Below are 137897 nucleotides of genomic sequence, written 5' to 3'. Positions count from 1 at the left end.
TCTGAATAAATTAACATTACAATAAAGGTAGAAATAACACGAGCTTTTGCAAGTTGTGCACGAAAAGAAAAAGCCTATGACATTATGTCGCTATATCACTTAATTTCCACTTTAAATATTTTAATGCTCAAAATGTTATGAATGAAGGTTGACCGATGGTGCGTGCTCTGTTAGTCTTTTCCAACCTGTCACGGACTTCTCGCCGTGGTACTTCGGGATGCCAAAGCCGACTGTTACTCGCGCGTGCGTTCGTCACCAACGAGACTCACGGAATCCCGCGTTGTGCTCTGTGTCTTCCTGTTGGAGCCCACCGAGACAAACAAAACCTCTTCCTAGGGAGAGCGACACCTTGACACCTGATGTGTTGCATGGCAACGTGGACCATCGCGCTTGTGAACAAGAGCGAGGATCTACCAACGGCGATGCTCGTCAGACGACACGCGGCGCCTGCGGGACGCCGCGTGGCTCCCAAGGCCCTCCTCCTCCTCCTCACGTGCTGGTGGCGTCCGCCGCTTGCCGCATTTGTTGCTGCGTTATCTGCTGCTCCCTGCGGAGCTCCTGCTCCCTCAGCCGGCTCCCTCGCAGCTCCTCTCTGGCAACACAGCAGCAGCAGCAGCGGTAAGCTGGGACATCCTCACTCACACGCCACGGTTTCACTACGACCACAGCAGCTACAGCGCCTAAATCCTCCAGGTCATCGTTAAAGCACGACTCTACCTACACGTAGTCGCTTGGCAATATTGACTAAGTGATCTTACTATGTGACTCCACGGAGTGGAACTAATACAGCTACAACTGCCGCGTCTCGCTGAAGCAGCAGCAGCTGCTGCTGTTGTGTAAGGCTGCAACTCCTGATTTGGAGCTTTCGTGACTGCATGCATTACTTTTTGGTTCTTTCGGTAGAGTAACGTAGAAAGAAAATAAATTAAATGATAGAATACGACGTTTCGATTGCAACACAAGCAATCATCATCAGGAAAGCTCCAAATCAAGTTTAAACCACCTCTACAGGGAGGATTTAAGCGATTTCTTTCTCTCTGTGTCTCTGTGTTGTCTCTCTCTGCTTGTGTGTCTCTCTGTGTGTCTCTGTGTTGTCTCTCTCTGCTTGTGTGTCTGTCTGTGTCTCCGTGTCTGTGTTTTGTCTCTCTCTCAAATTTCACACTTAACTTCTAATTTAGCAATCTTTGGAAGAACGTAATCAACCAGGTAAGGTGCTGACTGTTATGTTAGCCGACTCTCTGTGTTGTATTGAATTACATTTCTAAGTTTACTAGGTTTTTTTCCTCATTCATTCGTACCTGATGATGATTGCTTGTGTTGTAAAATGGAAACGTCGTATTCTATTATTTAATTTATTTTCTTTCTACGTTACTTTACCGAAAGAACCAAAGAGTTATTGCTGCAGCTCCTCTCCAGCACAATGGAGTCCCGCTAGTGCCGGCAGCTCCTCGCAAACGCTCCACCAGTCAAACTCCGACGGCGCCTTAACAGCAATACGATCCTGCAGGTGCCAGTAAAACCAAGTTCAGTGTGTGGTGGTTCTGCATGGCACCGTGACCTGCATCATGGTGGAAGAGTCTTGCAAAGTATCGAGACACATTTAGAGTTAGAGGTGACTACACAGACTATGGTGTGTGTGTGATCTACTGGTAGAACAGCATGACATGCTCGCTTGTATACAATGGTAGAACAACACGTAGGTAATGGATAATAAATAATCAGACAGCGGTCTGCTTCTCCATATAAAAATATAAATGGCATGTCGATCAGTCACCCAATGGGTCTTCTGGATAAATTTGCTGTAATGAAACAGCCAGTGTTGGTCGAAGATCTTGCCTGTGTAATGTGAGGTTATATCCGGGTCGTTGACGGATTACAACTCGTCACGATGATTGGCTCTGCCGGTCCTGGTCCATAGCCAATGGGGGGAAGCCTAGGGGCGTGGCCCTGACGTAATGGAAAGGTGACAGCTGTAAGTAGAGGATTGGTTCTGCTGGCTTTGGCCACAGCCAATGGGGAGATGAGTCAGGGGCGTGGTCCCGGGAGCCTACGAGGGAGCCTGGAAGATTCCATAGAGGCTAACCAGGATTGGTGGAAACGTACCACGTGACCCGGGTATTAAATAGGGGTGGAGACGAACGACACGTGGTCAGAACGGGAACGAATGGAGGAAGGGGCCACGTGTGAGCGGGGCTCGGGGTTGCCACGTGGCAGTGCTTCTCTCTATCTATCCCTCTCACGCTGCCTGTCAGCAGCGTGAAGGAAAGCTGTAATGCAAGTTGAATAAAAGACCGGATTCCAGAAGTCGCCTCAACGACCTTTATTACACCTGTAACATTAGGTAGCAGAGCAGCATTTGTTTAGCAGGCCACTCTCTGCTGATGCAACTCGCAGTTAAAACTGGAAATGTGAAAATCAAGAAGATGGAAACCTAATGCTTGTGCATAGCCAGTTCGTACGAAGCGTATGTGTAGTAGGATACGTTATCAGCACACACATCTTAACGCGCGAGCAAAAAATGCAAACGGTCTTCCCACACAGCATTGCGTAACTCTGAATTATTCGAGTGGAGGTTTCATTTGTAGAGTTCAGTGACGAATTGACTTGCCTGGAGTCTAATTCCTGGCTGAGAGCCCAAGTATCTCCTTCCATCTCAGCAGCGCTGTGCTTGGCTTCCCAGGCTGAGAGCCACACACACAACAGCGCCCATTCATTGCCTGAGCAACACCAGCAATGGGAGCTTCATCATCGGCACCTCTTGGCAGATATATTTTAGACTTTTACCTGTGTAGTGTGCGAATTCACAGACACTAGGAGGTACTCTCTCTTTTATTCTGGCATTCACAGCCTTGGGGGATAACCACACACCGGGTCGGGACAGCCAACACGCTGCCAGACCCACAGCTTGCAGAGGGCGAAGATCACGATGACGACGGCACGAGGAGTTCCACTCCAGCTCGCTGTGCCCCGACCGTGAGTCGGAGGTCGCCTTACATCCTGCCCAGCGCGGCCAAGCTCCCCTCTGGATCCCCCAGACGGCTCCGTGCCTTGCCCACAGGTGCAGCTGGTAGAACGGGCTGCCACCCCTACTTCTATTGCCTACCAGTCTCCCAGTGGCACGCGATACAGTGACTCATCAATGTCACGACACCTGTATCCTGGAGATTGAAAACTATATATTTGGTGAAGAGAAAAATAGTGCAGAACTAAACACCATACATTTCATACACATGCTATATAGGATTATAAACGTCATTTCATGCAGAAGATTAGGTATCTGTTTGCATAGGTTCACTGTATAGTATAGGTGTTATACTTTAAACACAGTGGAGTGTTCACTATGCTCAGTCCACTATACAAGATTGAGCTTAAAGTCGAGACATGTCCAATTGGAATCACTGAATGGTGTCCAGGTCGACTGTTGATCATCAGCCAAGGGTGGACACCACATTCGTATGCCAGTTCAGTTGATGACGTGTTTGCTGTTATATCAGAACATCAGGAAGGTTACAAACGAGAAAGGGGCATTTTCAGAGTAAATAAGGCACTCCGGTCACTCGCTCAGCAAGGGTCTATCCCCTCCTCCTCATCTCTCTTCTATTGCTGACTTCACTCTCTCTCTGTCTGTCTTTGTGTCTATATCCGTGTTCCCGCTGCCTTGTGGGTAAGTCTGGTATCTCGGCCTCACCGTGCGCTGCGTTGCACCGCTAGTCGAGTAGATAACCATGTGTTCAATAAACCCTCGGAGCCAGGATGACCGTCCAACTCCGATCGTCATTTATTGATTGTAACAGGTAAAACTGGTGAGAAAACATAGATACAGCATCTGTTATAATTCGGAAACACCCACACAATGAACACCACAGCATCAGAACATTGTCTCAGATAACAATAGATCCTGGAAGGACCAGGCCCCCACATTACCCCTGAACAACTAGACAAAGGCACAAGCTGGTGCGTTGCATACAGGCACATAGTGTATTCATCCCATTGCACCCCAAATGTACAGCATTACACTTAACACTAAACTGTGGATGAGATACTTCGTCATCACTCTCAGGATCGCAACATAGGCACAAGTCTGACTCGACCTACTAAATCACAAGTAACATCCACAATAAGGAAAGTCGCAGGCTTCGTTACTAACTAGGCCTCGTATTTACTACAACAACTAAACTGCACCATAAAGGCATTTACATTGCTATAACGGTCATTCCAACATTACAACAGCATTTCCAATATTATAGGAATATAAACAACTTACAGATAATGCTTCTTAAGCTCCCACAATGGACAAGTGCGGCTGTGGTCTCACTGAGATGCGATGCGTGCCGCCATCTTGACTTATCTGTGTAATGGCCGACGCCCGCGTGGTACAGTGGAAATCTAACATCGTCACTTCCTGGTCACGTGACCAACATTAGCATCAAAAAACAGGAACTTCCTGTGAACACACGCTCCACATCTGCCGTGAGGCAAGACATCTGGGAAGACAAAGGCTAGGGGAGCACACCCTGAGATTAAAGCAACGTGCTGGTGGCGCGCGAAACATCGGTCCTCCGATAGACTGGAGCTCCGGCAGCCTCCTACAACTGTGGAAGGCTGCCAGTCGTCCTGGGATTTCCTTTTGCAACTGGATTCTACCATCTCGCAATGAAGAAGTGCTGTTGGGACTTGCGCACCCCCAAAGGCACTCTAAGTTTACTCTTTGCACAGGTTTCCACGTCTGCCTCTGTAAATCCAGCATCTGGATAAAATGGACAAAAGTCTGGCGGCGTTGGGTGGTGTGGCGACGGGAGCAGGTACGAACATACCGGGAGCTCCTCGTCAGACCCTTGCATGCCAGCGGCACAGGGAATTTGGTTGCTAGCAGCTGGGACTGAGTGGCAGCTGCTCTCGGCAGACCCCTGTGAGATCCGCACTGCCCACCCCAAATGGGGTGGGGCCTAGGAAAGGTGGCCTAAACATTGCCAACTCAAACTTACCTGGATAGGTAACCGCACCTATCGGGTTGTTCCAGTCTGCCGTCCAAGAAACCATGAGAAAATAATCTCCCTCTAACTGGCAACGTGGAATGTAAGAACCCTATAGGACTCTGACTGGGACCCCATCGAAGAACTGCCCAAGTTGCAGCAGAACTTAAGCAATACAACATTGACATTGCTGTACTTAGTGAAACCAGACTCTTGGATGAAGGCTCTCTGAAGGAGGAAGGCCAGGGTTATACCTTCTTCTGGAAGGAATACCCCCAAGGAGGACAACATCTACATGGTGTGTGATTTGCAATTAAAAACAGACTCCAACCCAATCCCACAGAGACACTGATTGGTATAAGTGAGAGACTCATTACGATACGCATCTCGCTGGCAAAGACGCGCTATGCCACACTTATCAGTGCCTATGCACCGACTTTACCATCTGAGAGCGAGGTTGAGGATTGCTTCTATCAAGCACTAGATGAGGCCCTCCGTCGCATCCCCAGCAATGATAAGATAGTTTTACTGGGTGACTTCAATGCTAGAGTGGGAAAGGACAACCAATTGTGGAGTGGAGTTATTGGTAGGCATGGCGTTGGGCAAGCTAACGCAAATGGCGTGAAGTTATTGACCCTTTGCGCTGAACATGACCTGACCATCACGAACACCCTCTTTCAACTACAAGACAAATGTAAGACATCCTGGATGCACCCACGTTCCAAACATGGGCACTTAATAGATTACATCATTGTGTGACGTTCCAATATCTGAGACATCTTCCTCACCCGTGCAATGAGAGGTGCTGAGTGCTAGACAGAACAGAGACTTATCACGACCAAATTACAGGTGAGAGTACGCCCTCCTATCCGCCTCCAGAAGTCAGGAAAAAACTTCTTGACTGTGCCCGGCTCGGAAATGCGGTGGTACGGAACGACCTTTGATGCTCTCTGGCTGAGAAATTGGAAGACGTTGAGCCTCTCCTAAGCGCAGAGGATCTTATTGATGGAAAATTATCCTCTATCAGCTCAATGCTCTATGAGGCAGCAGCCGACTCCATCGGCCACAAGGACAGAAGACACCAGGATTGGTTCGATGAAAACTCTGCACCAATAAGTACCTTACTCAAAGATATGCACAAAGCTCACAGTGCTACAATCAACAATCCCACATCAGACACATTTTGGCAGCGATGGCGAGCATTTAGGAGGGAGGTTTAGCCTACATTGCGAGGCCAGGAGTCCAAGCCCTTCAGGGTGCGCACCGGCGTATGCCAGGGATGCATCCTGGCTCCGGTAAACTTAAACATCTTCCTCCTTTGTGTCACCATGCTACTGCACACAATGATATTGAGGACAGTGGTGTTACAGTGGAATTCAGGCTGGATGGCAACTTTGAGCAGCCACGAATAACATCCAAGCCTGTCTTCTCGAGCTGCACTATGCTGATGACTGCACGCTCCTGGCGCACACACCAGAGGCAGAGTGCAGAGGGTATTTGGTTTATTCGTCCACGCTGGCAATATGTCTTTAAAGAGGTGGAAATACAGTACAAGTTCCCCGATATCAGTTGCTTGTGAGTGATGCCATTGCTCAGGTAGGGAGTGATGCGGTCAATGATTTGGTGAGTGTGGAAGAGGAGGGCAAATACTCCTTGGTGGGGCTCTTATAGAGCTCCATCTCGTGGATGCCCCGACTGCCATTGGTGACGTGAGCAAAACAGTGCAGGGTTTCACCATTATCCCTGAGCATTTTCAACGAATATTTATTTGTAACCTTGAAGTGTTTTGATTGTCTTATTAAGGAAGCGTTAAGCTCACATCCCTTTGGGACAGTGTCGGTACATTTCTACACATCTTTTTGTCATGTCTTCTTTAGCTGTTTATGCAATGGCACCTCAGTGTATTATTTACACTCCAGCACCATAATCGATGTTCCCTGTCCCACTGGCTTGTACTCACACATGCCCATCGTGGCACATGCTCAGTATTTTCCTTCCGACACAACCTTTGATTTTTAAATAAATGCCTCCAACTATTGTGCCACTTGTGGGGTTCTTATATTATTGGTTGACTGGAATTCTTGCACATTATATATTTTATGACATTTTAAGTACATGTTGTTGTTTTTAAAAGTGTTCTGAATGGGGTCGTATAAATGCTTTTGTAGCAATTAGGCCTGTGTGTGTTTCCCCCAGGCGTGCTATTAAGAGGCCCCGCTTGTGGAGCTGCATTGTACACAAAAAAACACATGAACGTGGCCGCACCGACTCTCTACAGAGGCCGGTCGTGCGCCGTGCGAGGAGTTTTCGTTTCGCGCGCGCGCTGCGTTTCCAGACACAGCGTGCGATTGTTGCTGCTGCAGCGCGCCGGTCTGCGCCGCCGGAGCGGAGCTTGTAGTCGTGCTTGCCGTCCACTATTCGATTAAGAGGGGTTCTTTTTCCACTTAACTTCTTGCCAATTTCCTTCCCCTTGGAACAATCGGAGCAGAGTGATTTCTGAAAAGCCCATTATGCAAGGCGCATGTGTGAAGCAAAGCAATGAGCAGTGCACTCCCTGGAATGGGCCCTATGTGGCGCGGCCATGCCATCCGTGCGCACGGCCAGCTGACCGACCGATCTCCAGTGTCATGCTGCAAGTGCCGCCACGCGTCTCCTAGCTGAAAAGGCTCGGCAAAGCGAAAAACGAAGCCCATCACTCCCGATGTCACCACAACCTACAATCCGGCTCACAGTTCTCCTTCGCTTCTCTTGCCACTGCCACTTCCCTCCCTACAAAGAAAGGAATGCATGCTGGGTTGTGGCAGTTCGAGCAGCACATGATGGGATAATCGCCAGGGGTAATAAAAATTAATTGAGAGTCTGTCAGGGAAAACATAAACTGGGTCTGCGATGCAGCATGGGACTGTGCCATGGTGGTATGGACATCCCATGAGGATATGCAGCTTTGAAATGTGATTTTTGACATGAATGCTAGCATATTTTATTTGGGTCTTTTCACCCAATTGCCAACCGCATCACGTCATGAGATGAATCATCTATTCGGAACCCTCACAGAGCAGTGAGCTCTTTTGTGTTCAAGAATGGTCCATGGAAGCAGATATCTCAGACCTACCTCTGAATCTCTTCAAAGTGATCTCTGTTCCAAACAGTCGGGGGCAGCATTTTCCCACTCATCCTTTTTAATTTGGTAACAGGTGTACCTGTCATATAAACACTGGAATCTCGATTATCTTCGCTGGTTCAGGAGCACGAGTGTAACTGAGTACTGGCCAATGTAATGAATGTATCGGGGGCACTATGCATATACACAGGGGTACTCTTAAAAGGTGAAATCTGTTCCCAAGATCTGGTGCACCATCTAGCTCTCAGTATGGAGCAGTTTGGTAAAAACCTGATGTCCACACCACCTGGGAAGGACACCTGCCAAAAGTTTTTGGTAAAATGCTTTGGTCTAACGATTCAAGAGATAATATTTATGTCATGGTTTGTAGTGACTCAAAATATATATTTCTATAACCGTCAACCGAAGAAAGCCAAGCGTGTATGTGTGCACGCATACGTTTGCGCTTCAATTATTTAAGTGCAGGGACTCCGTCTTGTTTTGATAATATAATTGGTGGTGTGCGGGAAGCTTTCCAGGGCCTGGCCGACCATGCTGGATGCCAGGCGCCACCACGCCATCGTCTCTCCCCAAGAGCCAGCGTCCCAGCGTGTGGCCTCATTATTTCACGTCTTATTTTAGTGGCAGGCTCAAAGGGGACATGGCAAAGGCACGTTTTTTTCTCCTCCGAATCTTTTATAAAAATTGTGCGTGTACTTTATTTATTTTAAACTCCTGTGTATTATTTACATTCCCTACACTTGCATATTGTTTCAGCCTCAGGTCTACGTCGAGAGGAAATGGAGCTCAACTAGTCGAAATTAGATGGTTTATCACATGTTTGCCACTATCAGACCCCCGCAGTGTGGTGGTGAGTGGGTGAGCGAGTAGGTGAGTGATTGTCTTGTGACTCCAGTATAGTGGTTGAGTGGAAAGGTGTCATTGTCACCCGCAGTGTGGTGGTGAGTGGGTGGGTGAGCGAGTAGGTGAGTGATTGTCTTGTGACTCCAGTATCGTGGTTGAGTGGAAAGGTGTCATTGTCACCTGCAGTATGGTGGTGAGTGCGTCGTTTGCAGTGTTGTGGTTGAGTGCTGTATTCAGTTCTTACCTCGTTAAATAAGTTTCACTTAACTTTTCCGAAGTGGTTTTCATAGCCAATCAATATCTGGCCTGCTAAAAATGCCCCTTGACCTCCTCGCAGTCCTGCAGAGCCGCTATCTGGCAAGCCACCACCTCCAGGAAACCAAATCCTGTTGGGTTGAAGCAGCAGCCTTCCACTCAGGCTGTCCGAAAATAGCATTACCTCTGACACAGTTTTTATTTTAAAATTGCATAAACATTTAAATGTATTTGAATTCGTTTTTCGATCATTTGAGTCATGGGCGGTTGTACCTGATTGCAACAGCAGAACAAGCCGCTAATATTAGCGCGGGTAAAGTGATCCATCCACTCGCTCCCAGATCAAGGCGGAAGAAGCGCTGCTGCTGTTGCGCCGGACCTCGTCGCCACGGCAGGCCACGGCGGCGGCGGGCCCATGACACTGATACGCGCGGCGGTCGCGGTCTGAGATTCCACGGCTGAGACACCGCGGTGGTGGCGGGCAGCAGCAGCAGCGCCACTGGAACTTGGCAGGGGGAGTCGTCTTTTCCGTTCGCGAGTCTCCACGCTGTCAATAACGCAGCGCACCCGAGCCAAGCACCATCACTCAAGGTCTCTTTATTGCGGGGACTCCTGGTAAGGGAACAGCTTGCCTGTCACCTGTCACATGAGCAGCAGTCGCTGCTTTGTTAAGACCAGCCCAAAGTGGTTCTTTGGGCTGCCCAAAGTGGTTCTTTGGGCTGCTCTGGATATTTTCTGGATCGCCACTCGGCCAGCTTGAAGGAGTGATTATTGGTGTAAGGCGCTTCCACAAGTGTACAAGGTATGTCTACCCATGACTATAATGATTTAAGTGCTGTGCTTGAGGACAGTTGGCCACTCTAAGCACCATTCGCGCAGTATCAGGACAACATAAGGTGAGATGGATATGGCTAAGTGCTGAAATATTTCCCGGAATGGCGTTCCGCTGTCCGGTTCTGGGACGCATTTCAACGAGGAATACGTTGACTGAAAGCTGTATAAGTGTGTGACTTACAGTCAGAAATAACTGGGAGCCAATTAGATTGGAATCGGATTGCACCGAGCCCTCAAAATACATAATGGTGGGTGAGCGATGTCGTGCCATATAATGTTGAGGTTCACGGGAATGAGAACGCCACTCGTCCACCAGACGAGGTCGCACGGTGCTGTGTGGCTTGGAGTGCATTCATTAATCTGTGCGCAGGTCGAGGGGCTATTGTCGGCGGTTTTACCAAAGCTTTACGTAGAATAACCTTAGTTTATACACAGCTTAGTACTGTACATTTAACATACAGCAGAAATGCAGTGAGGTGTTGACAGTGTGTCCCTGGAGACGGCGGGCCGCGTGCCCATCACACAGATACTTTACAGCGGTTACATAAAGCTATGACGTAATGCTGCAGAACATTTGCATTGCTAATCGACCGACGTAACAGCTCATACACGACGGGAACTTCGGTCGCCGAAGCGGCAATGGGCACATCGGTTCGGTCAAGGTCAATAGGTCATGACGGCCACTACCATTGATGTATCTACGCCTCTCAACTTCAAGATCCTGAAGCTGTTACAAAGTTGACAGGCCCACTCTTACCTATAGCCTGACCCACCCTTGTCATCGTTAAATCTCCGACATTTTAGTGGTATGTTCTAAATGAAGAGGCGGGGTGATGTCCTTGTGATTTACAATGGAATACTGTGACATATACCGACGAGTCTAAATGCGATCGCATCTCAAGAAGCTCGATAGAAACAGTGGGGATGTTTATTTATAGGTAAATACACCTATAAATAACCTTTCTTTTCCATCGGCAGACGGAAAAGAAAGGTATTGAGCCAGGACTAGAACTGAGGCGAGGAGGACATAAAAGTTCAGTGAGGTGAGAGGGGGGAGGTAAGAGAGTGTGTGGAGGGGACGTGGCTTTGCACGTAGCCTGTCATCCAGCACTGTGAAGTCAGCGAGGATTGGTGTATCGGACACATTACTCAATATTGCGAGACTCCATTCCCGTGGGCATCGAGATGCAATACTCTGGATCGCCAGCAGAATGCAGTACAGCAAAGTGTGGATGTACGTCGCTTCTGTATGAGATAAAGTGTTGCCCACTCGCATGCGTGGGTTTCCTTCGCGTGCTGCGGTTCATTTATGTATAGACACTCACTACCTGGCTGAAAACATCGTAATGTATGGAGAACTGCAGAAAAAATGAGTTGTACCAGATCACCGGTTGGCTACATAAGGTACAGAAATGCAATTTGCATGAGCGATGCAATAAAAATACTCATTACATTTTTTAAATATGAGAAGTAGGAGAGTGCACAGAGGGGAGTAGAGTGAGATGAGAGGGGAGATGTAGGGAGGGACGAGTCCATCAGGGATCTTGAAGGTGGTGAGCGTGATTTTTAAATTGGATTGGGTTGGGAGCCAGTGGAGGGATCAAGTTGTTGGGTGATGTGATCTGTAATACAGATCTGTTTATACTTCTTATCCACGACCTGTCGTCAGAGAAACGTGTCTCACCGGTACTCTTTGTTAGTGCTTGGGCAGTGACTGGGTGGGCACTATCGCACCACGGCACCCTGTAAGGGTAATTGGTTAAAAGTCTTGACTCGCCATCTCCATGGATTGTTGTCTGAGTAAATGGTACACAGTTTATGTTAGACATTTAATAATTGATGAATGTACATTTGTTCTAGCAATATTGTTTTGGTTTTTGCAAACTACGTACACACAAATAATACAATTAGGCTAACGGAGCAAAGGAGGCAGCGTAAATGAGTCGGAATGAATGAGATACCATGCACAGGTGATGATCGAACCCAGGCAAAAACAATTGTCAAATATAACCACAACCGGCACTCGTGCGAGTTCATTGCCTCCGTCTACACGGTGTTTAGCTACGGCAGCGTTCATAGGAGGCTGTAGACTAGCTTTGTCTGGGTCGATGACCCAGAAATTAATTCCTCACCCGGCACACCGCATCAGGTATACTTCTATGACTGTGGATACTACGGCTAGTTACACGTCACCTCCTCCAGTCTACGAGCGTCCTGGGATATATCAGGTAAGAAATGAATCCCTGGCTGTAGAGCTCTGAATCTCAACTGATAGTGCTACGACTGGTGATGCAGCGGCTGCTAGTGCGGCAATTGCTGCGCGCAAGCTGTGCGCCCGCCTGTTGACAGCGTCGAGTACCGTGCTGTGGAGAAGGCACTGACTCTTAGTTCTTTCGGTAAAGTCACGTAGGTAAAAAAATGAAATTAAAATTAATAAAAAATAAAATAATGATGTTTATTATTTTATTATTTTTAATAAATTTTATTAATTTTAATTTCATTTTTTTTACCTACGTGACTTTACCGAAAGAACTAAGAGTATGAATCCTTGCAGTCACGAAAGCTTCAAATCGAGAAGGCACTTGTTTGTTCGTGTCCGCTTGCTGTGGCGAAGGAATTCCGAGCGGCGAAACGTTCAAGAGCTCAGATTGTCCTCGTGCAATGCCACCACTGCCTCCCAGCAACAACTCTTGAGCCCACTTTGAAGACCCACGTCTTTGATGTACGCCACGATGACGGTTCCCTTATAATCGCACACAGATGCCGTCGGATTGGACCTCTGATGATGCTGAATGTGTTTACTGGTCTGGTTTATACTCGGAAGGGATGGCTCGTTTTGCCACAGCACTCATGAAAGGAACAGACCGATCGTCCTGATGCTTTCCTGGAGAAATAATAGACATCACTATTCTTAATAATACTTTTTTTAACACTTGTATCCGGCCAGCTGGCAATCGGAAGGCTGCGAGTTCAAATCCTCGTCGGGGGGTTGACCCAACTCAGTATATCTCCAGTCGTTAACATGAGTCCTACTCCAATTTACAGCTGATGGCTGTAATTTGGAGATGGCCACCAATGCCTCTTTGAGGAGCAGCAAATCGCCGACTATTTGTAGTGTCATCAGTCATGAAAAGCAGCGACTGTGCACCAAGAGCTAAGATACAGCGAGATAAATCAGAGGCCCCGAACTCGCCGACTCTCGTGCTGCCCTCAATAGGCTGACTGCAGCGTTTGCCGTCAGCAATTGAGTGAACTCCGTTTAAACCACTAGAGGTTGTTTTTATTAGATCACGTACATATAAATGTTTCCCGCATGAGGTCTGCCATCTTCAATGTCTACACAAGTAACATGGCACCAACTGGGTCCCACAAATTCGTGTAGGCGGATGACCTTGCAAGCAGCCACTTTCAACGACGTCGAATCTACTCTGAACCAAGACCTAAATACCATGGGGGAAGATTTCTGGAAATGAAGCGCTCAAGGCAAATCCCCATAAAACAACAATTCACTGCATTTCATATTGATAATAAGAGCGCCAAGTACGCTCCGAAAGTGGATTTCTGCGGCAACACCGTGCGACACGACCCCACTCCAACCTATCTCAGAGTGAAGCTGGACCATATGCTAACCTTACATGATCACCGAAATATGATAGCCACCAAGAACAAAACAAGGGTCAATCTGGTCCAGAAACTGGCAAGCACAAGCTGGGGAGTATAGGCACCAGTGCTATGGACATCAACGATTGCTCTGTACACGAGTATGGACCAGAAGTAGTCACACTCAACTTGTTGCTATCCAACTAAACACTGCAATGTGGTGTATCATTGGAACCATCAATTCGACCCGTGCTGTCATAAATCTCTTCCCCACCCATCCGCCACAACCCTGCAATCCTCTGGGAGATCCTGCAAATAGAAGAAAACAGTCGCCTTCTCATTCATCAGGACCACAATGACGTCCCTCGTCATGGCTTGAAGTAACATGAGCCCTTTTGGACCCAAGTGTTTAACTTTAAAGGATGCAAATTCAACTCCGATGACGGTTTGAGAGCTGAATGTGAATGACCCACCACAGTCTGGTCTTACACGAAGATCATGGTCCACCCTAAACCGCATTCCGCACAAACCATGGTAGTAGATGCAGATACCTGATGCACAAATGGAAAATAAAAAACTCTCCATTAGTAGTGTGCGACTGTGGTCATCCAGAAACAGACCATACAACGTGTCACGACGCAAAGCCCGATCCATAAATATGAAGGAGACATCACAGCGACACACTCCGCTACTCCTAACGCGGTTATCTGGCTTGACCACCTGAATGTGAAATTGGAGTTCTTGCTCTGCATCTACATCAGCAACATTGCTGCTATGAAATATCAGCAACCCTATCCCTACCTTCACTCCATCAGTCTCAATTCTCCCGAACACCGTTTGGCATTCCCACTGCTACTTCCCCTCCTGAACCCGAACTCCGACGTTGATTGACAACGCAAGTGTTTTTCAAAGCAAAGCGGCGTGTCTTGCTGTGGCGCCTCGCTGCCTCGTACCCCCATGCGCACAGCTACCGCACACCACCTCTTCCCACCTGCGTGTGCCTCGATCCGCCGCGCCTTCCCCCGCCAGATAGCTGTCGGCACAAGCCTGCCTGCCTACCTGCGATGCAGTTGCGCTGCTCTGAGGATCCTCCAGAATATGCTGGGTCAGGAGCCAGGGGGAAGTGGGGTGGAGGACCGGGATTGCCTTTCTCCATCAGTGTTCAGTTGAAGCTCGGTAATGTTCACAACCGCCTCCCCACTTGCGCCACCCCCGGTTTAAATATAAACGTGTCCTGAAGACGCGTGACTTTGAGTGTCAGTGGACCCCAGGAGCTGCCAGCCGACGATGACGGCGGCAGGACTGTCGATGCGCGATGTCCCAGCAACTTTGGCTGTGACTCGTGATCCCCCGACCTGCCGGTCTTTAAGGACCTCGCCATCTTTGTGACACCTGGTAAACGAAAGCAAATATTTTGCCATTTAAACAAGACTATTGGTTGTGCATTACTATGTTTGTTTTAATGTTCAGATGGTCTGGGGTCCACGCCTCTTACGCTGTTTCCCTTAACGGGGTCATCGGTCTCGTTCAGGATGCGCAGGGTCAGAGCGGCGCAGGCTGAGAGATGCTCAGAGGGGGCTCAGAGGGGCACAGAGAGACTCGGAGGGGCGCGTGGTTGAGCGCGGAGCCCCACGCGCTTCCTTGCAGCGCGCGGGCGCAGAGTGGGGCACGCGGGCGCTCCCGCATTGTGCCAGGGCACCGAGCCAGCGTGTCATAACTTGCAAACGGCTCAGCGAATTGCAAATTTAAAACACATCATAACCGTAATAAGGAATAGAGCCGTTTATATTTCGGGAACGATTGAAAGTAAAAAAAGGCGGTTGTATTTTCTTGTGTGTGGGTGCTTTGTGAGCGCGGGGCGTGACGGCCGCGCAGGTGCAGGGCCCCGCTCCCCGAAGCCGTCTCGCTTCCAGAACTCAAATTTTACACCGACAAGTATCACCTTTTGGAATTTTATTTTTATTTTTCCACAATTGTTTCCGTTTCTCCTCTCGGTGTCGTGCCATCAGATGAATAATTCATTCGGAAGTCTTAGAACAGTTCTGCCGGCCTCGTATGAGAGAATGGCACACGTGGAATGGGTGACACTGTAACAGGAACGATTTTGTGATTTCTTCAAGTCACCTCTGACCCACATAGTAGGAGTCAACCCTTTTCAACCACCCTGTTGCGGTGTAACGTGCGTCGCATGGCAGTCAATCCGAGTAAAGTGCAGGATGACATTTGATGTCATGGTTTTATTATACAGCCACTAGTGAGATCATCAACTCGCTACACTTAACCGGTTCACTCAGGCAACTGAATCCTGGATTCGAACCCAGCGCCTCCATGGTGCCAGCTCCAATCTTCAAACGATTTGGCCTGCTACGTTTAAACACACGCCAACTTGTTAGCGTTTCCACAAGCAACCGCAAAGTCACAGTTGTGCAACAAACTATGGCCTAATAATAAGTGTGATGAGCACAACACCAGTGGCTATACTATTGTGATGAGCGACTTCCGCGACACGACGTGTAGAGGATACTTCTTCTTTTATACTTACACGGGCACAACACAGGCCAACCTTATCCTTTCACTCTGAGCACAACACTTAGATATTAACGTCTCTACTGGCTACACACACGGCCGATCACTCGGCGCGGTTCCACCGTCCCCTGGCTGGCGGCGTGACGTGGCCGGACGACGGAGAGAGATGACGGCGAGCAGCGACGCAGTCCGGACCCAAGACTCCACACACGAACCCCGAGCCCCGGTCCGCCTGCGCTTATATCTCCCCAGACGCGGCTAGGCTCCGCCTCTGGCCACGCCCTCTCGTGGAACCTTCGAGCAGGTTCCCGGGGCATCTCGGCCAACCCCGCCTATTACCTTTGCCCCAGATACCTCTCCCTTTCAGACTGGATGTTGTCTTAGCGGTGCCTGTACCCGTGCTTCCATTTTCCAGCCAGCAGGTGTCATCATGTCATTACACTATCATGGTTGTTTATTAATGGAATAAACATAGTGGGTTTGTTGTACACCTGGTCATGAGCGAATCAGAACACTTAATTTGCATTGATATAAGCAAAGCCTGAGTCTGCTGATGAAACATTTAATGGTAAAAGTGGTCCAGAGTATGGTTGTCTTGAATTAATCCTGCTGAAATTAGGCATTCCTAGAAGGGCATGTTACTAATGGGATGTGCAAAAACTAATTTTATATTTTGTATGTGGAGGGACGGACATGAGAAGTGAGGTGTGTTTGCGTGTTTATTTTGTTACTATTCACAGCGAGGCAAATTATTGATAAATATTTAGGTCAAAGCAGGTTGAACGAAACGTCGTCGTACATTGATGTTGAATGCGGTCATAAAAAGTCTCAAGCCACTGGTGAGAAGGAGCGGTAGTGTAGCGGTCAGCGCGCTGCACTACGAAACCGGCCACCCGGTTTTGATCTCCGCTCACGGCCAACACCAGTGACGATCATCTGAAAGAGTCCTCAAATGAGTATCTGGTGCGATGTGTAAACATCGGGGCATGGTGCTGGTCACCCACCCCCCTCTTGTGCCGTTCCCACCTTCATAGGTGCTCGCTTACAGCACTTGCCCCTACACTGTTAAGCCTATACAGAGGATCTTTGTCTTGTCTATAATACGGTGAGTGGGTGTGTGTGTTGTTGTGATCTAGTGTTGTGAGTGGGTGAGTTTGTTGTGACCTATAGGATGGTGAGTGGGTGAGTGTGTTGTTGTAACCTGCGGTGTTGTGGTCTAACACAGGGTGGGTGATGAATGTGGTGAGACATTTGTTAATGCTCGAGCCCGATTGCCAGTGTAGTCCATTAATATATGTTTTTTTTATCTTACGATTGATACACTCAGTGTAATGCACTGCAGGTGATGCATTTAGAAGTGAATTGAGACTGTTGAATGTGAAAATCAAATCTTGAACTGTATAACATTAAAACATTTAATATATCTATTTATTTTGCATCTCAGAATAGTACTCATTGATTATGCACATTAATAACTGCTGAAACGAGGAAAGTCTTGTGGGAAATGTTTGGCTGATTTGTTTTTGAATATTTGTTGCCATGGGAGGAAACCGGAGGCCTAGGGGGAAAAAAACCCCATGTACGAGACGATAAACCCTTACTCTGGGTAGGTGTCAGCAGCCTACATGCCGTACTGCTTTGGACATGTCATTGCCATGCAGACAAGTCATTCCTATGTTACCGACCACTACGACACGTGGTGCAAACCTCCAACATGTGTTCAAGTGCAGGGCACCGTATGCACAGCTGATGTTCATCAGTTCAAAAAGTCACGTTCATAAAACACTCAGGGCCCATGCTTCCTGTGCACACAAACTATTTTTAGTCGTTTTTTTAGGATCTTGATAACATTGTCCCAGATACAATCAGAACTTGCAGAACTTTGGCAGGATCTCCTGGTTTTATAAGAGAACATCAGAAGTGACCATTTGTACTGCGAAGACGTGGCACGGGAAAGGGCAAGGAGCTTGGTGGCCTTGTTTCACCAGACTCTGCACTCGCCTCTTTCTACAAATAAAAACAATGACGAAAATGTTGCCAATAACCTAGAAAAGCCTTGGATATTTTGTATGTTTGAACCATTTCAATTAATGAGTGGCGCATGGAAGGACACCAGAGAACCAGCTAGAAAACCCAACACGTGTAAGAGGGGATAACACTCAACACTGCCATCTTTTTGCGACCTCACAGCAGCAATTCTACAGCACCTGGCAAGCCCTGGTGGTCACCTCTCCAACTTTTATCCAGGCTCAAACCTGCTTGGCTTCCAACGTCCGATGGAATTGGGCGCATGTTGTGTGATGTGGTAATAGGCTTCGGGCATAGCCTTAAACAGGCCCAATCTCGCCACTGTTCTGCAGTGAGAACATTCACAGGCTTCAGGATGACAAATCAGATGTGTCTGGCACAGCAATCATCCAAGGCGCTCATGGCTGGGCCAGGTCTACTCAGAGAGAGCAGAGCAGTTGATCCCTTTAGCTACCACCATGGATCCAACTTTCCCTTAAAAAAATACTTTTCATCTCAATGCGCTCTCAGCTGGTTTTAAATATAAAGCACTTTTTATGGCAAACACTTAATAATGGACTCTTCTGAAAAATGGTCCTGAGGCTCAATGATGTTTTCGTATGTAAATATAGGACACTTACTCACATTAAATAAACGTATTGATCGATTGAATTCTGTTAAGGCCTTGACTTACTCATCATCATCTGCCATGATCAATCCTCTGCTGGATGAGGACGTCCACAAACCATTGCCACCTCTCGAGGTCCCATAATCTAACAATCCACCAAGCATCTGCACACGAGCTAAATCCATTGCTCCTTCTCTCCACTTCATGTTCTCTCAGACACGTTCCCTCCCTTGTCCGCTGATACTGCATTAGTCTCAATCACCGGTCATCATTCGTACGAGTGACAAGTTCTGTCCTAGGCCAGTCTCCTTAACAGTCTGCTTGCAGCCAGCTATTGTTATCTCTTGTGTAGTGCGCAATGTATTCTTGTTAAGCGTGTGGGCTCTGGGTGTCTATCTGGAATGGTTGCTGGTGCTAACGGAGTGATGAGCAGATGCTGTTGGGGGTGTCGTGCCGCGCTGAAGGCCTCGCGTGTGCCCATGTGCCGCCGTCCTCTTTGTGGCCAGGACGCCGAGGAACGTCGTTCCTGTGTGCTGCTCCCGCCGCGGCCATCGCCACGACTGCTGAGCCGTGTGACGAATGGTGGCAGGAGTGATGGCTGGGCTTGCACGGAGGCAACGTGAGCTCCACGTGTTGCACCTGTAACATGGCCGTCTAAGCAGCAGTCCAGGTGAGACCCTCACCAGTGTCATATTAGTAATAATTTGTATCGCCATCATCAGGGCTTAATATTTTTACTGCATAGTTTCTGGGTCGCTGGTAGACTGGAGGAGGCACGGGACATGTCGTAGCCAGAGCCATAGTGAGAGGTATCCTGGATGCAGACATTTTACCTGGGTCGCTAAGCCATCATGTAATTTGTAAGAGGCTGATACTAGTGACATTGTTTCACCAAACGCAGGTGCTACTGGTATATGTGTGTTTCACCGTGTGTCCTGCATTATATACTGAGCTTTAATCGCGATTTACAATCAAAGCCAAGAGGCCATCGATGTCACCGCTACTCGCCATTTCTTTCTGCCGTCTGCCACATTCCGCAGATCTAAAGCCGAGAGCGGTGCTCCAAGGTTCTTTGTTACATCTCCCACCGTCTGGTTTTTGGCCTCCCCCTTGGCTGCCGACCTCTGGGTGTCACTCTGATGCCCATCTTGGTCACCTGCCCTCCTGAACCCTGCACACATGTCCCACCCATGGCCACCTCATCTGATCACATCGACAACGCCTTGTTGAACTTTCAAGTTGCTTATCTAGCCCTTCCGTGACATTCCTAGCCCTTCCGTGACATTCCTAGCATTGTCCTCAAGCACCTGCATTGTACAGGCAGAAGTTCATTAAGTAGTTTTATTGTTGAAGTTTGGCTCTGTAACTCACGGAGTAACACAGACGTTACCCCTGCCTCAACTACTCTTATAACACTAAAGCTGACATCTCTGTCCTTTGCAGAACCATTTTATTCACAAATCACCTCAACCACAAAGGCCACAGAATTCACAATCCTTATTATCGGCAAATATGGATCCCTGAGTCTGGCATTAATTCCGCGCTTTGTATTCGAGAAATGCTGCTGTCTTGTAATGGTCAGCACACCAGCCTTGCAACACAAAGGTCGTCGGTCCACCCTCCACTCCCCCCCGCGCCCTGCCACTGTCTACGCGGCAGTGCAATTGTGTACACCACAGTCGGTCAGCAGGTGATGTGTGGTGGGGTAAAATGTCGATATTCTCACCTTCTCTAAGACATCTGGCCAGCGGGGAAGAGTAGACGAAACATACCTTCTCAGGAGGGCTCTCCTCGAGTGTTCTCCTGCAAGCAGTGGCACGAGCCAGCCACTGCAGGGCTCTATACCTTCATTGAAGCGTCATTTTCCTTTCACGTCGCCCTGGTCACACCGCCCTCGAGTCGCTCCTCCCGAGCCGTCATCGTGTCTCGGCTGAGTGGTGGAGTGGTTGCTCAGCTCCCCCGGTGGCCGTGTTTGTCTGTGGGCAGTAGTGGCAGGATAGGCTGAAGCAGGACACGGCCACCGTCCCATTGCGTGATTGATGCACGGGGTCATATTAATAGACGATTAATTTTTGCCGCATCTTAAGTTTCCGGGCGTTTCCGATGGCGTCCTTGTCGGTGGGGCCTCCGTGGCTACCATCATCCTGGTGAATCGCCGTGCCGCGTGGCTCGTGGGCCTCGTCTGAGACGTTGGAACGGGTGAGCCGGGGCCTGACGGGGGCAGCCGGGACGTGGTCGGGACGGTTCGTGCGTCCGTGGTTTTGTAAACGCGACGCAGTCGCTCCGGCCCAGCGCCGCACGGCGCACATCAGTCACGCCTTGTCACGGATCGGCAGGGACATGTTTTTGTTAAGACAACATTCGTTACAGCTGGATCCGCGGCTGGGAAGGTAACTTTGAGAAGAGAGCTACTGATTACTCCTTATATTTGTATATCGTGTTTTGTAGGAATATAATATTGCGTTATGTCGTATTGATTGTCGCTCATATGACGAATGACATTTTGTACGTTAATTATTCGGTAAAAAATTACATTCGACTGTTATCCATTTCTTCGACCCCTTTTACAAATGGCAGCTGTCCAAACACTCTGAAGTCGCGAGATTCCCTGCCAGCCACGCCATGCGTGACACGGCTGGTGCTGGCAGGAACCTCCTGGTTACACCAGCCCACAGGGGATTATTGTGTCCGTCCGTCGTGCAGGGAAGGGCTGGGAGGGTGGGGAGGGGCTGGGTGGGGAGGGGCAGGGTGGGGGGTGGGAGGGGAGGGTGGGGCTGGGTAGGGAGGGTGGGGAGGGGAGGGTGGGGAGGGGCTGGGCGGGGAGGGGCTGTGTGGAGGGTGGGAGGGGTGGGGCTGGGTGGGGAGGGGCTGGTCAACCCGTGGTGCCCTTATAAAACTCAACGTTTAACCTACTCACGCCGGCTGGTGCCCGCCCTCACAGTCGGCCATATTTGCGGAATACAGCACGCCGCCGTTGACCCTGGCCATTGACCGAGCAACCCAACGTGTTCCGACCAGCTCCCTCCGCAGGAGGAATGTGTTAATGACTTGACCAAGACCTGTCCATCACCTCCCGTCAAGTGGCATCCATGGCAACGAAGCTGTGGCTTTTCTGCAACAATATTCGTGTAATACGATTAGCCAAGCAATGGAATGGACAGTGGGTAGAGTAATCTCTTGCATGATGGGATATCCCAACTCTCTGATGAACTCAAAACATTTGTCAACAACACTATGTCTTTGAAAATATCTATATAATGGGGAACGTTTCAAGCAATGGCCCATCTTTATCGCACATACATAAGCCAGCGAGATAATGAGTAATAAGAGGTCGGGACTGTACTTTATACCATGGTGCCTGATTAAATATCTTTTTATTAAATGTATCTTAACTTGGCATACGAATAATGACCTATTAGTAGCTATTGGGTAACATACACACCCGTCAATAAGCAAGAAGTATGACTACTAAATAAACTAATTTATATTAAAAGCACAATAATTTTTTTTGTAATTGCATATCATATTGCATTGTGGGAAGATTGTTTTGTGTGGGCACAAGGCACAATCCACTTGGCAACGCGTTCCTGGGCCCGGTGACGTTATCGTCACCACAGACGTGGGAGGGGGCGTGGTCTATCGTGGTCGCGTGCACAGCCGCCCAGGTTGACGTTACAAACACACACACACAAACATATACACAACACACACACAGACACGCACACAAAGATAAAGACAAAGATCCCCCGTATAGCCTTAACAGACTGTAGGGGCAAGTGCTGTTAGCGAGCACCTATGAAGGCCAGAACGGTACACGAGGGGGTGGGTGGCCAGCACCACGCCCGACCGCCTTTGTCTCCCCAGTGACGATGTTTACACACCTCACCAGGTACTCATTTGAGGCTGAGTCGACCTAGGGGAGGCCGGGACCGGTTCAGATAATCGTCACTGGTGTTGGCCGTGAGCGGGAATCGAACTCGTGTCGCCAGGTTCATAGCGCACCGCTACACTACCGCTCCCCACACACACGCACACATACACACATACACAAACACACACAGACACACGAACACACGCGCACGTGTGTGCGTATGTGTGTATCCCTTCTCAATCCACTGCTAGATGAGGGCCTCGCCACTCCATGCTGGGCATTTTGGTTATTGGACGAGACTTCACCATGCTGGCCATTGTGGTTTGGCGAAGCTAAGGAACCATAGATGTGGCAGCATAGTACAGTTCAACAATGTAATTTGATGGCCTGCCCTGCAAACTGCCTGTGACAACCTGACTTGTATGATGGTCGCCCATCTGAACATTATCCTGGCGCAACGTTGCTTAGCTCCACAGATCGTATGGGTTTGGGAGTATTCCGGGTGAATTCGTACGTGCTGTAAGTTACACGAATTAAAATTGATTCTTTCACTCACGATTCAGGCGTCGATTCATTAATTTTATAATCCAGATATTCTAATGGTTCAAATAAGACTGAACATTCTAGAGAGACATTACAACAATGGCTTACAATACAATGCAATGTGGATTTACATTGTGTCTAAATGCGAATGCATCTCAAGATGCTGTACAGAAACAATGGGCATATTCATCTCATCGAGGCAGTAAGTCACAGGCACAGGGGAAGAGGAAGATATTTTGCCTGAACTTGAATAGGGGCAGAGAGTCAGCATGGACTGCTGTGGGTAGGGAGTTGCAGACTGGGAGCAGCAGATGAAAAGTACAAAATAAGACAAAGGAATAGGCTATTCTTGAATCAAAAGTGTTGTATTGCTTTCTGCCCTGTCTCCTGTCTGCTCATAGACCCGTGAAGGGTCTGCCGGTGAGCAGAGTGGGTCCGCCGCGTTTGATGCGGAAAATTCACGATGGGGTTCGTGGCCGTTTTCTCGCTCGTTCGCTCGCACCACAACTTTTGGCAATTGCCCGCCGTTTGAGAGAACCTCTTGACCTTTTGCTTCAGCGGTATTGTGTGTTTAAACTTGGATTTAATTCCCCGGGGAAATCTCTTTAGATTGTTAGAGGACAAATAACGGGAAATCTGCGAGCAATGCGGCCTTTTGTTGATTGCTGGAGAAGACTCCACCCGCTTCCTCCTCTCGGCGCTGCGAGGAGACATCATCGCCACGCGCCCCTCGCTCGCTTGGCAGCGGGCCCCCTCCGCTGCCGCTGCCGCCGCCTCCGCTGCCGCTGCCGCCGCCTCCGCTGCCGCTGCCGCCGCCTCCGCTGCCGCCGCCGCCGCCTCCGCCGCCGCCGCCTCCGCTGCCGCCGCCGCCGCCTCCGCTGCCGCTGCTGCGGTGTAGTGGAGACATTTTGTGCTGGGTAGCGGCGGCGCGTGCTCGTGCGTAGGTGGCTTCTGGAGCAGCGTTTCTCGGGTGTGTGTGTCCGTGCATCTGTGTGTCCGTGCATCTGTGTGTCAATGCAGGCATGTGTTGACAGCAGCATGGAAACTGCCTTTACGGGTGATTTAAGACTCCACAGTGCTTTGTTGATCCCCAGATGGATGAAAGCTTCCCCATGCTGTCAGCCATCAGGGTAGTTTGATGATACTTCATTAGAGCAGTCAGTGCGAGTTGGTGATGAGAGGCACCGTGATCCAGTTCAGACATCACTCGCTGCTGATGGTCGCCATGGCCGGGAATCGAACCCAGGTTGCTGGGTTCATAGCATTGTGAGCTAATAGCTGTGCCATCGCTCTGACCTTTGGTGACCTTTCCCTTTGTTGTAAGTCAACGTCTCAGGGTCACGGCTAACATAACGTACCCTCAGCAGTGCTGCCCACAGTCATGCCGTACTCCCCTCCAGCATCACGAGAGTTATGTTCAAAAGTCACAGATAGTTATTTATTTATAGCCAAGCGAAACCCAACGAGATAACAGATCTCCTTTGAAAGGGGGGGCTGGGGTGGTAGAAGGTATATTGCACAAGAGGGAGCATCAGCTGATGATATTGCTATTCTCAGGAGGGTGCTCTTGTTTTTGGATGTTTGGCCAATTCTGTCAGTGAGTGTTCAATTTCGTGGAGGAGCAAATCAGTGCATACAAGGAGGTAATCCTCAAAGCTTCACACAGATGGATTCAACAGTCCATTGTTATACTGCTATCTACCGGGAAACTTGGGGCGATTACGTTGACTGGGTTTCTTATCATTGCCTCCTTGCGTGGGATTTTATTTTAAAGTTTTTTGGGGTATTCTACCCCAGTTCTATCCCAATTGTGCTACCGACATTACATTGTCACAAGATGCGGTACTCTTGTAAGGAAATGGCCCAATGAAGCAGATATCACAGAGCTACCTCTCAGATCCCTTCCAGCGACCTCTGGTCTGCAAAGTAGAGGGCAGCACCTTCCAACTGCATATGAGACTGAGGTTCACTGCAACAATCAAATTGACACTATAATTCTAAGAGCTTGGATTTAGCAATTGAAGAGCAGAACTAAATAAATGTGAATTTGTGTCAATACTTGAGGACCCCGTTTAATCACAGGCAACTGAATCCTGGATTCGAATCCAGGATCTCAGCAGTGCCAGCTCAACGCTCTGACCACTGGTCCACTTGGTCGCCTCTCCTTGTGTAGGATTCTAATTGTGAGCCAAGGGGCCGTCCTTCACTGGTTGTCTCCTGGCTGCAGACTCGATTGCCCTTCGGTCTAAAGTCTCACTTGTCTCGACCTAATCTCAATCTGCTCACGACCTGCCCGATTAGATACGGTGGTAGTATTGTCAAATGTGTGTTTTCATTGTTAAATATTAAACACCTGGCATGCTTATATTTTAACGTGCTTATGAAATGTATTCCCATTCGACCACTGATAGTGGGGAAACGTGCACCCATTGGGGGGTGGTGTAAGCCAGGGTCCACCACCAGACTTCCCCGGCAGAACCGACGTAACTTGGTTACGTGACGCAGCGGTGTTTCCCTTTGCCGTTTTGAAGCAGCTCGAGCGAAAGAAACAGTAATCACTGGAGTTGTCAGTCGGAGAAAGAGTCATAAGCTGGTGTCATCGTTCCAAACAAGAACATGTTGGCCTCGGCCTGTGTACTGAAGGCACTCCCTTTAGTCCATGAGCCCAGCCCAGATGCCTCCTCACTCGTCGGTGCCACCTGTGATGGCAGTTCTTTGGGGCAGTGGCTCTCCGAGTTTGGTTCACGGATCACTGGCGGTCCGCGACGATTCTCCAGGTGGTCCGCGAGCTGATGTAGATGCAGGTTGATCTGTAAATAATGGCAATGTTTTTACCTTTTGTTTCGGACATTAATTCGTGTTTTACTTATGGTATTTAATTTTTAAAATAAGTTAGGTAAACTCCCCTCTTCAATCAAAATCAGAGTATTTATTTATACTGGAGGAATCCGATGAGCTATAAAGTCTTGACTTAAAAGTTTCGTGACTGCAGGAATTCATATTGCATGGTTCTTTCATCTCAAAACCTTTATAAACAGCTTGCCCTCAGAGGCTAACCTCCCTGTTCCTGATGACGACCGCTTGTGTTGCGATCGAAACGTCGTGATATTTAAATTATTTTTTATTCACTTATTTTCATTTTTATTATTTTATTGTTATTATTTTTTATTTTATCTACGTGACTTTACCGAAAGAACCATAGAATAGCTATAAAGTCCTTTTTCAGAGATGTCCAGTAGGGGCGGGTCAGAACGTTACAACAACAAACAATACAAAACATGTTCGGAGCGCAAAGTATCCGAAAGTAAAAAAAATCACTAAACATTTTTTTTCAAATAAAACTAAACAATGTTTTTTTTAATCTTACTTGGTAAGGCCCACTGAGCTATAAACTTCCTTTACAGAAGCAGCCTGGCCATGAATTATAGCTCAACGAAGTGGCTTCGCACGTGGAAATTTATAGCCACAAAATAATCTAAATTCTCTAAACACACGTTTCTAAATGTGGAGAGAAAAACCAGAGGGCCAGGAGAAAAAATACACGCAACCATGTGTAAAAAACGTGTTTTTGTTCCTGTAATATAACTCATATAATCTTTGGTTCTTTCGGTAAAGGCACGTAGGTATCAAATAAAATAAATCACGACGTTTCGGGCGCAACACAAGCGTCCATAATCAGGTGGGAAAGCATGGTCTGCTGTTGAGGCAGAGTGTTTTAAAAAGAAAGAACCAAAGAGTATGGATTCCTGCAGTCACAAAAGCTTCAAATAACTCATATAGTACGAGTGGTATTTAGAGAGACAAGTGAAGGGTAGGAGGCTGGGTGGTTTGCTGAAACGTTTGCACAGATGTGGCCACAGCGGTGTTGGGCAATGAGCTGTGCGTTGATTTCATTATTAGCGATGTGGTTGCAGAACCAATTGCACAGGTGCGGTCTCGGCTTAAGACCCTTGCAGACATAGTCACCGTGAAACTCTCCTGTCATACACTACTCCTGTAATTCGTGTCCCCAATTGCTCTGTAAATTCCCCTGATATCCGAGGATGGTATGTCCTATTATGTAGAGCCTGATGATCTGATTATTTCAGTCATCGATTCCTCTACCGATTTTCGATTTGATTACTCGACTAATCGGATAACACGAAAATAGTTATGGGGAAAAACTCTGACATCTGTTCTACCCACGTGTGCCGCTGAACGGGAGTTGATGGGCGGGGCTCGGCAACGCAATCGGCATCATTAGCCGTGTCCCGCTGTGCATGGCTTGGAGTGGGTTTCATGCAGCAGTATGTCTGGGTGACCATCGTTTTAAAAGAGGCCTGAGTAGTCGATCACAAACACGGTCGATTGTAATTCGTAGCTGATTATTTGATATAATCAACCGATTGTGCTGGCTGGTCTCTTATATGTGTAGTGACATCGCAGACGTCACTGTGTGGTGCCGGCCCTAGAGGGGCTCTGTGAGCGCTGATCGAGAGCGCCGAGTGGCACCACGCTCGGCGTGCAGTGCTGTCCCCTATAGGAGGGGGTGTGAGGGTGCCGGCCATGAACGGGGTTAATGTAGGCCATGGCACTCTGGTTGACCCCAGAAGGCACGTGACGGGTAAGATCTACACAGGGGCCCCAAGCGGGGGCAAGGGGTGGTCACGTGTCGGGGCGAGATCCTGCTAGAGGATTCGAGAAGGTGGTCGTGGCCAAGGGCAGGGCCAGCCACGACCAGTGAGGATATAAGCCGGGTCCCCAGAGGGACCGGTGTGCAGCGTTGCTGTTGTTATCCTGAAGATGTATGTTCTACGTCCGAGAAGAGTCACCAACACGTGGACCTGGACCCAAGCCGGGGTCCTGTCCGTTGCAGCTACTCCCAGTGTGATTAGTGTAGTGAGCCTGGTGGTCCACCACCATAGGTTGTTATCTGGTAAAGGGGCAGTTGCCCCTTTGTGTTGGTATCAAAAAATGTGTTGCCTCCAAGGAGTATCTCTGCGACTCAGTTGAACTCACTGCAACTGGTGCCGGAAGTGGCGAAACGCTATTTTACTTAGCTAGCCATTTAGACAATGTCTACGCGGTGCAGACTACGTCCCAGGACGTCAGACGACGAAGATGAAGATCTTATCCCCAAATCAGCCCCGGGGATGGCGACCCCGGAGGATGGAGGTGAAGCGCTGCCGGCGCAGCAGAGCGCCGGCCGGGCACGCAACAGCTCGATGCCGGCAGGGAGGGAGCACACGCCTGCCTCGCAGAGCTGCTCCTGGCTACGGCGTCCATCCTCGCGGAGCTCCACCCCGCGGAGCCAGCGGTGGAGAAGGGAGCAGCGGAGCGGCGCAGCCCCCCCCCCCTTATCTATGCCCCACCCCTCTCTATCCTCCTGCCGCCGATCTCCCCCTTGTCTCATGCGCAGCAGTCGTTTATGACTCTTGGGCTACGCCCATTTCTTCCCTTTGGAAGCAGCCTGCATCAGCAGCTTGCCTCCTCCTACCTTATATAACCTCTTGTTGCAGCAGCTCTTTCTCCTTCGTCAGCAGTTCTCCTGCTGTGTTGGTCTCACCGGATGACGGTTGCTTGTGTTGCGATCGAAACGTCGTGATCTATTATTTTTATACCTCCGTGACTTCACCGAAAGAACCAAAGAGTATCTTAAAACCTGTTTTATTGCCAGAAAGGGTAAAACTGTTATCATTGTTTTTCATACTTTGATACTGGCAAATAATGTTCCATGATATGTGGGAGAGCTGCTCAGATGTGAGAGTGTGTCGGCCTGTGGAGGAGGGTTGACTGCAGCTGCCATATTTAGGTTAATTATAAAGGTTAATTATAATTTTATTACGATGCTTGTTTACTCAGGAGAGCCTCACCGTGTATCAAGACTAGTTTGTCATGAAGGTCCTCTCAGGTTTTCACAGTAGGGGATGATGTTGCTATGTGCAATCCCAATTACGCAATTTTAAGGAAAATTGGAAGCATTGGAATGTTTTGCCAAGACTAGATACGTTATGTTTTAGCTATGGGAGGAAACTGGATAACCCAGAGTGGCACCCATGCAGACCGGGGAGAACATACAAACTCAACACAGAAAGGCACCCGAGTCGGGAATCGAACCCAAAAACTTTTTGCTGAGGCACAAGTGTTAACACTGCGCCACCCTGCCACCCATTTGGAAAATCAAAACACTGAAGCCACGTGCGATGAAACAATGTGCCGACTGTACTCGGGGTTCCGTCCCGGGAGCTCCGTCTTGGCGCCAGGTTCTCACAAAACGAGGTAAACTCTTACACACAGTCAGCTGTTTGTGATGGCCACAGACTTTTACATAAACACTTGGACGTTCACCAATTACGTGTTTTGTTACAACAACAAAAATAATAACTTTCACTTGCTAAAATATTTCTTCAAAACCTGTGCTGTAGAGCCCTGCTCTAAACAGAGGTAGTGTGCGTTCTGGACAATGCGGTGTGTGTGGCGCAGTGCAGCTGTGGACGACTGTTGTGGCGATGTGCGACGGTGGTGCTGCCTGTGCTCTATTTGTGCCGTGTGTACGCATTGCGCGCAATTGTTCAGCTGTCCGTGCCAACACCGCGCATGGCTGCTGTTTCTCTCGTGTGTCCACAAAGGGCCGGTGCTCCATCGTTCGCGAGAGGAGCGATCTATGTACGTACTTACGTTGCTGTATCTATGTACGTACTTACGTTGCTGTGTCTATGTACGTACTTACGTTGCTGTATCACACTGTCGGCGATGCGCACAGTCGTCACAATCTGGGGTCACGATTCAATTCCAGAATGTATTCTTCGTGGTTGTCTTGATATTAACGTTTAGTTTTTTTTTCTTGAATGAAAATTCCCATTGGTACGTTTTTGCTGTCGCTCCGGTAGCCTAAAGGGCAACAGGGTGGCGGCGCAAGTGGTAACGCTCGCGCCGAACAGCAAGAAGGGTTCGATTCCTGGCTTATGCGCCTTACTCTGTGGAGTTTGTAGCTTCTCCCCCTGTTTTGCGTGGGGTTCCTCCGGGTTCTACCCATAGCTAAAACACACACACACAATGTAACCGGTATTAGCCAAGCATTCCAATGCTGAAAATGTACCTCTAAATTTCTCAATGCCCCCAGAAAACTTGGCAGGACACTCCTGACAAAGAATCTTGACATTCAGTAAAGCTATTCAGGATGAATATATAATTCTTATTTACGGTAACATTTGCTTTTATATAATTTCTTTATCCCAAATTATAAATTCTCTTGCACGATGCAAGTCGCATATTGTTACACTAGAATCATGATAATCAAATAAAATGCAGTCGCATTTAGACGGGAAGTAAATCTAAATGCTTTTATACTAAACACATGAAACATTTATTGGTCAGCTGTTTGTGCCGAAAAACGGGAATTCTGGAGCCACAACATGCGTTGGCTTAAGGCTGGTGTTCATCATTCACCGGAGGAAGGTTTTATTATGCGATGATTCCCTTTGTCTGCACCGCGATGTGGCGAGATTAAGCCCCGCACGGGAGAAGATGAGAAGGACAGATGCAAGTGCTGCCTGACACGCGCTACTCCCGTGAAACATGCAGGGCCGAGCTGCTGGCAGGATGCCCTCTCCCGTCTCCTCGCCACTCAACACCACCAGAGCGAGTGGGTGGGATGGCGAGCGAACGCTTTCTAATCAACTCCCGAGGAGCAACGCTCACTGCCGTGATTAGCAGTGATGAGAATCCGAGGCGGCGGTGGCGGCGATCGAAACCAGAGAAGGCCTTGGGACAGGGGTCGCCACTCGCGGCACGTAAATGGGAGTGCCTCGCTTGACAAGCGGACTGACGCACTCCCTTAACGAGGGATTCCACGGGCCCCGCAGCTCCGGTCGGGGGGCGGGGGGCACGTCCCGTGTTTGCATGGCTGGCGATCAGGGCAGCTATTTCTATGGGCACGCGGACGCGCATGTGACCCGCGTGACCCGTCTCTCCGATGGGCGCGTGGCCCAGTGCGCATCTCGAGAAATGGGAAACGTGTGGACAAAGGAGCATCGCTGTGTTTGTGCGCCGTGCCTGTCTTGGCTAGAGTGGCGGGGGTGTTGCGTGGAGGCACGCGTCTCTGATCGCTTGTTTGGTTAATGGCACGTCCTGGAGCTCGGGTTTGCTCCTGGTGATCTGCGCGAAAGCACTCTTACTTTTTTTCGCGTTTTACTTACATTGGGTTTGGTGGAGGACTCCAGCAATAACATCCTCCTGGCAGCAGAGGGGAAAACAAAAAACCTCTGCCTTATTAATACACTGTTACTTAAACACTCCACCACGGATTGTTCGTTTCAGGAAAAAACAGAGAGTGAGTGGACTGCACGGGATTGGGGTGCGTGGAGAGAAGGGATTGGCAGCGAGAGGGGCGCACGGCCACCAAGTGCTGGCGCTGGGGGAATGAATGGGATTCACCAGACCTGAATTACTAGAAACAATGACTTCGCTTCATTTCGATTTTCAATTTCTAATTTCATGCAGTTATTCCTCCGATTACCGTTTGTTGCATTTTATTTTATTTGCTTGGCTTTTCTTATTTTGGTGACCACCCAGGTCGCTCTTGCAAATTAGACTCCTATCCTAGTCTCTCGAGTTCTTATCTGGTCACACAAACTTGACTTTACTTATTCGAATCAAAACATGGTCATATAAACTGATTCACTTATTACTTATAAAACAAATGTAACTGTCTGTGATTGCATGGAATATGTCACTTGTAGCTTGCTTAGAATTCATATCTAGCTATGTGAATGAATGAGTGGGTGGGTTAGTGAGTTAGTTAGGGAGTGATTATGTAATTGAATGAGCAAATGTGTGCATTCACAATTGAGCGGGTGAGTGGATTTGCGAGCAGGTAAGTGAGTGGGTGGGTGGATTAGTGAGTCAGTTGGTGACTGAGTGATTGGGTGGGTGGGCGTGCATATTAATGTGTGGATGGGTAGCTTAGTAGGTAAGTTGGTGACTGAATATGTGGGTTTATTCATAAGCGAGTTGGTGACTGAGTAAATTAATGGGTGGGTGGGCAGGTGAGCGAGTGGGTGAGTGCACACAGCGACTGGGGTTCCCTGTGTGAGATGCGTGCGTGTCTTGAGTGAACGCTGCTCTTGTGCTGTGCAAAGGCAGCGGTGTTTGTTTAAGAGCTGCCTGTAAGGGTGGAAATGCCTTAGTAAAACAACTTCCTTATAGCTGTAAAAATTTTATATTCACATTTCCCTTCATTTAATCCCAGCTGCGAGTGTGCTGGGATGCTGGCGTTTCGCCCGCTGGACATCGGGATTCGTTAGGCTGCCCCAGCTGACCCCCCGGTGGGTAGGGGGCACACGGGAGCTGGGAACGGGGTCAAAGGTCAAGCTGGTTGGCCCCGATGACAGCCCACCACTGCATGAGAGCCTCCCCATGCTGTGTGGGTTGTGGGGGTTATATGGCCATACTTCATCACGGGTTGGTGAAGGCAAAGAGTGTAGATGATGGAACATAATACAGTACAGCAATGGAATTTTCGGAAATGGCCTCTGTTGACAACATAGCCCCGCAGCAGTCCATAACACCCGTGGTGCATGGCGGTCACTCATCCAAGCGCTATCTCGGCTCAGCCTGCTTCGGATGCCTTCTGGGTCATTTGGTCACATGAATCGAGTGTGAATTGAATAGCTCGAGTGTATGGATGGGAATAGAGTGAGATGAGAGGGGAGAAGTTGGAGAGTGTGTGGAGTGGAGTTGAGTGAGATGAGAGTGGAGAGTTAGGCAGGGGTGAGGCTATGGAGGACCTTGAAGGTGGCGAGTGGGATCTTGAAAATTACCCTAATTGTGGAGGGATGGGAGTGTTGGGGGGACCTGGTCTCCTGCCATCGTCCCACCCACGCTGCCGTGCAGGGGAGGGGCGTCGAGCGTGTGATCACGACGACCTGCATTCAATTCCCCTCGTTCCAATAGCGGTCGTTAAATGATCGTACCAAGCGATAACAATCTCCAAGTGTGCACTGTGTCCTGCACACTCGATCCCTTTGGAATCTAATTTCAGATTACCGTAGCAACATACAGCGCGTTACTGCATGCTAAGCACACGCAATCACGGTGGGTGTAATCTGTATGACCTGCTAGGAACACTGCGCAGGCTGCTGCTGCATGGGATACGCTGTGGGGCCCAGAGGGCAGTTCACCAAAATCTAGTGTTGTACTCTACTTCTATGCTTCCCCATCTATGCTCTCCGCCTGTACCGGAGAGAGGGGAGAGTGGTTTGAGTACGTTTTGAGAGGGGAAAGAGGGGTGTGAATAGAGAGAGAGAGAGAGCGGCCAGCGGGGATGGTAGGGAGAGAGTGGTGAGCGGGGAGTGAGCTTGGAGAGAGGGTGAGCAGAGGGGTGAGCGAGGGCACGAAGAAACCCTCATTAGCAGGGGCGCTGGGACCTGGCAGACGACACTGGGGGCCCTGCCAACGTCACTCCTCATTCACTGCCCTCGGGCCTCTAGAGGTCATTATAATTCTTGCTGCGCAACGCTATTAATGAATCATTGTTTAACGTTTGTGGTAAAAAACGAGAGTTCTCTGTCCCTGAATACAAGTCAAGACGTCAGCCAAGAAACCATCCACCGAGCGGTGGTGTTGTGTCCCCTGTGTGTATGCAGTGTTGGGTAAAAGGGAGTCTGTTTTGCTGATGGGGAAAAAATAGATTGTATTTATTAATTGTCCAAGAAAAGTGATGCCTACGTTTTGTGAATCATTCTTGGGTCAAACGGCTGCAGGCTGGGATTCTACTGCTTGAAGAGAAGTTTCCCACTTGCTTAAGTGAGACGGCAACATTGACCGTTGCAAAAGGTTATGGTTGTTTTATATTTAGGGAAATAGCTTTCCTACTGATTTACAATAAAAACTGGATTTTACACATGACTTAAGGGAACATTTTGAATGTGAGGCAATGTTCCGAGTTGGTTTAGAATCCCAGGCGGTTGGAGCGCTTTCAGTCTGGGGTTTAGCCGCCCATGATTCGACTAGATGCTCAAGTGTGGCGAGTTGATGACCTCAGCCCAGAGACCAATAATTTCACAAAAACACGAAGTTAAATTTGATTTTCACTTCAATTTGCGAGCATTTCTGCTCTGAAAATGTTAATAGTTTAGATTGAATGCCGTATCCTCTGTGCAGGGCGTGTGTGGACAAAAGAGGCCACTTGAATGCTTATCAGAAGTTGTTCTGTGATATCTCCTTCCTCGGACTGTTCTCTAGCACAGCATGATACATTGCGCTGCGAGTGTTCCAAAGTGATACTGCAGCTTGTGGCATGACGCCATTAACACAGTGGGGATTGACTTGGGAAATAGATGTTTTTACTGTAATTGTGGACTTCAGATTTGCTTTCTTGCTGAAGGTGGTTTCTTGAGGTCATCTCTGGGCAAGGAGGTGCTCCACGATCGTCTTTCCGCCTGTCAGACACAAAATCTCGCATAGGCAATGGGCACGTGGGCCGATCGCCCTGACTTGGAGTCTCCAGGCTCTGGTAAAGCCACTTGTTCAAATCTGGCAAACGTGCGGCTGGAGTTTCTCGATTTTGGGAATGTGCCCTCGGTGGCTACACACCGCGCTCTGAGCTGCCACTTTGCCAGCGCAGAGTGTTTGAAGTCGAGCACGGAGAGCTACACTTTCGCTCCAGTTCTTGGATGCCGTGTGTCATGATGTCATGCGGAACGTAAAGGTTCCTTTTTTCTTAAACTGCAGCAAAGCCAACAGCTGGTGCTGATGTAAGTGATGTTTTCCACGGAGCGGGCTGCGGAGCAAAACACGAGTATTTTCCCCACGCGCGGGAAGGAACTCGCGCCGCGCCACACTAAGATGCCGCGGAACCCTGCGCCGCCGCAGAGATTGCCCAGGAAATCTTAATCACATGACAGCACTTACAGCCTGAGACGCTGGTGGAGGAGGGGCCACCGTGCCTGCGAGCGAGGGCAAAGTCTGAGGCACACTCAACTGAGCGGAATTGCTGATGAGACTTCACACAAAATCCCCACGCTGGAGCACGGCGTGGCTATCAGAGCCGTGCCAGGTGCTGTGTAATACGCGCACACACACAGGTTCCGCACAATGAGACATTGTGCGCTTAAGAAATTTACCCTATTTAGCAGTCTTGGCACACGTGTGCCTGCGGGGTTTATATTTACTGCGCGTGTATATATATTTTTTCCGCCGTCTCGTCTGGCAGGTCGGCGTGGTGAAGGCGGCGGCGGTGCTGGGACACGGCGTTGCGCCCTCACAACTGAGCCGGGGTGGCCTTCATCATCGACGTCGCTGAGAGAGAGAGGATCTCCCGACCTGGACACAGCAGCCATGGAGGCCAGCAACCGCTCTCCACAGCCGGCGCTCAAGTACGAGCAGACTCTGGTACGTGCCGAGCCCACCGCGAACGTACTCGCCGCTGGTGCGGGGGGCCAGCGGTCGTCCTCCCCGCCGCTACGTTGGCTTGCGAGCGTGCTCGGTGACCGCACGGGCTGATGCTGACACTCATGTAAGGATCCTGGCAGCTTTAGCCTGGGAGCAGTTTTAATTTTGCTTTGTGAGGTCCCGCTGCTGCTGTGTCTGGTGAAGATGTTGTTAATGCTGCTACTGCCGCCACCTCTTGAGCAGCTGTAGGGAAATCCTACGTGCTGGAGACGGTTGGTCCAGTATTGGAGCGACGCGACACGTCGAGTGCGCATGCCGAGGCAGGTGGGAGATGTTGCCTGTTCCTGTGCCACGATCTGCCTTCAACATGGTGCCCATTGGACTACAGTTATTTCTGAACACATGACCGCGCTGGTGGCTGCATGTGTTGATGTGTTGCATAATCACTGCTTTTTTTTATTATTATGCTGCAACCTTCTTCTTCGTCATTATGGCGTTTCTGTCATTCCTGTGGGGCCAGCCTTACTGTTCTTCTTTCTCCACACACTTCTGTCCCGTGCCATCATCTCCACATCCACTCCACACTCCGTCACATGCTGGACTCAGCACCTCAAACCACCTATCCCAAGGCCTGCCTCTCGGTCTCACCCTGGTACTGCTAATGGACAAATCGTTCTTGCTGTACCATCATTCATATCTTCATCATTATTGTCACAATTGTATGTTTTGATTTTGTTTTTATTCATTGTTTTGTTTTATAAATACAAGCACCCGGCATTCTTAGAATGTTTTTGGCTTCTGGATTCAGTGAAAATTCCAAAGTCCCCGGAGACCTCAACTAGGGCACCCTAATGATCACGATTCCCCCCGCACCGTCCACAGTAGAAGCATTCAGATTATAACAAGAAGCGGCACGGCAGCGTGAACCTGTGTAAACCCTGCGCAGCGCTCGCATTGTGGGATTGCGAGGGATCAAAGGGGCTTGTGACTGCGCACCCGGGGTCGTGGGGGAGACAACGGGAGACACGACGCTGTCCAGAGACGCCCCGTGCACCGCTTGGGAACGCGAGCCTAGGGGGCAATACCTTGGGTCGGCTTGTAAACGCGACGGCTTAAACTGCTGCGTGTGTTCGGGCTGCACGGCATCGTGGGAAGGGACCACAGTTCCATGTGGTCTGCGCAGACCTCACAAGCACGCACGCATCTGTGCAAAGCAGCATAACATGACCATGTGGTATGGATGCCCACGACGGGGAGAAGGCAACGAGGGACCATAAAAGTGCACGGATGGAGCAAACCGAACAGAAGTAACTCTGTAGACATTACCCAACCACAGATGCGACACAAGACTGTTTATATAGAGTTATTCATTTTTGTAGTGAGTCCAACTGAGTCGCAAACGTTGTCTTTGGAGCAACACTATTTATTTCACCAACTCAACACACAACATAACTGGGGCTGGCTCCGCCCCTCGCCCCGCCCACCTTCCAGATCTCTCGAGCTCTTTCCCGAAGGCTCCCGAGAGCTCCTTTATACCACGTGACCGTCCAGCGGCTCCCGTCCACCGGTGGCCCCCCTGCAATATCATCCGGTCACGTGTCGGCAGGTCAACCGGCGTATCATGCCCCAAGGTAACCCTGGCTGGCTGACGCTCCCTCTCGCTCCCTCACCGGGAGCCCGCACCGCACGCTGCTCGCGGTGCCTCCGTGCTGACCAGCGCTCACCCAAGCCCCGCTAGGGCTGGTACTACGCCCAGTAACCGGGCTGCGCATAATGACAGCACATTATCCGCCGTGGCTTCGTAAGCCCGGCACCACACAGTGACGTTCACAGTCGCTACATATATATAGACCCACTCATAGAGTCAGTGTCTGTGAAGTATGCAAATTGCTGTGCAGCCAGCATTGGTCACATTAGTCACATGCAAACACATTCACTTTTCCTGCTATGGTTTTTGAACTCGGTCAGCTGTCATCAGTGTTTGTAGCAATGGCCATCATGGGTGTTTTGCATGGGTGGGCTTTCTCTTGCCCTGAAGCATTCTCTTTCCCTGGAGATAATCTTTGCCTAGTTTTCTTAATGCCATAAAAAAATGTTGAACAATCCTCGCTTAGTGACATCATTGGGTGGATTCAACTTCTGACAAAATCGCCAAAGCAAAGTCGTTTTGGCGATTTTGTCCCATGGCTGGTGATGCATGCACTCCAAGCATCGGGGATATTTACGCACGACAAGATGAGACTGTGGCCCCACACAGTTTCAAGTGGAATTGAGGTTGTGCCACATAGATAAATGTGACCCGCTATTCACAACGACTTGTCATAGTGACGATCTGTCACACAATAATACTCCCAGTTTCCTAAGCAAGCTCAATTCAGCGTGGTTGGCATTGACTCCTGGTGCAAGGAATGAAACGGGGGCCATGCCTGACTGATTTTCTACGCTCTTCATTTCCTGGTGAATGGGTCATTCCGACTTGTGGCCTCCAGTGCAGTTGCACCACGTGCCGCCTGCACACTGGCTGTGCCACTTGTCGCATGGAAACCGAGCGAGCTGGCTTCCCGTTTTGCCAAGGGAGCGACTCCTGCATCTCGCTCAAACGTCCACATGTGACAATGTCGCCCGCCACTGCGTAGGCAGAGTGGGAGGGCAGAGGCTTGAGCGTTCATAACTCATGCCCACGCAAAATAATGTTTTCACGCATAAAGAGAGAGAGAGAGATTGGTGGAATATGCCGGCCAAGTAGACAACAGCATGCTTATGAGCGAAGACATCTCCCACATCTGGTTTGTGTTTCCCGTTGTTGGAAGCATTTCCCGTAGGAAATTAGTGCATGGCGAAGCGGCGGCAGTGGCGGTGCGCGGATTTGTCTCGCGCGCAGACATCGCTCATGGCGCCACGCGGGTCTCAGCAAGAAGGTTAACGCTGCACCGGGCAGTCTAGAGCTCCTCCATGTGGAGGACCTTCCACCATTGGTGCCACAAGCCAGCGATTATAACACTGCACCTTTAGTTGCTTTACTTCTTCACCGATTCCACGCGGCTGGAGCTCGAGATCGCTTGGCTGAGCGACGTGGGAAATTTTACTCTCATGAGTGATCGATGGGTGGAGTGGTGGTGCCACGGTTAGCGCAATGCGCTATGCAGCCGTCAGTCCGAGTTTGATTCCCGGCCAGGGAAAACATCCGTGGCTACTGATGAATGAACTACTCCTGTGTCCCCCCCACTTCTCCGACCCATACTGAGCAGTGCGGCGAAGTATGGTCAACCATCATGAAGGGGAGGCCTTCATCCAGCAGTGGATTGAAAAAGCGCCATCTTCTTCTATTAGCTTGACCTTTGCTAATAACACGCAACAACTTAATTTTATATCTTAGAACAAAGTAGAATCTTGACATTGACCCCATTGAAGGGGTCAATGTGGTAATTATGAGTAAATGATGACTAAATGTGTTTTTTTGTCCACTATAAAGAGCAATTCATGGCAAACAGAGATGAACAGCACTTGTTCTGGGAGGCCTTGACTTTTGCAGTTTGACCCCAATCTGTGCTTAGATAACCTTATTGTGCACATGACTGTCGCACAGCGTCTTGATAAGCGATTGCGTTTGGCTGCTTGTAAATCCTGATTGCCCTCACATTTCATTGTATGCTCACCAAAGACACGATACCCGGTCAAACGTGCACTCAACTGCCTTGATGTGTGTGTGCGTGCATGTGAGTGCATGTGTGCGTGCGTGCGTGCGTGTGACTACGTGCGCGAATATGGCCACCAACCCCCTTGTGTGCTATGCCATGCTTCATGGGTGCTTATTAACAGCATTTGCCCCAACGGACTGTTCAACGTTGCATGGGGTATTTTTGTATGTGGGTGTGTGAATGTGTGGGTGAGTATGTGGGTGTGTGAATGTGTGGGTGAGTATGTGGGTGTGCGACTGTAACAACTACAGGGGCATCTCACTCCTCAGTGTGCCGGGTAAGGTCCTGGCAAGGATTATTCAACATCGCCTTGCTAGGCACGCTGAGGAGAGGCTTGCGGAGCCCCAATGCGGTTTCAGGAAAGGGCGGTCCTGCACAGATGCCATATTTTCTGTCCGTCTGCTACAGCAGAGGTGTAGGGAATTCCAAAAAGACCTACATATCTGCTTTATTGACCTGGTCAAGGCCTATGATACCATCAGTAGGACTGGGCTCTGGGTTGTTCTTCGTGCTTTCGGAGTCCCTGACCCTCTGCTCACGATCATTAAGGACCTTCATGATGGTGAGCGGGCCCGGGTAAAACTACGTGGCCGGGAGTCGGAGCCTTTCCCTGTACACCTTGGGGTGCGACAGGGATGTCCTCTGGCTCCCACATTATTTAACATCTATTTCGATTGCGTAGTTCGTGAAGCCTTCAATAGCTGTACCGGGGGAATTTCCATTTGGTACAGATATAATGGGAGGCTGATCGACGCCCGGGTGCGATCAAGGGATGGCTCCCTATTGGTCAACCACGTTATGTATGCCGATGATTTGGTAATAGCTGCTCATTCAGAAGAGGAGTTGGAGACGCTGCTGCTGAGACTGGAGCGTGCCACTAAGAGGTGGGGCCTTACCATCAGCCCCACCAAAACTAAGCACCTGCCTGGGTATTTTGTACCATCGGACACTCCACCCCCACAACTCCCAATTGGTGATGGGGCAGTTGTGGAGAGAGTGGAGAGTTTCCCATACCTGGGCAGTGTGCTTATGACCGGCTCCAGTTTATCAGCAGAGGTCTCACTCCGAATCAGTCGAGCGGCAATATCTTTTCATCGGTTGCGTAACGCTGTGTGGAAGCTACCTGGTCTGTCGCTCCGCACGAAGCTTCAGGTCTTCTCGGCCACGGTCATTCCCTCTCTTCTCTACGCTTGCGAAACGTGGACCCCCCTAGTGGAGCATCTTCGCCGGTTGGAAACATTTAGGCTGGCCTGCCTACGATCCATCCGTGTGTGAATGTGTGGGTGAGTGTGTGAGTGCGCCAGTGGTTTATGAACTGCTCGACGATTTTAGCCACCTGGGTTCATTTCCCTGTCATAACCATCATTGGAAACTGGTATCTTAACTGTGGTGGGTTTTCTCTAGGACAAGTCGGCTCAGGTAAAGGTGGTTGGGTGTGGTGCTGGCCACTCTGCCCACTTGTTTGCCATGCCGGAATCTTGTTTGCCATGCCAATCTCAACAGGAGCTTGCCAGTCGCACTTACTCTATAGCCTCTATCGCTGTATGGGGCCTGTGAGTATTTGTACGTGTGCCAGTTATTCGATTGGCAGTGTCGCGTGTGTTGGGATAAAGTGTGGGTACTCCCACTTCTCTAAAGAAGTCCAGTCAGTGAAGGAGTGTAGGCCAAATACCCTATAAAGGCCTCTCTAGAGATTCTCTCCAGTGGAGTCTCTTCCCCCAGCAGTGGCGTGAACAAACTATGTCAGGGCTGCCCATTTACCTTTAACTCCTGTTCAGGCAGCACAGACCTTTGGCCAGCATTCTACAAGGGTCGTGTGAGAGGGGTGGCTGGGCTCGGACCTTCAGCGTGAGAGGGGCACTCTGTCACGTGCGCAAGTAGGTGTTACCTACTCGTGCACAGGCGTCAGGATTGGGATTGAATCCACCAGGCGAGGGAGATGGATAACATCTCTTACCACTACATCTCCTACAGTCCTGCTCAATAATAATCCACCCAGCACCTGCACACGAGCTGATTTCATCGCTCATCTCCAGAGTGGATATCCTCTCAGCGTGTTTTTTCTCTTAGCTGCCAATCGATTGATCGTTTTGGAAATGTGATCATGGGGAGCAATATCACATCAGTTTTACCATTATTACTTCCATATAATTCCTGCATGGGGGAAGGGCTACCCCTCCCCACCGACAGCCGTGCGTGCAGACACGGCGGGAGGGGGGCGTCCCGAGCCGTGGCTGCGGAGCAGCGCCACGCCGGGAGCTGCACCGCACGCTGTCCCGCCAACCTGACTCCTGCGGCGGGGCGGACTCCCGGCGGTTGCTCTGCCCGTGGCGGCAGCGGGGGGGGGGGGGGGCTGGAGCGGGGGGGAAGTGGGGGGGGGAGCCCACCCCGCGCTGTCCTCAAAAACAATGGGCCGTTCGCCGCCCTCGCGGGGGCCACACAATAATAAAACCCCGGCGAGGAGCGACGCCGCCACGGCCCCACACCGGCGGTGACCTGGCAGCCCACCGGGACGTGACACAATAAACTCGGTGCACGGCAAGCGCAGCGCCAGCACCGGGGAGCCGCGGGTCTTCGAGCCACGAGCGTTGCCCAGCGGCGGCAGCGGCGGCCGCGAGCGGTGCCGGCGGCGGTCGCGCGGCGGTCATCGATAACCGCGGCGTTCGCGGCGGTGGCGCTTCCCACCATTTCCCAGCACCGCCGAGCGGCGGTGGCTGCGAGCGGGCTCTCCTTGATGGACGGCGTGGCATCGCCTGCGCGCCGCAGGGATGCGTGAGCGTCTCGGCTGGTGGTGGTCGGTGGCCGAGCCGCGTGGCGGCAAAATGTCCAAGGTGTACGCGCTCGAGCTGCTGGGGCAGCAGGACTCGGGCTCCGAGTCTCAGGTGCGACTCGAGTACTGGCTCTGCCTGGACGGGCGCGACGCGAGGTCTCCCTTCCCGGCCGCCGCGGTGGTGGCACGCCAGCCCCTCGTGAGTAGTGTCAATAGTGCCTGCCGCCCGCCGGCACTCGGCCCTGTGTGACCTGCCGGGGCGAGCGCCGGGAATTGGCATCTGTGTTTGGGTGGCAATAATTGATTTACACCGAGGTCTGGTGGCATTGCGTTGAACTTTTATCACAGTTTGCGGCAGTGTCGATAGGCAATTGCGCGGGTGACTCGGATTGTGCTGTGTAGCGAGTGCTGTAGAGCTGCCATGGAAAGGAGCTGTGATCGTGACGGTGTAGCCTGGCTGCTCTGTTCATGCTACGCTCATACCAGACCGGTGACAGATGGCCAGAGAGATATAGACAGACAGGGGGCCGAAGATAGATAGACAAATAACCTCATTATAACAAGGTGAGAGACCGGCGGGATAAGACTTTTTAAAAGAGGCCTAGAGCACAATGAAGACAGGAAACAAATGCCGATATTAAACAGTTGATGCAGGATTCATGAAATTAACTCGCACATGAAACGGACAGATTCTACATGTTCACTAAACAAAGGAGGTCAGAGACAAATAAAATGCAAGATCGAATAAATACATAATATTTGTAAGAAATATATAAAAATGTAAAATACTAATTAAACATAAATACAAGATATTAAATTTTGTAACATTCAGATTCAAACGGGGTAACATTGTAAGATTTGGTTAGATATTCAGAGTAGTAATTATTATGAATTGTTATGCTTTTTTACCCAGGAAAGATTGAGTCTCAAGACATTTTTTTCTGGAGGGTCCTGCCAAAGTTTGACAGTAAGGAGCGATGTTGCGGTCTTGTGTAATCCCAGTTGATTAACTTTCAGTCGATGTTTCAGCATTGGGAGGCCAACGTGAGTTCCACTTTGTGCTTGTTTAGCTTAAGAGTTGTGTATTAAGAATGTGAATTCATTGGGACCCGAGTTCCAACCCTGCGATAAAAGCAGGTTAATTAACGCGTAGGCTTTTGCGACCAATATTATCCATAATGGAGATTTCTGGGTTAGATCGCGGAAATATAAATGTGTCATTAAACCCGCCACCAGCAGACACAGCCAATTAGTAAGGGTTTGTCACGTAAGCAAAACATGCCAATTCGTCACTAGTTCAGCACTAACCGGTGTGTTGGAGAGTAAACCCACAACATTTACAATTCGAGTACGACGTTTCGCCGGTAATTACAACCGGCCTCATCAGGCGAGAACCAAAATTGTGGAGAAATCCTCCTGTTTCGGTTAAAATAGAGGGATAGATGTGATAAATAAATGGGGTTTACGTGATAAACTTTACTAATTGGCTGTGTCTGGTGGTGGCGGGTTTAGCAACACATTTATATTTACAACATTTAATCCAAAAATATATATTATGTATAAACTAGGTTATATTTCATAGTATAAGCTGTGCAGCAAGAATAAGTGCCCTCTTGTGGTTAGGGCAGGAGAGGCAAGTGAAGGGACATCTCTTGAGCTGGTTCTGTGCGGCCGTTCCACATCGAACGCCATTACCACTACCGCCATCATCGTCATCATCAACGCGTATGACCAAAGCACCTGGAATGCATCCGATCTCATCAGATCTCGTAAGGCAAACGGTGTTGAGCCTGGATTGTTCTTGGATGGGTGATCACCGTAGATATCACAGTTGTGATAGGCTGCTGCAGGCTACATTGTCTGCAGAGGATAGTGCAACAAAAACCATTGTTGTACTGCACTATGCTCAAATATCTATGCTGCTCACTTTCAGCTGCCCACACTGAACAGCACGGTGAAGTATGATCAAATAACTTCCATAACTCATGCGGTATTGGCAGACCTCATTCAACTGCAGACTGACATTAGGTCTGTACATGTAGACCATCATCATCACCGTCAGTTGCAGTAGCTATCATCTACCCACTGCTAGATGAAGGCCTCCCCCATGCCATCACCATTTATGCTTGTTACATACTCGCATGCATGCATTTCAGATGTGGCTTTTACTGCGTGTGTAGTTTATGCAGGATGTGTCATTCTTGATGTGAATTTATCCACGGACACGGCCAGGTCAAACAACCGCCGTTGGCGGCCGTGCCAGGTACAACACCGCCAATGGACCTGGAGGAAACGCACCAAGGTAGCTATTGAATCAGCCACCCAGCATAATGCAGCCATTGAAACGTGACGGCCAAGTATAATGAAGCTGTTGTCGTGAAACTTAGGTACAATGGCCGCTCCTGGCAAAGGTTGCGGCCTTAACATTGTGCACAGCTGCTTGGTGGCGGCTGAGGGTCTCAGATGGCACCCCTAGTTGTGGCATATGGCTGAGGCTAATACATTTGTGCTAGACTCAAAACAGGGACACATGGTGAGCTTGGAGCACCTCCGTCAGTCCCTCCCACTTTTACAGAGCCACGCCAACTCGACCATGGCTCCACCAAGGAGGTGAGTGGCCTCTTCTCTCTTTCTGACGTCTTCGTGCCCACTGCTCATTAGCCCCACTCAACTCCTCTGCCAGCCCCTCCCACTACCCATATAGACCCGCCCATTACTCAAGTAGCCCTGTCCACTACCTGAGTAGCAAAAGCTTCACAGGGGTACATAAATCTGTAATTGAATGCTTGTCAGCATTCAGGGCCTGTAGCGGTCTCCCAATGCAGCACTGCAGGGGGAGTTTTCTGCCTTTGCTGGAGAGGTTTGGGATGTCCTGGGGAGACCTGGGGTGTGTAGGGAGGTCTGGGATGTGCCTCGGAGACCTGGGTTGTCCTGGGGGGACCTGTGATGTATAGGGAGACCTGGGATGTGTTGGGAGGTCTGGGATGTCTTGGGGAGACCTTGGATGTGTAGGGAGACCTGAAATGTCCTGGAGAGATCTGGGTTGAGCAGGGAGGTCTGACGTGCTGGGGGTTTTAAATTGTGCTCGGGAGTCCTGGGATGTGCAATGGGAACTGGGAGAGCTGTGCTGCCTGTCTGGGTTCTCCGTCCGTCGCACGCGCGAGGGGCGCTGCTCAGTCTGCCTCGCTTCCTGAGCACGGGGAAGCTAACAATGGCTCCTCATGTTATTCCCAAACAGAGTTTTCCCCACCGTGTTGTGACTGCTCCACCAAGCGGGGATGTGCCGCCGGCGTGCGCGGGATTATTGTTCGGGGGAAGCTGCTGAAGAATTCTCGTGGTGTTTGTGCTGCGGCGGTCGCTGTAGCTGGTTTTGCGGTTCTTATTGCGAGATAATCACGCTGTGTTTTCCCCTGAAAACGAAACCACGCTTTGTTAGTGTTGCCTGTCATTGATTTGCATTTGCGGCTTGTGTGTAAAGTATCAACAAAGCTGGTTAAACAAAACAAATGCGATGTTTTTATCAGCGCATTGCACATTCCTCTCTGCCCCGGGGACCACGATTTATGTAGAAACTCATGACATGGGGGATTGTAGTGCCGATGCGCCTGTACACAGGGGCTCCATGACATCCCAGTCGTGTCGGTGCCCTCGTGCTGGCAGCAGCGCTATCCTCAAGAATAGTAACGGAGTAGTAGCCAAGAGATTGAGCTCATCCAAGAGGACGTCCAACTCAGAAGATGGAGTGTTGAAATCAGAAGCAGAATCAGAATCTTTATCTATCCTGGAGAAATCGGATGAGCTTCGAAGATCTTTTTCACAGATGTCCAGTAGGGGTGGGTGAGAATGTTACAACAGCAAACAACACAAACAACAGCAAACAATACAAACAACGTAAACAACGATTGGAGTGCAAAGTATAGGAAAGTTAAACAAATCACTAAAAATAGTTACGTTAAATAGATAAAGTATATAAGTACAAATTGCAAAAGTATATACATTCTTGTGGATGTTTCAACAATAAATGCAAGCTTGGGCAAAGCAGCAAGACAACAACAACAGTCCCAGACCACAGCAAGACTACCACACTCCCTCAATAAAATTGCACATTAAAAATGTAATATCGATAGATGGGTAATTATCAAAGTTACAAATCACATTGGCAAACGTGGTTGCATGCAGCACTAACCTTCTGCTTCATGATATTTTCCCAAGGAAGATTTACGATGTTAAGGGAGGAAACAAGTTTGTCGTTCCAAAACATTGGCGCTGCAATGGCAAAGGCTTTGTCACCTATTCCAATTCTCGTTCTTGGAATAGTTAACAGGCAATTAGATGGACGTCTTGGATTTCTTGGGTTGGACAGTGGGGTTCATGAAAAAGCGAAGTATAGTGCAAATTTGCCAATAAGGAATGTATAGATAAACAGGGCCCATTGTGAAATCAGCTCGTGTGCAGGTGGGGGGGCTCGTTTGCAGGTGCTTTGGGGGGGGGGTTATAACGTTGCAGGACCATGAGAGGTGCTAGCCCCTTGGAGAGGCCTTGAGCCAACAGTTGATTGGCCGTTGGCTGATGATAATAAAGCTCAGCCAATGTTAAACAAGCAGCTGTTAAACGCTAAACAGAACAAGTGGGGTTTGTTGCCTCACATGCATTCTGCCCTGGCTCTCACACCCTACCTATATATTATACAAACGTTTGTGTAATGACTGAGATTCGTATTGGGGGGTGCAGGGGGTGAGCCCTCAGCCCCCTGCACCCCCCCTACCCACACGGCTCGAATCGGCATCGTCTCCCTGCAGCGCCGGGCACACGCATCCTCCACGCATTTTATCGTGCGGAGGAATTTGCAGTTCACTTTTGTTGTAAAGCATGCGACTAGAGGTGCTCCGCTGGGGGCGGGCGGTGGGACAGGAATAGCGCTTTATGAAGAGGAATACTTTGTAAACATGTGTAAACAGAGCCTTGGAGGATCAGCGGGACCCCGGGGAGGAGAGGGTTATAAGCGGAGGCTGTAAGTGGAGCCCCTCCTTGCAGGAAGTGCGCTCTGCATGGGTCGCTATCTCTCTGTGCTCTCTTCCAACCTGCGCTGGCGAAATTGAAATAAACCGTCGCGACGAGGAAGGAAGAATCCCCTCGACCCCCACGACGCGGTGCCGCCCATGTGACTGTTTACCCTGGACACCCGAGCAATCGAGACGTTTTGTAACAAGTGAATATTCACCTGCATTGCTGCTCTGGAGTCAGGAGCTGACTCACGTAAACGCGCTCTAGTTTAGTTATTTGGCACCTGCACCTCCAGGTGGCCTACAGATGTAGCTTTTTGTCCCACGAAGGAGAGGACTTGCTGGTCACATAACCTCGTCGTCGCCCCTTCTGTGCCGGCGATGACGATGCGTCGAGAGAACATCGACGTACGCCATCCTTCAAATGGAGCCGCCGAGCCCGTTTCCCTCAGCGGCATCTCTCGCAATGAGTAGACCATTGTGTTCTGGTGACTCGGCCAAAAGTCTGTGAAAAAAATCACGCAGGGCTGAATGATGGCACAGAGCCTCCTGGCAAAACCCAAATGAAGGAGCAAAGATAAAGAGAGAGAAAGAGAGGAAGGAGCCTTGGGGTTTCACTACGTTTCATCTGCGGCTCTGCGGTAGAGGGAATGTGCGCAGAACGCCCGCTCTGCGGAGATGAATGCTGCTGTGGACAATGGGCTCCTGTAACACTGGCACTCGGCCGAGCTGTGGCTGGCACGCAGAGAGGAAATCAAGCGACGTTAACTTGAGCCGAATGCTTTGACGTGGGGTAACTCCCGACTTGAGAGCAGCGACGCAGGTGAACGGGTTTCTGCGTCTCCGCTTGATTAGGTCGATACAGTATTATGGCAATACAATGCGGATTTATATCGTCAGCAGTATCAGCCATTGCCAATCCACTGCTGGATGAAGGCCTCCCCAAGTCAGTGTCATAGCTCAAGTTTCTGCTGTATAACAATCCACTCAGCACTTGCATAGGAGCTGATTCCATCGCTCAAACCCCTCCATGGACGTCCTTTCTGATGCGTTCTATATTTGGCTGCCACTATGTCACTATTCTTGACCATTGGCCATCATCCTTTTTGGCAGCTTGTCCTGCCCAAGCCCGCTTCTTTAAAATGCAATCGCATCTCAAGGTGCTGTACAGAAACAGTGGGTGTGTTTATTTTCCAGAGAGAGGGAGCAGTGGTCGCTTACAGGTGGAGGAGAAGAGGAACGTCTTGAGTCTGGACTTGAACAGAGCCAGGAAGTAGACAGCACGGATGGCAATGTGGGAAGTCTGCTCCAGTCGATGGGGGCAACAGCCCGACACAGAGGACTTCACTTGGGAGTTTCTTTGTGTTGGCTTTGAACATCCCTGATGCTGTTGTCTGTGGGTGTCATGCACGTGTGGCCGATGGAGGCCGTGGCGTTGGGTGTATTGAGGGGGGATGCACGACGCCACTCTTGCTCTGGCGGTGCTGTCTGTGTGAGCCATCCATTTGCTCCGGCAGCCTCACAGTCTCAGTTCGACCGCAGCTCAGATTTCACTCGAGTCTCCTCCGCCTTACGGCGCCACAGACAGAGGCTCGCACAATTGCTGCGTGCGCGATTCCGCCGTTGGCCCGTCGCCACGGATAGGAATTGTTTGAGTAAAGGAAGGCTTTAACAAAGCGGTATTTAATTCTCACTATGGGAAATCCACAACAAAAGGCTCCGCACACTCACTCTCACCTGTTGAAGGCCCGGCCCTCGGAGTCCTGCCAGCCGTCAGAGGCCGCCACTCGTAACAGAACCACGCCGTCTTTGCCCACCCCTTTGTTTGCAGCGTTTTGTCTGCGGAGGACATTTCTAATTAAAAATGGAGAGGCATGGCCCTGCTGGCTTGCGCCACTTCCCGTCGTATGGCCACCGCTATAGTCAGCTCCAGAGGCCCTCTAGAGGGTCTTTGGGTTATTCCTCAACACTGGAAAGATGTCTTGGAACAGGTGGGAGTACCCACACTTTGCCCCACCACATGCGACTGCCGATAGACGGATCTACTGTGTATCCTTCAAATGTATTCTTCAGTATACGTATGTATGTTGAACTTCTTTCACACCGTACGTAGCCAACCATGCCAATCGGAGGTGCGGGGGAAGGACAACAAACTAAAGGCAAAAAACTGTCCTATAGAAACGAGTGGCTTCCTAACATCGGAAGAGCATTCCAGACGGCCGCAGAAGCGCATCTGAACATTCCAAAGCTGCTGCGAGGATGACCAGAGTTCGCATGATGGTTTATGCTCCTTGACGAGATCAGCAAGTGGTGTTGTTGCGTTGCAGCGCAGAACGCGGTCACATTGCATTGGGCGTTGATATGACGTGAAGAGGGGAAAATGCTGTCCAATGGAGGTCGTGGGTTCCATCTCAACCCTGACGCCTGTATATTTGGAGTTTGCATGTTCTCCCCGTGGTCGTGCGGATTTTTCTCCGGGTCCTCCGGTTTTTTCCTCCACATGTAGAATCAAACATACATTTATCTTAATCGGCTGCTATACATTTCCACGTGATAAGCGACTTCGTTCAGTTATCATTTGTGTCCAGGTCGCTTCTGAAAAAGAGCTATATAGCTCGGTGGACCCTACCTGGTAAAATGCAAAATATTGTTTTAACATAGAGCAGAAGGCGTGAGGTGTGGTGGTGTGGTGCATGGTGCCCTGTGCTACAAACGCAGTATACGCCCGAGTTCGATCCCTAACGATATCGCGCGATAACCACGCACGGACCTGTGGCCCTGCAGGGAGCTTACAACAACCACGGCTATTCATCGCGTCCCTCACAGGGGCAGGAGGACAAGCGAGGGAGATGCGCATAGTTCAGCTGGAGGGGTTGAACAGGGTTATTGTCAGCAACACCGCTCCGATGTTTTGTGTCACTGGGTTTGACCGGGAGTTGTTCGGCATGGTGATCGATGTTTCACTTGAAGTGCTTCGGTTCTTCAGTTCCTCAAGAAGATCCCAGCATGTGGAGTGAAGCGTCAGATATCATGCGAAACCGCATGCGGTATGAGCCAATGACACATGGGAGAGCTGCCCAGTTATGTCAGGGTCTCGTAGTCAACATAGAATTATCATGCTTGTTTATCCAGGTGAGCCTCACGGAGTCTCAAGACTTTTTGTCAGGAGGGTCCTGCCAAGTTTTAGTGGTCATGGCCAATGTTGTTGTTTGTAATCCAAATTGAGTACCTGTAATTTGCAGGTAATTTTTCAGTCGTGGGTGGTTTTTCCAAAACCAGTAACATTGTGTGGGTTTTTGTCACTATGGGAGGAAACAGGAGAGCCCGGAGGAGACCCATACAAAACATGCGTAGAACCTAGAAACTCCACACAGAAAGGCGCCCGAGTTGGACATCAAACCCAGCATGAGTGTTACCACTAAGATACCCTGCCCAAATACACATCAGGAAATTGTAATGCCCTCATATAGTGGGGTTAATTCAGGGCTCCATATACGGTTAAATTGAGATATTGATTAATCTCTGGAACCAGACGAGAGACTTAGAAAGCTTTCCCCGCATGCTGCGCTGTTAGTGAGGCTGGTGCTGGGCCACACTCTGAGAGACTTCACAACTTTGACTGTGGGAGAAATTGAACCTGATAGCGGGACCCCGGGGTCCCGAATAAACGGAAGTAGAAATCGTAATTAATTTATTTACTTTTGTTGACTCCGTCCCACCGCGCACATAAACGCCGCGACCCGCCTGGCGCGGATCGTTCTGTTGTCATGTCGTGTCCAAGAGCAGCAACAGCGAGGACGAATGCGCATAAGAGCTGAACAAGTGAATGCTCTCCATGCTCGGTATGGGAAGGATCATAAGTCTTATCCAAAGCTTCTCAAACTGCCTACACGACTTAAGTCTTTTATCTGTCACCACGGTATGCATGATACAGCGAAACTGATCTGTTATGTTCATTATTATTTGTGACCTACCAATTTCTGCAGCCAGGATCAATCGATGACAAATCCTATTACCTGCAGATATTTAACAGATGAGCTGTGTTGCACCATTAATTCCTCCTGTTTGATAATGTTTCTCTTGTCCGTATGCATCTGTGCAGATAGGGTTTTTTTGCGGCGTGTGTTCACAAATCCACACTGAGAAACACGATGATTGACAGAAGGGTGTAAATAATTTTTTCAATAGTGTATTTAAATAGAGGTACTCCAGGTAAGTAGTGTTCAGTTTTAAAGGCCTAGTTTAATAAGACAACTCTTGCCACCATCCTTCAAACCCATTTGCGAAAAAGAGCAAAGTTTTTATTTACATTATAATATACTGTTTATGCGAGAGCCGGGGGCTCATGGGACCCATGTGTCCCGCCATAAGGTTCAATTGCTGTTCGTGAGCAGCATCTCTGATGACCGGCACGGTGCACCAGGGGATGGTGCGGTGAACAATGTGCTGACTCCACACACGCCGCACGAGGGCGACTGTCGGGAGTCCACCGGGAACAGTCGTGACCGTGGCGTGGGAGGGTGGCAGTGTGTGTGTGTACTTGGGATGTGCGTATATGGGTGTGTATGTGGGTTGAGCAGTGGCGCAGAGGTTAGCTGCAAACCCGACGACCCGTGTTCTATTCCCGCTCGTGCCCAATAACAGCAGAGAATATTTTAACCGGTCCTGGGCCTCCCCTAGGTTGGTTTAGCCTTAAATGAGTACTCAATGCGATGTTTAAACATCAACACTGGGGAGACAAAGGCAACCGGGCATGGTGTTGCCAACTCCCCTACTTATTTGCCGTGACCACCTTCATAGGTAGCATATGTTATAAAGAGTATGGATTCCTGCAGTCACGAAAGCTTCAAATCAAGATTATAAAGGTCCCCTTTATAACATATGCTACAGGCCCCGCAATAGCTTAATCCGGCACTGGACGGAGTGGCGGTGGCGTCTTCGAAGAAGCAGTAGACCCAAGTAATAATGATTTAAACAAAAAATCCTTGTTTTTAAAATATCTTTTCATGTTTTCTCAATGTTCTCCCAGTGGCGCTAATCGGCATCACATTACAATTAGACGAAGGATCCTTGAGAATCGCTCAGGGAGCAGTGCAACCCTTCGTGTTACAGGCCACAGAAGTAGATGTGACAGAGCTACCTCTGAGATACCATCAAGTGAAGACAAATTGTCGAAAAAAACAAACTGGCGGCCTGTGCGCCAGTGCGCCAGTGCGCCAGTGCGTCGGTGCTCGCTTGCTGTTCATCGAGGGGTTTCCGGGTGAAAGGATTGAAATGTGCTGAATTCAAACAGAGAGATCGGATCACAACCGACATGGCTTGAGACAAGTAAATTATTTCTGCATCTAGGTAATAACTCAAATGGAATGTTAGTTGAAACACAGATAACAAAGCCTTAAATATAACGCTTTGGCATTGAAAGAGAAATTGTTATACATTTTAGATATTATTTTGAGATGCCACTCGGTCTGCATTAAGAGTTGAGAGATCCCTCAAGCTCGGTAACCACTGGCTGTGGCTTAGAGATTCGGCTTTGTAGAATATAAAAATTGGCAGTGAAATGCATTCTCACTCCCGTGCTGGTCTCCTCTGGCCCTGCTCTCCGGAGTAGGCAGCGTGTTCTGTGCAGTGGTGATGCTGGGACAGATGCAGCGGAGGAAAGTCTCAGGATGAGACACCATATGCGTTACTGTGCACGGCCGCAAGTTTTGGTTTCATATTTTACCGTATCGTATTTTACTGTCTCCTAGTTTAGCCCTATCCTAGTTTACCGTATCATAGTTTACAATATTATATTTTACCGTATCGTATTTTACTGTCTCCTAGTTTAGCCCTATCGTAGTTTACCATATCATAGTTTACAATATTATATTTTACCGTATCCTATTTTACTGTCTCCTAGTTTAGCCCTATCCTAGTTTACCGTATCATTGTTTACAAGATTATTTTTTACCATATCCTATTTTACTTTCTCCTAGTTTAGCCCTATCCTTGTTTACCGTATCATAGTTTGCAATATTATATTTTACCGTATCCTGTATTACCGTATCCTATTTTACCGTCCCAAATGATGAAGTCCACGCGGGTCGCAGAAAGCAGGCGCATGACATTTCTGCTTGTGGTGTGCATGGTTTTCTCGGAGCACTCTCCGCGCGTTCGCGATCTCCCTGCCACGGGCGGGTGTGGCACACGCGGGGTGACCGATCGGAAGCAGATTCACGCCGCGTGACTTGGTGCTGTCCATGCCAAGATACGCCCCGCGCCATCCGACACCTTCCCCGCATGCAGCTCGCCGGCGCATGGCGCCCCACCGAAGCAGAATCTCTGGGCTCTGGCTCTTGGTTGAGCGACCCTTGGCTACAGATCCAGGAGATCATCTCACTGAGGAAGGAGAGGGATAGGCGAGGGAGGTGGTGGCACAAAGTAATAGGATGATGCCTGTATGTCTGTAGTGTCTCTAAATTTCCACGTGATAAGCAACTTCATTGAGCTATCATTTGTGGCCAGGTCGCTTCTGAAAAAGAGCTACATAGCTCAGTGGGCCTTACCTGGTAAAATAAAACGTTTTGTTTCATTACCGCAATGGTAATTATGAAAGTGGGTCTGCCGGATGTAACAGGATCAGTGAGATATTCCCAAGGAGATCTGCCACCAGGGTTGACTGAGATGATCAATGTGAAGGATTTTGCCTGAGTAGAGAGAGACCAAGAGAGGAAATTCAAGGTGCCTACTTTGAGAGAAAGAGTAGCCATCATCTGCTCACTTATAATGGTGTTGGCTGTTCGAAATTTCACACCATTTTCTCAAAGCCAGACTCACTCCTGCGATAATCAGACACCAACGTAACTCCCGTGAACACGGCTACCCGGCGCTGGAGAAGGTAGCCGAGGCGTGCGATGCCTGCCCGGGGGGGGGGGCCTGTGTGTCTCCTGGAGAGGTGCGCATGGCCGTAGGTAAGTGTCGCATTAACCAGGCCACGTCCGTAAAGCTGGCGGGCCACAGCCACGTGCCTGGGGGAAGTGATGGTGGCGCACGGAGGCTGTGACGCTGTCCGATTGCAGGCTCGGTGTATCCTGACAGGGCGACGCAGTGCCAGGAAATATAATTAGCTCATCATTAGACCTGAGAGCCGATGGCCACTGCTCCTGTTACGGGACGCCTTGAAGCGGCTGGGCTTCATGCGGGCGCTTTCCCGGCATACTCATCGTCTCTCGCCGGCCACAACAGCGGCAGCAGCAGCAGCGTGAGGGCGCATGGGGCCGAGCGCTGGAGCTGGCCATGGTGACGCAGGGCAGGTAGCAGCGAGGGCTGCCCCCGCCTGCCCGGCAGCACAGATGTGATAGCCAGACGGCCGCATCTTGTCGCTCAGAATAGCTCTGAAATCCATACCTTGCCATCTGAGTGAGTCTCTGGCACTCGCTGTACCTGGATTAGCCGCATTGGCGGAGCAGTGCATGCACCACGGAGAGTGAGGAGGAGGCGAGACGTGCGGAGACATGCGAAGAGGCAACTCCACCGCGCCGCGCTCACTACGGTGGTGAGCGGCCGGGAGCCACCTGGGGGCCATCATGGTGCAGCCCGACGGCCTTCCATGATGGCTACGGGGGCCGGCGTTGAAGAGATAGAGCGGTGGGCACGCGGCGAGGAGAGCGGAGAGGAGGAGGAGGATGGAGCAGCGGTGCGCTCGGTGAGTGAGTGTCCCCGGTGCTAACGGCTCTCACGTGCATGCGTGTCTGCGTGCGTGTTTGCTCGTGGAGTTGTGCATGTGCGTTCATATGAGCATGTCTATGTGCATGTGTGTGTGTGTGAGAGTACGTGTGCATGCGTGTGTGCGTGCATGTGTTCATGGGGGCCGTAGTGTCGCGGTTAGCGCGCTGCGCTCCGAACCTCGCGACCTGAGTTCGATTCCCGCTCACGGCCAACACCAGTGACGATTATCTAATCTGGTCCTGGGCCTCCCCCAGGTCGACTCAGCCTCAAATAAGTACCTGGTGCAATGTGTAAACATTGGCACGTGATGTACATACATTATATATGTTGATTAACTGTGAATAACCCAACCAATAATCGATATCCATTGTAATTTATATTAACCCCTCCCCTTTGGTCTTAGAGGGATAAATGGGATAAATACATTGAGTTTCCACGACAAACCTTCCTAATTGGCTGTGTCGGGTGGTGGCTGGTTTAACGACACATTTATATTTATGTGATCTAACCCAAAAAAGCCTCTATTATGAATAATATTGGTCGCGAAAGCCTACGTGTTAAACTGGGTGTGATGTTGTGATTGGTGGTTAAACACAGCATGGATGGGACAAAACAGTGGCTGGTATAGACCAAGTCCTCAATATGGGAGGAGAAATCAACGAGTGAAGTTCACAAGAACATGAAAAGTCCACAGGAACATGAATGTATAGATGCAAGTGTGTAAGTTGAACTTCTTTTCCATTTTACGTCGCCAACCATCCTAATGGTATTAGTGATAGAAGAGCAATGAGGCGACTGAGCGCCGCCTGTGCGTGACAGAGCGAAGTGAATCACTGAGCCTGAGTAATACATGTGGCTGCATATTTTTCAAATTTTTTTAAATTTTTAAGTTTTCAGAAAATGTGGAATTTTCCTTCTTTAGGCAGAAGTGGAGAGAGCCCAAAGCGCCGCTCGGGTTTGGAACTTCACCGTCTCATGCACCTCCTCTCATCGTGCTCCCATTGTCTCGTGCTTAGTGTCTGACGGGTGCCTCATTGTCAGAGGAAACAATATCGCCTATTCATTACAACACAAATGAAAGCATCATTGTTTGATAGATTTCTGCAAGCCTTCTGTGTTGTGTTCTTAAATAATTTCCTGTAATTAATTCTCTCAGTCATGTTATTGTGTCATCAGCAAGTCTCACATGGTATGTTTGTGCTTTTATTTAGCCACTCCAATTTTTGGAGAGAAAAAAAAATCGAGTGTCGTTTGTGATTAACGTCGACAAAAGTGTGGCTCCTTGACTGACCCCTTCTAACCCCTTCTAACCAGGGTCAAATCAACTGATTCATTGGTGATGCCGCTGCTGCATTGGCACAAGTACAAATAATACTAACTCAACACCTTCATCAGTCATACTTTGGCCTTAAAAATAAAAGTATATTTATCTTACCTTCTATCTAATATGTGCGTTGAGTTAATGTATGATTAATAATTAGTTTGTTTTGAGTTAGATCATCGTGTAGTCGGTGTGATGTCAGCGTTAACCCCCACCACCACCCAGTGCAGAGCCAATCGTGGCGTCTCGCGAGGGCAGACGCCCCAATTGCGTTGGGTTTGCAGCAAACCACCGGATTGTTGAAGAGTGAGCAACATGTTTTAGTTTTTATTTATTACAGCCAGCATCATCAGGTTTATACAAAGCTCAGCTCTTGCGTGCGTTTGTGTTTTGCTCTCGATAAATATGAGATAAACAGAGTTGTGTACAATAAGTTCGTTTAACGTTTGAAGATGTCTGTCAGAGAGGCACAACTGGGAAACACATTGTATGGAGTGCGAACACTGAGGGCTATATTGAAGTCGGGCCGGGATTTGCGTGATGACGTGTAGATGTGGACATGAGCAGCTTGGAGTACTTTTGTAAAGCTGAACTGAATGAAGATGAACAAATCGATGTGCCCAACGGTGAAAGTGTTTAATGAGTGTGCATTACCTTCTTTGACATATGGATTAGAAATAATTTAATTGACAAAATACATGGTACAAAAGCTGAAAAGTTTGCAACGAAGTGTGGAGAGGTACATCCTCAGAATGACAGTAAGAGGTAGAGAGAGGGGCATGTGGATCCGAGAACGTGTGCACCGTCATCACTTCATATTGCCAGTTCGGAGGCATCATATTGGGCAGGAGACGTCATGTCTAGAAGGGATTAGTTCGTTTTTATTATGCTTGTTTACCCAGGAAAACCTTTTTTTCAGGAGGGTCCTGCCAAGTTTTTGCAGTAGCAGGCAATGGTTGTTATGTAAATCCCGATTGAGTAATTTGCGGAATAGTTTCTAAAGCTTGGTAAATTTGGACCGTGACACTGGCACACAATGGCCTACCCTTGCGAATGACGTCATGGGGATCATTAGCATTCACTGTGAAGCAGACGGCGCTCAGTATCAGATGGTTCATCAGGGTGGCAGCTAGATTCAAAACGCGAACCTCTGCAACAAACAGAGCGCGTTACCTCTGGGCCATGACATTTGCTCGTGTGCCGGAGCTGGATGGATCGTTACATCGCTGCAACACGGGCGGCAGTGAGAGGCCTTCATCCAGCAGTGGCTCCATCACGGCCGATAATGATTGAAAGTAGAAGTGATTTTTACAATGCATCAACAAACGATTAACTTCTCACAGCCCCTTTGAGAAACCATTAAGCGTAAAACGTTAGGAATTTGAGTTTAAAACTCAGAATGGCTGCGCCAGTCAGAGCCCGCGTGAATACCCAGGCCGGCCTTTCTCCTCGTGTGAGCAGCGCTCTCAAGGGAGTGCGTGCGTGTGACACATCCCATGCGCGAGCTTCAGCCATCCCATTCAGCGCGCCTTCTAATGTAACGACGTCAGAATCCAACGAGAGGAGAAAATGCGCTTGCCGGGCTTCCCATGATAATGGAGCGATGCGAGCATTTCTTGTTGCAGACACGCGTCCCTCTGTGGCTGCGCTTTGTGAGCGTGAGCTCGAGTCTCCTCGTTTAAGGAGCCAGCAGCCCCTGCGGTAGCGTGCGAAGCAGAGAGTGCGTGCCCCAGGCAAGGCAGAGGGTGTCAATTTACTAACACAACTTAATTCCTTATCAAATTATTATTTCAACGCTGCTCACACACTGAGACATGGTAAAACACAATGTGTCTGATCGCAAAAACTTCACATGCACTGTCTCTCACCGTGTTTGTGAACATAAGGCAGATCTGAAACACGGTAGGACCAACACTTGGGCCGTGACTGATCATTGTTTTAATGCGGTGGGCTCACACGAAATTTATTTCTCTAAGACGAAGGTACTTTGAAGCCATCCATATGTATAGACAGACACATTTTCAACTGAGAAGATGGGTACAAACTGAGCAATCATTGGAAGGACGTTATTAACCAGTTTAAGTCATAAGTGGCTGTGATGTTTCCATCCTACCTTTCGATGTTAGTAGTTATTTTCGTTACATTAACAGATTAAATTTCTAAATGTCTCACTCACACAGCCACCGTTGCTCGTTTTCCTCGATGGTGGCTCTCCGATCTTACATTTACATGCCAATTGTTCACTTTAACATGACTAGCCCTGCCCACTTCGCTTTTGACACGGGCTACACCCATTGCAAACCTTTAAAACAGCCTGCCTCAGCAGCTTTCCCGCTGATGACGATTGCTTGTGTTGCGATCGACACGTCGTAGTTTTTTGTTATTCTTTGTTATTTTCTTTGAACCTATCTACGTGACTTTACCAAAAGTACCAAGAATAATAACAAGAAAATACATACTATTCTCCATAAGTTAAGATCTGTATGTTGCACTTTTTTTTCCATCATCATCAGCAGCAGCCATAGCCAATTCAACGAAGGCCTTCCCAAGTCACTGCCACTTCTCGTGATTCTGCAATGTGATAATCCACTGCACACAAACTTCTCACTTCATCTCCTCGGTGGAATGTTTCTATTACCTTGTCCGAACAGTCATATGTAGACCCGAAAACAGAGTGCATGGTTAAGACACATGGACGCTACAGAACACCAACATCTATTGTGGACTCAGAACTCTTGCCCCATTTCCGTGGCCACTCGGAATGTCAGCCCAGGTACAGCCGAGTTCTGGCTCAGGATCAGCACCAGTGCCCAGGTCTGGGTCACCACACCCCATGAGCTGCAGAGGCACCCATGGGCCCAGCTTCTCCCCGACGTCCCTCTTCTTTCTTCCTGCCCTCCGTGGCTGGATTGCAGTGGGATCTGGACAGCGATCTTCAACAAAATGTAGTTTAAGGTCGGCATAGGTTGGGTTAGTCTAATATTAGATACAATCTTCAGTTGAAGCTTCGTGACTGCAGGAATCCATACTCTCTGGTTCTTTCGGTAAAGTCACGTAGACTGAAAAAATAATGAAATAAAAGTATGTTTTATTTTATTATTTCCATTCTACGTGACTTTACCGAAATAACCAAGAAGATTAATCCCTGCAGTCACGAAAGCTTTAAATCGAAAAGTAAACACGACGTTTCAGTCGCAACACAAGCGTCCGTCTTCAGGTGTGCGACCAAAACGTCGTATTTTCTTTTATTTCATTATTTTTTCTGTCTACGTGACTTTACCGAAAAAAAAAAAATTTTGGACTTTTCTACTGTGTAACCTTAACACAGACTGGGAGTTGAACAAAATGAGTGGCAGAATCTTGCTTCGGCATTCACCCCGTGATGTCACATCTGCTTGTGAGATCGTGGAACGGTTTGGAAACCCAGGGGCCCGTTTCTGGAACTGCAATGGGACCACTGTGGGCATGCTGGGCCACCATGGAGATTTCGGTCCTCAGACCCAGCCTGGTGCTGGCATTTTACCAACTTGCTTCTCCAAACCATAGCAATGAGGCCTGAGATACAGACAAGGATAGTAGTCTTAGTTTGTGAGTTCAGGGCCAAATTATTGGCGTTTGTTGAGATTAAGCCTTGATCCGTTGCATTACTCAGCTACTTTACACTGGACCTTACACAGGCAACACACAGGACATCACCTCTTCACATATTCAGCTACTCACGTTGAATTTTTAACGTGCAGTGAATTATAATATAAATAAAAATGTATAGCCCTTTGACAATCCACTGCTATATGAAGGCCTCCCTCTGCCATTTTGGTTTTAGGTGTTGTTTGACCATACTTCCCCATGCTGGTTAGTGTGGGTTGGTGAAGCGGCCACCCAGAACCGCTTTTTATACCACTGATCACTGGTGTTATCCGTGGCCAAATATGTAACTCAGAACACGGAGTTCACAGTGCAGTAGTTATGGCGAATGCCAATGGTAGTGCATTATCTAGAGACGCGAATACATCAAAGTCGTACATCTCGTCACATTTGAAAATGACATAACACTCATCGTTAATGTTGCGTTAAGCTCATGTCAGTTGCAGGCTACACTTGTCTTTGTGTTTGCGAACGTGCAAATGCGTTATTAAATCTTAAACAATAAACCTTCAACTATCTTCATGAGTGGGTTCATCTTCGTAAAGGGTCTCCCCATCTTCATTCTGAGTTCATGACGCTTGCAGTCCATAAAATCTGGATGCTTCCGTGGCTTGTAACGAAACAGAACATAATACTTAATTGGAAAAACAGTCAATGTTTATTTTTGGTGTTTAGGAAACTTGGCCGTGGGCGGTTTGCGATGCGCGCTGGTCACGCGGGAGTGGGGGTAATGTATTGATAGCGAATCGGTTTTAAATAGTTGGGTCGTGCCATCCGCCGTGCTGGTGCTGAGCATGAACCAAAGTGGTCCTCCACTTTTGATTGATCGCGGTGCATTGCTGTTTTTTCCCCGTAAATAGAGCCATTTGTATTTTAAAACAACATGTCCATGTGTGTAATACACGTTGGGAACGGTGGTATCGTGGTCAACGCACTGTGCTACGAATTCAGCGATCTGTGTGATTCCCGCTTACAACCAATAAGACTGATGAATAGCACCTCCGATTAGCATGGTTGGCTACATATGGTGCGAAAGAAGTTCAACATACATATTCATATTTTACAAGTCCCGAGCCTCCCCTAGGTCGACTCATCCTTAATTGGGTGCCTGGTATGGTGTGTAAACATCAGTACTGGGGAGACAAATGTGCTGGCCACCCACCCCTTTGTCAACCATGCTGGACTGCATACGTGCTCACGAACAGCCCTTGCCCCACAGTATGTTAAAGGCAACATGAGGGATCATTGTCTTTGTGTAATATATACCTGCATGTGTACACACAAATATACCCATGTATATATACACACAGACATAGACATATTGCTCAGGATGGCTATCCAGCCCAAAGGTGGAGTTTTGCTTTTCCTGTCTGAAAAAGAATTGTTTTAAATTTCACGTTCAAGTCAGTGCCAGTTTTGATATTGTAACATATACACGGTCATTGTCTAGGTAACATAATTAAAGCCCAGCACGCAGAAGCTTGTAAGTTAATGACTACATTACATAAGAGTGTTTTTTCAGCTTTCATGGTTTCTTAGTGTTCATACTCAGCAGGCTGGTTTAATAGATGTAACCGCCGCGTCTGACGTACCTGCCTGTTCCTTGACCACGCGTGCCGTATGTATATATGTTGTGCTGATGTTAGCTGGATGCGTGTGATCGACTAAGAAGCAACAATTGCACTCAATACTATGAGCATATAGGAAATAATTAGCACTGCCATACGACAAAACGATATCGAGTAGTCCGACGTTTCAGGTAATTGTCAACCATGCTGGACTTCAGATTCCAAAGAACACAGGATGAGATGTTACCAGGCCTTTAACTTTCCAGGTAGCTGGGTGTTGTCGATGGACTGTAGGCTACTACTTAAGACCAGGAGCAAGTGAGGGCTTCACTATTCTGGCAAATTGCCCGATGATGCTGGATGTAAATACCAGCGAAACGTCGTGCTACTAAAACATTGTAAATGTTGTGGATTCACTCTTCAACACACCGGTGGGCTAAAGCAGTGAACTATTTGTCTTTTGTCAACGTGACATTTTTTTACTGATTGGACGTGTCGGGTGGTGGAGGGTTACGACACATTTATAAATAACGCGATCTAACCCAAAAACTTTATTATGATTACAGTAGTCTTTTTGGTTAAACGGCGTCTGTATTCCATATTTCTTCTCATGATCGTTAATGTACAAATAGTTTACCCATTCGTAAACTTCAAACGTGAAGTAAACCATGAGAATGCACTAATAAACCAATTCGAAATAAAAGTAACATATTTTGTTGTGTGTTCAAGTAGCCGGGCAGTACTTTTTATGAAAAGTCAACATTAGCGTTTCCTGGAGGTCACCGTTGCGAACGTGCGCTGGGCATTAATCGGTGAGCGCGTTCACGCAAGGTGGCCGCGGGCTCGAGCAGGGGGGAGACATTGTTCGTTTTGTTCGTTTTGTTGGTCGCGCCCGCGGTGCCCGTCCTGGGCCCCCTGCACGCCCTCGCACCGCGGCAGCTCTAATTGTTTATTGCGCTATTCTTAATTCTTTAGCCCTCGCTCGCCCCAAACAATGATCTGTTTGGGGAAAGCAAAGGAACAAAGACGCGCGTAATCGCGGTCGTCCTGGAAATGCCCGCATAAACCCGCGTCGGGCCGCTGTGAGCGCCGTCGCCGTGTAATTGTCGTCTAACAGCAGGGGCATTGTTCTGCCGAAAATTGCGAGGAAGCGCACCTCCCTGTCCTTCAAGAGCGCAGGCGCGCACTGCTTGAAAACGACTCTGCAGGGCCAAGGGGCTGGCACCTAATGAGGCCTCACCTCCACGGGTGGGGGGCACACGGAAGCTCACTGAGAACCCTCGCTTTCCGTCCTAGTCGGGGGAGACATTTCGGCAGGTGAATAACGGGAGCATGTGAGAGCCAAATTTAGCGCGAGTGAGCGGCGCGCTCACCGACGCGCTCACCGACGCCTGGCAGCGCAGATGCGGGGAGAGCTGCTCACACCGTGGTGGCTGTTCGTCTGAGGAGCCGCTGCCCGTGCTGTGTCTTCTGATCGCCAACGCTTTTTAGCTGCGAAGTTTCGGCGGTAGAGGCTGCGCTGTGTTTCATTTTCGACGCTCGCCATCTGAGATTGATTGATCGCGGGCAGCCGTGTCGTACGGCAACTCGCGATCGATGATAACCCTGCGATGGGCAGTGCTGGGCGCGCACCAGACTCATCACCACAGCTCAAGCAAAGTACTCCTGGAAATGAGTTTTAAAACTCCATGAGGTTGTATTTCATAAAGAGGATTGCTCTTTACCAACTGATGATTTTACACTTTGTATGTATGTTGAACTTTTTTTGCAAGGTACGTAGCCAACCGTGCTATTCGTGAGTCCCTAATCCAGAGAAAGACAATATATTTTGCGAGTGTAGGCCATAGTAATGTTTCTGTTGGATGTAGCTCAGGACGCAGCTATTTAACCAAACACCATCTTCATTTAAATCACAAGTAAAAATAACTGAGAGCTCTGGACTGATTTTGCTCTAGACTGAGCTCTGCTTTGGACTGATTTCTTAATTTAACCGTGTGATTGCCCGCTGAGATTAATTTCTTGCTCCAGGGAGGCACGAGTAAGGCACAGTTATTTTTATTTGTGATTGAAATGAAGATGGTGTTTGGTTAAATAGCTGCATCATGAGCTACGTCCACCTCCAAGAGAAACATTACTATGGCCTACACTCGCAAAATATATTGTCTTTCTCTGGATTAGGGACTCACGAATAGCACGGTTGGCAACGTACATTGCAGAGTAGAGCTCTGGACTGATTTTGGTTCATGTTTATTATAAACAGCAAAAATCCTTCGCTGTGATGGCGATTAGTGCCATTGCTGGTGGTGAAGGCAATTGCTCCTTTTCTCTGATTACTGCACTAACTGCACTAACAGATACCGTGTTCAGCAGCATGCAGATGGTACCCTGGCTGGCTTGGCACTGTGCCATATTTTGTGACAACGGTGACAGCACCGACTTCGTTCACGTAAACTCGGCTCATTTACACAGCCGCCCTGGTGGCTTCGAGGCCAGTGCAATGGTCCAACAGTGCTGAAGTGAGGGTTCGCATCCGGGTTTCAGCTGTACATGAGAAAAACCAGGTCCTCAAGTGTAACGACTCGATTGTCTGAGCCTTAACACCGATGACCGTACTAAAACCATCTCATTTAAGTTGGTTTTAAACACAATTTTGCCAAATTCCACGTCTGAGAATTAAAATAATCGGGTTGACTGCAACTTACGGCTGAGTGGCATGCCACAGCGCAGTGACCAGAGCCACACACCACGTCACGGCAGTTTAAGCCAAACTCTCGTTCGTGGGATTATTTCATCATGTTTCAAGTTTATTTAGTTTAGCTAGCTGTGAACTTAAGTTACCAGGATCGTCTCATTTGCAAGGGTGACCTCGGTCACCAAAATTATAAAAGCTGAACAAATAAACTAAAGTACATCAACAAAGAAAATTGTTATCAGAACAATGAGAGCTGTGTCGTGTGATAAATCGAAATATTGCAGAAACATAAATCAATGTTAAATAATAACATTCCTATGCAGGAGAGAAAGTTTGTGTAGGGATCTTCTGCCCATGGGGGTTAGGTAAGAGGCCGCTCGGATGGATTACATTTCTCTAACACATGATGCAACACCGATAGCACAACAGGACTAAAATTGGAAGATTTGCTTAATTTTTAAATAAGTAAATTTAATTAAGTTAGCAAAAAAAGGAATGAAAACAACATCGACATTCCCGGTCAGTGCCGCCTTGAGAGGAATAAGACTGACCACGTGCTGCTGTCCCGCTCATTAAAACATCCTTCCGACGACTCCGAATAGGGGAAAGGGAGACAGGGGGGGGTTAGAGACCACAGCAAGGGGATTCGCCAGGAGAGAGCTGGAGTGTGGAGGATGTGAAACAGCGATGGGGATCTGCGAGACGATGGCGGTGTGGTTATTCCATCGCAGGATCGTGAGAGGTGCGGTGGCTTGGGAAGGCCTTCATCCAGCAGTGGGTTGACCATAGCTGATGATGATAACCCTGATGATGAGTATTTAAGGTTTCGCACAATACAGTGATTGACCTTGATTACGTGTTTTATTGTATTGTGAGTGTAACTTCTGTCTCCTTTCATAGAGAGCTGGTTAGCCTCCATGGGCTTTCATCTGGCTTTAACTAAGCATACTAATTAAATAATGAGACGGTGTTTTACTTCGATTTCCCGTGCCACGAAACTACTTCTGCACGTGAGAACACTGGGCCCATCTCACACCGCGGCTCACCACCCACACCACGAGTGCTACGCCGCTCGTGGCGATGAGTTGGGGGCGTCCGGGTCAGAGGGTGGCACTCCCCGCAGCGAGCGTGACTCTCCGCTGGCCGAGACCGAGGGAGCAGGGGCTGAAGTGGCAGCCCCGTTGCCTCGGGGCAACGGGGCTGCCGCCGCCGCCGCTATTAATAGCTCAGCAAAGGCCACTGTGCCCGTGGGAGTTTCTTCCGGCGGGTGCCGGGAACTTGACCTTTCCTCCGCCGCTGTGTTTCCATTCCCGGCGAATACCTTTAGTGGAAGTGCGCGCTTTAAACAAAACACAACAAGGCTGACGCGCTGGCTTGAAGAGTCACGTGCGGAGGGTGAACAGAGGCAGCCCCGAGAGTCACGGACTTCGAGCACAGGGCTGCTGACGCTACCGCCATCATCACCATTGCCATTGTTACTGTCATTATTGTGATCATCTTCAATTATTGCCATCATAATTAATTCGTAATATCATCATCAAACTATTAATCATCAAAACTGTCATCATCTATCAGTCAATCATCACCATCATGATATCATCAAATGGAATTTGAAACCAGTGTCCGGTTGCATAAAACACCACCAGTACTTCGTTTTGTCCTTTAAAATAGTCCAAATTAATGGGGATTATCCCTTTCTGTGTTTTATACAAGAGGGCATAGACAGTTGTGGTTACAAACAGGCACCCACACTCGGCTACCTTGAGCAGCCTCAGAGTCTCGAGGGGTGTGCACCCGTTGCCTTCGCAAACCCATAGATGGGGTTGGATGTCAAAAGTCGAGGTTTCCCACACACGATCTCATAGCGTCAATGGGTATCACCATCAAATCAGTGCCTGCGGAATCCCATTAATCTCTCGCAGCCATTATTAGACTACAAATAAAACTCGGTGTTCTTGCCTCTCAGCCAAGATGCTTCTGTAAAGTTCTCACCAAACTCACCCCCACCACGCCAGCCACATCATCACTTGTGGCAGCAGTAACAGCAGCAGATAGAGCAGCAGACACAGCAGCTGTAGCAGCAGATGTAGAAACAGCAGACAGCATCAGTAGACACAGCAGTAGCGGTAGCAGCAGCAGACAGTAGCAGAAAAAGCAGCAGCAATAGTAACAGCCTCCACAGCCACAGCAGCAGCATCGGTGGTTACCACGCCAGCGGCATTTTAGACAGAGAGATTGCCTCTCATTCCTGAGAAGTGTATTTCTCAAGTAAGAGCTCTGAGTGACTGCACTGGCTTGCCACTCTGCAAGGCTCACATCGCCACAGAGACCCCCTCTGTGGCGATGATGGGGCCCTGCTGGCTGCATGCGCGGACACCGCACTCAGACGACCGGGTTGAGGGACACGTGACCATGGCGGGATATTTGCGAAAATGAGCGGTGAGCGCTGCGCAACCACAACGCACCGAGAAGTGGCCATACCATACTAATGTGCTTGCTCGCTCATTCGTTGGCTCGCTCGCTTGGAATTCCCACAGCGGAATCCACTCCAGACGTGAGCGGGCACGGTGCCGCGAGCGCACGGGGTGACTTTCACGTGGCCCCGTGCATCCCGGGGTAATCGGCCAGCGCTGGGACTCGTCGAGAAAATTCCGGCACACGGCCGGCGCGCCCACAGAGGTGGCTCCCATCGTGCCGGGAGGAGCGCGCCAGCCGCGGTGCAGCGAGCGAGCGAGGCCCTTGGCATGGGTGCCCGTTTCTGCGCGGTGCGCCGCGTGACGGATGGTGCCAAGGGCTCACTTGAGAGATACGATGACTCTCAAGAGCTTGCACGCCGTTAGCAAAGCAGGACGCTGACAGCATGTGCCGGTTTTACAAGCATTGTGCGGTTAGACGGGCTGTGTACGCACACGCAAAGCAAGGGTACTTGCATCTCTACAAGGAGAACGTGTGAGGTCGGCCAGGAGTGCACGAGGGATGTTTGGCGCGTTTAACTCTGTACGAAGTGCGTTCCGCCGTCGAGGTTATATCACGCGTGCACACCGCCGACGCCACTTAATTGAGCACTTTTTAATCTGAGTTGGTCTGCTGACCTTATTGTGCACTGCGGTTGAGATTTCGGAGATGCATCAAATGTAGGAGGCAGTGCCAGGTCTCACCTGGTCTGCGATCCCCAGAGAAATTGGCCACTTTGCTACTTCGTCTGAATGTCTTGGATCAAACAAATGAACGAGGAGTGTAATTTGGTGTAAAACGATGGGACGATGGAAGCCCTTTGTTTCTGGGAGTGAGGGGGTGTGAGCACCGGCACGATGGCCTCTCCGCACAGCCGCGCTCCCCGCTCTCGGACACCACTGACGCACTCGCATTCCTACCGCCCCTGCCTTGGATGGGCTCCAGTTCTTTTTATAGGTAAAATTGGTAATTTTTCTTGCAAATTCTGTTATTGGTCACGTCCAGAGCACAGGGCTGCACTTCCCAACAAGCAGACTGCTTCCTCCCAGATACTTCTCCTTGCTGAGCCCTCATTGGGCCTCGACGTGGTCCCGGAGACCTTCCCATATTTAATTTTTCCCAGTTGGACAGAAAACATTCTTTATTGTTTTATTCGGTGGTTTTCGAGCTTCCTGTACTTGTTTGAAAAAAAAAATCCACTGTTTTGATTATGGGTCGAGGCTGAGCATTTTTCATAAATGGGCTCTGCTGGGCTGCACTGTGGGAATGGCGAACCGTCACGGGGAGCGTCGAGGATGGGCCTCCACACTGCCACCGCCGCAGTGGTGGTGTTGGCGGCGCTGGCGGCGATTGGACGGGGGTCGCGTGCCCCCTCTTGGGTCATGCCCCCTGCCGCAGCCCTCGCGGCCGGGACACCGTCGCTCGGAGCCGTGAGTACGACACGCGGCGTCGCCCCCGCTCCTGCCGAGCGACGCGGGCCGCCGTCAGGTGAACGAAAGCACGTCCCTGGGAGGGCGGTGTCCTGGGCACCTGCTCTCAAGGGCCGCGTAAACTTGTGCAATACGCTTCCGAATAATGTGCAGATGCAGAATTAGATTAGCGGCATTAGCCTTAAGCTGTCTAACCCATTTAAGTGTTCCTTGTGTGTGTTTGATAAGTATGTTAATGCTGGAATTTTATGAATGTGTTATTGTTACCTTGGTATTGTGCGTTCCCTTTTAGATTTGGTAAAGCACGTGCATCTGCGTTGCGTAATAAGTGCGTTATGTTGAGAAGAGGGCAAGCTCAACAGGTTTTTAAGTTCATGAGATCGCCCCGTTCATAACCCTATGATGACATGAGTTCACTCTGTCGCTAGGCAGGAAGGAGAGAAATTCTCCATTCACATGCTTCTATTTCTTCTGCATATAAATAATCATTGCTGTGAAATTGATATAATAATGTCAAAAATATGTGCATGTATATACAATATTGAGTATTATTTCTAAATATAGCAATCAATCGTTAGGGTGCCACTCAAAATTCATGTTTTTTTTTTCAAGGTCACGCCTGGTTTAATTTGTTTACTCGTGAAACTGAAGCCCTTGCAAGTTTAAAGACAATCCCTCAATATTTTATGGTTGCTGAAAGGAGCAAAAAATGCATTTCAGTCAAGACACACTCATAATAGAGGCACATATGTAGAGGAGAGGTGGAGGAGGAGAGTCCTTGGCAACTTGTAGTGGCTATGAACAGAGGAGAGGTGGAGAGTCCTAAACATTACCACCTGTCACCAGTCATCACTCGTTACCATTTGTTACCAGTCGTCACCAGTCGTTACCCATCACCAGTCGTTACCAGTTGTTACCAGTCGTTACCCATCACCAGTCGTTACCAGTTACCAGTCGTTACCAGTTGTTACCAGTCGTTACCCATTACCAGTTGTTACCAGTCTTCACCAAATTTAGACTTAAAACTTTCGTGACTGCAAGAATTCATATTCTTGGTTTTTTCGATTAAGTCACGTAAATAGAAAATAAAAATAATAAAATAAAAGTAAAATGTTCTATTAAAATAATGAAATAAAAATAATAAATTGAAAATAATAAAAGCAAAAAACCTACAATAAAAATAAATTTCTTAAAGGTTTTAAAAAATATAGTAAAATAAAAAAAAGTCACCAGTCGTCACCCGCGATCACTCGTCCGTCTAGAGGCCGACCGAAACTGAGTTTCTGGTTTCGGCCAAAACCGGCCAAAACCGAAACCAGACCGAAAGTAAAAAAATTTACTTTCGGCCGAAACTGAAGCCGAAACCGAAAGTTTAACTTCACTTTCGACCGAAACAGAAAGGTACATAACCGAAGTTACCGAACACAAGATTTATGAATTATGTCATGATGCAATGCTACTTTAATTAAAAAGAAATCTAGAACTATTCATTCAGAGCTTGCAGTAAGAGTTGCTAAATATCAAATCTTTAGGTGTTACTTGCTTAGTAATTATATCCAAACAAACGAATATTGTAGTTAAGAAACAACAGTTTTTACGCATTCAGCCAGACAGGCTGCCGTCTGTTGACCGGTCGTATATACATTAGCAGACTGTGGTTGCGGCTGTAACCTCGCTCCCAAGCTGTTGCTGCTGACGTGTGTGTGTGTTTGCAGCCTATCGCATTGGATTGTCTAGCGCCGACTGACCGGCCGATAGGCAGAGTGAAAGTTTCAGTTTCATTTATTAGGTATAGCCCTGTGAGCCATTCGGCTCTTGAATCGGGTGCAACTGCAACAAACAAAAAAACTTGAACAAGAAAACATCTTAAAGTGATTATGTGACTATGTGCAAACATAAAATCTAAGAAAAGACAGCAAAATATTGCAGAAAAAGCACCGTACACCAACGCTGTGTGCAAAAATCCCAGTGGGATGCAAGTCAAACAACAACAACAACCACAAGACAACTTAGATTAAGACCACCAGTCTAACTCCGCACAACATATAAAGCCATAAAAGCAATGTAACAGTGTTCATAGGAACTGTGACCGAATTTTCACAATAAACGACATAAACAACATGTACCACCAAACCCTGCAGCCATAGCTGGCTGCATGAGTCACTCCACAACAGCAGAAGCATCAGTCGGAGTATCAAACATTTTCAATGCACCTTTAAGATCAGCACACTAAATCAAAACACAGATCATACTTTGCAGCGGTCATCCGGAGCGAAACATTTTATTTTATTTTAGGCCACTGAATAGCAGTGGCAGCTAGGGGTGTACAACTCCTCTAGAGCAATTTTGAGTGAAGATCTCATAGGTAGTGATTCAAGTTGCAGTTTATTGGCAATATCATTCCAGACCCTGGGGGCATCAATAGCAAAGGCTCTTCCTGATAGATGTAGCACTAGCATTATATTCTAAAAATAGATCTTCAGTTGATGAATGACCGAAAGTCAATATCAATCCGAAACCAGACCGAAAGTAAAACATTTACTTTCGGCCGAAACCGAAAGTATACCAAAAGAGGCTATTTGCCAACTTTCGGCGCCGAAACCGAATTTCGGTCGGCCTCTACATCCGTCACCTATTACCACTCGTCACCAGCCATCACTCGTTACCAGTCGTCACCCGTTAACCCTATCGATGGGATGATGAATGGCATACAATCCCTCGCTTTCTCTTAGCCTTGTCTCTCTCCATGTCTATGTTGTCTCTCTCTCTGTATATGTGTCTCTCTCCGAGCTAGAATTCATTCACACCTGATGACGGTTGCTTGTGTTGCAATTGAAACGTCATATTCTATTACTTATTTTATTTTATTTCCACGTGACTTTAACGATGACTATGTTTTAGGCCCAGACTGAGCTGCGCTCAAAATGGACAGCAGCAGCATCGGCCAATCGGGGGAGCCTCAACAAAACTAACATGGCTGCTTTAGCATTGTGAAGAATTTGACCACGTGGCCATAAGTGGCCAATCAGGAATCTGTGACAAAATTCTTGACTTAAAGCTTTTGTGACTGCAGGAATTCATGTTCTTTGGGTCTTTCGGTGGCTTTACAAAAAGACCCAAAGAATATGTGACAAAATGTTTTGCGTATACATCCATTGCTGGATGAAGGTCTTCCCATGCCATGCGAGTTGTGAGTTTATTGACAAACCATACTCCGCTGATCAGCCCAGGTTGTTGTGAAGCTGGCAGGATAGGCGTGGGAGCATAGTACTGTACAATGGCAGGTTTTGCTGCACTGCCTTATATTGCCCATGTCATCTGCTACCTGCCTGCAATACACGATGATTATGATGATGACCGACGATGATGATGGTTACAACAATGATGACGATGGCATTGGTGATGAAGATGCTGACGATGAGGCCCTCGTGTGCATGTGCAGATGTATGGGAGGTACACGCAGGAGCTGGGAGAATTCGCAAAGACGGAGGCGGCACGGATCCGCGTGAACGACGCCCGGCGTGACAAGCGGCAGCTGCGGACGCGACATAGCAAGGAGCACGACACGCCACGATGGAGACGTGAGTCACACACGCACGCACACGTACATACGTCCATGGACGTACAAAACAAAGACCCCCCCCCATATAGCCTTTAACAAACCGTTGAGGCAAGTGCTGTTGGTGGCTGGCACCTGTGTAGACTGGCACGGCACAGGCCCCTGGCCGGCTTTATCTCTCCATTGTTTATATTTACACACTGCACCAGAAACTCATTTAAGGCCTAGTCCACCTAGGGGAGGCTCAGGACCAGTTAAAATATTCACCGCTGTTATCTGTCATCAGCAGAAATCGAACTCGGATTGCTGGGTTTGTAGTGCAGTACGCTAACTTTTACACGGATGCACATAGATGTACATATACAAACACATGCGACAAGGAAATCTGGAAGCTCCAGTACAGATGTGAGCCACTGACATGAGGTTGAATTGAGACAATTATATAAACCCATGTGCTTTTGTATTTTATTGCTCCATCTTTAAAAAGCTCCACATGGATCTTGCCTTTAGGTCAGGTGATTGTAGGCTACAGAATTTACAGAGCAGGGCCGGACTTATTTTTTCAAGGTGTGAGACCGTCACTCTTCGTGTACACGATGACAATACCGCTGCGCACCGAGGCTGCCGTTGGGCCAGCCTCTCCGGCAGTCAACGTGAACCGTGACGCGCATGGCGATCGCCGGGCGGGTCACGATTCGCGCCATTCAACGGGAATCTCAGCTTGCGGAGCTGTTTTTTTGCAATGCAGGAAGCGCCCCGGCAAAAACACAGGGAGCCATGTGCTCAAAATAAATGTACGGGCAGGATTAATGGACGTATCCTGTTGCTGTGGAGCCATGGTGTTTCTGGACGTGTTTGTGACACCAGCTCGGAGTGCCGGCAGTGCACCTCGCCGCTGTGCGATGCTATTTCTAACGCTACGCACACAGCCACTCACGCCGATCCAGAACTTTATTGAAGCAGCAAGTCGTTATGTGACACTGGCAGAGTTCAGATAGAAATATTAACGCCACTTACCGACAGACAAAGGGTAAAGGTGGGAGTGACGGCTCGGTGGTTAGCGTACCACACTTTGAACACGCCGAGTTAGATTCCCTACCATGCCTACCACTGGAAGTGAGTGACATCTAAACTTTGTTCTAGGTCTTCCACATTCACCAGCCCGCACTGGTGAAGAATGGTCAAACAAACCCCACGACTGAGACTGTGTGGGAAGACCTACATCCAGCTCTGAGTTGTCAATGGAGCGCAAGTTATCTCTCTGTGTAAATGTAACTTCCCTATTCTCCTGTGCAATGATGGCACCGACTCTGAGCAGGCAAGTGCCTCGTCAGAGGATGGCACACATCATGGCACTCGAGCCAGATCACTATCCTCTTACTCATTGTAATGCAACGTCGATGCAGTAGCTGGCTGGTGGTGGCGGTGCACGCCAGTAATCCAGCTCAAAGTTGAATTTCGATTTAAAGCTTTCGTGACTGCAGGGATTCATCCTCTTGGTTCTTTCGGTAAAGTCACGTAGAGAATTGTTTTATTATGTTTTATTTTTATTATTTTATTACTTCCCTTCTACGTGACTTTACCGAAAGAACCAAGAGGACAGCTCAAAGTTGTGAAACTCCCTTCCTGTGCGTGTCGAGGAGGTACCATACCCAGGCTCGACAGCGGAAGGCAATACGGCAAGTGGACTATCGGCATCAGGTAGGTTAAAATAAAACAAATACATTAAATCACGACGTTTCGGAGGCAACACAAGCTTCCGTCTTCAGGTGAAACCGTCACAGCAAAATTGCTGTATCAAGTGAAGATAAGTCCCAAGAGACCCGACCTTATATGTACTGGTTGAGGGGGGAGGAGCCAGGATGGGCCGCGGGAGAGGAGGGGTTGTGAGATGGTCAGTACGGCTGCTGGAACTGAGCCTTTGTCATGTAGATGGCAGAAGTAGATAAGCAAGCTAGGGTTAAGCCGCCTTTTGTTATGCTGCTGGGTGGGTAAAATTCAAAGCAGGCCACCAGCATGTGAAAAAAGAAGCTAAACATGATAAACAACGTGTGGTGATGTTGATGGTGGTGCGTGGAGCTGGGGGTAACAGACTGGTAATATGGATATGTTTAAGAAGATACATCTAAACTGGCTGTCTATCAGTAAACTGCACGGTAACTAAAGTTTAACTTGGTTAATTACATCTTTACAATGATTGCTCAATCTGAATCCATCATCTCGGTTGAAGTTATGCAGTTTACTGATAGCCAGTTTTGTTTTATCATGTTTAGCTTCTTTTTTCACACGCTGGTGGCCTGCTTTGGATTTATTTGTTTTCTTTTAACCTACGTGACATTACCAAAAAAACCAAAGAGTATGAATTCTTGCAGTCACGAAAGCTTCAAATCTAGAATGATCGGCATCAGTTTCTATCTTTCTGGGGCTAGAGTGTTGTGTGGATGTTCTCCAGGTGCTCCGGTTTTCTGCAGTTGTATAAAAACACATCAATTGGCTAAAACATCTTAAAATAAAAACCTAATGAAGCAGGACCATCCTGAAAAAGAGTACTGCGACTCAGTATGGCTCTCCGTGATATAAAAAGTAAATTATATTTATTTCAGGTATCCAAACTGCAATTTGAAAGTCTTATTTTCTCATTTTATGAAGTTTAATCCTTGTGATGGACAACCTGGTTACACACAGTCTAGGTATGTGCCTACCTGTGACACCATCAGCCAAATCACAGACGAGGCCATGAGCAGCGATTTAATATAACCGAGCGCAGCATGGTTACAGTGTGGAGCTTGCTGTGGTTAATGTGGCGGTGCTGACATTGAGCCGGATTAGCGTGCAAGGGCATTGTTCCTGAGGAATTCTACCGCTCGACGCGGCTGGTGTGGCGGCCCGTGTCCACCTCCTGGGTCGAGACACGCGCAGTGGTGACTCGAGGTTCCAGGTTGAGGGGGCTACATTCTCCACTCGATGTGAGTCTATGGGTCTCGATGTGAGTTCATGGGTCTCTGTGTGAGTCACTGGGTCCCTTTGAGGGAGCGCTGATGATGAAGCCACTGCCAGCATATTGCAGTTACTCAATTACTCCACCTGCATGACACGTTTTCACCTGAGACTGGAAATTCCAGGGTACAGTTCATAACCTCCTCAGCCTGGAGTCCCGAGATGCGAGTGTGCCACCTAACCAGGCCCTGCGGGCGAGATACACCTCAGAGTTCAATCAGAAAACCCGAGGCATTTTCATACAGCTTGTTATTATTCTCAGAAAGCCTCATAGAGTCTCATGACTCATTTTCAGGAGGATCCTGCTAAGTTTTCGCAGAGGGAGATAATGATTGCTGCTATGTATATTCAAATTGAGTAATTTACAGGTTACTGTGACATCACACAATGGCCTACTCTTGGAAATGACGTCATGGGATCTTTAACGTCCACTGCGCTGCTGACGATGCATGTCTTCATGTTTAATTCAATGCCTGCAGTGTTAAGAAGGTAGCCACTGGGTTCTACAACAAGCGGCGACCGCGCTTCCCCTGGGAAATGTGGGAGCGCATAAACGTGGGCTGTACAAGTGCATGAGGAATTCCCAGCCTGGCTTGCTCCATGTGTTCCTTGAGATGCAACTTCAATTGTATTTAGAGGTTGTATGTGTGCTGAGTGTCATGTGAATCCTGTGTACTTGCTGTGAGGTTTCAGGTAGGGGGTTTATGTGATGTGTGTGTAGTGGTGTAACTTTGTCCACTCGGTTTGGGAACTGGAGTCTGCGCGGTGGCATTGCACAGGGGTGAACGGCCGTGGCCCTCCAGTGGGTTTTCTTGACGTGGTGCATCTGAAAGATTAATCGTAACTTGTTGGCAGTCAGTTTGAGAGTAGTTGAGTAAAATTACAAGCATTAACAATGTTTCACTGTTCTCATAGGAAACAATTGAGGAATGAATACAGTCCACATCTTGATATAGCAATTAATTTATTTGGAAAAATATAATTAATTTACACATGAAACAACGCTATTCACGAGGCCATCATATCTGGCACACTCATAGTCTGAGTGTTTCTAGGCTGCACAAATCAGAACCTGAAGTTATTTAACTGATTGCTGACACAGGGCTGCAGTAAATAAGCATTTGTCACAACTGGATTAAGTAAAGCTTCCAAAGCTTTCCATAAACAAACTCTCTCCTCTCATTGTCTCGTGTACCCAATCCTCATCTGCACCCACGCCTCGAACTACCACCTGTAACTGCACAATCAAGGTGTCCACCTCTGGGGGTCGATCCCTCCGATCTGGAAAGGCTGCTGGGATAAAAAGTTCAGTCAATCACCATGGGTGTGTAAGCGAGCCATTGGAAGCGGTTCAACTCCCCATGGAGTTGAACCGCGTGTGTCTCTGTTTGTCTCTGTGTGAGTCTCTCTCTCTGCTTGTGTGTCTGTCTGTCTGTATGTCTCCGTGTCTATGTTTTGTCTTTCTCTCAAATTTAGCAATCTTTGGAAGAACGTAATCAACCAGCCAGCATTGGTATAAACATGGGCATTTTCGTTCCTTTGTTCTATCATGTGTATCAGACCTCCCCTCCCCCTCTCTGTCCATTGTGTTGGCGTGTGCAGCAACCGCGTCCAAGCCGTCGTCCATTTTTTTGCCCCCCCCCCTCCGGCCCCTCTCCCTCCAGATACGTTCCATTCATTGGCTACCACATTCTGATGAGCCCCCCCCTCTCCTCCCCCCTTCAACTTGCTTATAAGGGATTACATCTTGAATCATTGCCTCACTTGATGCAGCTAATCTGGCTGTGACGGTCCCACCTGATGACGGAGACTTGTGTTGCCTCCGAAACGTCGTGATTTTTGTTTTATTTTATTTTATTTTCATTAATTTTGATGTTTTACCTACGTGACTTTACCGAAAAAACCTAAGAATATGGGGTGTTGACTGTTGTGTTGGCCGACTCTCTGTGTTGTATTGCATTATATTCCTAAGTTTACTATGTTTGTTTTCTCATTCATTTGTACCTTATTATGGTTGCTTGTGTTGCAATCGAAACGTCGTATTCTATTATTATTTTATTTAATTTATTTCTACATTACTTTACCGAAAGAACCAAAGAGTTATCCCCATGGAATCTCCGGTACGGCACAAGGGCTGCGTCACAGAGGCCACGGCACTTCCGCAGTCGCACGCGTCGCGCAGAGTCGGTTTTAAGAACCTGTCGTCCCACCTGAAGTGAGCGGCTTGCTCGCGAGGTCGAGTCCGGGATCTCTGGTGGGGGGGGGGGGCGGCGGGAACGCAGATCGGAGACGGATCGGAGCTCCGAGGCTCCGGCTCGGACTGCGCATACCCTGGCTTGCTGGAGACCTGTAAACAGCCAGAGCATTCCTCCCCCACTTATTTTAGAACAATTACACGCACAGCCCGTACCGGGCGTCCTGCGCCGCGTCGGCGCGGGGGTCGCGAACCCGGCCGCTCGGCGTGCCTCCCCGCCGCCGCTGCCACGGTGGGGTAGGGCGGCCGCGCTGGCGGTGCCAGCCAATGCGACCGAGTTTCGACAGGTCCCGGCCGCATCGCGCCGCTCGCTCTCGCGCGTTCGCCCTGTGTTCCCGCCAGAGCCCAGGCGCTCGTCCGCACCGCCGTCGTCCTCGCCGCAAATATCGACGCCGCGTAGCCACCAGAGACGGGCACGGCGGCGTGTCTGGGGGATGCGGTGTGCGCGGGCCGGAGGTGAGCGGCCGTGCGTGCGCGGGGGAGGGAGGGATTGAGGGAACGGCGGCGGAGGTTGGGTCGGCGGGCCATGCTCCTCCGGCTGCCGGCACTCGTCCTGCTCAGAGTGCTCATGTGTCACGATGCCCAGCGCACGCCCAGCAGAGGTGAGCGACACGTGCGGGTCACGTGCGTGTGCGGTGCGCAGGTGGCTCCGAGTGGGAGACTGCACAGGCGGTTCAACAGGCGGTGCGTGTATGTCTGTTCAGGTGCCTGTGGTTAAGAGGGGTGTGTGTCTTAAGAATATATGTGCATGTGTGTTCAGGTGTACACTTGCCCCAACAGTCTGTTCGAGGATATACGTGGGACCTTTGTCAGGTGTTTGTGTGTTAAACAGGTGTCTATAGTTAGGAGGGGTGCTTGTGTAAGGTCTATATTTAGTAGGTGTCTGTGTGTGTTCACGACGTGTCCACAATGTGTGTGGATTGATAGGAGGTGTGTGTGTGTGTGTGAGCTGTGCTTGGGAGTTACATGTGCTGGAGGTGCATCTGTTCAGCAGACACATGTGTTCAAAAGTTTATGAGTTGTATTTGTCAGTAATGTGAATATTTTCAGGTTTCTGCGTTTGTGAGGTGTGTGTGTTCAGGTGCTATCTGGGTTCATGAGGAGTGGGTCTGTGTGTGTATGTATAGTAAGTGCCGGCATTCATAGGTGCTCACTGACTATACTTGCCCCACCAGCCTGTGTAGGTTACACAGGGAACATTTGTCTTTGTGTAGGAGGTTCCACTTCTCGCTTTTAATCCATCACGCTGCTGAAGTCGTTACTTCCTTTATTATTAGCACCCACAGAAAACAGAGAGGTCCCTTCCCTACAGCGACTAGCAGTTCACCAGCATTGATTTATGAAATTCTAACTGCTGATGAGACACTGCATATCAAATACCGGTCCAGAATTTTGCTTGTATTGAATCAATGCTGCTGAAATTATGCACTTACAGAATGCCATTGGGTTGTGGAAGAGATGTTTGTATCATTTTGCATGGACTCGGATATGTGCAGGAGACAGGTTGTCTTCTTATCTATGCTGCCACTTGGTTCTCAGCACCCACGCTCGTGCTTGTCTTGTTTCGTGTTAGCCTTCATGATTCAGTTGCCTAGCATACCCAGGGCTCACTGTTGTTACCAGTCAACACAAACTCAACACGAATGTCAATAACACCATGTCTTTAAAATAAAAAAATATATAAAATCAGTGACGTTTCTGGCATTGGCCCTTCATCATAGAACATAAATGTGCTACGAATAATGGTGGTTGCTTGTGCACCACTGCCAACACAGACAGCATCATAAAATAAGTTGTTAGCAGTCTGTTTGGTTTCAGGTGATTTACTTAAACAGTACATTTTCGCAGAAACAACAATAATCGTGAAAACAGAAGCAGCTGAAAGAGAAGGTGAGCGGGCAGCTCAGGGGACTCACACTTTCCCAGCTGATCTTCCGAAGCAACAGCGCCGAGCTGCCATCTCGCACTCCATCCCGAGATTAAAGCGCATTCTCGAGTGCAGATCGAAATCCGAGACTGCAGCAAAGTCTCAGTCGCACGATTCATATTAACACTTAATTCCTACAAGCGCAGCTCACTACAACCTCAATGGCCGATACACAAGTGGTTGACCTGCTCGCAGGGCAAGCCAGCGGCTGGCTGACATGCGAAGGTTGCCGATGCGAGGCATGCTTGTATAATAACGCCGCCGCCGCCGGGCCAGGCCACGGCGACGCGTGTGTGTCCACTGTTGTGCGTGGCTCGCCAGTGGAAACAATGCGAGCTATGACATGTCGCGAGTCACGCGTGTCGCGTTGCGTGCGCCACGATGTGGCCACGATCCTTGTCTCGTGCTGTGAGGAGCAGAGCGTGCACAATTCCACGCAGACAAATTTGTGTAAGCGCCGCCGAAAAGTTCATCAGGCAAAAAGGTGCGTGTGAGCTCCAAACAAATAAGATCTGTCATCTTACTATAATGGAGATGAGGACCATTAGGGTCCTACATTTTCTAGTCATGATAATTATGCTTTGTAAGAGATGATGTCTACAGAGCAAATGGCAATAAGTTGTCCCAATGTGCTGTCGTGCCATCTACCGTAATATAGCAGCCACGGGTTGACTCTATTGAGTTGGTGCTTTAACATGGGGCTGTGTGTATTATTACACACGATTATTTCACGTGACATACAAAGCATGATGGCAGAACCGATCCTTTTGCCGACTAGAAATCACCAGTGGCATGCACATAACGTAGCCATTCTCCGGTGCATGGTTTTGTTTACCAGTGGGAGATGTTCGCGCCCATCTCTGTGACGCAGATTCGCCGCATTGTCAACTTTTATGCGGGGGGAAGGCTCGGTAACCGACCTGCATCTCACAGCGCACACCCACTTATGGCTCACTTCCCATAGGAATGGGGCCCACTTATGGCTCACTTCCCATAGGAATGGGGCCCACTTATGGCTCACTTCCCATAGGATTGGGGCCCACTTATGGCTCGCTTCCCATAGGAATGGGGCCCACTTATGGCTCACTTCCCATAGGATTGGGGCCCACTTATGGCTCGCTTCCCATAGGAATGGGGCCCACTTATGGATATTTTTCTGCATTTTCACGGCCATTGGAAAGCAGACCCAGTCTGTGCCGGCTGTTCTGTATTAGACCTGTGTCTGTGTGTGTCTGTATTGAACCTGTGTCTGTGTGTGTGTCTCTGTGTGTGTGTGTGTCTGTGTGTCTGTGTATCTGTATGAGACCTGTGTGTGTGTCTGTGTGTGTGTCTGTATTAGACCTGTGTCTGTGTGTGTGTCTGTGTGTGTGTGTCTGTGTGTGTGTGTCTGTGTGTGTGTGTGTTTCTGTGTGTATGTCTGTGTGTGTGTGTGTGTCTGTATGAGACCTGTGTCTGTGTGTGTGTGTGTGTGTGTCTGTATTAGACCTGTGTCTGTGTGTGTGTCTGTGTGTGTGTGTCTGTGTGTGTTTGCATTAGACCTGTGTCTGTGTGTGTGTCTGTGTGTGTGTCTGTATTAGACCTGTGTCTGTGTGTGTGTCTGTGTGTGTGTCTGTGTGTGTGTGTGTCTCTATGTGTGTGTCTGTGTGTGTGTGTGTGTCTGTATGAGACCTGTGTCTGTGTCTGTGTGTGTGTCTGTATTAGACCTGTGTCTGTGTGTGTGTCTGTGTGTGTGTGTGTCTGTGTATGTGTCTGTGTGTGTGTGTTTGTGTGTGTGTCTGTGTGTGTGTGTCTGGTGGGGCCTTACCATCAGCCCCTCCAAAACTAAGCACCTGCCTGGGTATTTTGTACCATCGGACACTCCACCCCCACAACTCCCAATTGGTGATGGGGCAGTTGTGGAGAGAGTGGAGAGTTTCCCATACCTGGGCAGTGTGCTTATGACCGGCTCCAGTTTATCAGCAGAGGTCTCACTCCGTATCAGTCGAGCGGCAATATCTTTTCATCGGTTGCGTAACGCTATGTGGAAGCTACCTGGTCTATCGCTCCGCACGAAGCTTCAGGTCTTCTCGGCCACGGTCATTCCCTCCCTTCTCTACGCTTGCGAAACGTGGACCCCCTAGTGGAGCATCTTCGCCGGTTGGAAACATTTAGGCTGGCCTGCCTACGATCCATCCTGGGTTTAACCAGGCTGGATTGTGTGAGGAGCTCACAAGTCCTTGAAAGATCTGGGCAAAGTCCCATCGGTGAGCTCCTCCGGCAGGCAAGGCTGCGTTGGCTGGGTCATGTAGCCCGCATGCCCAGCCACCGCATGCCTAAACAGCTTTTGTTCGGCCGGATCGAGGGGGCTAAACGGGCGCGCACGGGCTAGAGAAGAGATGGAGTGATGTGGTACAGGAGGACGTGGAGCTGAGTGGACTTGCCGATGACTGGTACCAGCGGTGTCAAGATCGGCCTCAGTGGAGGAGGCTCGTGAAGGACGCTACTGGGCAGTTGGAGGCAGTCGCCCTCCAACAACAACGGAGGGCGGAGGAGCGACGCTCACAACAACGAGCGGAGCGCCGGGTGGCTAAAGCACAGCAAGTTGGTACAGTAGGGGGCACAGGTGGTGCATCAGCCAGTCATCTCGGTCATCTCGGTCAGTCGACCCGTGGCACCTGGGTCTGCCCCGTGACCTCCTGCCAGCGGGCGTTCGACACTTCACGTGGCCTCAAGGTGCACATGGCCTGGCACAAGGGTCGTGGTGACGTCACCGCCACTTAGTGGCGAATGGCGGTTGTTGTTGTTGTTGTGTGTCTCTGTGTGTCTGCATTAGACCTGTGTCTGTGTGTGTGTCTGTGTGTGTGTCTGTATTAGACCTGTGTCTGTGTGTGTATCTGTGTGTGTGTGTCTGTGTGTGTCTGCATTAGACCTGTGTCTGTGTGTGTGTCTGTGTGTGTGTCTGTATCTTCGCCGGTTGGAAACATTTAGGCTGGCCTGCCTACGATCCATCCTGGGTTTTACCAGGCTGGATTGTGTGAGGAGCTCACAAATCCTTGAAAATCTGGGCAAAGTCCCATCGGTGAGCTCCTCCGGCAGGCAAGGCTGCATTGGCTGGGTCATGTAGCTCGCATGCCCAGCCACCGCATGCCTAAACAGCTTTTGTTCGGCCGGATCGAGGGGGCTGAACGGGCGCGCACGGGCTAGAGAAGAGATGGAGTGATGTGGTACAGGAGGACGTGGAGCTGAGTGGACTTGCCGATGACTGGTACCAGCGGTGTCAAGATCGGCCTCTGTGGAGGAGGCTCGTGAAGGACGCTACTGGGCAGTTGGAGGCAGTCGCCCTCCCACAACAACAGAGGGCGGAGGAGCGATGCTCACAACAACGAGTGGAGCGCCGGGTAGCTAAAGCACAGCAAGTTGGTACAGTAGGGGGCACAGGTGGTGCAGCAGCCAGTCATCTCGGTCATCTCGGTCAGTCGACCCGTGGCACCTGGGTCTGCCCCGTGACCTCCTGCCAGCGGGCGTTCGACACTTCACGTGGCCTCAAGGTGCACTTGGCCTGGCACAAGCGTCGTGGTGATGTCACCACCACTTAGTGGCGAATGGCGGTTGTTGTTGTTGTGTCTGTATGAGACGTGTGTCTGTGTGTGTGTCTGTATTGGACCTGTGTCTCTGTATAGGTTTTGTATCAAATCTCAGGGGATCTGACGTTATTTGTGCCTGTGCTACTCCACTGGGCCTGCGTGTGGAGGCCGGGCCTTGCGGGATGGTGCAGGTGACAGTGCACGCGGTGGCTGAGCTTGCCTATCTCTCGAGGTTTTCATAGCGCATGTTCCAGTCGATCCAGCAGGTTTTGACAACCGGCTCACATTTTCGTGAGAGGCAGTAACACAAGCCACCGGTGCGGGGGGATCTGGGCGACGTGGGTTGGTGAGCAAGAGGTGTGAGCCATGACGGGATGCATCTGCTCGTCCAAAACTACTTTTCCTGGTGCTGTCGTTCCACAGCCGAAGCCTGCCTTTGAATGCAATGTCGAGATGGTGAGGGATCCCCTGGGGATTCACCCTCGGCCACAACTGGTGTCAGAGGATTTCAGTTCACTAGGAACAAATATTTCTTCTCATTTCTGGTATTTTTCCCACTCGTGTGTGATCTGCCTCCCTGCTCATGTCTCTGCACTCACTCCCGTCCTGTGCCATCATCTCCACATCCACTGCGAAATCTTTCACACCCTGGTCTCGCCACCTCGAATCACCTCTCTCTAGGCCTGCTTCTCGGTCTCTGCCCTAGTGCGTCCACGTTCATTGCCTTTAATCTTCAAAGATGGTTATTCTATCTTCTTACGACATCTCTCCCTAGCCACCTGAGTCGACCTTCATATCATCTGCGATGGGCACTGCAGATTTTTAAGGGATTTTTGGGGCCGTCATCCTGCTAGGCCCCATATACATACAGTGTTGTTACAGGTGTCGTTGTCGTTGCAGAATTTTGAGATGTATTGGAAACATTTGTTGAAATCCCACTTGATTTAAGTGTTCCTTCTTTGACCACAGAGTTATGTCTTTACCAAGCCGGCTGCAGCAGCTCCAGCAGTGAAGTTTGCCCCAGCACAGGCCCCAATTAACCCCGACACCACAGACAGTGACACACACGAACCGTGTGAAGTGGTGACACTGCACCGTTTGAATTTGAGCAAGGGGGATTGTGTCGAACATAAGATTGTATTTGACAGGAGATTGTGTTTGGCACTGGAGCCAGCAGCTCGTGGCGGAGTCCTGATCTCCATCCCAAAATAGAAGAGTGGGATCGTGAATGTGCCACGCTGGGCCATGTGTCATCGTTTCACTGCCACCGACGAAGTCTCTCTCTACAATAACTCGACCATGCTAGGAGTGTTTTCGTCTTTACCTGTAACACCTGGGTTTCAGCGCAAAGTCCTCAGCATTGGGTGAAGGAGAATGAAGTGCGTGTGTTTGTGATGAGTTTTATTTTTCATGCGCATTAGCGGGGAGCGGACTGAAACCTTGGGCTCACTGTGTTGGAGAAGTCGATTTTACGTTGGGTGATTGTCATCCAGCGTCTCAGCAGGTGGATGAATCCTCTCATGGATAAAGCATCAGCCCCCTGAGCCAAGAGCAAAGAGCCGAAGGGTTTTTTTACTTGGTAAATCAGAAGGTCAACTGACTGACGAATGAAAATGTAAGTATTTTTTTTTAGATATTTATTATGTTATCAACCACAGTTCTCCACCGTAGCCCATGAATAAGTCTGCTTCATAAAGAAAAGCGTCACGGTGCCACAGCTCAAGTTCACTCGCTCGCCTTCTCGAGTCGGGATGTTCTCTCCACGGCGCTCCGCACACGTTCAGCTCGTGCCACCGGCCAGACGCGGCCAATGCTCCTTTCACCACCGTAGGGGATTAGGGGATTAGCTGTTTGATTTGATTGGAGCAACGCGATTCATGAAGCTATCAATTATGTTGCAATGGGAGATTAAAATATAAAAAGGAGGTAAATGTTTTTGCGAGCTTATTAAAAAATAAATCCAGAACGCTGAGAGGGAAGTGCACGTGGCGTGAGGCGGAGTGAGCAGGCCCCCAGGCTCCAGCGAGCGAGGAGCCAAGGAGCACTTCGAGTGGCTCTCGAGAGATGCGTGACGTACAGGCGACGATGGGCAGCCCAGCAAAGCAGTGCAACTTGCAAGTTGATGTATAACCACGTGAGAACTCTAAGACACCAGGGTAGAGTCTCAATTGCAAGAGTGACCCGAGTCACCACAATGACAAAAGAAAAACAAAAATTACAGCAAAGATGCAAATATAAATCAGAGCCATCGGTGGAAAAAAAAAATGTATCATTAGCGCAAGTCGGCTCGGGCAGATTATTTTTAAACTGCTAATAGCAGAATTACAAATAAAGTTCGTGAAACATTAAACAGATATACGGTGACGGGGACATATGTCAAATGCAATTGCAAATTAAGTTATCATAAAGAATCAGTAGTTCATTTAGATGGGAAAAGTGTGAACAGTGAAAGTGTAAAGGAACTGATAATTGGTTTTTACCCTTCTATCTGGCAACAAAACTGACACCTTTTTACAAGGAGTCATGTCTGCATAGACCGCAATACCTGCAGTCATAATACAAACAAACGACATAACTCTGATAATGTGCACTGTCCTTGAAGTTGATTGGTCCACACCCGAGACAGCTTTCCTTAGAGCCTAGTCTCACATGGGTTGGACCAGATGACGCCAAAGGCGCCTTTTGGCGTCATCTGGTCCAACCCATGTGAGCCAATCAACTTCAAGGACAGTGCACATTTTCAGAGTTATGTTCTTTTGTTTGTATTATGACTGCAGGTATTGCGGTCTATGCAAACATGACTCCTTGTAAAAAGGTGTCAGTTTTGTTGCCAGATAGAAGGGTAAAAAACCAAATATCATATTTTTACTAGCAAATGAGGTTCCCATAGTGTAAAGAACTGTCAAAACTCCCAAGAGCAATGGGAAGATGAGACGAAAATTAATCGTATTACTACGTAACATCCATCTTCCATAATATATGTTTTTGGGTCAGATCGCCTAAATATAAATGTGTCTTTAAACCCGCCACCACGCGACATAGCCAATTACTAAGGTTTGTCACGTAAACAGAACATGCCAATTACTGAACCCACGACATGTGGGCTTACTTTCCAACACACCGGTGTGCTGAACTTGTAACTAGTTGGCATGTTTTGTCTACGTGACAAACCTTACTAATTGGCTGTATCGAATGGTGGTGGGTTTAACGACACATTTTTTATGCGATCAAACCCAAAAAGCCTCTTATGGATAATATTGCTCGCGAAAGCCTATGTGTTAAACTGAGCATCCATTTTAAATAACTGCACTTATTAATTAATTGTGGACTCGGTCACTAGACCGACGATGTCCTCATGTCAACTGTGTCCAATCACCACTCTGCAGGCCACAGTAACGCTTTCACTCACCCACCCACCACACTGCAGGTCACCACACCTCTCTCTGCTTCTTCCCTTGCTCTGCTCTGCTTTGGAATTCCCTCCACACACCATATCTTTTACGCGAGCTCTTATAACAGTAACCTTGCTTATTTCAAGAAACGTGTTACAATCTTAACTATCACAAATCTGAAGGTGCTGTTTGTTGCTGGTCACTTAATGTTTTGGCCCTTTAGGCCTGTGATCCGTAACCCTGTTTAAAAAATAATAAAAATTATACTTCCATTGAGCTACATTTTAGATATGGAGTCAGGGTAAAGTTCAAACGTAATTGTATTTATAACCGAGCGGGGAACCCATGTTTCTATGAGTGAGCTACTTCCTGGCTGTGTCATAGCCCCAACCACAACCTAGAATCATCCCTGAAACCAGTATCATTTATATTTATTGCTGTGTAAATACAATCACGCAAGTTTGACATTCAACAAAGAATGGCAGGCTCAGTAAGCTGTCACGATGTGGTCAAATAAAGAATGCAGATTGTGTCAATTAAGCACATCCATTGCACGGAGCCGAGCGTTTTAGGTTCAAAAGGCCCTGGGGATGCTAACGAATCAATTCAAGTGAAACATCAAGGATACTTAAGCATTGATTCTCAAACACAAACCAAAAACTTTGATCGCATCTATCGATGGCGCTGTTTTATGACAGAAAACATTCATGAGGCAAAAAATTGCATGCAAAGAATTACGGTGCACGTTTGTAAGTGGTTGTGCAGTCAATACTTACAATGCAGCCAACACATACAGCTTGAACACTGCCATATAACAGATGTCATCAATGGGCTGATGTTTCAGGCAATGGCCCTTCTTCAGGGCAGAGAAAGTGACTGATTTGTAACTGGGGGGGGCGGGGGGGTGGCACACTTAACAATGTTAATGATCGGGCGGTGAGGCAGCCCAGCGCAAGCACGTTCGCTGCTTGTTGCAAAGGTGCACAGCTTGAATATAGCAGCCGCCCTGGTTCTTCATGTGTGTGTACTAACAGTAGAAACACTCCGCGCCGTCTGCTTCATATTGGACGTGAAACATTCCTGTGACGTTATTCGCAAGAGTAGGCCAAATTCGAAAAATTAACCACACATGATTCAATTTCAATATAAAGGCAGCCCCCGAGTTACGTAAGACCGAATTACGGAAATTCTCCCATAAATGATGTTCTTAAAAATCAATATGCGGAAATGCTTGCGTTAGATACGTAAGCGCAAATAGTACAGCGTGGTGAGGTTGCAGATGAATACCACTCAACCAGACGCCGCCTTCACCGAGCCTGAGCTTCACGAGGATTAAGGTAAATGGATTTTTTTGTAGTGTTACGTAAATCTTTCCTTTTGTAGCATTGCGTAGTTTGTTTTCTAAGCTTAGAACTCTCTTTTTCCGCCATGTTTATATTGCTAGCTTTCTTAATTTAAAGTTTATTTAATGAGTCATTTACTGTATGTACTGTGTATGTGTGTGTGTATGTGTGGGTAGGCATGGGTAAAGCTACGTGGCCAGGAGTCAGAGCCATTTTCTGTTCACCTTGGGGTGCGACAGGGATGTCCTCTGGCTCACACATTATTTAACATCATCTCTAACCACGTAGTTCGAGAAGCTTTCCATGGCTATACTGGAGTAAATTCCATCTGGTACAGATACAATGGGAGGCTGATCTATGCCCGGGTGCGGTCGAAGGATGGTTCCCTATTGGTCAACCACGTTATGTATGCCGATGATCTGATGATTGCTGCTCAGAGGAGCAGTTGGAGGCGCTGCTGCTGAGCCTGGAGTGTGCCACTGAGAGGTGGAGTCTTAACATCGGCCCCACCAAAACTAAGCACCTGCCTGGGTATTTTAAGCCCCTCAGCTCCCGATTGGTGAAGCAGTTGCGGAGAGAGTGGAGATTTTCCCATACCTGGGCAGTGTGCTGATGACCAGCTCATGTTTGACAGCAGAGGTTTTATCTTTTCATCGGCTGCGTCATGCTGTGCGGAAGCTACCTGGTCTGTCACTCCGCACGAAGCTGCAGAGGAGGAGGATCGTGACGAACGCTACTGGGCAGTTGGAGGCAGTCGCCCTCCAACAACAACTGAGTACAAAGGAGTGACGCTCACAACAACGAACGGAGCACCGGGCGGCTAAAATACAGCAAGTTGGCACAGTCGGGGGGCACAGGTGGTGCATCGGCCAGTTATCTCATTCAGCGAACCCATGGCAGCTGGGTGTGTCCCGTGACCTCCTGCCAGCGGGCATTAGAGACTCTTCACGTGGCCCCAAAGTGCACATGGCCTGGCACAGGTGCCGTGGTGGTGTCACTATCACTTAGTGGTGTTGTTGTTGTGAATCTAGGCCGAGCCTAATGCACGGTAAACGAACATTCGGAAGTGACTGCTTTCTGTTAATGTATGTTAAAATGTTTCGTGGTATTCATAAACAATTGGATACAGTACATGTTCCACGAGTTAAATTATGGGTAGTGTTAGGGTAGATATTCTACGAAATGAAAGAATCATAGAAAGTGCAGAGCGCATGTACACCGATACGATGCAGGTAGCGATAGGAAACGGACGACAGCGTGATATGGTACTGAGAGAAAACGGTAGGGGAGGCAGAACTATTTCTGGATATGGGTTTTCATCTTGATTTCGGGGGGAAATTGGTCAGTTTCTGACATACAGAAAATTCGGGTTACGGATCGTACTCGGGAGCCTAACCCTTCCATAACCCAGGGACTGCCTGTACATCGCAGAAATCATCACCTCCCAAATGCGGAAACTTTGCAAGAAAAAAAAGGCATGAGACTCGGTGAGGCTTTTTGAGGTAAACATGCTAAATAACAATTCACATGCATGTATTCCCATTTGCAGCTTAGTTAATAAGCCAATTCGGTGTTGATTAATTATACAACCTCTGATTTATGTGCATTACTCCCACATCTGTCGTTACTTTCGTATGTTCTCAGGTAGTGGAATCGTTAGTTGTCCCAGGGCAGTTACAGTGAGGGAAAAAAGTATTTGATCCCCTGCTGATTTTGTATGTTTTCCCACTGACAAAGAAATGATCAGTCTATCATTTTAATGTTAGGTTTATTTGAACAGGGAGAGACAGAATAACAACAACAAAATCCAGAAAAACGCATGTCAAAAATTTTATAAATTGATTTGCATTTTAATGAGGGAAATAAGTATTTGACCCCTCTGCAAAACATGACTTAGTACTTGGTGGCGAAACCCTTGTTGGCAATCACAGAGGTCAGACGTTTATTGTAGTTGGTCACCAGGTTTGCACACATCTCAGGAGGGATTTTGTCCCACTCCTCTTTGCAAATCTTCTCCAAGTCATTAAGGTTTCGAGGTTCACGTTTGGCAACTCGAACCTTGAGCTCCCTCCACAGATTTTCTATGGGATTAAGGTCTGGAGACTGGCTAGGCCACTCTAGGACCTGAATGTGCTTCTTCTTGAGCCACTCCTTTGTTGCCTTGGCCGTGTATTTTGGGTCATTGTCATGCTTGAATACCTATCCACGACCCATTTTCAATGCCCTGGCTGAGAGAAGGAGGTTCTCACCCAAGATTTGACGGTACATGGCCCCGTCCATCGTCCCTTTGATGCGGTGAAGTTGTCCTGTTCCCTTAGCAGAAAAACACCCCAAAAGCATAATGTTTCCACCTCCATGTTTGACGGTGGGGATGGTGTTTTTGGGGTTATAGGCAGCATTCCTTCTCCTCCAAACACGGCGAGTTGAGTTGATGCCAAAGAACTCCATTTTGGTCTCATCTGACCACAACACTTTCACCCAGTTGTCCTGTGAATCATTCAGATGTTCATTAGCAAACTTCAGACGGGCATGTATATGTGCTTTCTTGAGCAGGGGGACCTTGCGGGCGCTGCAGGATTTCAGTCCTTCATGGCGTAGTGTGTTACCAACTGTTTTATTGGTGACTATGGTCCCAGCTGCCTTGAGATCATTGACAAGATCCTCCCGTGTAGTTTTGGGCTGATTCCTCACCGTTATCATGATCATTGCAACTCCACGAGGTGAGATCTTGCATGGAGCCCCAGGCCCAGGGAGATTGACAGTTCATTTGTGTTTCTTCCATTTGCGAATAATCACACCAACTGTTGTCACCTTCTCACCAAGCTGCTTGGCGATGGTCTTGTAGCCCATTCCAGCCTTGTGCAAGTCAGCAATCTTGTCCCTGATATCCTTGGAGAGCTCTTTGTTCTTGGCCATGGTGGAGAGTTTGGAATCTGATTGATTGCTTCTGTGAACAGGTGTCTTTTATACAGGTAACACGCTGAGATTAGGAGCACTTCCTTTAAGAGTGTGTTCCTAATCTCAACTCGTTACCTGTGTAAAAGACACCTGGGAGACAGACATATTTTTGATTGAGAGGGGGTCAAATACTTATTTTCCTCATTAAAATGCAAATCAATTTATAACATTTTTGACATGCGTTTTTCTGGATTTTTGTGTTGTTATTCTGTCTCTCACTGTTCAAATAAACCTACCATTAAAATGATAGACTGATCATTTCTTTGTCAGTGGGCAAACGTACAACATCAGCAGGGGATCAAATACTGTTTTCCCTTACTGTACGTCGTCGGTTTCAGTGATCCTAAACGCCGCGGTGCATGCGAGCGATGCGCGCTGCGCCCGTGCCCTCCGCATCCCCAATGCCCTCGCACTTCCAGCTATGCGCCCCATCTTGCAGTTGCCACAGAGAGCATCGCATCGCACGGCGCGTCGCTGTTTACGCCACCTGGCCCTGTGCGTCTCCATCGCGCACGCTCCCCGAGGGGGGGCCCGGGCATCGAGCGTCATCGCGCGATGTATCACGAGTCTGCTCGATCGACGGAGAGGCCTCATGCCGGGCCCATTCCACTCGCTACTCTGCATTACTCCCCCAAGGTCGTGCCGACACATGTTTGCGCGGATTCCCTATTGTGCTACGCTTGGCAGTGCGCTGGCTTTGTCACTTTGCATGGCTCAGTTATCTGACACCGTGCTGCCTCCTCGACTTTGTGCTACCACATTTTTAAACTTGAGCGTGGACGACAGGGCACGTAGTGTCGAGGCAAGGCAACATCCTTCCTCGGCAAGGATAGGCGAGTGTTCTGGAACGGAAGAACACCCTCGGGGTGTTGCTTACTCGTCAATGTGTAGCGTACAGGCTGTCACATCTCATGAGGCCGTTGTAAGTTATCAAGCGACCTGGTGATGTTTGTGTGAGCGAGCATCCCTCCCGTGTATTTCTGGGGTTGAGTAAAGAGGAGGGCTCGTGTTGCAAAGTTTTTATGACCTTTGGGGAAGGGGACTCAGTGCTGATTGTGGAGACCAGAGACTGTGACTCTTCATGCGGCAGGGAAGAGGAAACGTTGGAGCAGGGAGAGAGGGTGGAGAGGGGGTGGAGAGATACATTGTGAGGGTAGAGGTGCAGATGCAGACGCCGTTTCGCAGGGAGAGACAGTCACAGGCACCGCCCTTTCTGGATCTGGCAAGCGGAAGGTGCCAATAGCAAGGTGCTGAGTGGGATCAACGGAATTAGATGCGATGACCTCGTAACCCTGACCGTGCGTGCCCGTGTCACTCGTGTGCAGAGTGTGATTGGCCGGTCCTGGGCAGAGGTGACAACTCATCGCTTCTCATGGCGCTGCTGGGTTGGTTAAATTTCCCACCGAGTTGGCATTTCCACGTGCTGCTGAACTTGGTGAAAGGAAAGGAAATCTTTCGGGGCTTTGATTACCGCTGCTAATGAGTGTTTGCAGAGAGCGGATTCCGCTCACCTCAAGCGACCTGGTGAGGATTTGGATTAATCGACCGCGTGTTTATGAGGTTGCTTAGAAATGCGAAAAAAACCCAATAATGACATGGAAGCGGGCAGATTAGGTCGACGTCCCTGTGCCAGGTTAGGTGCAGCAGCATCATTGTCAGAGTTCCCTCCATAGTGCCACAGAAGCCTGCGAGGGAAAACGTGGGCGAGGTTGCAGATTATGAAAGTTTGCCAGTGGCAAATATAACTCGCTCCTGATGTTAGCTGTGGCTGGGAATCTAACCGACATTGCCAGGTTTATAGCAGTGCACCGGTGCCACCACTCCACACGCCTGTATGTGTGTCTGCGGTTTCTGTATAGAAATTACATAAAGACTTTGTGACATCACGTGCAAGAGCATACCTTTGTGTGCCAGTGTTCAAGCACAAGTCACAGATTTGAAGATCACAAACACTTGTTTGTTTTTGTAATGACCTCGTCTCACTGCGTGCCCGCCCAATCGAGTAGAGGACATTCGCCGCTAAGCGAAGCGCGACCTCTTCGCTGTGCACGGCACCCCCGCTGGCCACCTGTGACGCGGCTTCTGCCACCACTGGCGGAAAATGTCACGTCGGTCTCACGTCGGTGAAGGGGAGGACAGGAAATGATAGTGAGACGATTGTCTTCTGTTCATGAAACAAAGCGGTGATGCAACGGGGCGGGAGACGTCTGGTGGCTCTGTGCGCCGTGCCGCCTGGCTCTCCGAGTCCTACGTGTGCGCGTGTGCGTGCGCGCACGTGCTTGTTATGCAGGAGCATTGTTTTTGATGGGGGGAGACAGGGTGGAGTTTGGGTTGTAAATGTCGTCGCGCGCTCACACTTGGCGTAACATATCTGCCGCGCCTCGAATTCTGGAAATTAAACAAAACGGGTAAAATGAGCACGTATGTTCTGATAAATGACGGCCATCCAGGGAATCGCGTTTTGTCCAGAACACAATGCCGCATCCTGCTTTTGTGCCACGTGCTCGCGTCGAACACGGTGCAGCACATCATGGTTTTCATTATTTTCGTTCTGACAAAACCCGTCCGGGTTTCCAGTGGTGGTCTTTGAACGCTGTGTCGTATTCCTGCTCGCGATGGGCTCGAGTCAGGCTATGGCTCACGTAGTCTCGCACTTGGGAGATTGTTGTATTATTTTATATTTTTTGTGACTTTTTACCGCAAGTTCAATCACAATTGCGCCATTGGGACCAGTACACCGAGCGAAGAGTTTCTCTCCGGATGTTGCGGAATCGCCTATTTCTTTGTGGCCAAAGCCAAAAGTGACATCACTAGTCTTCACCTGGAATCCTACAATGCCATGGCTTACATAACTTCTCTTTGAGCGAGTCGTTTGGGAATCGTCAAGTTAAAATTGAAATGTCTACAAGCACGATTACAACACAGTTCTGTGGAGCCATGAGTGAGTGTTCTGTGACTATCACATTCAAGCACGGCCTCCCATGTAGGTCACCTTCACCAACCTGCACTGCACTGGGGAGTGTGGGTTGGTGAAGGCGGGGAGCATGGAAGTATAGTACACTAATAGATTTTGTTGCACTGCCCTCTGATGCTCACAACCCCAAAGCCTATAATACCTGTTTTGCATGGTGATCCAAGCACTATAGAGTCTCAATGCAGTTTCAATTCCGAAATCTGACAAAGTCAGATGCATATCAGGCGATTTTCTCTAGGTCGTACGTACACACACATGGATACACGCACGCATGTGTATACATACGTACCTATCAATCTTAACACAGTGTTATAAAAAGCAATTCTTCATCGCCACCTCTATAGGAGTATTCTTAGTGAGGGCCTTGTTTGCCAACGTAGCCTGGGCGCCTCCTTGCTTGCAAGCTCCAAGAGGCCAGTTATCTGACTTTGCTGTATAAATCCGGTCCTGCAGTGTCCCTTTCATGACAATACCACAGAGATACCACTTCATGCCTTAAGTATCTCACCCAACAGAGGCCCTCAACGGGGTCTTCGCCAGGCCCTGTGGCCACCTCAAGGCCCGCGATGCAGCCCCACGCCCTAACGTGAGAGTGGGGTACCTCGCAGGAGGTACACGCAGCTGATGCCAGCAGCTGATGCCAGTATGAGCCCCTGGGTAATAGACACGATGACAATGCTGTGCAACGCGACCCGCGACCCAAAGCCACTCACTTCGCTATGCCGAGGGCACCGAGTGGTGGTCCACGGTGACCGAGTGAGAACCCGGTTTCACAGCCAGGTCCTCCACGGTGCCAGGGCAGGGCTCTGATGTGGGGGAGGCGTCACTCTTCTTGGGGATGCAGCTTCGTCCGATGCTCACGAATTCGGGTTAGGGCCTTGGGGAGGTGGATCGCAGTATGAGTAAGGAGTAGAAGTTTTGTTCGGGTTAGGATCGGAGTTCCGAGTGGATTTTTTTTCCACGTGGGTGTTCATCGGGTTAGGGTTAAGAGTACGGTTAAGTTTGTCGTGAAGGGTTGTGTGACATTACGATTAAGAATGATGGCTAGACTGTTGCTGGGTTACGGTGAGGGCTATAGTCACGAGGTTTGTGTGAGTGTAGGGGTGTTACGGAGGGGCTGTATACAATGGGATCAGATGGGAAAGAAACACAGTGGGCGTGGCTATGTCGGTGCACGGGCAGGTGCTCCCAGCGACGTCCGCATCGGGCAGCCTGGGGGGCTGACTCGGAGCTGGGATCCCCCGGGGCCCCACCCCTCAGCGGGGGGTTTGGTATAAAAGGGGATGAGCTGGAGGGCTCGGGGAGATATGTTAAGCTAAACCAGTGAAGACCGAAGATCGTCCAGATAGAGCCCTGGACTCCCCTGGATCGCCGCCCTTATCAGGGCCGCACAGGACCGAGCCAGCGGCGTGGTCCCGAGAGCCAGAGCCGGTGCTCTTATCAGAGCTGGTCTGGAACTCCGGGTACCGTAAGCCCGACTTACCAGTGTCGGGCCAGATAGCCTCCCCTAGCCCGTTAGTGGAGGACTAAGAGGTAGGTTAGGCATAGCTAGCAAGTGTATCCCCAGCTAGCCGGGTGAGGGGGCCGATACAACTGACGCGGAATAAATACGTGTGCCTCCAACCCCGGCGTCCAAGAGTCCTCAACGATATTACATCTGGTGACAGAAGTGAACAACCACGAACATGGACACACGCCGGACAGCTCGAGCCAGGGTACCGGAGGCGGAGGACACCGATGCAGTTGTGGAGCACGAGACGGCTGAAAAAGGCATCGAGCAGCCGGGGCCGGATGCATCCACACCGCAGCATTGGGATGGGGGAGATCCGTCGACAGATGGACTGAGGCAGGCTCACGCAAAACTGGCGGAGCTGCTGTACGCTGCTGCCGCCACGCTGGAACAGATCACACGGCTGGGGGCTGGTGGACCGCCACGGGGCGACGACAGCCGACGACCAGTGCGCCTTCCCGCCATTTCGACGGAGCCCGACTTCGAATCTCCCGCCATCGCCGCAGCAGCTGCTGAGGGCGTGGCCGGCCTGAGCCTCGCGTCCGACGTCGGACTTACAGTGGCTGCCGCGTCATCACCAGCGGACAGAGCGTCACCACTGGTGCGACCGGCGATGCCATCCGTCGTTCGCGCCGAAGCCGAGCAGAGTGACGGTGACAACGGAGAGCGACCTTCCACGGCGGCCGCTGCGTTGCACCAACGGCTACTTCCACTCAAGGAGTTTGTTGGCGAGGATGGCGACTGGGGCAGCTTCCAGCGGCGCTTCCTCGTGCACCAGGAAATGGCGCAGTGGACAGATGCCGAGGCTCTCCGCGCGCTGCCGGCGCTCCTCGACAGCGACGCCCTCGCCACTCTTACATCGGCGTCGAAGGACAAACGCTCCACGCTGCAGATGGCACTGCAGCTGCTGGCTGCAGTCTACGGACCACCGTCGGACTGCAGGCAGCTCTTTTATGATCGCCAGCGAGGTGCAAAGGAGTCGCCCCTGGCGTATCGTACGAGTCTCCTGGCACTAGCAAAGACGGCCTTCCCACGAATGGACAACGAAGGCGTGGACGCTATGGTAACCGAGAAGATCCTCCTGCTGGCGGACGACTTAGACATCGTCGTCGTGGCACAGGACGACGCAGAAATGTGTTCCCTCCAGGCTGCACGACTCCTCCACGCCAACCTACTCTCGCAGCGACGGAAGGCCAGCAAGGCAGCGACCGGGCGTGCTGTGGCTGCAGCCACACTCCCGGCGGAGGAAATTTGCGCCGTCGATCGTCAACTGCAGCAGAGAGCGGGAGTACGGGCGGGCCGGGACGGGTCGTGCCGCCTCGACCATCCATCGTCGTTGCCAGCGCTTCTGCGCTGTTACAATTGCGGCATCCGGGGCCATGTCGCCTCGGGGTGCCGCTCTCCTCGGCAGCGCGGGACGACGCCTCGACAGGACGCCGGCCCTCCTCCCAAGCTCCATCAACATAACCCGGCGAGTCGCGGCACCCCTCATGTTTGGCCCACGCACACACCCGTCACACACTCGCACACCGCAGCGAACGGGGGGCCGACATTGCACACCGTCGCGCCAACACGCACCACTGTGGGGACTCATATCGAACCCAGCCAGTGGTCCGTGTTGGCCCATCGCGTTGTGGCCGCATCGTCGGGGTCGTCAGCCGTTGTGGAGCACATCGACGGGGTTGAGGTGCGCATGCTGGTCGATACGGGAGCATCAGCGACCATCATTTCAGAACTAATTTACAATATTCTTCCTGTCCAGAGCCGTCCTTTGCTGCCCGTTAACGTTCCATTCTATGCTGCTAACGGGGGCTCACTTGGCATCATTGGACAAATTCGAGCGCAAATTTGTATCGGTGATATCAAATTATCTGGCCCGATTTTTGTTTCTTCCTCACTGGCGGTTCCGTGCCTGCTGGGGACGGACTTCCTGGGCAAAATGCCGATTCGTATTTTGATCGACCAGGGCTGCATTGAGCTCCCGTCGGGCCGACGCATGGCGTTTCTGCCGTCCCCCGCTGCGGGTCGGACGGCGTTCGCGACGGTACCGGCGTTCGTCGATAGAACGGTACGCGTACCGCCGGGGGCACAAATGTTGGTGCCTCTTAAACTTCGTCGGCCCTTCGCTAAAGGCATTGGGGACCAGGGGGTTCTGCTGGGGCCGTCTAGGGCCGAGGTTAGCGGACCTCATTTAATTCCGGCCCAGACCATCGTTAAAGGGGACGGGATCCTTTCATCGCGGTCCTCAATGTGGGGTCGCAGACGGTGGTGGTTCCACAGGGGACCGTGCTTGCTCACGCAACGCCGGTGCCCTGTGAGGAACCCGTCGCGAATCACGTAAGCACTGTCCCTCTGCCGCGACCACATTCGGACAGCGATGAAGGGTGGCTCGAGGCGCTTTGTGCGGGATCGACGGACCTGTCGGATTTAGAGCGTCAAAAGCTTAAAACACTGCTGCGTGAATTTTCCGACGTTTTCAGTCGTAACAAATTTGATTTGGGCTGTACTCATCTGCTGCGTCACCATATTGATACAGGTGACAGCGCGCCAATACGCCAGAATCCTTTTCGGTTAAGTCCCGCCGAAAAGGACCATGTCAAATCGGCCGTTGATGACATGTTAGCCGCCGACATCATTTCTCCCTCTACCAGCCCTTGGGGAGCGCCGATCGTCCTGGTTAAGAAACAGGACAGCTCGTTGCGGTTTTGCGTCGATTTTCGTCGCCTCAACTAAATTTCTGTTGCCGACGCATACCCGCTCCCACGGATGGACGAATCACTTGACGCCTTGGCGGGAGCGCGATTCTTCTCCACATTGGATTTGCTTTCGGGATTCTGGCAGCTTCCTCTGGACGATGATTCAAAGCCTAAAACTGCATTCCGTACACCGCACGGCCTGTTCCAATTCAACCGGTTGCCGATGGGACTCCACTCAGCGCCGGCAACTTTCCAGCGATTGATGGAATTGGTTTTGGCTGGATTGCAATGGGACTCGTGCTTGATTTATTTGGATGACGTTATCGTCTTTAGCAAAACATTTGACGAACATCTCCAGAGGTTGCGGGCGGTTTTCCTCAAAATGCGGGCTGCTAATTTGAAATTTAAACCCCAAAAATGTCATCTGTTACGCGAGTCTGTGCGTTATTTGGGACATATCGTCGGACGCTCAGGTATTGCTACCGATCCCGCCAAAACGCAGTGCGTCAGCTCCTGGCCGACTCCCACCTCTGTGGGAGAGGTCAGGAGTTTCGTTGGATTCGCCGTCGTATTACCGACGGTTTTTCGCGGATTTTGCGACAATTGCGAAGCCCCTACACGCTTTGACGTCAAAGGGGGTCCGGTTTCATTGGGGACAGGAGGAGGAGGCTGCTTTTCGCTCCCTTCGGGACGCTCTGGTAAAAGCTCCTCCCTTGGTTTACCCCGATTTTTCTAAACCCTTTTTGCTCGACACCGATGCGAGCAACACGGGTATTGGGGGCGTGCTTTCCCAGGTGGTTGACGGCGTAGAACGGGTAGTCGCGTACGGTAGTCGGGTGTTGTCTCCAGCGGAGCAAAGATATTGTGTCACCCGTCGGGAACTGTTGGCAATTGTCAATTTCATCCAACAGTACCGCCTGTATCTGTACGGCCGGCGTTTCACCGTCCGCACAGATCATGCGGCACTACAGTACGCCCTGCGAGTTCAACAACCATCGGGACAATTGTCTCGATGGTTGGAGATTCTCCAGGACTTTGATTTTGAAACTACGTACCGTAAGGGCGTTCGCCACACCAATGCGGACGCTCTGTCGCGCATGCCAACCACCTCCGAATGCGCATGCCTCCTGGGGTCGGGACGTTGCAGGCCTCCGGGTCAGATATCCGTTCCGGTCTTGGCGGCCGCCGACGACGCAGCGTCAATGACGAATTCGATCGCGCAACAGGGAAAAGATTCCCTGTTGGGGTTGCCTGTCACTGAATGGGGGCGCCTCCAGATGGAGGATACCTCCCTCCTCGCGTTGCGTCGTCGCGTCGGGGGTGCTGGGCGGGGGAGGGGTGATGCCGACTCATGGGAAATGGTCCAGGGTATGCTAATGCATTGGGACGGGAGATCCCATCGACACCGGCTGGTGGTCACTTCTGTGTTGCGGGGTAAGGTGGTGTGGGCCGCTCATGAGCGCCTCCTCCACCTGGGGACCCAAAAGACCCTCGCCTTGCTCCAGCTTGATTTTTTTTGGCCGGGCATGACAAGGGATGTCGCGGATCTGTTGGGGTCATGCCCTCGGTGTGCGCAACGGAAACCACCAGCACGGGAGTCTAACCCGCCTTTGCAATCTATCAAAGTCTCCAGAGTCAACGAGCTTGTCGCGCTGGATATTCTGGGCCCATTACCCGCCACCCCCAGGGGCAATAGATATTTGTTGACCGGTGTGGAATACTTTACGCGCTGGCCTCTGGCCTGGCCCCTTGCCAACCAGTCGGCAGCAGCCATCGTGGAGGCCTTTGTCCAGGGATACGTCCTGGACAAAGGTGCTCCGGAGCGGCTGCTGACCGACCAGGGCAAAAATTTTTCCGGCAAACTACTCCAACAAGTCTGTGAGCTCCTGGGCACGAAAAAAATTCATACCTCCCCGTATCACCCGCAAACTGACGGGATGGTCGAGCGTCTGCATCGAACCATCACGTCGATGTTGTCACAGCAGGTTTCGGACTCACAGACCGATTGGGACCTGCAAATTCAAGGGGTCTTGGCAGCATATAGAATGGCCCCCCATGCGGCAACGGGATTTTCCCCATTCTTCCTGATGTATGGCCGCGAACCTGACCCGCCTGTTCGGGCCCAGCTGCAGATCCCCGCGCCGCAGGGTAAAACTAAATTTGCCGACCATGTTAAATTTAATCTTGCTAAATTAACAGAGGCACGGGATGCTGCCATGCAAAATTCCGACCTCCGTCAGAAAGCTAATGAGAGGCTCAGACTGGGTCGGGCGCACGTGCTGCAGTGGAAGCCGGGGGACAAGGCATGGCTGCACTGTCCACAGGTACCACTCGCGACCTCCTCTAAACTGGTGCGGCCGTGGCGGGGCCCTGTGGAGGTGGTTGAGGTTTTGCGGCCTCAGTGCGTACGCATTAAAACCCTTCATTGCGGTACGAATTCCCACTTCACACACGCGTGGCCAAACATGTGGGGGGTCGACCGACTCACAGGGTCCGTCTCCGCTGCTCTCACCTAACGTGTTGCCGGCTGTCCCGCCCCCAGGTGCACCAGGAGGGACGGACTCACGCCCGACAACCCCTCCTGGGGATGCCGAGGGTCTCGCGGCATCAAAAAGACACTCACTCGGAGACGGACAGTTGCCACCCGACAGTCCGCCATCCGGGGTTGCCCCGTGTGAAGGGCCCGCTGCAAGAACGCGCGCAAAAATGCGCAGACTTTTGTGAGGGCCGGAGAAATGTACATATGTTGTGTTCATTGTGTGTTGTGTGGGTGATGTGGTTCCTGCACACTGGATTGTACATATGTTGTGTTCATTGTGTGTTGTGTGTGTGGTGTGTTCTCCTACATATTGGATATAGGGTGCTCTTACGGTATTCGTATTTATTCAGGGGGGGTGCGCCGGGTTAATTCTCTTCTTGCTGTTGCGGTTCTTGTTGGTGTTCTTGTTATTGTTATTGTTGAAATAAAATTGTGAGGCACACGCGGGTTCAAGGGGTAAATACACTTTTATTGTTGTTTTTTTGCAGCCGGGACGGCTGCGAGCTGTACAGGGGGGGGTGATGTAGGGGTGTTACGGAGGGGCTGTATACAATGGGATCAGATGGGAAAGAAACACAGTGGGCGTGGCTATGTCGGTGCACGGGCAGGTGCTCCCAGCGACGTCCGCATCGGGCAGCCTGGGGGGCTGACTCGGAGCTGGGATCCCCCGGGGCACCACCCCTCAGCGGGGGGTTTGGTATAAAAGGGGATGAGCCGGAGGGCTCGGGGAGATATGTTAAGCTAAACCAGTGAAGACCGAAGATCGTCCAGATAGAGCCCTGGACTCCCCTGGATCGCCGCCCTTATCAGGGCCGCACAGGACCGAGCCAGCGGCGTGGTCTCGAGAGCCAGAGCCGGTGCTCTTATCAGAGCTGGTCTGGGACTCCGGGTACCGTAAGCCCGACTTACCAGTGTCGGACCAGATAGCCTCCCCTAGCCCGTTAGTGGAGGACTAGGAGGTAGGTTAGGCATAGCTAGCAAGTGTATCCCCAGCTAGCCGGGTGAGGGGGCCGATACCCCCTCCAGTGTTGTATGTCCGTGATTGTGCCAACTGACGCGGAATAAATACGTGTGCCTCCAACTCCGGCGTCCAAGAGTCCTCAACGATATTACATGAGTATAGGGTGTGGCTGGGTCGCTATTATGGTCGTGTGTGTGGCGGCAAGATGACCAAGTGGTGCACGTTCCCCAGGTTCCGTGTGCAGATCCCAGCTACGGAAGTGCCTCGTATCGCGCATCGGCGAGGACTGGATCTTCCTGCTGCTTCTCGGCCTTGTCATGGCGCTAGTCAGCTGGGTCATGGACTTTGCCATCTCTAAGAGTCTACAGGGTGAGTACGAAAGTGGGCGCGGGCTTACTCTGCTACTCACTCGCTCACCAGCTCACCCACATATGCATCTGCCCACCAACTCCCCTAACTTCTTGCCGCTTGCTCGCCTGCTCACCAAACACCCAAATGCGTGTCCGCCAGCTTATCTGTTCTCCTACCTGTCCATATTCTTGCCCATTAACCCCCTGCTTGCCCAATCGCTTGTCAGCAAGCTCAGCTGCTTGATCACCTGCACACCTACTTGCTCATCTACCTGTCTCCTCCTACCAGCCCATCTCTTGCTGGGCCGGAGAGATGAGAAATGATTTGCCGCGGCATCACCGGTTGTGCCACGCGTGTCTCCGTGTGCAGCTCACATCTGGATGTTCCGGCAGCTTGACAACAACGTGATGCTGCAGTATCTGGCGTGGGTCACCTACCCCGTGGTGCTCATCACCTTCTCCGCCGGATTCTGCCAGATCGTCTCGCCGCAGGCTGTTGGTCAGTGCGCTGGGACATGGGTGGGGGTTTGAATCCCAGGCTTCTGGTAGCGGCACGAGTATTGGTAGCACGTGGGCGATTGCCACACATAGCAGGTGCTCTACGCTGTGGGGCTACGTGGTGGGCAGCATTGTTGTACTCTACTTCTATGCTCCTGTGTCTACACTCCCCACCTTCACCAACCCCCACTGACCAACGTGGTGAAGTATGGGGTAGGTTTATTAAAGTGGGCGTGACGAAGCTCAGGTTTGTTTTTATATAATTTGTCGTTGCTGTAGTTGAGCCGTGTGCGGTGGTGGCGGTGCACAGCTCTGATCCAGCTTTTTAAAGGCGAGGGGTTGGTGGATGAAGGAGAGATTCATGAAACGTCCAAGGCCACGAAGCTTCCAGCTCGCCATGAGATGGCAGTACAGCAAGTGGGTTCGTGGGGCCAGCTGTGCAGACCTACGAGTGCTGCCCTCTCGTATGTGTGGGGTTTCTCCAGGGCACCAGTTTTCTCCCTTGAGGTGAGGTCTTTCCCATATAAAAACACTCCTTGGAATGGAATTTGACAAACATTCCAATGGAAGACTCTCTTTCCTGGATAAATAAATCATATTACTAATATCAATCAAATATTGGAGATGATATTCTTTGGGTCTTTCGGAGATGATGTGAGCTGGGAGTTGGTGAGTACTGGAGGTGATGTGTGATTGACGACGTGGGGAGTATTGGAGGTGGTGTGTAATGGAGAAGACGTGTGATGAAGGATTTCCCGCACCTCCAATTAGCACGGGTGGTTCGTAGAGTGCAAAAGAAGCTCAACATAGGTACATTGAGTGCGGGGTGGATGTGCAGTGGGTGCACTGTGAGTTCCAACAGTGCCCCACACAGCATGGGAATCATTGACAAGATTTTATGTTTTCATATTTTTAATTGCAATTCTTCTTCAGAATATATTTGCTTTTTAACTTGTACGTATGTCATTGTTTGTTGTAGGTGGCGATGATTGCCGCTATGTGTATTATCCCAATTTTGTAATTTTGCAGGTGATTTTTTTCTTTTGTTAAATGTGGACCCTACGCAGGCCTACTCTTGCGAATAAACGTCAGGGGATTTTTAACGTCTACTGTGAAGCGTAGTGTTGTTGTTGTTATTGCTCCCATAGTATTGACCAGGGCGGCCGTTGGAATTAGAACCATGAACCTCTACAACAAGCGGCGAATGTGTTAGGGCTAGGCTGCGTCACCGCCCCCATGTAACGTGGAGTGGCATGCGGATCGCTCCCAGGCTCCGGGATTCCTGAGATGAAGACGATCCTGCGGGGTGTGGTGCTCAAGGAGTACCTCACTCTCAAGACGTTTGTGGCCAAGGTGGTCGGCCTCTCCTGCTCCCTGGGCAGCAACATGCCGCTCGGCAAGGAGGTGAGGCCAATGGGTCGCGTGCCCGGCCAGCGGGCGACCGCACGGAACTGTGGGACTCGGGGGTGGCTCATGGCAGCACTGGTACAGAGGGCAGCAGATGACACCGTCGGTACAGGAGGGGCACATGGCACCATTGATATAGGGCAAGGATCTTCAATTCCATTTTCCCATGAGCCACGTAAGATCATGGTGTAACCAACGTGCATAATGTACATTAAATACACTACAATATATTATGTTGTACAAAATGTATATTCAATGACTAAAAGGCTGTTATACAGTGTAATGGGACAAGCGTTGACAGGGTGACGTGGTGAGGGGAAGCACGGGACCCATGAAGTGTAATAAGGGCGGAGGCAGGGCCAGGTGCGGTGAGCGAGAGTTCCGGAATAGGGGCGTGGCCGGGGCGTGCGAGGGACCGGACCTGGGGGCTGTCGTCGCCTTGGAATGGGTCGTCCTCATCATCCTGGGGTGGGCGCCGTGTAGTCTGATGGTGTCTCTGAGAGCTACATCACATACATTATAAAAACACACTTGAAACACTGAGCGTGCAGAGTGCTGCACCAGGCACATCGCCGAACGTCGTTGCGAGCGCCTTTAAATTGACCGATCACGCCGCTGTTAAGCCACACGACAGATAGCGAGGGAGGAGGCGGTAGAGGATGAGTGAGGATTGACGCGTGACCGCGGAGCGATGCGCGGCAGCTGCAGCCACAGCTGTGTTGGGATCGGATGATGTTGAGACGACGCGGGGCACAGCGCTTAGCTGTCGGGACCTCGATAATCAACTTTCCAGCACCAGCTGCCAGATGCTGGAGCTCTTTCCACTGCATAGCTCTGCCTCACTACTTCCAGCACACATCTGTACAGAACTCGTTAATACAGCACCAATACAAAGCTCATTAATAAAAGGCTCACGAATACAGCACGTATCAACACAGCACTAATACCATGCAAACTAATACAGCACTGGCAAATACAGCACTCCCCGAGGCAGTGATAATACAGAAATAACTCATACAAAGCTCACGAATACAACAGTCACTAATAAAAAGCTCGCTGGTACAGCACTTGAATGTCCCTGATCCCGTCAGATATTGGAAGTTAAGCAGGATTGAGCCTGGATATCTCTTGGTCCCATGACCACCATCACACATGGACACATTGTCATAGGCTGCTACTGCTGGGACACGTGGTAAGCCGCATTATTGTACTGTCCTGTGCCCCCCATCGATGCACATCACATAACGGTGGACTGACACCCGGGCCTGTGCTCGTCTCGCCAGGTGCTGTGCCGATGTCGTTGTCGTGTCTCGCTGACGAACCTTTTTCTCTCCATTGTGTCCGCAGGGCCCCTTTGTTCATGTCGCCAGCGTGTGCGCCACGCTGCTCAGTAAATTCATGTCGTTTTTCGGCGGCATCTACCAGGTGAGCTCGCCCACCGTGTGTCAGGTTAACCCGACGTGAGCGCCGACCCCCCCCCCCCCCAGCATCAGCTTGCATAACTCTGGACGGTCCACGTAAATGAGCCCACTCCAGACAGCGAGAAGCCCCATCAGGTCGTAAAACTGTGTGCGCAGCACAAGAGCAAATGTATTCTACTACTCAAGGTATCGTAGGTGATACCCACAAAGCCATGCAAGCCGTGTCAGGGAGTTTACCGATTGACAGCGGTAGCCACGTGGTGACGACTGCCTGCCTGCTGTGCGCACGCGTGCTCATGTGCAAACAGCTCAGTGTCCCAAGGACTGAAGCGTGCCACGAGATGTCTGTCTGGACGCTGTAACAAGTCATTATTGCGTTAACGTGTGTGTTGCTGCTGCCTGTGAGCGCACGCTTGTGAATGTTGTGGGGGCGTCGTTACTGAGCACACGGATGGGAAGCTCATTCATCACAGCTGTACTGATGATTTGAAACAATAAAATGGCCACACCTGCAGTTGGAGCTGGTGATCTGCTTAGGGCAGAGAGCTTAACGAAGCAGGCGGAACAAATATAACATTCAATGTAAACGAGACGGTGCAAACTTCATCTCGTGCAAACAACGGCACAGCCAATACAAATTGGACATACAAAATGAAACAAAAAATGTATTCATATTCTTTGGGTCTTTCGGTAAAGTCACGTAGATAGATTTTTAAAAAATGAAATAAACCAAAAACTACGACGTTTCGATCACAACACAAGGGATCGTCATCAGGAAGAACCTATCTACGTGACTTTACCGAAAGACCCAAATAATATGAATTCCTGCAGTCACGAAAGCTTTAAGTCAAGAAAAAAGTTATTATTTTTGTAATTGAATTACTACCCCAAATGTGACCACTCATGGACTCGCTGGCTGGGAGATCCTGTTCACGCGCTAGTTGGGCACATTCCACGTGTGGACCACGGCGGCTCTCCTCCAGTCCAGGAGACGGAAGAGGATGAAACTGTGACTCTTGCGCAGTTCGAACCCCATCCTCGCAGATGTCTAACCCACACTTGCCGGTGCGTTGTTCGCGATGGCGACCTGTCGTCGTCCTTTTCAACGAGGGCATGCATCTTCCATCACCCGCTATCTGGCCGAACCTCTCCGGCGAACGCACGGCGTCCGCGCGCCATGAAACACGGTGATAACTTCACGGCCGATGACTCCTCCGATTCCTCGAGCACACACGGAGCGGGGCCCGTGCCAGCGGACGCCGCTGTGCGGCGCGAACGCTTGCCCCATGTCGGGCTGTGGCCGCTTGGTGGCGCGGCTTTGTGCAAGCATGCACCCGAGCCAACGCGTTCGCCAGCTGCTGCCGCGCCGCTGTTAAATTAGGAGTGTCAACGATACGAGAGTGCGTGTGGCGCACACCCAGCTCGGGGGTTAAAATAAACTTTTCGCTTGAGTTTTGTAAACAGTTTCGCTGCGAATAGAAAATAAATAGCGCTGAGTGCCCTGTTTAATTAAATAGAGCAATTGTTTCACCTAGTGCCTGGATTTTATAAGGTGCAGCAGCTGCAGCTCACGTGATTTAAATGGCTCCGTTTCACAGCCAGAGAAGTTTCTTGAAAATGCGAATGAACCGCAGGGTACATCCCGCGGCTGTCGGCAACGCATTGATGCGGCGCCGCTGCTGGCACGAGGGTGCGGGCAGTGGAGGCCGAGCTCCTTCACCCTTGTTAGGGGCTTAATGACAGCGCAGTCCTTTTCACATGACAGCCCTGGGCATCTCTCTGAGGACACGATAATGCAATACCCGGGCTATTGGCAGCCTCGCCGCCACAGCCCGTGGCAGGTGCGCTTGTCGTGGTGATACAATAGCGATGCAACTCCGCGGTCGTTGCACGGTTAAGCGATTGTAGCAGTGCACCTAAGCCGGGGAGAGAGCGTGCGAGAGCGAAACAGAGAAAGTGGCGCTGCTGGTGAACGTGAGGTGCAGCCTCTCGGTTTCCTGGGGTGAAATTTCATTAGCGCGCATCCTGCTGTCGCCGTGTTTGGAGCTGTGCACGGAAATAGCTGGCACCGTGCTGGCCAGTGGGGCCTTAAATATACCGCTAAAACGACCGCCGTGTAAATATCGGTCAGCCTCAGCATTTCTCAAAAGAAATATTCGTGGATGGCGGTGCTGGCATCCGTCTTGATAGTGCTCTTCGGCAGCGATCACTTCCCAGTCTCTGCTTTCATTACGATATTTTAAAATTATTTCCATAATTGTTTCCCCCAAAGGTGAGAGTATGTAAATTAAATTACGCATCTTATTCCTGTTGAGTGAAATGATTCATTTAAGCATTTTAAAATGAGCAGTCCTTGAGGCAGTTTGAGGAGGCCTTGACATGGTCATAGCATCACCCCACACCTGGGGCCAGCCTCATCTATCCCCCCTTGCCACAGGAGCCCCTGTAGTCTGCGAGGGCCCTCGGTGATCTACGAGTGTTGATGTAGAGGTGGGCAGTTCATTTATGAGCACTTATTTCTGACTCGCTAGAGCAGCAAAAGTAAGCGATACCAGCAGTTGAACCCAAGATTAATCGTGAGTCTCGGGTTCTGTCAGAGTGTCTTCGCACCTAATATTATCTTTTCACTCTGTCGTGTGATATTTCATATATTTGAACTTTTCACATATTTGGGACATCAAATTAAGCGTAATCGTTGTTGGCGTGGGCTATTTAGGTCTGCATTCTCAAGCAGTCCTACTGTGCCTTGTATTCGTAGATCAAGACAATCTCGATTAAGCTTCATAGAATATCAGAACACGTGTTAGCAAGTACCTATTAACGATTGAATTGGGCACAGAGCCAAGCGCTATCCAGACTCATTGATAATGTTCATTATAACGCCGCCCTCATTTTTGGCAGAGTCAACCTCGGAGAGGCTCAGATGCCTTTTGTATACAATATCACCTTTGGCAATGTGTGTGTCCAGAGATCGAACCCTGGTTTGCCGGCATTGCAGCGTAGTGCAACTTACTTTGTGGCTCAGCAGTAGAGCACGCGGCTCGCAATACCACTTTGTGGGGAAGTCAATAGTGATTGTCCTATGGATAGATTCGTCCCTGTCATAAGGATACTGAATTTCCCACTCCTAGCTCAGGGTTGTAAACAGGAGATGGGCACTGCCTCATTGCTCATCAGCAAATCACGACCACCACTACCAAGTGCTCTTAAATCTGCTCTGTTGATCACGTGTCTCAGAGCGACCGCTTCTCCAGGCAGCTGGAGTCATCACCTCGACGCGACTCTGTGCGTCCACAGTGGGAACTGCCCCTTCCCCGTGCTCTCCCAATGCCTTTAAAAGCAATTACCCGCGGATTCTGTAGCCACGGCAACTTAAGCACGGCTAAACCAACCTCGGCAAAATGTTTTGACACATTTTCAGCGAATTAAGGACATGGCTGATGAAGCTTTGAGCGCGGAGGAAATGAAATGAAGACCGTGTTACATAATGTGTACCGTCAGACATCTGGGCACCTGCTCCGTAGCACGGTGCTGTGACTGGAGAGACCGTCGCGCCCTCACTGGCCGGGCTGTGACGTTGCCGTGATGTCACCTCTTGGCCGACTTGCAATGCGACTTGGATCTGAGTGTCAATGTGCACCCCTTATTGCCGATGCACCACTGGATGAGGTCCTCCCCACGCTGTGTGTGCCCTGGAGGCTATCTGATGATACTTCACCACAATGGTCGGTGCGGTTTGGTGAATTCTGGGAGTGTAGAGGTGGGAGTATAGAAGTACAGTTCAACAATTTATTTTGCTGCAATGCCGTCTGCAGACCACAACGTAGCACTGCAGCCCACAAAACTGTCATGCATGGCAGTCGCCCAGCCAAACGCTATCCAGACTCAATCTTCTTAACTTCCTAGACCGGACGAGATAGGATACATTCTGGATGATTTGGTTAAAGTCTTTCGTCTGTACGGCAGTGTTTAATTTACAACACAGCTTGGGGTTCGTGTGACAGCATCGACGGCTGCAGGAGTCCAATGCGGTGCATCTTGTACATCGCGCGGTCGCGCCGGTTCCGGCTGTGAGCGTTCACCCGAGCAGCGTGTGCCCGAGCGTCTAGCCAGTGCCGCGGGCCAAGGCATGTGCTCGCGTACTCGAGTGCACACAGAAAGATTTGCCGGAGGAACAGGGCATTCTGTCTCCTTCCCCTCTGATCCTGACGCTCTGCGGATTAAGATCCACGCGGGGGTCACGCCAGGAACACTAATAACGTTAGCAGCAGCAGGATTAGCGCCTGTGCCAACGTCAATGCTTTGCTTGCAGAAAGAAAGGGACTTAGGTCAATTTTATTTGTTTAACTAGAGACCAGGATCAGTCTCATTTGCACGAGTGGCTTGGGTCATCAACATGACTAAATCAAAAGAAATAAACGACAGCAATAAAGAAAATAGAAATCAGTGCAAAAATAACTGCGTCACATGAGAAATTGGCGCATGATTTATGCGTTTTCACCAGAAGCACCCTACTCAGTGACGTCCCGAAAAAACACAGCGGCAGAATTTGTGACAGGAAAGATGACAATAATGGTCATGTTCAAATAGGGAGTGAGTCTGTTGAGAGGGGGTCTCTGTTGAGAGGGCATCTATTGAGAGTGTGTCTCTGTTGAGTGTATGTCTTGAGTTTACTCGTCATTTGAGTTGTTTTGTCAAATGGATTAGCTTTCATAATTATAAAAAAAAACTAACTGCATTCATTCATAGCCAAAATGAATGTCTTTTTTCCAGCGCTTAATCAAACAAGATCTCCCAGGCACAGTCTCGAAATGGTCAGACAAGTAATGTAATAGAGTGTTGAAAGCAGCCCTGTGTGTGTTTGTTAAACGCCGGCACACACGAGCGCGTGACCAGCCGAGAGAGACGAAGACTGCCGATTGGCCGAGACGCAACAGGCGCCCGTGCCTGTGGGGCCATTTTACTTGTTCTGCCTCTCCCACTGAATTCTAAAGTAATTAAAATTAAGTGACATTCATATTTTGTAATTTTCGTTTTCATTGTTCATAAATATCCTTTAAAAGTATATATTTGTTTAATCTAGGGGTCATAGCACTGAGCTGGCACTGCTGAGTTTCTGGGCTCGAATCCAGGTTTGAGCCACCAGGGATCAAACTGAGTCGGAGGTTGATGGTCTCAGCCTGGTCACAATTCACTGTGCACGAATTCACATTATAATGTATTAACTTCGACTTTTTACTGAATTTTGCAAACATTCCAGCTTTGAGAATTTTAACTGTCAATGAAAGTCAACATGTGAGTTTGTTTGTGATTGTGCACCACTACCAACACAGCCTTACCAAATACACTATTTATCTTTAAATGTCAAGTTTGACTGACATACAATGAAAAATTCTGTGGCAGGGCACGTGGGAAAATGTGGATAAGAGATCTTTCTAAGGGATCTCAGAAGGGTAATGCAGTGCTCTGTGAGAGTTCTCAGTGGACACCTCGCCATATGCCGAGAGCACACCTGGAATAAAATAGGGAAACAGACACAACGCTAACAGTTGTGTGAGTGGGGCTCACATTAAACCATCGCGTGCTGCAAGAGGCCACGCGCCACGTGGGCAGGCACACGTATCGGGCACGGCCACTCTCCCGTTAAAGTGTTAGTGATGCACAGTGTAGACTGCTATTCACACACACACTGTAGACTATTGCATCGATTGTTCCTTGGCTATTTTTCTACGGTTCTGACAGCTGCTGCCCAGCGCCGGTAATCTGACATGGTGCCATTGCGTGAGTGAGTGTGCTTGTGTGTGTGCAGTAATGGCTTGCTGTGTGGCTTTGCTGCCTCTAACCCCGCATGCGTGTGTGCTGTTGCCCCGGTGCGGCCATGTCGGCGCTGGTGCCCGTTGCCGGGGTGTGGGCCACAGAACGAGTCGCGGCACATTGAGATGCTGGCGGCCGCCTGCGCCGTGGGCGTTGGCTGCAGCTTTGCCGCCCCTGTCGGAGGCAAGTCCTGGGTGGCTCGGCCGCCATCTTCCTGAGTGATCATCGGGGTCAGGGGTCACGGCTCACGATACTAACCCACTCGCTTTCCACTGAGCCGTGTTACACTGGAAATAGTGCGATGTCGGTTCATTATAGCAATGTTAAAACACGGAGCCGACGATGTCTCAATTTACATCTTTGGTGGCCTCGCCTAGATTTAACCAATTCAAGTGTAGTTTGGTTTATGGTCTCATCCTGGTCACCTTTGACTGCACACACAAAAAATATATATTAAAGTGGATTTTGTTATCCCAATCTGAAGCAAGGCGAACGAGCTCTTCACATGGCAATAAGCAGCATCGAGTTATGCTTGTGGGGGGGGGCGTGAATGGAGAGACCCTAATTGAAATGGTCTCTGTTACTCAACATAACAGGAGGCTCTGTCGCCTGTGGGAGTCATTAGAATGGAATGCGATTTTTTACAAAATCCCACGACCCTCAATTTTAAAAACGACTAACCTCGATTGCTGATGGAATCCAAAAACACGACATAAAAAAAAATGTCACTCTGCAGCAACCCCACGGCTCCGTCTCAAGCGAGTGTACCTCCACCCTTTGCGTCAGGAGCGTCGCCTCCTCCTTCTACTCTGCGCCGTTTGTCCTCTGTGTCCTCTATCGCCTTAACCTCGACGTGTGTTTCCAGAGGTCTCCCGTTCACCCTGTCGCTAACCCCTCCTTGCTGGTGGCGCGGCGGCCCCCTGGGCCCCTCGTGGCCTCACGCTCCTCCACTGTCCCTGCGCTGTGCTCTCTGTCCTCCCCACGGCTGCCGGGGTAGAGGCCCACGTGCCTGCCCGATGCCCTCACTGTGAGCTGTGCCGTCGGAGTGGGCTGTTGCTTCGGCACGCCCCTCGGAGGCAAGTTTACTCGCACGGCGCACACTCTCACCGCTGTACGTGGACGAGGGGAGGAATGGGGGGGAAGGCGTAGTACGTACGACGAGTGTGCGGGCAGATCATTAACCCATGCGCCCTGTGGCCTCGTCTTCACACGTCAGATTAATTTATATCCAGGGCATCATTTCAACCTGAACAGAGCCTGGAATGCTGACCCGGGAAAGAGTTTAGCGATGCGTCCATCTCGCCTCATTTTATATTTTACATGTGCAAACCTGTTAATATGGATAGGTGTACCCTGTTACTACTGTGCTCGTGCCTTATGCCGACAATCCAAGCCCAGCCCAGTAGCGTTCTAAAAAATACCGAGTGAGAATGGAGCCCTGCTTTTGCCCATGTTCTACACCTGCATGCTTTCCTCGTATTACGTTTAGTCAGCATCAAAGCGCAGAGTTAAGCATTGTTTACATTCACATCGACTATGTTTACTTTGTTCATCATGATCTCGCACTTCCAATTCACACGGTTGGCGACGTACAATGCGAAAAAAGTTCAATATACATACATCTCCACTTCTTTTGATGGTGTATTATGTAATATTCTGTTAATACCAGTAATTTTAACACGTAGGTTTTCGCGACCAATAATATCCATCATAAGTTTTTTGGGTTAGATCGTGTAAATATAAATGTCTTTAAACCCGCCACCGCCCGATACAGCCAATTAGTAAGGTTTGTTACGTCAACAAAACATGCCACTTCGTTACTACTTCAGCACACGAGCGTTTGGGAGAGTAAACCCACGACATTTGTTATTCGAGTACAACGTTTTGCTGGTGATTACAACCAGCTTTAATATGTAAGTAGCCAGCATTCTGGAGATGTTTTCCTGTTTCGGTCTTAAATAGACTAAAGGTGATGTCATCACTGTGAGTCTATGGATCATGTTAATTTGAGAATATGCAGTATCTATTATTGGATTGGTTATTCATAGTTAATAAACATATAGTGGAATGCTTTTATGTTTAGTTTGTTGTCCTACCCCGCACCTCCGATGAGCACGCTCAGGCCACGCACGCCACGAAGGAAGCTCAACTCACCTCCATACATATTATGTTGATCTGAGAATATTGTGACCAACCTTACTAATTGGCTTTGTCAGGTGGTGGGGGGTTAACTACACATTTATATTCTTGGTTCTTTCGGTAAAGTCACGTAGAAGGGAAATAATAAATATTAAAATATTTTTCGTTTAATATTTTTATTATTTTATTATTTCCCTTCTACGTGACTTTATCGAAAGAACCAAGAATATGCATCCTTGCAGTCACGAAAGCTTTAAATCAAAATAACCCGGAAAAACCTTTATTATGGATAATACCAGTCCTTAAAATTATTCATCCAGATCAGGCTCTCAGAGTTTCAAGACTCTCTTTCTTGGGCCCAGCAATTGCGACGTTTGGCCAATCATCTTTGAAGGAGTTGCTTTGCGTTTGGGAGGGAAATTGAGTACTCTGAAAATACTGACCATGCGTACGAGGGGTTAATGCGCGAATTCCTGGCTATTAAGCTAAGCAATCACTCCAGACATAATCATTGTTATTACCTTTAAACCTCTTGCTCCAATGCATTGTTCAGCAGAGAAAGCCACCTCACCATTTATTTTCAGCAGCAGCAGCAGCCATGGTCACCGACTGCTCCCACACACGAGCTCATTCCATCGCTCCATCTCCGTGGTGGACATCCTCTCGGATGCATTTCATTCGTCGGGCATTACCAGGGCCACCTTGCAGCTGTAATCGTCTCACGAGAGTCTCCCGGTCCCTGATGCCCGCGAGGAGTGGGCTCCGTTCCACTGCCAGAAAACCTCCAGGAGACACGATTAGGGGCTCTCAGTGGGCAGAGCTCAGGCTAGGGTGAACACACAACACCAACACACAGTTGTATAGCAACCTGGATGTAGGGCAGTCTATGTCACACGGGCAAGTGTGGCCAAGTGTGTGAAGATGTATGCAGGGGTGAATGTGTGAGTATATATGTGTGGATGTATGTAGAGGTGTGGCTGTATGTAGTGGTGTGGGTTTATGTAAAAGTGTGGCGTAGCAGCCGGCGCGCTAGAAAAAGGCAGCCAGGCGTGGTGTTGGCCACCCACCACCTCGTATACCGTGCTGGCCTTCAAAGGTGCTCGCAAACAGCACTTGCCCCAAAAGTCTGTTAAGGCTATACAGGGGATCTTTGTCCTTGTATATAAAGGTGTGGGTGCATGTAGAGGTGTGGATGTGCGTGTGGCTGGATGAGTGCACCTGACGCCTCGTCTCCCCGGCAGGTGTGCTCTTCAGCATCGAAGTGACATCCACCTACTTTGCCGTGAGGAATTACTGGCGCGGCTTCTTCGCCGCCACCATCAGCGCGTTCATCTTCCGCGTGCTGGCCGTGTGGAACAACGACGCCGGTCAGTGGCGCTGTTGCGACGCTCGCGGACGAGCACGAGAACGCGAGCCGGGCGCGGCCGCCGGCACGAGTGTCCCCCCACCGAGGGCAGCGCGCGGCCACCCCCGTTGATCGCCGTGTTGTCTCCGCAGAGACCATCACTGCGCTCTTCAAGACCAACTTCAGGATCGACTTTCCATTCGACCTGCAGGAGCTGCCGGCCTTCGTGGTGATCGGGTGCGCGCCTCACCCTGTCTGCTCGCACTCAGCGACACAAACACTCGCGTGCCGCCGCTAATGCTCATCGTGCAGCACCTTGCCTGAAGGATCCTGTTGCCCTGCACGAGCGCGGTCCACGCAAACTTGGGGCCGAGGGTGAAGAGCCTGTGGTGGTGATAGGGTTATAATGAGAGTGTTGCTGCTGGGTGGGTTGTTGTGTTGGTGACAGTATTGTGGTGCAAGTGTAGTAAGACCGAATTAGGTGCACACACACGCAGCTTGGAGGCAACACTATTTATTAAACGGTAAGTAATATAACACTGTACATAAGGTGGTGACCACCTTCCTCAACTCACTAACACTCTGGAACACGACACAGACTGGACCAGGCAGGCAACGGCCTGCCTGGCCCAGGACGACGACTCGGGACTTGACGACCGGTGATGTCTTCACTTTGGAGTACAGTACAACAGCCTCGCTCTGCGTTCACACCACGCTTATATCTGGGTTGGCATGGCTGGCTCCGCCCCGGCGTGGCTGGCTCTCTTCAGGCCACGCCTCCCTTCCCAGGACACGCCTCACTTCCCCCACCTCTGGGAAGGTCCGGATCCCTCCAGCACGTGACCCCCCAGGCACCCCCTTGGGGCCCCCAGCCCTCGTACAGGCCGACACAGTAGTGACCATTCTATGTCACTACATCACCCCCCCCTGTATAAACACACAGCCGTCCCCGGCTGTAACACAACTGTGAAAAATCGAAAAGGTGTGCCTCCGAACCAGCAACATCAATAAATGACCGGCGACCGATAAGAAATACAATCACGTAATATATACAGAATCGACGAGGGTAAAAGGGAACCGCATAGAAAACGGGGAATTAACAACGGCGTCACAACCAGTAGCACACGTCGGCCATATCGGGGGGGGAATTTCCATGTTACCACCCCACCGCCTTTCCGACGCGGCGTCACAACCAGCAGCATGCGTCGGCCATATCGGTGGGATTTTAACCCAGTCTCTCTCCAAGACTCGCATCGCAGCATATAGCTGTACCGACCGAGCTGAGATGACCCAGTCTCTCTCCAAGACTCGCATCGCAGCATATAGCTGTACCGACCGAGCTGAGACGACCCAGTCTCTCTCCAAGACTCGCATCGCAGCATATAGCTGTACCGACCAAGCTGAGACGACCCATCGTTCACTCACTGGACAACATGCACCCTAACAACTGAGGGATACAGTCTCAACGTAACAGGACAACTCCACCTGAACCTTACGAATCTCCAGCCCACTGTTTCAACGCGCCTCGGAGGGTCTCAACCTCCGAGCCGTCAGGTCAAGCTGTCAGCCATAGCATGACGGGACCACACTCCCCGAGCCATGTGAGCGCACAGCCCACAAGGCTAGACAAGCCACAGAGTGTCTCGATCTCCGGGCTGTCAGGTCAAGCCGTCAGACACAGCATGACGGGACCACACTCCCCGAGCCATGTGAGCGCACAGCCCACTAGGCTAGACAAGCCACGGAGTGTCTCGATCTCCGGGCTGTCAGGTCAAGCCGTCAGCCATTGCATGACGGGACCACACTCTCCGAGCCATGTGAGCGCACAGCCCACTAGGCTAGACATGCCACGGAGTGTTTCAATCTCCGGGCTGTCAGGTCAAGCCGTCAGCCATTGCATGACGGGACCACACTCTCCGAGCCCTGTGAGCGCACAGCCCACTAGGCTAGACATACCACGGAGTGTTTCAATCTCCGGGCTGTCAGGTCAAGCCGTCAGCCATTGCATGACGGGACCACACTCTCCGAGCCCTGTGAGCGCACAGCCCACTAGGCTAGACATACCACGGAGTGTTTCAATCTCCGGGCTGTCAGGTCAAGCCGTCAGCCATAGCATGACGGGACCACAACGTTCATGTTAGACACGCAACTCTCACTGGGCCATCCTGGTCAGGACCTGCGCCCCAAGATAGGTGACAGCCAGCAGCACAATTCCAAATCCCTGGCAGCATGTCACCATCGCAATTTAACACGATCACAACACATACAATTTGAATTATGATCCCCCACAGAACTGATCCAATGCCGAACAGGTACGCACAATTTGTGACGATCCCGAATATTCAATGGTCACAACAATACACCTCACATCCCGTATCCGTACACATCATCTCCGAGACTCGCATTGCAGCATGCAGCTGTACCAACCGAGTGGAGAGAGCAACGCAATTTGACGGCAATTAACGGAAACGCACCCCCGATCCACGTAGAACACAAGGAGCATTCCCGCACAAAAGACATCATCTGTGCAACAACGGACAGGAACCAACCAGTGAGTTTGAAACAAACCGAACCTGTCATTTCAAAATCCCCTTCAACATTAACCATGGGACTCAGGGCATTCGAATTTTGAGAGCAAAAAAAAACTAGACACAAACGTCCAAAATCGCCGAATTGATTAATACAGTATATGCAGTATACGAAGTTCGTACAGTCAATCATTTGGCGCAATGCTCCATCCAGTCCCCACATATAAACAACAACAATCCTAGACAACCGCAACAACAAACCAATCCTAAACCCCTACGCCAAGCATCAAAAACGCCACACAGCAACACACCACAACACCAAGCACCCAACTAACATCCCTATGAATAGCAAACCAAAAGCCCTAAGCCAACCTCTTCCTGGCCACAACATCACAACAACAATATAACACCAAATAACACTCGCACAAGCCAAAATGCAAAAAGAACAGAGGGAAAAACCGTCCGCGAGGAACACAAAACCGGAGAGTCAAACTGAAAAAGTCCCTCCCAGCAGTGTCTCCAACGTCGAAACCCTCTCTTCAATCACGGGCCCCTCTCGCTCTCACCACCGATGCCCTCCCCCGCTCTTCTTACTTCAATGTGGGGACGGAGGCCCGTAATCACAGGGCTGCAGCGGCGCGCCGCCAGGCCGGCGCAGCACACAAGGCGCAAAAGGCGGGAACGCCGCCACCGCGAAACCACTGCTGCGGTGAAAATGGCGGGAACGCGGCTGTGGGAAGTGCGGGAACGCCAACACGTTGAAATGGCGGGAACGCCGCCGCCGCGGGAACGCTGGCACGTAAAAAAATGGCGGGAACGGCGGCACGTTGAAGTGGCGGGAACCGCCGGCATGGTGCAAATGGCGGGAACGCCGGCACTGTGAAACTGGCGGGAACGCCGCCGCAGTGAAATGGCAGGAACGCCGGCACCGCCGAAACGGCGCGAACGCCACAGCTGCGTCATCTTGCAATTTCGCCATCACTCACCAACACCCGGCCACTCCCTTGCCACCAGCAGCTGGTCGAGTTGACGAGCGACGTCGCTCCAACTCGCCGTCGATGGCGACCAGCCCGGGCCCGCAGCCTCCTCCCATGCAGGCTGCAGTCGCCCATCCCCCGGGGCACACCACCGGGGCCCCGGACTCCGGGGTCGTCGCAGGGAGAGGCCAGGTGCAACCCACACCGTCCATCCGCACCTCCGGTTGGGTCTTGCACTTCGCTGCCAGCTTTTACACCATGGCAGCGAAGGGTACAGCTTCTTCAAATTAATCAGCGAAAGTTCGATAACCACTTCTACACCAAATGTAGTAAGACCGAATTAGGTGCACACACACGCAGCTTGGAGGCAACACTATTTATTAAACGGTAAGTAATATAACACTGTACATAAGGTGGTAACCACCTTCCTCAACTCACTAACACTCTGGAACACGACACAGACTGGACCAGGCAGGCAACGGCCTGCCTGGCCCAGGACGACGACTCGGGACTTGACGACCGATGATGTCTTCACTTTGGAGTACAGTACAACAGCCTTGCTCTGCGTTCACACCACGCTTATATCTGGTTTGGCGTGGCTGGCTCCGCCCCGGTGTGGCTGGCTCTCTTCAGGCCACGCCTCCCTTCCCAGGACACGCCTCACTTCCCCCACCTCTGGGAAGGTCCGGATCCCTCCAGCACGTGACCCCCCAGGCACCCCCTTGGGGCCCCCAGCCCTCGTACAGGCCGACACAGTAGTGACCATTCTATGTCACTACACAAGCATTGTGTTGGTGAGTGTAGTGTTGGCAAGAGTATTGTAGTAAGTGTGTTCTGACAGTAAGTGTTGCGTTAGTGAGCTTGTTGCGGTCAGAATGTTGCATTGAGAGTGTTGTGTTGGCGAGTGTTCTGTCGGTGAGTGTATGTTGTGGTAAGTGTGTTGTGATTGAGTGTTGAGCTGGAGAGAGTGTTGCGGTGAGCCTGGTGAGGGCGCGGTGCTGAAGCTGCGGCTGTGTCTACGCTAGGATCTCGTGTGGTCTGGTCGGCGCGCTCTTCGTTTACTTCAACCGTAGGATCGTCCTCTTCTTCCGAAGGAACAAGGCCATCAACAAGTTCTTCATGAAAAAGTGAGGCCTTCATTTTCCGCACTGATACCTGGTCCTCCCAGTCATTGCCGGGGAAACACTGTTGTCTCAATTGTCTTTGAAATATGTGACCTATACATTCGTCCACATTACAGTACGTTAGAATGTACGCTTCCAGGTTGTGTGGCCAGTGTGAAAGAGTAGCTCTTTAATACAATCTAGAGGGGCTCTCTAGTGCTTCCTCGAGTGGAGGTCCCTCTGCCAGCAATGGCGTGAGCCAGCAATTGCAGGGCTGTACCTTTACCTATACTAGAGAGCGTCTCTGCTCATGGGGCAGTTGATCCAGATTATACGATTTTGGTTTGCGTGCTGACCGCCATGCTAGCACTGTCACATGCATGCACGTATGCATTCAGTCATGCAATAGTACCTGCTATTCACCACTAAGTCGTGGTGAAATTACCACAGCGTCACGAACTCGGTGACGCAAAGTTAGCGCACTGCGCCACTGCCCTGCAATTCTGTCTACGTACACATACACACATGCATACGGATGCACGAGAACGTACGCGCGTATGAGAATGCGTGAGTAAAGGCGGTTCCGTTGCGTGTGTGTCTCAGGCGCCTGCTCTTCCCGGCCACCGTCACGTTCATCATCGCCACACTCACCTTCCCACCTGGGTTCGGACAGTTCATGGCAGGAGAAGTAAGATACTCGGTTCCTCTCCGTCCAATCAGCATCGAGGACTGAGCTGAGCGAGTGCTGGGCCAAGGCTGGCAAACGCCTTCAACTGCCTCCCATCTTGAATCAGTCTCGCCGCTATGGAGGATCATGGTCTTTTGTTTGGGATCTTTTGTAGCTATGTCTCTCCATCTGATTCTCGACCTTCCTGCGTTCCTCGTTCCCTCTCCTCGCACGTGTCGTGCCAAACATTGGTTTAGTTCTGCGTGTGTGTGTGTCAGCTGGGGCTCCGTGTGTAAACTACGGGCATCTGTGTGAGCAAAGTTCATAATAACGTGATGCTTGGGCCCAACCCCTATGGAGTAAAGTGTGTTTCAGGCACGTGTGAGTCTCATATCTGTGTGTGAATGTACCTCTTTGTGTGTCTCTCTGTCTCTCTCTTTGTGGGTCTCTTTGTGTATATCTTTATCTTTGTATCTGTGTGTGTCACTGTCTTTGTGTCTCTATTTGTGTGTGAGTGTATATGTGTGTCTCGTATTTTGGGTATTTTGCGTCATCAGACACCACACCACCACGACTCCCAATTGGTAATGGGGCAGTTGTGAAGAGAGTGGAGAGTTTTCCATACCTGGGCAGTGTGCTTATGACTGGCTCTGGTTTGACAGCAGAGGTCTCACTCCGAATCAGCCGAGCGGCATTATCTTCTCGGCAATGGTCATGCCCTCCCTTCTCTATGATTGTGAAACGTGGACCCCCCTAATGGAATATATTTGCCGGTTAGAAACATTTTGACTGCCCTGCCTGTGAGTTCCATCCTTGAAAGATATGGACAAAGTCTCATCAATGTGCTCCTCTGGCAGGCAAGACTACGTTGGCTGGGTCATGTAGCCCGACAGAGGGGGCTAAATGGGCATGGTACGGACTGGAGAAGTGATGGAGTGATGTGGCACAGGAGGATGTGGACCTGAGTGGACTTGCCGATGACTGGTACCAGCGGTGTCAAGATCGGCCTTAGTGGAGGAGGCTCGTGTAGGATGCTACTGGGCAGTTGGAGGCAGCCGCCCTCCAGCAACAACTGGGGGCAGAGGAGCGATGCTCACAACAACGAGCAAAGTGCCGGGTGGCTAAAGCACAGAAAGTTGGCACAGTAGGGGGCACAGGTGGTGCATCAGCCAGTCATCTCAGTCAGGCAACCCATGGCACCTGGGTCTATCCCGTGACCTGCCAGCAGGAATTCCACACTTCACGTGGCCTTAACGTTCACATAGCCTGGCACAAGCGCTGTGGTGGCGTCACCGCCACTTAGTGGCGAACGGCGGTTATTGTTTTTGTGAATCTCGTGGCTGGTGTGACCACAATCCCTTCCCATCCTCACTGCACACGTCTCTAGCATAGGACGCTGTTGCTTTGGACTGTGGGGGGTGATGGGGGACGATGGGAGGCAATGGAAGGTGATGGGGGCATTCAGGGGTGATGGGGGGGCGATGGGGGCGGCTGTAGGGGTGTGGTGCGAGTGACGCCCATGCCGTGCGCTGTGCCTTGACAGCTGACGCAGAGGGAGATCATCAACACGCTGTTCGACAACCGCACGTGGGTGAAGGAGGGCGTCGCGCACGAGTTCGACCTCCTGGACAATGCCAGCCACTGGAAGCACCCGAACGCCAATGTCTTCATCATTCTTTTAGTCTTCATCATCATGAAGGTGCCACTGCGATGAGGTTTCACGACCCAGGCGCTGTCCCGGGCTCCTCCAGGACCCCACGTCTATGCACACTGAGGAGGCCAGGAGATGGCAGAGCAGCATGAATTCTTGAATGTATATGTATGAAGCTTCGAGTGTTACCCTCATGGGCGTGGTGCGTTTTATCTGGGTTCCCCGGGCTTTTTCTGTCATGAAGCCAAACTCTAATTCATGGAATTGGTAAAAAAAAACAATATAGCAGAACCCTCCTGAAGGGTTAGATTGCTCATAGTCTTGCAACATGACACGGTGTTGGCACATCGTGCAATGTTATTGTGTGTTACGCTATGCATTTGTGCTGCACTATTCTCCCCTGCGTGGTGTGTGCTATTGTCCTGTGCTGTGCTCTGATGTGCTCTGAGCTGTCTTTTTCTGGGCTGGCATATGTTGTGCTCTGCTATAGTCTATTGCGCTGTGTTGTACTGTGCTATAGTTTGATGTGCTGGTCTCTGTTGTGCTGTGCTGCTGTTGTTGGGGCTGATAGCAGCCACCCTTCTCTGTGCCCCAGTTTTGGATGAGTGCCCTGGCAACCACGATGCCTGTGCCGTGTGGATCATTCATGCCCGTGTTCGTCATCGGTAAGTGATTCCGCGGCCTACACGAACGTCTTCTCCTCATTGCTCGCCACCGTGCCTTTTATAGCTTCCGCACATCTCTCTGTGTATATCTGGTGCATGTGTTCCCGTGCATCTTAAAGCAATCCCGAGTGTCTTGATGTGTTCCCGTGTGCCCACATGCCTCCTATATCTGCGTGTATCTCTGGGCCTCTTGCGTGCATCACGGTGTGTCTCCGTGCCTCTCCATGCCTCTCCATGGCTCTCTGTGCAGCCTTCACTCAACTTCCGTTCCCCCGTGCAGGAGCTGCCTTCGGCCGCCTCGTTGGAGAAACCATGGCTTCCTGGTTCCCGGACGGAATCCACTCCGAGGACAAGGTCTACCACATTGTACCAGGCGGCTACGCCGTCGTAGGTGTGTACATGCACGTGCCTACTAGGTTATCACACAAAAACAAGGATCCCCCATGCAGCATCCATAGACTTTGGGGGCAAGTGTCGTTGGCGAGCACTTGTGAGGCCGGCACGACGCACAAGGGCGTGGTTTGGCTGTAATTCCGACTACCTTTGTCTCTCTGGTGCTGATGTATATACACTGCACCAGGTAGTCATGTAAGGCTGATTCAACTGGGGGGAGGCCCAGGACTGGTTCAGATAATTGTTTTTGGCTGTGAGCGGGAAACAAATTCAGGTGGTCTCTCTTCGAACGTGTGTCGATAGACAAGTGTGCCCGCATGCAAGACCGTGCCTGTGTGTGCAGGAGCGGCGGCGCTCACGGGCGCCGTGACACACACCGTGTCCACGTCAGTGATCGTGTTCGAGCTCACGGGGCAGATCTCGCACATCCTGCCTGTGCTCATCGCTGTCATCCTCGCCAATGCCGTGGCGCAGGCGCTGCAGCCCTCACTCTACGACAGCGTCATCCTTATCAAGAAGCTGCCGTACCTGCCCGATCTGGGCTGGGGGAACACAGAGTGAGCGCGCGTGTATAACATCACTGGTTTGGTGATGAGCATAACATAACAACACCATTAACCACTAAGTGCTGGCGATGTCACCATGGCGATTGTGCCAGGCTAGGTGTACTTCGAGGCCACGTGGAGTGTGGGAGGCTCATTATTAGGAGATCACAAGACAAACACCTCTTTTGGGTTGATTGAATGAGATTACTGGCAGATACACCACCTGCGGTCCTTGCTGTGTCACCTTGGTGTGATTTAGCAACCCAGCATTCCGCTCATTGTTGTGAGCATTGTTCTGCCTTCTGTTGTTGCCAGACAGTTATTGGCTCCACCTAACCAGTAGTGTCCCTTCACAAGCCTCCTCCACGGAGGAGTAACTGCACCAGTCATGTAGTGACATAATACATGTCCTACTTCATCAGTGTAACAACTGCCCTCCGCGTGTAACTGCAGAGGTGCTGGAGGGTGGATCGCGAGGGAACTCTGGAGCCATGATCATCCCCGATCGTCCTCGACTTGGAGGATGCGTAGTCCCCGTGCTGCACCCGTGTAGCCATTATTACGCGAGAGTAACCGAAACGTTTTGACTGCACCGCGCAGGACGTACAACATCTTTGTGGAGGACATCATGGTGCGCGACGTGTGCTTCATCTCGTACGTGTGCAAGTACCGCGACCTCAAGGAGCTGCTGTGCAGCTCCAGCCTCAAGTCCTTCCCACTTGTTGACTCGTCTGGTGAGCTGGGCCTCAGGGCCGGGCCCCACAAAGGCCACCGCCAACGTCACCGACTCGTTAAAACAGAAGCCGCCTTACATACTTCAAAGAGTCACGAGATGTCACTAGATAGACCTTCTGAAACATTTTACCACTTGACATTTTACTAGGTGTTAAACACAGTAAACAGATGCAGAATTCTTAACACGCACCTGCGATCACTCTTGAATGCTAACCATCGAACAGAGATGGTTACTGCATCGCGTGCTTTCTGATGCATTTTGCGGACGCTCTTCCTTCCAATATTAGGAAGCGACTGAAGAAATGCACTTTTAAATCTCCATTGAAAACTAATTTCTTTAGAACTGCTTTTTGTGTTTAGTTTGTTGTAATTCCCCCGGATCTCCATTTAGCACAGTTGGCTACGTATGGTGAAAAAGAATTTCAACATACATACATACATAGGCAGAATGTCCTCATCCCAGAACGTCGCTAGATTTGTCGTGAATCGCTTTGACAAAATTTGTTGCTATGGAATACAAAAAGGTCACGAGATTAAGCGATATAAATGCTAAGTTGGCAACTCTGTCCTCCAGTGTCCTGGCAGTGTGGGGTGAGTTCATTTTGGGATCCGTATGTCCCCCGCGTGTCCTCCGCATGTCCCCACCTGCAGACTCGATGATCCTGCTGGGCTCGGTGGAGCGCAGCGAGCTGCAGGTGCTGCTGGACCGGCAGGCCGGCCGTGACCGCAGGCTGCAGCATCTGGAGCGTCGCTCCCTCACACCCACCACTACTGCCGCCGCCTCCGCCAGCGCTGCCCCCAACAAAGCACTCAACGGCGCTGTGCTGAGCATCAACGATGATGGCAAGACCCTGCAGGTGGGGCCGAGCATTGGGGGGTTTTCTTCTTTTGTATCATGGCAGCGTTGATCAGCAAGGTTTATACGAGTCTGTAATGAAGTGTCTGTAGTTATTTAGTGTATCCAGAGACCATGCAGTGCCATGTGTCTTCATGGGTATATTTCATCCCCTGCTTAAATAAAGGATATAGCAACCATATGTTCAGTGGACAGCTTCAGAAGTAGTCTGGTAAACAAGTTCAAGTGTATTTGTTTAACCAGATGAGAACTCAAGATACTAGGATAGCCACATTAGCAAGAGTGAACTGGAGTGACCTGAACATTTGAACTGCTGCTGGAGAATGACCAAATCGGACAGTGGTGTACTATGTGGTAAATAAATGTAGATACATATTCACAAGTTGATTCATTGACTTACATAAAACAAATCCATAGACTTACATAGACACCCAATTACTTATTTAGAGACCTACTGACTTAAATAGATAGTTCTTATTTCATGTCGTGGTGGGTTTGACGATTAAACTTTTCTACGTTCATGTCGAGGTTAGTGAGAGCCAGTGAACGTCTTTAGGGGTAGTCTGGATAATGTTTTAAGCGCTGCAGGTGAATGATTGAAGCAGGCAAGTCGCACACAATGTTGCTGTCATGCACAAACGACTCATGTTGTGGGACACTTTGCTGCCCACCTCCCACCTCCCATGAGCAGAGCACGAATGGGAAACCACTCAAATCGGCGATGAAGCAAACGCCCAACACACTTTCAGCACAGGCCTTGGAGAGGAGGGCAGGTACAGAGTGGCGGAACACCGCACAACACAACATGCCCAACCCTCGGCCGACGTTGCGATTTTATCGTGCAAAACTTTGTTAGGCTCTGCAAGCCCATCCTGTGCTAAACACTGCAACTTCGTTGCTTTTAGTTCAGGATGCAGTCATGAGTCACTTAGCCATGAAATTCAGGACTGTGTCTGTGTAACAAATCAGAGGCTGGGAGGCCCGAGGCCTGCCCTCCCCTCTCGCCTAGGTGGCCTGGCCCAGAAAGCCTGGCAGGAGATGTATGCAAGGAAATGTACCTCCTTGGTTGATGAAAAAACAAAATTACTTTCCAGACATTTGAGATACAGATTATCGCAGTGTCACACATACAAATTCAGCCATGATGAGCCAGCATGCGACCATGTCACCCTGTAACATGGTCATAATGTGTGGTATGGTTTTGATAGGAATGCTGTGGCATGGTGTGACGTGGCATGACATGGTGTTTTGTGGTATGCTGTGTTGAGTGGTTGGTGTGGCATGGTGTTTTATGGTATTGCGGATGTGGTGTTTCGTATTTTGTTGTGACGTGGTGTGCTATGGTGTGATGCTATAGGGCAGGAGAGCCCACGAGTTGCTCTAAACACCATCTTCTGCTCGAGTCCCAGTGAGGATGAGACCGAGGCAGAGGTAGGAGACACCAGATCCCTCAATACAGGCAACTCACTACAAACGCAATACAGACTACAGACACCTCACCACAGATTCATCACTCTAGATATACGATGCTGAGCTCCACATACTTCCCACCTACTGCCTCACTCCAGACACTTCACTGCAAACTCTTCACTCCATCATTGTAAATTGCTATGCCTATTATGTTACATTTACATTAATAGGTTGAAGAGTGTCTCGCTCATAATTGAGACATTTAACTGTACACTCCGCACAGAATCCTCTGATCACAGAGCCACACACAGAGGAGGCCCTCTCCGTGAACCGATTCCTCTGTCACAGTGAAGTGCTGCTTATAACAGTAGAGTCGACAATTTTTAATAAAGTACACTTCATCTTCACCGCATTCCAAGACACTATGGCGCACTCCAGACAACACCATCATCATTATTTATCTTGCGCCCACCCGTGCAGTAAAGCGACACGTGATACACATGTACTGCACACATAGCATTGACCCGATGTCGCCGCTGCTGTGGAGTTGCTTGCTCACCAACGCCGTGGGCTGGTGAGTGACGATGCAGCCTCATGACAAGGCCCGGACGCCTTGTCGCGTGGGAAGCGGGCATCTGTGGTGCGGGGCGCATGGTGGCGTGTGTTAAAAGAGTGCTGTACACTGCCGTGTCTCTCCTCTCCAAAGAGCTCCACCAAATGTGAGACCCTCGAAAGCCGAAAACAAAAACGGGTCAAAATATATGTCGTGGTAAGTGGCCTCTGCCCAGAGTGGCGGACGGAGCTTGCTTGTGGAGTGATTCTAGTTTGTTATTGTAACACTAAGACTAAGGCTGCCAATGTCTCTATGCATTGTGATTCTCGCTAATGCATACGCCAACGTAGATCCGCACTGCCCTCATCCTGTCGCCATGTCCCCTCTCCTCGTGCGGTGGGGTGTCCACTGTTCGGCCTGCATAGGGTAGCACTGACCGAAATATAAATGCAAACAGAACATGAAATGGAGGCAATGCGCAGGCGGTGGGGTTAGGGGAAGCATTAGAGTCAGGGGTAGATCTGGTGCAAGTGGCTGGTTGGCTGGTTGGTTGGGTAGTGTCAAGGGTAGTCGTAATATTAGTAGTATTGGTGGCTGGTTGGCTTCACAGTTTGAGTAAGTGGTAGGGATATGGTGAGTGCAAGGACCAAACAATACGAGTTTGCAATGCTCAGAATTTTCTTTGCATGGCCACGTTTCGTTTGTGGAGTTCACAGGAACGGCAGCCACGCCTTGGCCACTCACACATTAGCTCATTAGCACTCAGGCGTGGGCATGAGGTACAGCATGGATATAGGGCACACTACAATGTACAGGTCCCACTATGAACATGTGTGAAATAAATATATCAAAAGGGTAATATATTAGAAATACCACATTTAACATTAGGCAGTGAGAGCATGAATATCGGTGAAGTTGTGGTGCTGAAGCAGTTTCTGTCACGATAACCAGAGTATTCTTGTGAGCTAGTCGTGGTTGATAGTAATCATCAGCTGTTACTAACGATCCGCATACAGAGAGGACAGTGAGACTGTCCATATACATTCTAGATTTGAAGCTTTCGTGACTGCAAGGATTCATATTCTTAGGTTTTTTCGGTAAAGTCACGTAGGTTAAAAATTGAAATTAAAATTAATAAAAGTAAAATAAAAATAAAAAATCACGACGTTTCGGAGGCAACACAAGCTTCCATCTTCAGGTGGAACCGTCATAGCCACGACAGCTGTATCAAGTAAATGAGAGATTACAAAAGCTACCACTCCGTATATATAATGGTTGAGGGGGGAAGGGCATGGAAAGGCACGCTTTTTATTAATATGGTAAGGTGAGGCTTAAGACTAAGAATAGACTGCATAACAAAAGACTGAGCCTTTGTTATGGAGAAGTGCGGTTTGTGACTAACGCCTAGCCTACATAACAAAAGTGTGAAAAAGAAAAAACTAAAACCTGGTAAAACAAAACTGGCTGTCTATCAGTAACCTGTAATAGTTGTCTGTCAAATAAGATGGTCCAAATAAGTGTAGTTAAATCTTGTTTGCATGGTTAATCACATCTTTCCAATGATTACTCAGTTTGTAACCATCATCATGGTTGAAATTATGTCTGTGTTTGTATATTTGTATGGCTTCGTGTACAAACCTTTGATGGTAGCCAGGAGGTTTGCAGAGCACCTTGGTCTCGGAAAGACAATTTCATGAGAGCCCACAGAGTTGTAGCAATGATCGGCCACGGCCGAAGAATCAGTTCTGCCGTGTTTCAGATCTGACTTGTGCTCGCGGACACGATCAGAAACATGACGTTTCGTTTCTCCAATGTAGCAATCACCACAACTGTAACTCAGTTTGTAGACTCCAGGATACTGTAAGTCAAGAACGACATCCTTCACAGATGGAATCAGATCACGGATTTTATGCACTGTACTGAATCGGACTTGGATCTTATGTTTGTTTAGAATTTTGGAGATCTTTTTGGTCACGCCTGCTATGTATGGTAACGTGATAGTTTTGGTCGGAGTTTCATGTGGCTGTTTCTGTATGGTGGGAGAAACAGCTTGGCGGATGGTGCGGTCAGAGTATCCGTTCATCCTAAGGGCCCGATGTACATGTCTTAATTCACCGGCCAGGTAGTGTTGGTCAGAAATGCCATGGGCTCTGTGGTATAGCGTTTTGATGAGAGAATTCTTTTGAGATGGTGGTGGTGGGAATCCGGTTTCAAGTAGGAATCTGTGTGGGTGGCTTTCCTGTAAACAGAATGTCCCAAGGATCCGGCAGGTCTCCTCTCAAAACAGAATATCCAAGAATGGTAGTTTACCATCTTTCTCCACTTCCATGGTGAATCTGATGGATGGGTGTCTGGAATTGATGTGGTCCAAGAAGTGGTTCAATGCTGGGAGGCCATGTGGCCAGATGACGAAAATGTCATCCACATACCTCTTCCACAGGGAAGGATGCAGGGTGAATGTCTGGATGGCGTTTGATTCAAACTTTTCCATGAACATGTTGGCTATCACTGGTGACAAGGGGGAGCCCATAGGAGTACCCTCATTCTGTTTGTAGAAGGTGCCATTCCAGGTAAAATAGGTGTTGGTGAGGCAATGCCTAACCAGTGCAGGTACATCAGAATTCAATCCATGTTGGACTAAGTCCTCAATTATTGTTAGGGTGTCCGGTACTGGGACTTTGGTAAACAGAGATACTACATCAAAACTGACGAGGATGTCATCAGGAGATAGTACCATGTCCTTAACCATCACAGGCAAGACCTCTTCGGCAGTACTCAACTCAACCCAATTAGTCTCTATGGTTAAGGACATGGTACTATCTCCTGATGACATCCTCGTCAGTTTTGATGTAGTATCTCTGTTTACCAAAGTCCCAGTACCGGACACCCTAACAATAATTTAGGACTTAGTCCAACATGGATTGAATTCTGATGTACCTGCGCTGGTTAGGCATTGCCTCACCGACACCTATTTTACTTGGAATGGCACCTTCTACAAACAGAATGAGGGTACCCCTATGGTCTCCCCCTTGTCACCAGTGATAGCCAACATGTTCATGGAAAAGTTTGAATCAGACGCCATCCAGACATCCACCCTGCGTCCTTCCCTGTGGAAGAGGTATGTGGATGACACTTTCGTCATCTGGCCACATGGCCTCCCAGCATTGAACCACTTCTTGGACCACATCAATTCCAGACACCCATCCATCAGATTCACCATGGAAGTGGAGAAAGATGGTAAACTACCATTCTTGGATATTCTGTTTGAGAGGAGACCTGACGGATCCTTGGGACATCCTGTCTACAGGAAAGCCACCCACACAGATTCCTACTTGAAACCGGATTCCCACCACCACCCATCTCAAAAGAATTCTCTCATCAAAACGCTATACCACAGAGCCCATGGCATTTCTGACCAACACCACCTGGCCGGTGAATTTAGACATGTACATCGGGCCCTTAGGATGAACGGATACTCTGACCGCACCATCCGCCAAGCTGTTTCTCCCACCATACAGAAACAGCCACATGAAACTCCGACCAAAACTATCACGTTACCATACATAGCAGGCGTGACCAAAAAGATCTCCAAAATTCTAAACAAACATAAGATCCAAGTCCGATTCAGTACAGTGCATAAAATCCGTGATCTGATTCCATCTGTGAAGGATGTCGTTCCTGACTTACAGTATCCTGGAGTCTACAAACTGAGTTGCAGTTGTGGTGATTGCTACATTGGAGAAACGAAACGTCATGTTTCTGATCGTGTCCGCGAGCACAAGTCAGATCTGAAACAAGGCAGAATTGATTCTTCGGCCGTGGCCGATCATTGCTACAACTCTGTGGGCTTTAATGAAATTGTCTTTTCCGAGACCAAGGTGCTCTGCAAACCTCCTGGCTACCATCAAAGGTTTGTACACGAAGCCATACAAATATACAAACACAGACATAATTTCAACCGTGATGATGGTTACAAACTGAGTAATCATTGGAAAGATGTGATTAACCATGCAAAAAAGATTTAACTACACTTATTTGGACCATCTTATTTGACAGACAACTATTACAGGTTACTGATAGACAGCCAGTTTTGTTTTACCAGGTTTTAGTTTTTTCTTTTTTCACACTTTTGTTATGTAGGCTAGGCGTTAGTCACAAACCGCACCTCTCCATAACAAAGGCTCGGTTTTTTGTTATGCAGTCTATTCTTAGTCTTAAGCCTCACCTTACCATATTAATAAAAAGCGTGCCTTTCTGGGCCCTTCCCCCCTCAACCATTATATATACGGAGTGGTAGCTCTTGTAATCTCTCATTTACTTGATACAGCTGTCGTGGCTGTGACGGTTCCACCTGAAGACGGAAGCTTGTGTTGCCTCCGAAACATCGTGATTTTTTATTTTAATTTAACTTTTATTAATTTTAATTGAAATTTTTTACCTACGTGACTTTACCGAAAAAACCTAAGAATATGTCCATATACACAGTGCACACTGATGTGAAGACAGGTGTATGTGGGTTACACACTTGTATGTTGAACTTCTTTCGCACCGTACCTAGCTAACCATGCTAACATACACAGGTACAGATGCCTTCAGTGTTGACTTAAACAGAGAGAGAAACATGGCAAGGAGAGGCCACTCCAGATTTAAGAGCTGTAGCGGAAAAAACAGCATCCTCCCTGATTTGTGACAGTAGTTTCTGCAAGAGGAAGTGAGGGGGGTGGGAGAATTGGAGGAAATTGGATCAGAGGTAAAAGCTTTTAAAGGTAGGAGGAAGGACTTTGCAGAAGTGGGAGATGACTGCCACTCAGAATCATTTGTGATAACTTTTATCCCTGGTAATCATTATTGATTACTGGCAGTGGAAGCAGTGAGAGTGCTGAGCGAATGAGGAGCATGTCAGTCGTGTAGCTATCGAGTGTGCAGGCAGTACAATTGGGTGAATAAGGGTGGATATTGGACAGAGGGCCTCATTCCAGTGATTGCACTCGGGCCCATTCGAAGCACGCTGCGTCACTGGGAGTGTCCGGGTCCTGGGAGGCTGAACGTGGACACCTCACCAAAACTTGCTATGGCCTCCGTATCCCCCACGGCACTCGGCACTAACCCAGCCGGAACGGCCCCTCTGCTATCACTAACCACTCCGCGTCCTGCCGCCACCACCAGCAGCAGCATGGAAGCACAACACTAGGCTGCACTTGCTTCTGGAAACGTGTTTCCCTGCTGCGTAACAGCTGCAAGTGTGGAGATAGAGAATGGATTGGTGGTGCAGAATGTGTGCCCACTTAAGAGCATATGTCTCATCATCATAGGAACACACTCCTCAAGTCCAGTTTATACTATTTGGATTTACACAGCATCTAAATGCGAACGCGTCTCAATTGACAGAAATTTCAGCTGTCTCTTAAGGGATGTGACAAATCTCATCACATGACCACAATGGAAAAATAACTGCAAGTGAATCCTGGATTTCAAAAGAGGTTTGTGATGTGAAATGCAGCTTGTAAACTGAAAACCACAGCAAGCAGAAGTGAAACACTTTTCCAGATTCAGTGGCTGCCTGGTGTTCTGAGTTATGCCCACTGGCTGATGCCTGCAGTTCTCTCCCACAGACACAACACAGAGCCGGCATTAAAATATAATGGGGAAGATCCTGTTAGTCCTTTCTCTTCTCTTCCGGTCTCTGATGTCTAAATGCTGCTGACGGAGGAATCTATATGATCCCCCAGACGGCAGTAGGGCCGCACTTCATGTTAGGGAATGAACAAGGTGTGATATCGTAGATGTTTCACTCGATATTTTTTATTTTTGTGCTATATGCAAGTACCCAGAATGCACCGTTCACACGAGTGAGGGGGTCTCCTTGTTGGTGTGCTAAATAACTCTCAGAGCTGGGCTAGGTGACATTCAGTGAAATATGTTTTTTGGCATTGTGCAGTCATTGTAACCATAAGAGCACCTGCACATGAGGCCCTGGCTGAAACTCATGTGGAATCCCAGGATTTGCAACCAGGGTTTCATTATTGCTGACTAAGCATACTGACATGGGTATTAGCGTCAGCCCACGAAGTCAACTGGCCTCCTCTTAAACATTTTACATTTGTTTTGATACAATATGATAAGAAACTTGCCTCTTGTTTTTGCTGCTCCGTAGCATAGTGCGTTGCCGTGTGACTTGGTGTAGCGTGGTGTGGCGTGATACGGTGTGTCTGGTGCACCAGTATAGTGCGGTGTAGCGCAGCCAGGGCACGGTATTGTTCTGGCCTGGAGTTGCGTAATTTAACAGTGCAACGAAGACATTTTTTACCTGTGATATTGTTGCTGATTGTTTTTTATTCTATCACTGTGCGTTGTCTTGTTCTGTCTTGTTTGTTCCATCAGCCTAAAGTCACATATATATTTTTCAATCATAAAAAGTAGATTTTTGTCAGCTGTGATCAGATGCATGCACTGCGAGTGATGAAGTGATACATATTACATGCTTACAAATCACTCTGACCATGCAAACTGGCCCTGTTGCAGGCTCTTCAATAATGGTGGTTAATGGTGATAGTGGTGATGTGTGGAGTGGGGGCGTTAGCAGTGGTTGTAGGACAGGCTGAGCGAGAAAAGTTTCAAAGGACCTTCACGGTGCAGTATTTCTCACTGAATAGAGAGGCTGCTCACCCACCACCCCCACACATTAACAATAGCTCAGTCTTAACGCTGGCCCCCATCATGCACGCCATTCAGCATACTGCTGGGTACCGCTGGTTAACATATTTTGCCACCTGTGCCACTGCTGGGCATCGCTGCGTCCCCACTGCCACTCCTGCAGTAAAAATAACAGAGCTCGGCTTCGCCACCGCTTCTACCTGCAAAACAAGCCTTGGCTCCTGCCATCTCCACCATGCTCTGACGTCCCCTCTGTGTATTTATATCAGCAGCCCTATTCTACCAGTTCTTCTGCCACTCAGATGACAAGTTCGCAGTTCAAGTCTGTGTCCATATGCCAAGTGGGCCTCGTGTGCAGTTGTCAGTAACCTACCTGAGACCATCATTCTCCACACATCTCTTGAGCCAACCAGCACTGTCACTTCTCAAACTATAATTTAGGCAGTTGGCCACATGAGTTGGACAGGCGAGGCAGGGTGAATGCAGCAATAGAGCAGGCTGAACAAGAGTGAACTGGGCGCCCTTCATACAGCGTTGATCGTGGTGACATGTGTAAGTGGTCTTGTGAGCATGGTTTTCTCTTTAGTCCATATGCCACAGTAATTTAAAACCAGTTGTGGTCACTATGTCATATTGTTGTATACTGCACGGCTTATCTTCATACGCCTCAGTCCCAGAGGCATCTTCCACTCTCAAGTTTGTGTTTTTGTCCTAGAGGTCAGGCTTCGGCTTTGTTCAACAAGGCCCAGGTCTAGACCTTGGCCTAAATGAAGGCATTGCAATTTAAGCCATATTATTCATCCAGTATCCTTTACTTAAACAAATGAGAGTTTTTTTAAGATACTACTTGCTGTATATAATGTGCAGTACATTTTAAATCACAATTGATGAAAATTATTTTCCTATGAAATGATTCTGTGAAACAATTGTCAAAGCCTTGGCCTTTCTATTGATTTTGCGATCTTACACTGGAATCGTTTTTTTTGCCCTCATGGGCCCTGGATTGTCCATAACACAGAGTTACACACCTGCACCAAATGCGCACGGTCAGTGATGGTGCTGTACAATGACAGTGTAATGCCCGTGATGGAGGTTGTGATGTTGGTGTAATGTCTGTTATGTTGGTATAATGCTTTGCAATGTTAAATGTAATATACGTATGATGCAATGATAGTGTAATGTATGAGGGCATGATGTAATTTGATGTTGGTTTGGTGCCGTGTGATGTTGAGTGATATTGGTGTGATGTGAATATGGTACTGCTGCCATGTCGTGTGATAGCAGTATGACGTATGATGTGGATATGATGTCGTGTGATGTTAAGGGGGTGTGATATCATGCGATGTCAGGTGGACTCGGAATTAGGAATGACTACGGCACATCTCTTCACAGGAGGAGCCAGAAGTGGATTCCATGACTGAGATGGAGGTGAGAGCTCATTACAGGAACAAGAGATAATGACTCTTTGGCTGAGTCCAGGAGTACACCTGCTGGGTTTACAGCTCAATCTATTACATTAAGTGATTCAATGTCGTTTTGTTTGGAAAATGGATGACAAAGGCAGTCGTTTATTTCATTAGAATATTGATCCTACATTCAAACATAAAATATATATATATATTTAGTTTTCTAAATGCATTTAGGAAGTGGCAACTGAATTTTTATTTCAAAATAAGCTATACTTGACATCCAATCACAGTTATAAGGAGGACAAACGTCAAAACAGCACGTGGACCCCAACACACTGCCCCAGCAGCGGCTGCTTATGGAAAAAAAACAATTTTGGAGAATGGTAAAAGTTACCGAGAAAATTTTTATTTGGAGTGAGCCGCATTGTTCCTCTTGCTTCTCGATGGAAACCCGATTCGTCACCGCCACGCTTGTCTCGGCAGGTGGAGGAGTGGGAGGAGCAGCAGTTGGACGAGATGGTGGAGTTTGACTTCTGCAGGATCGACCCATCCCCATTCCAGCTCGTGGAGCGCACGTCGCTGCACAAGGTGGGCCCTGGTCAGATTTGCGCTTAATCTGAGTTCATTCACTGTGAACGCGAGGCTCCCTCAGTGCCGTCACATGGCCTTTTATTAACCTGGTGGGGCCCGATTCGCATACATTGTCTATTTCACAAGGGAGACCTGGCCACCATGTTGTAATTGTTTTTTTTTTCTTTTTTTGTCTCGTCCAATTTGATCTCAATTGTGCAATCGGCGTCATGGCATAAGACGAAGAATCCATTTGGATCTCGCATATCAGTACTGCACGCTCCTTGCGTCCCACAGTGTTAGTAATTTGTGAATGACACCACCATGGACTTGCTCTCACAAGCAACTCACACCGATGCATCCTGCAAAGAAGAGTCATTAAATTGAGATTTTGCAAATTCTTCATGTCACAAGACAAAGTATCTACTCGGACCTCTTGCAGAGCAGGGGCACTCTTTTACAAAATGGCCCACCGAAGCAGATATCACAGAACTACTTCTGAGATCCCTTTAAGTGACCTCTTATCCGTACTAAGGAGCAGCACTTTGTTGCCCACCCTGCTACAGAGTAATTTTCATATCCATCAACTGTCCAAAAGATTATTCAGGTTCCCCTGTTTTACTCTCTTGTTCTGTCATGCAGTGAGTTGTATCAGCCCAGTCACTGTACTTGAAAGTGAGCAAGCGGACGGGGGAGCTGGTGGGCATGTAAGTGGTGAAGTAAGAGTCACGTGTCTTGCAGACCCACACACTCTTCTCTCTGCTGGGTCTCAGCCGAGCGTACGTGACCAGCATTGGCAAGCTCGTGGGCGTCGTTGCCCTTCCGGAGGTATGACATGCCAACTGGCACATTCACACAGATATACACACAAATACCTGGTGCGGTGTGTAAACGTCAGCACTGAGACAAAAGTGGCGGACGAATGTTCTGACCTTTATAGATGCTCACTACCAGAGCTTTTTCGAAGAACTTACGTGGGCAACATGGGGGTCTTTGTACATTCGTTTGCATGTATGTACCGCGTGTGTGTGTGTAGCTGCAGAAGGCAATTGAGGGCTCGGTAGTGACGGGGAAGGGCCTGCGCCTGCACCCGCCACTCGCCATGTTCCGTCGGGCTAGTACCAGCATGAGCGGCGATCCCGAGGCCACCGACAACCACCGGCTGTGGGAGCGGCGGCCGAGCTGCGCCGTGCACATCGACTCCCCGCTCACCGAAACCGATGAGCAGTCTGTGTGAGGGCTGGGCCTGGGATGCAGGGAGAGCGCCGCTGTGGTGCAGAGAGAGTGGGGTCAGGCACCGGCACACTTCACATGGAGCCTTCAGTGGGGCCGCGGGCCATCGTAGACATGAAGTCGTGTGCAGCCCCACCACGGCAGGATGTCTGGAGCCATCGCCGCACACCTGGAAGGCACTTTAAATTCTGCAGACTACCCCCTCGATTCTGGGACAATGGCTGGAGATTGACGCTCGCAAGATTTTTTTTTTATAACAAGAGAAAAGCGGTGCTCGTAACTCAATTCGTCCTCTGCGTGTGAGAATCACCGACCATCCTGGAGGTCCGGCTGGGCATGGTCGGGTGTTTTCTGAATCCGGTGTGGCCCAGGAAGACGCCACCGCCTTCGTCGCTCGGCTTCTGACCTCGTGTGCAATGGCCGACTCAGTGGCACCCAGCCCCGAACACTGTGCACTCCATAGGTGGGCGATATGGCGCCAGTGCGCCCACTCAATTCCTTCCAACCAATACTAAAAACATTAAAAAGAGTAACATCAGCAGTAATATCAGTAACCCGCACATGTAAATGAAACTTGCGTTTTGTACAACCCTTTCCCCTCCTCTACGGCAAAGCGTCGTTGCCTGTCATGGGCCTTTTCCGTGGTGCCCTGGTCCCCACGAAGCGTGTAGCTTCCTCCTCCTCCCCCCCCGTATCTATGTTTCTGCGACGTTGTACGTCGTGTTTGTCGCATTCAGGGTCTGTCTCGTGTTGGGATCAGACTGAGAGATTGGGAGGCAACACCCCAACACCACGTCATGCAGGCAGCGGCTGCCAGCGCCGGCTATGAATGTTAACCACTGACAAGGACTACTCGAATAACTCAGGGTCAAAATAGTTTCTCAGAGGCGTCAATGCTGGATACTGCACTGTTTAACCATATCTTATGTTACGTCGTATTGTACTACATGGAATATTGCATTGTATGATAATATCAAGCACTTTTTAATTGTAAGCGTATCATTTTGTAATCATGGAACCTCTGACTACAAATGTTGTTGGGATCAGTTTTCACGTCATGTCTGGCTCTTGAGTGGATTCTATTTTTTTACATCACCAATGACGTGCGATCACACTGAGGGAGGAGAGGCCACAAGGTGAAGAGGCGTCAATATTCCCACGACTTACAGGAGGCAGAGACTCGCACCGTATCCTTGTGGAATATCCCGGAAGACCCCACACACATCCCCTTCAATTGGGGTCTCTTCACTTGCTGTCCATATTCTTGCCAGGTCGAGAATATTCAGTGTGTGTCGTCATCCAGTGTTCTTTGTTTGGTCAGGATTAGGGTTAGTTACAATAGTGTAGTTATTTTTTTACATTTAGTCGTAGGTAAAACCAAAGGGTGTGCCAAGAGCATGGAGAGATGCATGCTTCAAATTACACTCCGAGACAGGAGCACGTGGATTAGAGGACATACACAGGTAACTAACATCACAACTATTAAGGGGTACGTGGGTTTGGGCAGGATATGTTTCTAAAAGGAACGGTGGTCAAGAAAAATAATAACGGAGTAGCAGATTTGTGCCAGAAAGGTGCCATGTGTGTCAAGTAAAAATAAAATTAACATGACTTGTCAAGGAATGGTACGTTCGTGCAGGAGCTAGATGGATTGTTGCATCGTGGGACCAGAAGGGATGGTGTTGGCTTTGAGGGGCCTTGATCCAGCAGTGGCTTTATTATACCCGATGATGAGGACAATGTCCTCGGTGTACTGGACATGCAAGTGGGTACGATGTAGGTATGTGTGAGCATATAGCGTTTGTAAGGGGCGAGTCGGTGAGAGTGAGTGGAGGGTGGGGGTGTGAGTGGCTGTGTATATTGATATGAAATAACCCAGCATCTCATGGTGGTTCTTTAGGAAACTGTCCATGCAGAACCTCATGTCACGTGCTTGCATTCACGTGGTATAGTATGTACGTTTGTGTGTTGTTTATTGTTGTGGGGAGCGGTAGCGTAATGCACTACAAACCCGACGATAATCGTTCGATTTCCATGCGACCAAGGCCGGTCACCCACCCTTTCGTGTGCCGTGCCGGCCTTCATAGGTGCTCGTGAGCTGCACATCCTTCGCCCGTCTGTTTCAGGCCTCTCCACATAAATACCACTTCATCCCGTCAGCCACACGACCTTCTGAGAGTGCATTTCTTCAGCGGCATTAATTCAACACAAGCAACACCCTGGGCGGGCTTTGACACTCGGTGTCTCATGAGCAGTAATGACTCGCTTGCACTAACACTGGTGGTCTGCCAGATGTTATTGGCAGGGACCCACTATGTGAGATGAGTCCAATTTCAGCACAGGACTTGGGTCTGGCCCTGCTGTCACTGCAGTGCACGGATACGTGGCGCCCTCTTGTGAGTGAATCTATGGCTACAGATCTTTGGGTGAAGCTGCC

At 49.6% G+C, this 137897-nt stretch overlaps 1 protein-coding gene across 6 annotated transcripts; it reads left to right on the top strand.

Annotated features, from left to right (window-relative positions):
• Nucleotides 1-24124: 24124 nt before the first annotated feature.
• Nucleotides 24125-135987, top strand: LOC144944978 (chloride channel protein 2-like). Of its 6 annotated transcripts, none has more exons than XM_078873098.1 (25): nucleotides 24125-24171; nucleotides 35395-35573; nucleotides 71307-71445; nucleotides 100769-100906; nucleotides 101258-101386; nucleotides 102656-102789; nucleotides 104140-104217; nucleotides 110132-110210; nucleotides 113408-113533; nucleotides 113664-113748; nucleotides 118042-118143; nucleotides 118723-118807; nucleotides 120330-120485; nucleotides 121033-121102; nucleotides 121383-121493; nucleotides 121839-122052; nucleotides 122641-122774; nucleotides 123427-123632; nucleotides 124323-124404; nucleotides 124989-125062; nucleotides 125748-125810; nucleotides 133641-133676; nucleotides 134141-134245; nucleotides 134969-135055; nucleotides 135264-135987. In XM_078873098.1, the coding sequence occupies exons 2-25, from the start codon at nucleotides 35520-35522 to the stop codon at nucleotides 135462-135464; spliced, it is 2688 nt and encodes an 895-aa protein (XP_078729224.1). In that variant the 5' UTR covers nucleotides 24125-24171; nucleotides 35395-35519; the 3' UTR covers nucleotides 135465-135987. The 6 variants fall into 6 exon arrangements, with proteins under 6 accessions (XP_078729224.1, XP_078729223.1, XP_078729225.1 ...); XM_078873097.1 differs by lacking the exon at nucleotides 24125-24171 and adding an exon at nucleotides 34824-34936; XM_078873096.1 differs by lacking the exon at nucleotides 24125-24171 and adding an exon at nucleotides 35130-35238.
• Nucleotides 135988-137897: the final 1910 nt, after the last annotated feature.

The sequence above is a fragment of the Lampetra fluviatilis genome, chromosome 36, assembly GCF_964198595.1.
Source record: "Lampetra fluviatilis chromosome 36, kcLamFluv1.1, whole genome shotgun sequence".
Taxonomy (NCBI): domain Eukaryota; kingdom Metazoa; phylum Chordata; class Hyperoartia; order Petromyzontiformes; family Petromyzontidae; genus Lampetra; species Lampetra fluviatilis.
The sequence above is the reverse complement of the archived record's forward strand: the minus strand, read 5'-3'. Positions and strand labels throughout refer to the sequence as shown.

Coding starts and splice junctions, on each gene's coding strand:
- LOC144944978 (XM_078873098.1), top strand. CDS start 35,520: ATGGAGGCCAGCAACCGCTCTCCACAGCCGGCGCTCAAGTACGAGCAG. Junction 118,144..118,722: donor AACAAGTTCTTCATGAAAAA/GTGAGGCCTTCA, acceptor TGTGTGTCTCAG/GCGCCTGCTCTTCCCGGCCA. Junction 122,775..123,426: donor CCCACTTGTTGACTCGTCTG/GTGAGCTGGGCC, acceptor CCCCACCTGCAG/ACTCGATGATCCTGCTGGGC.